General features: G+C 47.0%; 8 protein-coding genes across 11 annotated transcripts in view; all 8 read right to left on the bottom strand.

The window, feature by feature from the left end:
- Positions 1–9093, bottom strand: part of LOC127033057 (CMRF35-like molecule 3) — a 24006-nt gene extending 14913 nt beyond the window's left edge. The window contains exon 1 of the mRNA XM_050920865.1: positions 8734–9093. The gene's annotated coding sequence lies outside the window, so the exon portion shown is untranslated. The remainder of the gene's footprint in view (positions 1–8733) is intronic.
- The window catches only part of LOC127033060 (CMRF35-like molecule 5), a 31961-nt gene extending 57 nt beyond the window's left edge, over positions 1–31904 (bottom strand). Inside the window, exons 1-7 of one of the 2 annotated variants that reach the window (XR_007769018.1) lie at positions 31817–31904; positions 28302–28603; positions 22872–23216; positions 12922–13033; positions 11705–11826; positions 10853–11437; positions 1–105 (exon numbers count right to left, since the gene is read on the bottom strand). The exon at positions 1–105 is cut by the window's left edge and continues 57 nt beyond it. Coding sequence is in view for 1 of the 2 variants with exons in the window: in XM_050920871.1 (XP_050776828.1) it covers positions 11427–11437; positions 11705–11826; positions 12922–13033; positions 22872–23216; positions 28302–28341 (630 nt within the window). In the remaining variant the exon portion in view is untranslated. Of the gene's footprint in view, positions 106–10557; positions 11438–11704; positions 11827–12921; positions 13034–22871; positions 23217–28301; positions 28604–31816 lie in introns of those variants that run through there. The other variant, XM_050920871.1, reaches the window with a different exon arrangement.
- LOC127033059 (CMRF35-like molecule 5) lies at positions 99–8740 on the bottom strand. Its single transcript, XM_050920870.1, has 5 exons — positions 8374–8740; positions 7106–7450; positions 4939–5062; positions 608–729; positions 99–339 (listed from the first exon to the last, which is right to left on the bottom strand). The coding sequence occupies exons 1-5, from the start codon at positions 8411–8413 to the stop codon at positions 329–331; spliced, it is 642 nt and encodes a 213-aa protein (XP_050776827.1). The 5' UTR covers positions 8414–8740; the 3' UTR covers positions 99–328.
- A 3682-nt stretch (positions 31905–35586) lies between the features above and the next one.
- On the bottom strand, positions 35587–55070 carry LOC127033055 (CMRF35-like molecule 5). Its single transcript, XM_050920861.1, has 7 exons — positions 54971–55070; positions 49581–49907; positions 48405–48543; positions 42419–42528; positions 39871–39923; positions 39285–39425; positions 35587–38494 (listed from the first exon to the last, which is right to left on the bottom strand). The coding sequence occupies exons 1-7, from the start codon at positions 55008–55010 to the stop codon at positions 38342–38344; spliced, it is 963 nt and encodes a 320-aa protein (XP_050776818.1). The 5' UTR covers positions 55011–55070; the 3' UTR covers positions 35587–38341.
- Positions 55071–70449: 15379 nt separating this feature from the next.
- On the bottom strand, positions 70450–78517 carry LOC127033061 (CMRF35-like molecule 2). The gene is made up of 6 exons (XM_050920872.1): positions 78488–78517; positions 77283–77506; positions 75299–75634; positions 72723–72882; positions 71857–71984; positions 70450–71239 (listed from the first exon to the last, which is right to left on the bottom strand). Exons 2-6 carry the CDS (start codon positions 77320–77322, stop codon positions 71136–71138), a joined length of 768 nt encoding a protein of 255 aa, XP_050776829.1. The 5' UTR covers positions 77323–77506; positions 78488–78517; the 3' UTR covers positions 70450–71135.
- A 1523-nt stretch (positions 78518–80040) lies between these two features.
- LOC127032183 (CMRF35-like molecule 1) lies at positions 80041–91362 on the bottom strand. The gene is made up of 5 exons (XM_050919187.1): positions 91346–91362; positions 86137–86471; positions 83732–83798; positions 83153–83289; positions 80041–82521 (listed from the first exon to the last, which is right to left on the bottom strand). The coding sequence occupies exons 1-5, from the start codon at positions 91360–91362 to the stop codon at positions 82499–82501; spliced, it is 579 nt and encodes a 192-aa protein (XP_050775144.1). The 3' UTR covers positions 80041–82498.
- A 2936-nt stretch (positions 91363–94298) lies between these two features.
- Positions 94299–135366, bottom strand: LOC127033054 (CMRF35-like molecule 3). 2 transcript variants are annotated; one of them, XR_007769016.1, is made up of 9 exons: positions 135256–135366; positions 131779–132108; positions 130025–130145; positions 129256–129279; positions 127359–127468; positions 124030–124082; positions 122035–122175; positions 121277–121691; positions 94299–95745 (listed from the first exon to the last, which is right to left on the bottom strand). XR_007769016.1 is itself a non-coding variant. In XM_050920859.1 (8 exons), the coding sequence occupies exons 1-8, from the start codon at positions 135347–135349 to the stop codon at positions 121542–121544; spliced, it is 1023 nt and encodes a 340-aa protein (XP_050776816.1). In that variant the 5' UTR covers positions 135350–135366; the 3' UTR covers positions 119913–121541. The 2 variants fall into 2 exon arrangements, 1 of the variants encoding a protein (XP_050776816.1); XM_050920859.1 differs by lacking the exon at positions 94299–95745 and having other exon boundaries at positions 119913–121691.
- LOC127033056 (CMRF35-like molecule 3) lies at positions 95738–117993 on the bottom strand. Of its 2 annotated transcripts, none has more exons than XM_050920863.1 (7): positions 117964–117993; positions 107582–107926; positions 104038–104128; positions 103066–103175; positions 98359–98411; positions 96504–96644; positions 95738–96159 (listed from the first exon to the last, which is right to left on the bottom strand). In XM_050920863.1, exons 1-7 carry the CDS (start codon positions 117983–117985, stop codon positions 96010–96012), a joined length of 912 nt encoding a protein of 303 aa, XP_050776820.1. In that variant the 5' UTR covers positions 117986–117993; the 3' UTR covers positions 95738–96009. The 2 variants fall into 2 exon arrangements, with proteins under 2 accessions (XP_050776820.1, XP_050776819.1); XM_050920862.1 differs by lacking the exon at positions 117964–117993 and adding an exon at positions 111788–111968.
- Positions 135367–139940: the final 4574 nt, after the last annotated feature.

The raw sequence follows: 139940 nt of genomic DNA, 5'->3' as shown, positions 1-139940 counted from the left end.
ATGATGGAAAAGGAGCTGTAGAAAGTGCAATCCAGCTGCAAAGAGCCAAACTCAAACTGCGGGAAGGGGATGAGTCTCTCCTTCCAACTACTCAGGCTCTGACACCTTATGTTTCCTCTATGTTTGTGATGGGAACTGTGCCCTTGGGGCTCATCCCCTCCTTTGGCCTCACTCTGGAGTAAGATCTGGATCCACTGAACCCTTCAGCAGGGCTGACTGTTACAGGATTTCATTTACACAGATCCATGTGAGCTCTAGGTGGGAGTAGCTGCTGTGCACAAAACTGGGAGCTCAATCTTTCTTCTGCTGGTTCCAAGCCATTCCTAAACTAGGAAGGAGCTACAACAAAAAATCCAGAAACCACCAGTTAGTGGAGGAGACATGTTTGGTGCTAGTATCTTTTTGTTCATACCCATCATGGAGCATGTTTGTTCTCCTGCATGTGTGAGTTCCTGATCAGAGCGATAGAACAGGAGGGAAGGGATGTCCACTGTGTACACATACACTCACACACACTGTCAGAGAGGGAGGGCTGCTGATTGAAACAAGACTGAGCATAATTAGATGGAATGTGTCAGCCCAATGTGTGAAATTTGTCGGCTGTCACCATGTCTGTCCAGCATCTCCCTGGAGTTCTTCCTGTACCATATGTTCATGCAGATGATGCACAGAAAGATGGGGACTTTCCAGATGAAGAGGAGCAAGAAATGGACGTTGCTGAGCTGGGAACTATGAAGGAGAGAGTAAGTAGAAGCTGTGAAACCGTGTAGATATGACCTGACTGCTCCAAACTAAGCGTTCCCTGACTGCTCTGCCTGAGGGTGACCAGGAGTGGTGCCAGGGTTTCTGGCATCCTAGGCAGAATTCGAGGGGCAGCATTTTGTGTGCTCCCCATGGGGCACGTGGGAGCTTCCGGTTCTGCTTCCATCGCGCTGCCAAAGAACGAGCCTCCGCCGAAATGCCGCAGGCGACAGCAGCAGTCATTGAGATGCTCAATTGCCTGCTGCTGTTTCCCGCAGAACGTCAGCAGAAGGTCCTTCTTTGGTGGCACGATGGGAGTGGAACCGGAAGCTCCCATGAGGAGTGCACAAAATGCCGCCCACTGAATCCTGGCGCCCTAGGTGACCGCCGAGGGTCACCTAATGGAAGCGCCGGCCCTGAGGGTGATTGTAGGAAGAAGGAACAGATAGGGATACAGGCCGCAGCACCTTCCTTTCTAGACATCCCCCAATTCATCACACTAGCTGCCTTTGACCCACGGGACAGTCATCCGGACATCTAGATCCTGAGGTGATTGGGCCAAGACAGGCCCTGCGAGAGCTTCCCCGCAACAAGAGTTGCTGGCTTCCTGCCAAGGAATGTAACCCCACAAGGTCCCTATGTTAGTTTGTTCTCTGGGACCCTATCACCAAGGATGTGAGTATTCTTTGCTTCTCTGTGTAAAATGTGGGACCTTTTTTTTTTTCTCTAGACCAGTGGTTCTCAGCCAGGGCTTTGCTTACCCCTGGGGATACACAGAGGAGTTCCAGAGGGTACATCAACTCATCTAGATATTTGCCTAGTTTTATAATAGGCTACATAGAAAGCACTAGCAAAGTCAGTACAAACTAAAATTTCATACAGACAATGACTTGTTTATACTGCTCTATATACTATACCCTGAACTATAAGTACAATATTTATATTCCAGTTGATTTATGTTATAATTATATGGTAAAAAAGAGTAAATCAGCAATTTGTCAGGAATAATGTGGTGGGACACTTTTGTATTTTTCTGTCTGATTTTGTAAGCAAGTAGTTTTCAAATGAGGTGAAACTTGGGGTAAGCAAGACAAATCAGATTCCTAAAATGGGTAAAATGAGGATAACACTCTTAACCCAACTAAAAATTGTTTGCCTGTGAGAGGTAAGTGCTGCCCCGTGAAAAAACTGAGTAATTGTGGCACGCATCAGCCAGAAGGGGGCGCTCACAAGAACTGGGTGCTGACACTGATACAAGCCCATTCCTTATAGTAAGTGAGCGTTTCACAGATATTAATTAATTTACTCTCAGAAAACCCTTGGTAAGTAGGGAAGTAGTATTACTTCTGTTTTGTAGATGAGTAACAGACACGCACAGAGATAAGCGATTTGCCCATAGTTACACAGGAAATATGTGGTAGAGATGAGAATTGAATCTAGATCTTATACACCCTAGCTCAGCACCTCAAATACAAGCCAGATCTTCTTTTTTTATTATGCTTTCTGTTTCCAGGGTCCTTTGTTTACCACCGTTCACGGCAACACATGCAATTCATCGCTGGCTCCAGATATTTATTAAGAAGGGCAGCAATTTTCTGTTGCTTTTCGACCCTCTCACCCTCATTGGGCTTTCTATAGGAAGCCTGATTAACACTAGTCACGGAGTGTAAATGACTGTTGCCAGTGAAACAGAATTTATAATAATCCATTGTTTCTGGATGGTCACAAATTCCCTTTACAAGAAGAAAGAGGCTTAAATCTGCAAGAAAAATAAATAAAATTTCTAAGCCTTCAATCCATACTGCAGGGTGAGGGAAATATGGGGGTTAGAAGGCCCTCCTTGCATAACATGTTACATGCAAAAAACTACATTAAAAGAATATTAAGGTTGCAAAATCAAGCAGTGAAAAGATTGGAGATGCCGGAATTAAGGTGGTCTGTGCTATTCGATGACGTTTTTACTGAGCATGTACAAACACGGATTTTTCAAAGGCTTATGAATGGGCCAAATTTGGCTGGATTTTCACAGCAAAAGGCAGTCCCTGACACAGGCCACCATCGGCCAGATTTCAAGTCCCAGCTCCAAAGTGTGGAGGCACTAGAGCTTCTCAAAGAAAAGCTAGAGAATTTTTTTAACATTGCAACACAGCATATTTATCCCTGGCCTTGTTCTCAGAAATATCTGAACTGTTTGGTTGAAACTTAAAAAAAAAACAAGAACAAACAAAACAAAAATCATTCTGAGATAGACACCTGGCATGGAAAATTTAAAATTCAACTTTGGCAAAGTTCTAAGCAACTAAAACAGGGTCTTATAATGGGAAGTGTTGGGGAAGCAACCTTAATAATACCATCTCCCTCAATAATGCATAGATACAGCTCCAAGGCCCACATTCCTCCCCATCCACTGCTCCTCTCTGTAGCTGGTGATAGCCCTATGTCCAACCAGTTCAAAATTCAGTTCCATGGGTTTTAAGTTTCTGTATGAAATCAGGCTGGGATGTAGGTGCCTGACCTGATTTGATTCCACATCCTGATAGATTTCCGGTTTAACTTGCTGTCAGAGGTGGTGAGAGGGGGAACTACCCTCTCTCCTGCTCTGGAGGAAACTCCAGCAGGCAGGTCGTAAAAACATTTACAAAAACCTAAGACCAACAGTGATGTTTCCATGCATTGTTTTAAATTCCAATATAAATAAGTAAGGATGCCCCTTGCAGTGCTGGCATCTGGCAACCCAAACCTGGCAGGATTATGCTAGTCGGTGCATGGGCTGGAGTGGAATTAATTAGAAGCAAAAGTGAAACTGACCAGTTGGTTTCATTCTGGAACATGCACAGAGCTCAAAAAGTGAACAAAATATACGGGGAAAAGATCATTTGATTTTTAAAATTCTTAGTTTGAAATATTTTGGCTCTAGATCTTAGAGCTTCTCTAGTTGGAGCTTGTTCAGCACTGATTCAGCCACACCCTTTGCTGACTCCCCTTGTCAGGAACAGATCCTATAGACCAGGATGTAGATGTCCCTGGGACTAGTCATGTGACTCAAATGGCCCATGTGCCTATGTGCTGGCAGGGGCAGACTCTCTGGGGTGGTACAGGAGTGAGAGAAACAAGCTGTAAGGAGGGAAATGAATGAGGAAGGGGGCGGTTACGGAGTGTGACCACATCACTTCCCAGCAGGGATGGGCACATAGTGGTTTAATGGCGGAGGGTTGTAATCAGATGTGACCTGACAGAGCTAACCACGTGCATCATTTTAAGCACACGAGCAGCCCCAGAAACTGCTGAGAAGGAAGAGGGGTCACGGCTATAGCCCAGCCAGGGGCGGCTCTAGGTATTTTGCCGCCCCAAGCATTGCAGGCAGGCTGCCTCTGGCGTCTTGCCTGCGGGAGGTCCCCAGTCCCGCGGATTTGGCGGCAGCCTGCGGGAGGTCCGCTGAAGCTGCAGGACCAGCGGACCCTCCACAGGCATGCTGCCGAAGGCAACCTGCCTGCCGCCATCGCGACGACCAGCAGAGCGCCCCCCGTGGCTTATCCGCCCCAGGCACATGCTTGGTGTGCTGGTGCCTGGAGCCGCCCGAGCCCAGAACAGCTTCACTTGTTCCTGCAGCCCAGGCAGGATGACTGTTCTGTAGGGTTTAGCCCAGGCAGCTCCACATCCCAGGAGACAGCTCATGGTTTAGGCTGTAGGGGGAAATGAGAGAAGAGAGAGGAGCAGGGTTTAGTGTCCTGGCCTCACAGATCAGAGAGCTCATGTGCAGAGGCAAGTTGTGATTTTTCCAGTCTTGGACATGATGTCTGGTGAAATGCAATACTGGACTGTGAAGGAAGAATAATGGGGTATATACACCCTGACGTTGCACTGATTCCAGTGAGCTGGCAGCCCATGGAGTATGTTTACTCTGCAGTTGGGAGTGATCCTTCCAGCTGAGGCAGACCTCCTTGTGTAGTGGGACCTCACCCTAGTGTGCTAAAAGTAGCTGTGTAGCTGCTGCTTAGACTTTGTGGTCTGCGCTGTCATCACACCTAGGGGTCAGGTGTGAGCTTGAGAGCCCAGGCCCCAATGTCTGCACAGCTATTTTTAGCACGTTATCGCAGGCCCCACCATCACAAGTGTGTGTACCCAGGCTGGGCGCTCGCACCCAGCTGCAGTGTAGATGCACCCATAAGCGACCCTGGCTGGAGCAGTGGTACTCACACAGGAGACGTGGTGTCTTGGTTAGCGGAGAAGCTGGATTTCCCTTCCTCAGTAGTTGTCCAGGGGGAAGTAGATATTGAGGGGGAAGAAGAAGCTGGTTGCACTGTCGCTGATGATGACCTTTCTTCCTCACCCCCAGCAGAAGTAGTTGTGGATAAAAACAGACTCAGTCAATCAGATTCCCTGGGACAAAATGCTGTTTCTCAATGGCACTAAGCATTCTTGTTCCTAAAAACAAGGTTTAGGCTTCAAGAGACGCAGGGGAGGGATCCTCCTCTCTGCTGAGGCCCCTGCAGGCTGCTCCCATGGGGTAGAGGGGCCATGAAAGCCCTGCAGTCACCAGGGCAGAATTGCTCCAGCAGAAGAACTGCATCAGGCTGCAACAAGTGGCCCTATGCTGCCTCCCACCACTGAGAACACTGGCATGGGGTATGCCAGGCTGGGGTGGTGGAGAGCATGTCTCTCTCTATCACTCAGGGCCATAGAAGCTCTCTGCTTCTGGGGGATGCAGAGTAGTACATGGGCAGCCCTTGTGGGCAGGTGGTGGGAAATTAGAGCAGCTGCTCCTCTACCTAGTGCTCCTCTACCCAGCTCAGACCTGGAAAGACGCCAGGGCAACTTAAAGCCATCTTTGCCCCCCTCCCCCAGGGTGTGCCACCCAGAGGCAGAGCAGAGAATTTTAGTCACAGATTCTTAACCTCTGGCCAGCCCATGCTTTGCTGAACTAACACTCCAGCAACAGAGTTAGTACATCCACCCTCGCTGTTCTCTTTGCCCCCCTCTCTCTCTGTACCCATGGCAGTGGCTGCAAGATGAAAGAAGCCAGGGAACAGGGCTTCAGCTGGTGAAAGCTGCCAGAATCAACAGCTTTTTACAAAATGTGTAAACTGTTTCTGCATTTCGCTTGTGCCCCTTTATCTGGTTTAAGTGCAGTGAGGAGTCTCTGCGTCCAGATGCTGAATCAGGGCAGAGCCTTCCTGCCTGGCAGAGACACTGGTTACTGATTCCCTGCCACAGTAACTAAACAGTGCACCTTGCTATGCTCCCTCCTGGGGGCACTGTTTGCACTGGGGGGTGCAGCCTGGCAGGATCAAGGATCACAAGTCAATCCATGTAGATTTCAGGGCTGCAAGTGGACTCTACTAATGGGAATTCTTTATGAATGTGAGATTTGTGTATTGGGGGGGGACTAAAGGGCAGGGCCATAAAGCTGGGGCGAGGAGCTGGTCCCCACAAAACATCATCCCTCTCCTAAGAACAGCCTTAGGGGTCAGACCAATGGTCCATCTAGCCCAGAATCCTGTCTTCTGACAGTGACCAACCAATGCCTGGGGCTTCACAGGGAATGAACAGAACCGGTAATTATCAAGTGATCTATCCCATCGCACATTCCCAGCTTCTGGCAAACAGAGGTTAGGGACATCCAGAGCATGGGGTTGTATCCCTGCCCATGCTGGCTAATAGCCATTGATGGACATGTCCTCGATGAACTTATCTTGTTCTTTTTTTAACACTGTTATAGTGTTCACCTCCAGAACATCCAGTAGCGAGGAGTTCCACCCGCTCACACCGTGAGTCTTTTATTCACTTGGAACTTCCCCATTCCTGTCAGCAACAGTGACACCCAGCCCCCTCTGCTGCCAGCCCCTGTCCTATCCTGGTTCAGGAGGAGTCCACGGCGCTAACAGCCCCGCCCTCGGCAACCAAAGCCATGTCCCCAGTCAAGGCTCCCCCTTAAACCTAAACGAGCAGCTGGAAGCTCAGTGGGACGGACACACACAATCTATGATGAGAGCCGCCCAGGGTGAAAGCAGAGCCCCTTCCCCGCTGCAACCCCCCTCCACACCCGGGACACGACCCAGTGCACGAGGAAACCGCCGTGCAGCGTTATTCACAGGTGTTAGCAGCCGGCCTGGGCGAGGGGCGCTCACCATGTTCCCTGGGGCGAGCGCTGGGCGGGGCGCTAGGAAACTGGCCTGGATCTAAACCGGGCTCTCCAGGGCAGCGCCTTGATTAACACGCCGGTGCCCCCCCCCCGCACAAACGTGCCCAGCGCTGCAGCCCCGCGGAGCCCAGAGGCTTTGTGTGTCCAGAGCGCCGGACACCGGCCTGCCTGGCTGCGGGTCCAGCCCCCCGCGGTACCTTTAAGAGCCGCGCCGGGATTTACCTGGGGAGACGGTGAGTTCCACAGTGGCCCTGAGATCACGCCCAGTTCTCCGTACCCCGCAGTGGTACCAGCCGGCGTCTGCCGGTGTCAGGTTCTCCACGGTCACGGTGAACACGCGCTGGGTGTGATCGTCTCGGATGGAGACTCTGCCCCGCGTCACCTCCGCCTCCGACCCATCGGTCTGGACGATACGAAGCCCGTCGGAACAGCGCAAATTTCCTACCAAACCTTCCCGGCACCAGAACTTCGGATAAGCCTCATAGGCCGCCCGGTACCGGCACCGCACAGCCACCGACCCGCCCGCGGGGCCGCGCACTGCCCCGGGGCCCCTCACCGCCCAGCAGCCTGCGAGGGACAGAGACAGTGAGACCCGGGGCGCCGCTTCCGTCTGAACAAACACAAAACGCCCCCACGCCCCGGGGGATGTGGTGGCGCCAGCTGAGCCCCTGACCGGTGACCCGAGGGGACGGGCCTGGCACTGCTGGGAGATGGAGGGACCCGCCTCATGGCCGGACGGGCAATAACCCCCAAACAATCACTGCCCCCCACAGGTTTCCACTCACCCCCCCTCCTCTCAGAGTCCGTGATGTGACACTGGGTCAGCGGGATCCCTGGTCCCCTTCCTTCAGGCTGGGTCCGTCATCACGAACTCGCGGGGAGAGATACACCCCAGGGGAGTTTCCCCTCCCCCGATTCCTGAGCCGGGGCAGGGAGAAGTATCCGCTCTGCAGGAAGCGCAGCGGGTCGCTGGCGCTCAGAATAACCCACAGCAGAAAACGTGTTTGCAGGATCATAGGGGCTGCTGCAAGTCTGGACACCCCGTAACCCCCTGACGGAGCATCACGGGCCAATGTGGGGGCAAATGTAACCTCACACAAACCCTTTAAGGCCGCAGAGAGAGACTCCGGGCCAGTCCCGTTGTCTGCTTCTGAGCTGGGAAGTTTTTGGTAACTTACAAATGTAAAGCACCAACCTGCAGTAGCTTTACCAACAGGGGATCGCTGCGAAAAAAGCTCCTATTGAATGAGCAGCTACACGAACCGCGAGGAGCCGTTCAAAAAATACCTGCCCCAACCAAGAAGCAGGTACTTTAGCAAAGGCACAAAATCCCAGTCTCTGGGAGCGGTGCTCGGGGGCTCCTGCAGCCGTTCCTGGAATCGCTCCTCAGCAGCTGCTCCCCATAACACACATGTGGGTGTGCGAGGGGCCCGAGAAGGAACAACGCTGCCTGTTTCTTCTGGTGCATTCGCAGCCCATTGCTGCCTTACCTGGGAAAAGCATCCAACCCAGAATGGGGAAAATCCTCATTGTTCCGCCTCTCCCCACTGCCTGGGGGGACGTCGATTCCAGGGGAGTCTCCAGGAAAATCCGTCCTTTGTGTTAGTGGGAAGTCCCGGGTCTGGGTTTCTCCTGTAGGCGTTTACAATGAAACAGCCTCTCTAAGGTGCCACAAGTACTCCTGTTCTTTTTCCACTCTAACTAGTTCTTTCACTGCAGGGGTTCCTCTTATCTACCCTACCTCACTTCCCTCGGAAACACTAAGCGGGAAGTGTCTTACTCAGTGCATGGTGGTTTGGTTACTGTGGTTGGGATGTTCTGTATTTGTTTGTTGCTACTTGTACCAGGACCTATTACAGGGTCTGGTGGAAAATGGAAGCTGCAGTAGCAAGGAGTTCCTGAAATGTGTGTGGATTTCCACCGTGAAACCCTTCATATTAAACACGCAAATATTCCCAGATTTCAGAGTAGCAGCCGTTTTAATCTGTATCTGCAAAAAGAACAGGTGTGGCACCTTAGAAACTAACACATTTATTTGAGCATAAGCTTTCGTGGGCTAGATATGTGGACAGAGTTGGCAAGGGGCTTTGTTGCAAGGGTAGGTTCCTGGGTTAGTATTTTTGTTGCGTGATGTGTTGTTGCTGGTGAGTATTTGCTTCAGGTTTGGGGCTTGTCTGTAAGCAAGGACTGGCCTGTCTCCCAAGATCTGTGAGAGTGATGGATTGTCATTCAGGATAGGTTGTCATCCTTGATGGTGCGCTGGAGAGATTTTAGTTGGGGGCAGAAGGTGATGGCTAGTGGTGTTCTGTCCTGGAGTAGTTTTGTTTGAATGTGGATTGTTCCTTTAGTTTTTTTTTGGGAGGGGAAATGAAGTGAAACAATACTTAATCAATTCAAAAAGTTGATTCAAAATGAAAATTATTGTTTTTAATAACTTCAGAACTTCTGGGAAAACCTGAAATTTTTCAACTGAAATTTTGAACAAAGATTTTTTTAATTTTTATTTGATTGTTTTTTTGGTAATTTCTCATAGGGAAACGTCTGTTTTCTGGCCAGCTAGGCTTTGTCTTACCTCCAACTGTCATGTCTCTTGTTCCTATTTAGATTGGAAACACTTGGCAGCAGGGGCAGTCTCTTATTTGGTATTTGTACAGCTCCCAGCACACCTGGGCTCTGATCTCTATTGAGCCCTCTTGGTACTGCAGAACTAGAAATAATTAGCAAGAAAAATGGCAGCCAAGGTTACACCCCAACACACACCTCCATCCAAAACTGTTAATGCATGGAAATAAAGAGTGAACAGGAAAGACTTTGGCATTTCTTCCCACATCTGTATTTCCTGTAGGGCTGGGAGTTCCGCACTTCAGCCCTCGAGGCTTCCACTTCCATTTCGAAACAATCTAATGCAACACATACCCAATATCAGCAAACTTGCACCCTTAACAGTGACCTCATATGCACTTCTATCAAGAGCTCAGCACCTCTGACTGTCACATGGCTCCTGGGGGGTGAAAGTAACTTAAGGGACTTACTGGTATGCAGGGCACCTGGGGTACTGGGCAAAGTGGGGGCTGGGGCGGGGGCTCTGGGCCTTGGACGGAAGGGGAGGGGCTGGGGACAGACTCCCTGAGCCAGCCCTTCAGCGCTGCCAGGCTCACACCGCCTGGGGCTCTGGCAGCGATTTAAAGGCTCTGGAGCTGCGGTCCCTTTAAATCGCCACCGGAGGCCTGAGGTAGCCACCGTGACTGTAAGCCCTGGGGCTCTGGCAGCGATTTAAAGGGCCCAGGGCTCCGGCCGCTGCCAGGAGCCTCAGGCCCTTTTAAATCACTGGGTCTCAGGGCAGCTGCCCCTTTTTCCCCCACCATCAGCAGCCCTGTCAGTACGGACAGCTGAGTTCCTTACCGGTATGCTGGACCGGACCCTACCAGCTCACTTTCACCTCTGCATTGGAGCCATGGTGGCGTACACATGCAGTGACTTTTGCTTTTTGTTCTCCCACCCACTCTCCCATGGGCAGCTCTTTCTCACTTGTTCTTCTCAGTAGGGCTCTCCTGTCACACTCATGCAGCTTCCAGCAGGGATTTTTCTCTCTGACCCCAGTAAGTGCTAAGGGTTCAGATACCTGCCTGCCAGAGGAGCAGAGAGCCAGACAGATGTCTCCAGGAGATCCTCTCTGCAGAACACCAGGAAAATGCTTTATTGCAAAACACATTTCATTGGTGCCGTGTGTTACAGGTTAGCAGTAAATGAGATGACCAGTTTTGAGATACAATCTGAGGCTAATCTCTTCGTGTGCATGTCTGTGATTATGTTTGAGTCGTTGCCAGGAGCTTGCTGTAGAAGAGACCGGAGGGGTGAAGATGAACGATGGAAAAGGAGCTGTAGAAAGTGCAATCCAGCTGGTAAGAGCCAAACTCAAACTGCGGGAAGGGGATGAGTCTCTCCTTCCAACTACTCAGGCTCCTACACCTTATATTTCCTCTATGTTTGTGATAGGGAACTGTCAGGGCCGGCCCTTCCATTAGGTGACCCTAGACGGTTGCCTAGGGTGCCAGGATTCAGGGGGTGGCATTTTTGCACTCTCCACGGGGCACACGGGAGCTTCTGGTTCCACTCCCAACGCGCCACAGAAGAAGGACCTTCTGCCGACATGCCGCAGAAAACAGCGGCAGGCAATTGAGCAGCTCAATGACTGCCGCTGTCGCCTGCGGCATTTTGGGGGAGGGTCCTTCAGTGGCACGATGGGAGTGGAACCGAAAGGTCCCGTGCGCCCCGTGGGGAGTGCACAAAATGCCGCCCCCCCCGAATTCTGCCTAGGGCACCAGAAACTCTGGCGCCGCTCCTGGGAACTGTGCCCCTGGGGGCTCATCCTCGCCTTTGTCCTCACTCTGGAGTAAGATCTGGATCCACTGAACCCTTCAGCAGGGCTGACTGTTATAGGATTTCATTTATACAGATCCATGTGAGCTCTAGGTGGGAGTAGCTGCTGTGCACAGAGCTGGGAGCTCAATATTTCTTCTGCTGGTTCCAAGCGATTCCTAAACTAGGAAGGTCCTACAACAAAAATCCAGAAACCACCAGTTAGTGGATGAGACATGCTTGGTGCTAGTATCTTTTTGTTCATACCCATCATGGAGCATGTTTGTTCTCCTGCATGTGTGAGTTCCTGATCAGAGCGATAGAACAGGAGGGAAGGGATGTCCACCATGTACACACACACTGACACAAACAGTCACAGAGGGAGGGCTGCTGACTGAAACAGGACTGGGCATAATTAGATGGAATATGTCAGTCCAAGGTATTAAATTTGTCGGCTCTCACCATGTCTGTCTGTCATCTCCCTGGAGTTCTTCCTATACCGTATGTTCACCCAGATGATGCACAGAAAGATGGGGACTTTCCAGATGAACAGGAGCAAGAAATGGACGTTGCTGAACTGGGATCTATGGCGAGAGAGTAAGTAGAAGCTGTGAAACCCTGTAGATATGACCTGACTGCTTCCAACTGTGAGTTCTCTGGCTGCTCTGCCTGAGTGTGACAGTATGAACAAGGAGGAGAGAGGGACACAGGCCGCAGCACCTTCCCTTTCTAGACATCCCCCAATTAATCTCACTAGCTGCCTTTGACCCACGGGACAGTCATCCAGACATCTAGACCCTGAAGTGATTGGACCCAGACAGGCCCTGCCCAGTGCTTCCCCGCAAGAAGAGTTGCTAGCTGCCTGGCAAGGAATCTAACCTCTCGAGGTCCCTATTTTAGTTTGTTCTGTGGGACCCTATCACCAAGGATGTGAGAATTCTTTGCTTCTCTGCTTAAGTGTGTCCCCTTTTTTTCTCTAGACCAGTGGTTCTCAACCAGGGCTTTGCTTACCCTTGGGGGTACCCAGAGGACTTCCAGAGGGTACATCAACTCATCTAGATATTTCCCTAGTTTTACAACATAAAAAAACACTAGCAAAATCAGTACAAACTAAAATTTCATACAACTTGTTTAAACTGCTCTATATACTATACACTAAACTGTAAGTACAATATTTATATTCCAATTGATTTATTTAATAATTATATGGTAATATAAGAAAGTCAGCAGTTTGTCAGGAATAGTGTGCTGGGACACTTTTGTATTTTTTATGTCTGATTTTGTAAGCAAGTAGTTTTCAAGTGAGGCAAAACTTGGGGTACATAAGACAAATCAGACTCCTGAAAGGGTTTGAGTAGTCTGGGAAGGTTCTAGATGACCATAAATATCTTATAGCTCTCATCCAATGTGATGGATATTTGGGAGTTTCTCGATGTGGCATATCTGGTTTCGATAAGATTGTGTTAAAGAGATTTGGATACCAGCATCAGAGAGAAAATCAGCTGGCGCGTTGTTAGGGTAGAATGGAACAGGGACTGTGTGTAACATTGATGGGCAGGAAGGGCAGAGATGCAGCAGAAACCTCTGAGTGGGCTGGGGGGATAGGTAAGGGCCCTTGGGCATGGATCACATGTTGGTAATAAGAGTGAGACTCAGTCCAGTGGATCCCTGAAACTTACAGTGCATGAGTGTCGTTGCTGCTTATAGAGAGTGTAATGGGTGTGGAAGCAGCCCCGCTGGGCTGCTCTCTTGTCGCTGGGGGCCTTCCAGTGGAGGTGGAGGTATGGATGGCTGCAGATAAAAACACAGAGAGCCAGCGTTACTTGCAGAAACCCCAACCTGAATCACTGTTACCAAGAGAGTAAAGTTACGTGTTTCGGGAGTTCAGATCTCAGTGGGAAGGTACTTGCCTCACCGCCGTCTCCAGCTGAGTAGGGCAAGACTTGGTTTAACTCCTACAATGTACTTAGGGATTTTACTCCCTTTAGTATATCTGGGCCCCCTGTTCTCCGGCTTAGATCTTCATCTTAGTATTGAGAGTAGTAGTCAAAAGTGAAGGGGGGTTGGGGGACAGAGTTTTGTCTGGTAAAACTATCAGAACCTGTAAATTATCAGAACATTTTTTTAGCTTCTTGCAGGCAGTTGCTCTTATTCATTCCAGCATGGTTGGCTGGCTTGGTGGATACGGCACTGGACCAGGACTCAGGAGGTCTGGGCTCAGTTCCTAGCTCTGCCACAGACTTCCTGAGAGACCCTGGGCAAGTCATGAATCTTTCTGTGCCTCAGTTCCTCACCTTTTAAAGTAGGGGAACACTGCTTGCTTTGTCTGGTTGTAAGCTATTTGGGGCAGGGGCTGTGTGGGGTTTCTGTGACCCGACCCATCACACTGTGTAGACATGGTATGTATGTGCAGCACCCAGTGCAAATGAGCTGTGATTTTGGTTGGGATTAGTGGGCTTTCCCATAACAATGATAATGGCATTGTTTTGCAATGGAGGCATTTTATAGACAGACACTCTCAGCACAAAGTGGCCTCTGCCAGGAAGAGTTCACAATCTAATTTACAGGAAGATGCCAGAACTGAGTGTGACAGACACAAGGAAGGTACCATAGGTATACACACAACTTTCCTACGTGAGTGTGATGTGACTCTCCTCTCCCTGGGAGATGCGGATGAGCTGGGTGCCGTGCTTTCTAGGGATCACCCTCTGAAAGCACTGTCCTGGTATTTATCTAACATACTCAGCTTGATGATCACTGCAGAGAGACACTGCCTGGTACCTATAAGACTACTTGGCTTCCAGACCAGCCTCTGGAAGCTAAAGGAGAGATTGCTCTTGAATTACAGGAAGAAAAATGTTTCTGGTTTTCACTTCAAGTTGAAACTTCTTGTCTAGGCCTTCAAGGCTCTGGCCAGCTCCACCCCAGTCCACATCTCTGATCTTATCACGTCTCCCTCCACCCATATAACAGAGTGGCTTGCCCCCTTTAAGGGAAGCTGGGGCCAGCTAACCCTGTCCCAAGGCCAGGCTCCCTTTTTTATGATGTTTAGGAAGTTTTAAGAGGTTCACCAATAACTGCCATGTGAACATCAGAATTAAGCACGAACCAGTACAACTCTGATCTTCGCTTTGGGTTTCGAGTATGCAGAGATCTAATAATCAAATCTCTCTAGCTGGCAGGGAATTCCTGTAGTAGAGAGGGAGGCTCAGCCCTGTAACAAGTAGCCACCCTGGGATATGTAGCTACCTGAAGGATCTGGGAGTTGTAGTCCTGGGGGGGTCAGGTGACAGAGCATGTGACCTGCAGCCACCCATGGTATATAAAGCAAGCCTGGAGGTTGTCAGTGAATGATTCAGAGATGTGGGAGGAGCTGTGGGGAAAGAGGGAGCTGCCTTAGCTGGGTGGCCCTGGAGGAAGGGCGAGGAGGATGGTGAGTCTAATTCACACTGAAATGACAATTTAATGTGAAGTAAGAAGGCTGGAATATTTACCTTTGAGTGTTATTGTATGTGAATAAACCAGAGCACTGAAGGGGAGAGTTGATGCAGTAGCACCAGTGATGTGATGGCTTGTGTGATCTAAAGGAAGGTAAACTGAGGCAGCAGATGAGCCTAATGCTGGACCAGATGAGCCTCCCTGTTCTGCCACCGTTCCTTGTCCCCTTGTCTTATTGCTGGCTTGGTGTCTAGTTCCATGCCAGCCCCTATCCATGGAATACCCTCTAACCCAACTTCCCAATCCACCTCCGCCCCACATGCAGGTCTCTCTCCTAAAGAAGCATTTCTTCCAGGTCACTCCCAAGAAGTGAGCCAAGTTACTGGCTCTCCTAGTCAGCTCAGCTCGCCCTGTCCTCATTTTGGTGGTGTTGCCCTGTACAGCACTAAGACTGCTGTAAGTGGCTGACACACAAGGCGAGCGAAGCTCTTTAGAACCCAGACACTACTTTGTGGACCAAGATCCTTCCCTCCCCCCTCCAGTGCTCTCTAGAACTCTGGCGAGATCCACAGCAGATTGCTGTCCTTATTCGCATGTTGTTTTCCTTCAGCTGACCATGTTTGAAGTCTTCTCTCCAGCTCCCTTAAGGCAGGTGGATGTAGTTTCTGGACGTACTGGCTTACAGTAAATAGTTGTGTCTAAGGAGCACTCCCACGTTCCCTACCAGCCAATGCTCCCCAAATCCCTACACTCCTGCCATTAGCATGGGGGAGCAGAGCAGGGATTTCCCTGGGGAGACGGACACTTCCACAGAGTCCCAGAGATGGGGAAGAAGAGTCCTCGCTACTCCACACCTGTAAGTCCCCACATCTCCCAGTGTGAGGTTCTCCACGGTCACAGACGCTGCGGGGCTGGGCAGGGGCCGGGCAGCACTGATCAAAGGGTGCTGCGGGGAACTGCGGAGGAGCTCGATGGCCTGTGTGCAGCCAGGGGTAGAGCCCGCCCTCTGGCCCCTCGCAGCCCTAGGCTGGGCCCTGTGCAGAGCGGGCTGCTGCATTTGGCACCATCTGGGTTACAGCAGATCTGCCGGTCTAGACACCAGTCCTCCTTCCCCCGCCCAGCGCCCCCCAGCTCTGCCCCGAGCCTGGCAGCCCTGACGCTGCTGTGTAATAACCTTAGTCCCAGATTTGGACCTTAGCGTCCAAAATATGGGGGTTAGCATGAAAACCTCCAAGCTTAGTTACCAGCTTGGACCTGGTACCTGCTGCCACCACCCAAAAAATTAGAGTGTTTTGGGGCACTCTGGTCCCTCTGAAAAACCTTCCCTGGGGACCCTAAGACCCAAGTCCCTTGAGTCTCACAACAAAGGGAAATAATCCTTTTTCCCTTCCCCCCTCCAGGTGCTCCTGGAGAGATACACAGACACAAGCTCTGTGAATTCAAACAGAGTGAATCTCCCTCTCTGTTCCCAATCCTGGAAACAAAAGTACTTTCCTATTCCCCCAGAGGGAATGCAAAGTCAGGCTAGCAATCCAACACACAAATCTCCCCGATTCCTTCCTCCCACCAATTCCCTGGTGAGTACAGACTCAATTTCCCTGAAGTAAAGAAAAACTCCAACAGGTCTTAAAAGAAAGCTTTATATAAAAAGAAAGAAAAATAAGTACAAGTGTTCTCTCTGTATAGATGATACAACACAGGGCAATTGCTTAAAAGAATATTGAATAAACAGCCTTATTCAAAAAGAATACAAATCAAAGCACTCCAGCACTTATATTCATGCAAATACCAAAGAAAAGAAAACCATAGAACTTACTATCTGATCTCTTTGTCCTTACACTTAGAAACAGAAGACTAGAAAGTAGAGCTATTTCTCCAAAGCTCAGAGAAGGCAGGCAGACGGAAAACAAAGACCTTAGACACTCAATTCCCTCCACCCAAAGTTGAAAAAATCCGGTTTCCTGATTGGTCCTCTGGTCAGGTGCTTCAGGTGAAAGAGACATTAACCCTTAGCTATCTGTTTATGACACGCCCCCCAAATTGCAGACAGTGGGGAAGCTCACTGGCGGCGATTTCCTTCTAGAACTTGAAAATAAACAGATTAATACAACACATACACCTTTACATATACTCCTAAGTATATAACTAACAGACTTGTACATTTTAAGAACACTTTTTAACTACTGAATTCTGGGAAACTCTCACGGGAGAGTGCATCAGCAACTTTATTAGAAGCTCCTGTGATGTGTTGAATTTCAAAATCAAAATCTTGGAGAGCTAAACTCCAACGAAGAAGTTTCTTGTTGTTCCCCTTGGCAGTATGAAGCCACTTTAGTGCAGCATGGTCAGTTTGTAGTTGGAACCGCCGTCCCCAAACATATGGGCGTAGCTTTTCCAGGGCGTACACAATGGCATAGCATTCCTTTTCACTGACTGACCAGTGACTTTCCCTCTCAGACAGTTTCTTACTGAGAAACACGACAGGATGGAAGTTGTGATCTGTTGCTTCCTGCATGAGCACCGCTCCTATACCACGCTCAGATGCATCTGTGGTTACTAGGAATGGCTTGTCAAAGTCCGGGGCCCTGAGCACAGGGTCAGACATGAGCGTTGCCTTAAGTTGGGTAAAGGCCTTTTGACACTCATTAGTCCACTTAACTGCATTTGGCTGGGTCTTTTTGGTCAGGTCGGTCAGTGGGGCAGCGATTTGGCTGTAGTGGGGTACAAATCGCCTGTAGTATCCGGCCAAGCCTAAGAAGGATTGGACCTGCTTCTTGGACCGTGGGACAGGCCACTTTTGGATAGCATCCACCTTGGCCTGTAGGGGGTTTATGGTTCCTCGACCCACCTGGTGCCCCAGGTAAGTCACTCTGTTTTGGCCTATTTGACACTTTTTGGCCTTAACAGTTAGTCCTGCCTGCCTGATGCGCTCAAAGACCTTTTCCAGGTGTAGTAGGTGTTCGGGCCAGGAGTCTGAAAAAATGGCCACATCATCGAGGTAGGCAACTGCAAATTCTGCCAGTCCAGCTAGTAGACCATCTACCAGCCTCTGGAAGGTGGCGGGTGCATTTCGAAGGCCGAAAGGAAGGACATTGAATTCATACACCCCCGCATGGGTGACGAATGCTGACCTCTCCTTGGCAGGTTCATCTAGCGGTACTTGCCAGTACCCCTTGGTTAAGTCTATTGTAGAGATGAACTGGGCACGTCCCAACTTTTCCAATAGCTCATCGGTACGTGGCATTGGATAGTTGTCCGGACGAGTTACAGCATTTAGCTTACGGTAGTCCACGCAAAAGCGTATTTCCCCATCTGGTTTGGGTACCAGAACCACTGGAGATGCCCATGCACTGGTAGATGAGCGGATTATACCCATCTGTAGCATGTTCTGGATCTCCCGTTCTATAGCAGCTTGGGCATGAGGAGACACTCGGTAGGGTGGGGTTCTGATTGGGTGAGCATTACCTGTATCAATGGAGTGGTATGCCCGTTCAGTCCGTCCTGGGGTGGCTGAGAACAATGGGGCGAAGCTAGTGCACAGCTCCTTGATTTGCTGCCGCTGCAGACGTTCCAGGGTGGTTGAGAGGTTGACCTCTTCCACGCCACCGTCTTTTTTCCCGTTGTAGTAGACACCGTCAGGCCACTCAGCATCATCTCCCTGGACTGTAAACTGACAAACCTGTAAGTCTCTGGAATAGAAAGGCTTGAGAGAATTAACATGGTACACTTTAGGCTTTAGTGAGGAATTGGGAAATGCTATGAGGTAGTTTACAGCTCCCAGGCGCTCTTGGACCGTGAATGGCCCTTCCCATGATGCTTCCATCTTATGGGCCTGTTGCGCCTTCAAGACCATAACCTGGTCTCCTACCTTGAAGGACCGATCTCTGGCATGTCTGTCATACCAGGCCTTTTGCTCTTTTTGAGCATCCTTTAGGTTCTCTCTAGCAAGGGCTAAAGAGTGTCGGAGGGTGCTTTGTAGGTTGCTTACAAAGTCCAGAATGTTAGTTCCTGGAGAAGGCGTAAACCCCTCCCATTGCTGCCTAACCAACTGTAATGGCCCCTTAACCTCGTGACCATACACAAGTTCAAATGGTGAAAACCCTAAACTGGGATGTGGTACAGCCCTGTAGGCAAACAGCAACTGCTGCAACACTAGGTCCCAATTATTGGAGAATTCGTTGATGAATTTTCGTATCATGGCCCCCAAAGTTCCATTGAACCTTTCAACCAGGCCATTGGTTTGATGGTGGTACAGGGTGGCAACCAAGTGATTCACCCCATGAGTTTCCCACAGTTTTTCCATGGTCCCTGCCAGGAAATTAGACCCTGAATCTGTAAGGATGTCAGAGGGCCAACCTACCCTGGCAAAGATGTCTGTTAGGGCCAGGCACACAGTGTTAGCCCTGGTGTTGCCTAGAGCTACTGCTTCTGGCCATCGGGTAGCAAAGTCCACTAAAGTCAGTACGTACTGCTTTCCTCTGGGCGTCTTTTTTGGGAAAGGGCCCAGAATATCCACAGCTACTCGCTGAAATGGGACCTCAATTATGGGGAGTGGCTGGAGAGGGGCCTTGACCTGGTCTTGAGGCTTTCCCACTCTTTGGCATACCTCACAAGACCGGACATACTTGGCAACATCCTTGCCCATCCCCTCCCAGTGGAAGGACTTCCCCAACCGGTCCTTGGTTCTGTTCACCCCAGCATGGCCACTGGGATGATCATGGGCTAAGCTTAAGAGCTTCTCCCGGTACTTAGTTGGAACCACCAACTGTTTTTGCGGCTGCCATTCTTCCCGGTGTCCACCAGAAAGAATTTCCTTGTATAAAAGTCCTTGGTCTATAACAAACCGGGATCGATTAGAAGAGCTGAGAGGCGGTGGGGTGCTCCGTGCCGCCGCCCACGCTTTCTGAAGGCTGTCATCCGCTTCCTGTTCAGTCTGGAACTGCTCCCTTGAGGCTGGGGTCACCAGTTCTTCCTCAGACTGTGGACTTGGGCTTGGTCCCTCTGGAAGCGATGTAGGTGATGGGGTTGTTTCCGTTGCTGGTGAACCGCTCTCCGCTGGTGCACCTGAGGGTATTTCAGGCTCTGGCTGAGCCTTTTGGGTATGGCTGTCTGTCGCTTCTGCCAGTTTTGGCTCGCTGGCGCCCTCTGGCGTTGAGTTTGAAGATGTAGTTGCACTTGCTGGTGCTGGTTGTTGTTCCAGTTCCGGGCCTGGGACTGGAGATGCTGTGGCTGTTTCAGTGGTAGGCATGGAATCCGGGTCCACTACCTCTGTCTGGGTCTCTGGTAACACAGACGGGGCCTCTGTGGACGGCTCAGGAACAGGAATGGGTCTGGAAGCTTGCCTGGTTTGGCTACGTGTAACCATTCCCACTCTCTTGGCCCGCCTCACCTGGTTGGCCAAGTCTTCCCCCAGTAGCATGGGGATAGGATAATTGTCATAGACTGCAAAAGTCCACATTCCTGACCAGCCTTTGTACTGGACAGGCAGTTGAGCTGTAGGCAAGTCTACAGCTTGTGACATGAAGGGGTAAATTGTAACTTTGGCCTTTGGGTTGATGAATTTGGGGTCAACGAAGGATTGGTGGATAGCTGACACTTGTGCCCCCGTGTCTCTCCACGCAGTAACCTTCTTTCCGCCCACTCTCAAATTTTCCCTTCGCTCCAAGGGTATTTGAGAGGCATCCGGGCCTGGGGATCTTTGGTGTGATGGTGGTGTAATGAATTGCACTCGCATGGTGTTCTTGGGACACTTGGCCTTGATATGTCCCAGTTCATTACACTTAAAGCATCTTCCATCTGATGGGTCACTGGGCCGAGGTGAGTTACTGGAGACTGGTGAGGTTGAAGGGTAGGGTATCTGTGGCTTTACTTGGGTGGTATGTGGGGTCTTTGGCTGTCCTCGGTTGTAGGGTTTATGGTCTGTGTGCCCCCTGGGGTAATCGTTCCCCTTGACAGTAGCTTTCTTGCTTTCTGCCAGTTCCATCCATTTGGCTCCAATCTCCCCCGCCTCAGCGATATTCTTGGGGTTTCCATCTTGTATGTACCGTGTGATGTCTTCAGGAACACCATCCAAGAACTGCTCCATTTGTATGAGGAGGTTCAGTTCTTCCAAGGTTTGAATGTTGTTTCCTGTTAGCCAGGCCTCATAGTTTTTTGCAATGCAGTAGGCGTGTTTGGGAAATGACTCCTCTGGTTTCCACTTTTGGTTTCTGAAACGCCGACGGGCATGATCTGGGGTTATCCCCATCCTGTATCTGGCCTTGGTTAGGAAAAGTTTATAGTCATTCATTTGGTGCTTAGGCATTTCAGCTGCCACCTCTGCTAAAGGTCCACTGAGCTGTGACCTCAATTCTACCATGTACTGGTCTTCGGGAATGCTGTACCCAAGACAGGCTCTTTCAAAATTTTCCAAGAAGGCCTCGGTGTCATCACCTGCCTTGTAGGTGGGAAATTTCCTGTGCTGTGGAGCAATATTTGGCGCCGGGTTGTTAGGGTTGGCTGGCACAGGCAGCCCAGCTTTTGCCAACTCCAGTTCATGTTTTCTCTGTTTTTCCTTCTCTTCATTCTCTTTTTGTTGTTTTTCCATTTCTCGGCGGTGGGCCACCTCTTCTTCTTCTAGTTTTCTTTTGTGTGCTGCCTCCTTGGCTGCCTCTTTGGCTGCCTGTTCTCTTTGGTAGGCTGCCTGTTCTCTTTGGTAGGCTGCCTCTTTGATCTGTTCTTCTCTTTCTTTCATCTCCATCTCTTTTTGTTTTATTTCCAGTTGCTGTTTGTGTTTTTCCATCTCTCGCCTGTGTTCAGCTTCTTTGATTTGTTCCTCAGCCTCCATTTTTGTCTTGGTAGACATGGTTCCTGTTTTCTTGTGTTGGGGTGCCCTCCGGTGTTTATCTTCTGAACTGCAGGTTCTCTGTTGCCTCCTGAAGTCTGCCTAGCAACAGTGCCTTTAGCTAATCTTCAATGTCAAGCAAACCTGAAAAACCACTTTATTTGCATTCATATAGTGCTGGTATGACTCTCAATGGGAGTGCTATTGTGTGACAAAAGACTGTTAATAGTCCTTAACGACTTCTGCTTAACATGCAAGCCACAAACTGCCAGAGAGAGCAGAAAAAAAAAAAATTTCTCTCTGGTTCCCTTTTAAAACCAAACTGTTTCTCTCTGCTAAAAAGCCCTTAGCAGAGAAAAGAAAAATATAATATTCCTACTGGCTTCTGGATTCTGTCTATATCCCACCGCTGCTACTCATGTAATAACCTTAGTCCCAGATTTGGACCTTAGCGTCCAAAATATGGGGGTTAGCATGAAAACCTCCAAGCTTAGTTACCAGCTTGGACCTGGTACCTGCTGCCACCACCCAAAAAATTAGAGTGTTTTGGGGCACTCTGGTCCCTCTGAAAAACCTTCCCTGGGGACCCTAAGACCCAAGTCCCTTGAGTCTCACAACAAAGGGAAATAATCCTTTTTCCCTTCCCCCCTCCAGGTGCTCCTGGAGAGATACACAGACACAAGCTCTGTGAATTCAAACAGAGTGAATCTCCCTCTCTGTTCCCAATCCTGGAAACAAAAGTACTTTCCTATTCCCCCAGAGGGAATGCAAAGTCAGGCTAGCAATCCAACACACAAATCTCCCCGATTCCTTCCTCCCACCAATTCCCTGGTGAGTACAGACTCAATTTCCCTGAAGTAAAGAAAAACTCCAACAGGTCTTAAAAGAAAGCTTTATATAAAAAGAAAGAAAAATAAGTACAAGTGTTCTCTCTGTATAGATGATACAACACAGGGCAATTGCTTAAAAGAATATTGAATAAACAGCCTTATTCAAAAAGAATACAAATCAAAGCACTCCAGCACTTATATTCATGCAAATACCAAAGAAAAGAAAACCATAGAACTTACTATCTGATCTCTTTGTCCTTACACTTAGAAACAGAAGACTAGAAAGTAGAGCTATTTCTCCAAAGCTCAGAGAAGGCAGGCAGACGGAAAACAAAGACCTTAGACACTCAATTCCCTCCACCCAAAGTTGAAAAAATCCGGTTTCCTGATTGGTCCTCTGGTCAGGTGCTTCAGGTGAAAGAGACATTAACCCTTAGCTATCTGTTTATGACAGTCCTCCTTCCCCCGCCCAGCGCCCCCCAGCTCTGCCCCGAGCCTGGCAGCCCTGACGCTGCTGGGGGGCAGCGCAGGGATTTACCTTCGGAGACGGTGAGTTCCACAGTGGCCCTGGGATCAGGAAGCAAAGTCCTGTCTACCCCGCAGTGGTACATGCTGGCGTCTGCCAGTGTCAGGTTCTCCACGGTCACGGTGAACGCGCTCAGGGTGTGATTGTCTCGGATGGAGACTCTGCCCCACTTCACCTCTGTCTCCGACCCCGTGGTCTCAACGATTTGAGCACTGGAACACTGGAACCAGAGCAGGGTTCCTGCTCTGCACCAGAATTTCGGATAATCCTTGTAGCCTCTCTCATACTGGCACTGCACAGTCACCAACCCGCCCAGGGGCCCATGCACTGTCCCAGGGCCTGTCACTGCCCAGCAGCCTATGGGGAAACAAGGAGAATTAGAGAGAGAGAGAGAATCCTTCTTACTTCAAAAATCAATAAAATGCACCCCGTGCCCTTGGGGGGGTAGGAAGGAAGGGTGAGGAGGGGAGGGAATTGAGGCTGCCACTTGAGGCTTTACAAGGTGGGTGCATGGAGTTGGGAATCAGGAAGGGCAGAGCAGAGAAAACTGGTTGAATTTAGCATCCTCTTGGCTTTGATTATTAAAACTCAAGCTAGAAACCAGTGTGTCTCTGCAGGGAGCAGGGCATTTCATTCGTCTCTTCCTGAACGGGTGCCGTAAATGAAGCAAGCTGGATGCTCATCTCTCCCCACTTTGTGTGCACCAGGCGAGCTGGAGATTGTTCACGCTAAACTCTTCCTGCGGAAACTGCAGGGGCGAGATGAAAAGTGGTGGCTTTTGCCTGCAGTGTTAGTCATTGACTCCAGGGAAGGATTCACCTCTGCACGGACACTACGGAGTCCATGGTGTCTGGGTAGAAATAGGCCCATGTCTATAACACTGATTTGTTCAGCGTCAACTTGGGAGCAAGAGCGACTGCAGCTGGGAGAGATGAGGTGAAGGAGGCCGGGCTGCAGGGCAGGTGAGGGAGTTTGGCTTGTGCTTCTAAGCCTTGTCGTTGCACATTAGGTGGTACCGTGGTAGTGCCCCAGGGAGGATTTTGTGTTCAGGCCTCCCAGTCCAGAGGTGGGCAAACTATGGCCCACAGGCTGGATCCAGCCCACCAGCCATTTTAATCTGGCCCTTGATCTCCCACTAGGGAGAGGGGTCTGGGGCTGGCCCTGCTCCAGTGCTCCAGCTGAGGAGCAGGGTCGGGGGCCACTCCATGTGGCTCCCAAAAGCAGCAGCATGTCCCCCCCCCTCCAGCTCCTACACATAGGGGCAGCCAGGGGGTTCCGCTTTGCACACTGCCCCCTCCCCAAGTGCCGGCCCCTCTGCTCCCATTGGCTGGGAACTGCAGGCAAGCCGCCTGGCCACTCCTCCCCATAGGAGCCGGAGAAGGGACATGCTGCTGCTTTCGGGAGTCCCTTGAGGAAAGCGTCACCAGGAGCCTGCACCCCTGAGTCTCTCCCTGCTCCCCAACCCCCTGCCCCAGCCCTGATCCCCCTCCCACCCTCTGAACCCTTAATCCCTGCCCGGAGCATCCTCCTGCACCCCATGCCCTTCATCCCCAGCCCCACCACAGAGCCCTCACCCTCCCGCCACAGCTCAGAGCCCCCTGCCACACCCTGAACTCCTCATTTCTGACCCCATCCCAGAGCCCACACCCCCAACTGGAGGCTTCACCTCCTCCTGCACCCCAACCCCAATTTTGTGAGTATTCATGGCCGTCGTACAATTTCTTTCCCCCGGTGTGGCCCTTGGGCCAAAAAGTTTGCCCACCCCGTCCTAGGTGGAGGGAAAGACAGATGAACTGGGGGTGGGGAGAGGGTAGTGGTAGAACAAACTGTGCAGACAATGAATACAATGTGTCCAGGTTTAGGTGCCCAGCAGCTCTGATCAAACTGAGCAAATATACGATCAAGCTCCATTAACTTCACCACTAGGTGCTGAATGCCCCCGGTAGCCTGGCAGGCAGCATGCTGTTACCTACCCTCTGGCTTTGGTTTTCTTCTTTTTGGCCCTTATCACCAGGACAGCTGGCTGGTTCCTGCTCTGATGTGGTGCCTCAGCATGCCCCCTGCTGTGATAACAGAGCTCCCAAGAAACTCATCTTGAGCACCACGCCAGCCTAGCTTCTTACTTTCTAGGGATCTTTAGAAGTTTTTCATGTCATTTAAGTAAACTTTGGAGGAGGAGGAGGAAGTATAGACCTTGGTATAGGAGGTGCCTGGTAGCATTCTCCATAATCAAGGTTGTCCCTGGGATTTTGTTAAAATGTCGTGTTTTCAGTGTACATGTGAGTGTAAATTTCAGTGCTTGGTTTCAGCCCAGAGCTGAATATTTTGTGGAAAGTTTAAGCAAAATCAGTGAAGCTGTTTTGGAAATGTACAAAGTAAACATATCAATCACCTTTGAGCTATACAACTGGATATTCTTAGGGCATGTGTTATTCACTGAGCACTATTCCTCTTCATAATTTACAACCACCTTGACCCCTCCTTTCCTGTCCCGCCCCCCGCCAAAACCAAAATAAAAAAATCAATGTTCCCCAACAACAACAAAAGGAAGAAGTGAATTGTTAGCACTCAAAACTGATTTCATGCATGGTAAATTCCCAGTCAGCTGCCATGGAATACAAACAGTGGTTCTTATTGAGTATTGTAGCTCACATTAACTGTAAACAGGAAGGTTGCAACAGAGAAAACTTGCTCTCTGGACCGTTGTCAATGGAGACACAGATTCTGTACTCAAAATTTTTATTCTTCTGCAAATCTTGTAAGCACCAGAGGTGGAAGCCCTTCTCTCAGGCAGTTTTTAATCATCACAAGAACATATTTGGGGCTTTCAAGCTCTGATGGAGAAGCCAGCTGAGCTTGTAAACAGGACGAGGGCGGTAATTTCAGTGTATTGCTACTGTTTCAAAAAAAGCCCATGTCATTGTCACCGGGGAAAAGAATCCAAAGCAAGATGGGGGAAATCCTCATTATGCTGCCTTCTCCTCCTGGATGAAGATCACTTGCTGTGAGTGGCTCTGGGAAATGAGGTTTCTCCAGAACATCACCTGGACCATTTTTTAAAATTTAATTTTATTTGATTTTATTGATTTTACAGTTTTATATGAAACCCTGTGGTTCAGTGACCTGGTCTTTACTTTGAAGTCGCTGAATCGCTTCGCTGCTTCATTTCCTTTGTCAGAGGCTGCTATTAGCCTCCGTTCACGGGTGATGAAAATAGTTTCCTTGAAGAAGAGTGACATTTCTTGTTATGAGCTGCAGCATGCTACATCGGTCAGTGGAAAAGGAAAGTGACAAAATGCAGGGCCTCCACCCACTTAGGAGTTCTCTGAAATGCTTTGCTGATTACCACCGAATCAAAACTTCTAGTGCAAGCTTACTGAGCTCTTCTGTGGTGAGGAGCCTTCCCCAGCTAACCCACGCATTGTTTGTCAACCCTATGGTGCAGAAAACTGCTTCCAGTCAGCCAATAGCAGCAGTAGTGGCAGTACTTTGCTAGGACTGGCAGATTAGCTTTGCCCTTCTCCTGAGCAGTTGTAGATGTCCGGGATCTCACAGGCCAGGTCGGCTTCCCAATGGAGGCGAAATCAGTGGCACAGTATCCAGTATATTTCAAGTGTAACTTCATTTATACCTGCACACCAGTCCTGGAGCAAACAGAGTGCAGGCAATCCCCTCTGTTGGCATTCTCCGCCCTGCAGCAGTGCCTGGCTCTGAGGGAGCCACTCAGAAGTGGACTGTAATTAGGCACCAAGGCAGAGAACAACTCTCCTGCTGTTCACACCACTCCCTCTGCAAATGTGTGTGGACAGAACTGGGGGTGAGCTTCTGGGTCTGGTTAGAGAGGCTTGGGGCTGTAAGCAAAGGAACTACAGTACTTTCTGTTTGTTGGGTTCCTCCTGTGTGCAGGGAAACGGGACTTTGTACATTGAAACAAGATCGCATCAAAGGAAATACCTGACTCTCCCGTCAATTTCTCCTCATCACTGAACAGCCTGAATGTGGCTGACCGCTGGGATCCAAAGTGGTAGCAATACTTCCTCCACCTGTGGCTCAGCCAATCTAGACTTGGTTTAACCGCTACAATGTACTGAGTGATTTTACTCAACTTACTGTACATGGACATCCTGTTCTTTGGCTTATTCCTTGTAGATTAGTGCCTGCAGTGGCAGGCAGAGGTGGAGAGGGGGGAGCAGAGCTTTGTCTCATAAAAGCTGCCTCACAAATTAGGGGGACAATTTTTCAACTCCTTCTATTCAGTTCCTTTGATTTACCTCTGTTTGCCAGAAGCTAGGAATGAGCGACAGGGGATGGATCACTTGATGATTCCCGTTCTGTTCATTCCCTCTGGGGCACCTGGCACTGGCCACTGTTGGAAGACAGGCTACTGGGCTAGATGGACCCTTGGTCTCACCCAGTAGGGCCATTCTTATCTTCTTATGCATTGACTTTGTTTTTCTCCTGCTAGGCTCTTATCCCCAGTGCAGCTGGCTTGTTCCTGCTCAGATGTGATGCCTCAGCGTGCACCGGGCTGTCGTATCAGAGCTATGAAGAAATTCACATTGAGCACCATTCCAGCCCATTGAGAGTCGGGGAAATGCAACTTCTTACTTTCTAGGATTGTTGCAAACTTTTTTGTATTTAAAAAGCAGTATTGATGCTGTTATAGCAGCGCCTGGTTACAACTGCCATAGTCAAGCTCACATCAGGGCTTTCATTAAAACATCCTGTTCACATACCCCTAGCGTTCTGAAACAATTCCCTTCTGCCTGAAAACTTCAGTGCCTGGTCTGAGCCCCCAGTTGAATTTCTTTTTGGAAAGTGTTAGCAAACTTGGTTAAGCCAGGCTTGAGATCCACAAGGGAGACTCTGTGGATAACTATATTTATCAAATCTATACTTGCCTATTTTAAATGAACATAACAATGTTCATTTAAATGTAAAAATTGGGCAGTGAATTGTTCAGCTGGACACTCTTCAGCCAAGGTGTGACACTTAAAGCACTGGCCTTCCATTGGTTGCACACACTCCTCCCCGCTCCACCCAGCAAAAAAAAAAAAAAATACCTCCAAAGAAAATAAATTTGTTAACATTTAAAACCTTGATTTTGTTTAGGCCACAGAAATACAGTCAGCGACACAGCTAACAGTAGCACTTAATATTGTAGCTAATATTTACTGTGTGTAGAAAGTTTGTACCATGGAAACCGTGCTCTCTAGACAGCTGTCAATGGAGAAGCAGATTCTGCGCTGCAACTTTTATTCTCCTATACAGCTCGTAAGCTCCAGAGGTGGAAACCTTCCTCCAGTGCAGTTTTTAATCATTACAGTACCTAGCTGGGGCTTTCAAACTCTGCTGTCTTCCCCATCAGAACGTGTACATTGTGCAAGCCAAATAACTTCAGTGTATTTCCACTGATGCACAAAGAGCCCATGTCATTCTTACCTGGGAAAAGAATCCAAACCAAGACCGGGGAAATCCTCATTGCTGCAACTCCTTCTGGGTGAAAGTCACTTGCTGCGAGAGTCTCCTGGAAAATCACCTTTCTTCAAGCTAGGACCACCGCTTCGTGTATTTTTTGATGTTGACGTGGAACTTGGAGATCCACGTACCCAGGTTCTAGTTTGAGTTTTCCAAATCTGCTGGATGCCGCACTTCCTCTGAAGGAGGCTCCTCCTCCCTTTTCTAAAACAATTTTGGTTTTTTTTTGGTTTTTTAAAAGTCATATTTCCTGTTCAGTCATTCCCCTAAGCAAGCAAGCAGAGGGACAGTGAGACATGGCATATATATCATCCTGCTATTTCAGGGTTTCTCTGAAATATCTTCCCAGCTACCAAAGAATCTAAGCTTCCTTTAGAATAATTCCCTGGCTCTCTTCAGTTGTGAGCAGCCTTCCCAATGGGAACCGATGCACTGGCGGCCTGTGACTCCTGCCTTGCAGAAAACTGCCCAACTGGACAGCAGTAACACTGGTGCCTCGTTAGTGCTGGCGGAAGAGCACTGCTCCTCTTCTGAGCAGTAACAGGTGTCCAGGGCCTTGTAGCTCAGCTTCCCAGAGAAGGAAAAATTACTGATGCAGGCCCAGATCCACAAAGGTATGTAGGCTCCTACCATCTATTGACTGCAATGGAAGTCAGGACTCTGAACACCTTTATGGATCTGGGCCAGGCTGCTCATGTAACAGCTACAGATCCTGGTCATCGGCGGGCGGGATCGAACTGGGGATTTCTGGAGTTTAGTGCATGAGCCTCTACCACATGAGTTAAAAGCCAATTGATTGTTAGCTAAGGCAGTGGAGCAGACTCATTTTCTCTCTCTTTCTAAGTGGTCTCAGTGTCACTAGGTGGGACAGAATGCCGCACCCAAAAGGTGTGTGGATTACACTCACACAGCCCACTCTATGCAGAACCTTGCACAACCAAAACTAACTCAACCCTGGCACGCATGAAGCAGGGAACAAAATCACTTGGCAAACTGTAACTGCACCAACTGCCACAGCAGTAGAAAATGAGCCAATTCACATTAGTTTGCAAATAAGGGCAGTCAGTAGGAAAGTACAAGATGATCTTTGTCTTTTATGACTTCTCCTTTTGAGAGAGAGCCTTAGACCCTGGGTCTTACAGGCCTGGGCTTGGCTTTGCTCCCAAGAATCTGGCCATGAGCTGGGGACATACTTGTGTCATTGCCCTGGCATCTTGCTGCATTGTTGGTCTGGCCACAGCTTCTGTTGGTGACAAATTACAGGGCCCAGCCATGACCAACAGCCCTGAACTCTTTCCTATGGCCTCTTCCTTGTGGCCATCACCTGGCTTAATGTCAGATCCTTGCTGTACTAGGGACCTGTTTTCAAGCTGATGTAGTCCCTAAACTAAAGGTCCTATCATCTCAAAGACTGAGCAGCTTTCCCCAGTTTCTTCCTCTCTAGGGACCATCCTGTTTTCCAAATCCTAGAAGCATGAAATGTGACTGCACCAGTGTATGGCAAATCCTGGGCTGATTTTTATTTAACCCAAACTTCCCTAGTTTGGGAACACTGATGTGCTGCTAACGGTTTAACAAAGGGCACCCACAAAAGATGTCTCCTTATCCTATGTAGAAAACAGTAGGTGAGATGTAACTAAAGGCTGTCATAATGCGTACACTCGAGCACTGGGTTAAGGGCAACTTTAATTCTGGCATTGCCTGATTTTTGGGTACTTGCTGTACAACCATAACATTCTTCTAACATAATACAGATTGAGATACCCTTCCCCATAGAGAGCAAAGAGCCAGCCTGACTGACATCTCCAGGAGATTCCAACTCCTGGGAAAGAAGGGAAAAATCTTAAAGCATGAATTTTTCTTTTGCTACTAACAAGTGCTAAAGATTCAGACACTCCCAGCACATTAAGAGCAGAGAAATGCCCGGCTCAGCATATTCCATCCCACGAGAACATGGGGAAAATAACTTTGGTGCAGAAGACTCTTGTATTGCCATGTTTTCTTTGACAAGTTAAACTGTTGGCTAGGAAAGAAAAGTCCTTTAAGAAGCTACACTTAGCAGGGAAGCTTGACTACCCCAAGGAATTAGAACTAGGGTGTGCTCCTGCAGCCTCCCATTAACTACTAATCCTCAGGAAAACCTGCAGGGAGTGGACAAAATCTGAGGTTTTATATAATACAGGCCCAGCTCACTCCCACTGTGGAAGAAGTGCAGTATCATTAACAGAGGGTGTGCTGCTGAAGCCTTAACGATGGCACCAGATTGGTATCAGAGGAGAAATTTCTGTAACCAGACCCGGCCTATGTGTATGGAAGGAAGAGAAGAGAGTTCCTTTTGTGGAGTATGGGTGGGCTGATTAGAACTGAAATGCTTCGTTAGAACCCAGAAAAACCTGTGATGCTAATGCAGAATCAGGGGGAATGCCTAAACTGACAGACAACAGGGTTGTAGGTACCATCTCTGTTAAAGCTGACATGGTTTCAGAGGTATGCATGCCCTAGTGGAATGGGAGCTGATACGGCTTTTATCAAATCTGGATTTTACAGATGAAAAAATGCACTTTCTCATGGCAAAGTTTGAATCAAACATGAAAACTGCTTTGTCCACTTGAATGCAGTGGCTGATTGGACTGCAGCCAGGAAAAGAGATGCAACAGGTAATTCCTGCTATTTCTACATTTCTGTGACCATCAGGGTCCAGACACCCCAAGGGAAGGGCAGAGGGATCTGAAACCCAAAGAATATGCAATTGAATCAACTGGTTGTATACAATATTATTGTGTATAAATATGTCAGGTAAGGTCTCTCATGAAAGCTTGTAATGTTTTGAGCCTGCCGGCCATTATGAGAGAGGTTTACAAACAGTGGGTATGAATTTATATCTATAAAACTGCTCATAATTTGTGCTGCAGCATTCAGCTACACCTTACTACAGAGAGGAGCTGTAGCGATCAGTCAGGGAGGAGCAGCATCTCCAACCAGCTGAACCGAGCACCAAGTCCCTAGCATTATGCACCCCAGGGAAAGGTGATGGTGGACCATTAAAGTTAATGGGAAAACACTGAAACAAGTTGCAATGGAAAAGGAAAATCTAGTGATGGAAAACTAAGAAAGGAGGGATCTTCCCCACCCTCATTAACCATAAGTCAGCAAGCTAAGGGAGGCAGGGGGGATATGCATCAGCTTAAAAGCAGGCTCTTTGGCATAGAAAGCTCCAAAATGTGATGGGGTGGATCCAGCATCCAAAAACATTTACTGGCTTTGTTAGTTCAGTTTATTCACTGCCTTGGATTATATTTTATCATGGCTTCAACTTTAGTTTCAAGAAATCTTTACATTACCTAGCACTTCCATGTTAAGATCTTTGCTTTTATTTCTGAGTCGCTGACTGCTTTGAATAGTCAGTCTGAGAGATACTCAAAGAATCGCATAACTATGTATCTTATTTCTTAATTAATAAAAATAAAGTTGGTACTTACAGACTTTTTTTTCTGAAGGACATGAACTTCTAAAGGCAAGCGTAACTGCCCCTCTTCTCGTGTATTCTGCTCTGCATGTCAGTGTCCTAGCTTGCAGTTAATGCTTTGCAATGGGTTGCATAACTTCTTTATTCTGAGGAAGAAGAATATATTTACAGCATAAAACCTCAGATTGGCAGGCAGGGGTTCACTGGAAAACAGACTGAAGTAGCAGGGTGCCCGTAGCACTTCTCATTTCTGCAGTCTGAGCCTTAACGCTACTCAACAACAACCTGTCTTGCCTTTCCTTGGGGAAGATCTGGACTCTGCAGCACAAACCCATGCCCTGTGGAACATCCTAGTCTTGCAGAAAACAGTCTTCCCAAATGATGCCAGCAGCAAAACAACAACCCTTCCCACTAGAACCTCATTCATCACCAGACAGTTCTAATTTTTTTTTTTTAACACTCAACTGTGATTGTCTTGTCACTGTCTGTGAGCCCCATGGAACAGGGGCTGTTTATTTTGTTTCTACAGCATCCAGCACAATGGAAGCCAATCCTGATTGGAGTCCCTGTAATACAAATAATAAATGGGGAGGGAACCTAGGGGGTACCATTGAAATGCTCCGATTCTCAAATGCTCAGACACTTGGGACACTTCAGAAAACAGGGGGACAAATTTCTCCCCTGCGTTTCTCTGATACGCGAGAGATATGCTGATATACAATGCAGTGCTGGTTCCCTTTCACTCTGTTGTAAAGAGGTGCAGTTCCATTGACTTCAGTGGGGTTACTTAGGGCAGGTCTAAACTTAATGCTATGTGTGTGTTACTGAAATATGTTGTGAAGTTGGAAACACTCACAACCAGCCTTTGAGGTACAATAACGGAAAAGCCGGACAATGTTGATGGCTCATTAAGGGCAATCTACACTACCAAGGACTATCACAGGATCTGTGTACAATGAAGACTTGTCAGAGGGAGCATGTTATCAATGGACACTGCTTGATGCACATCATAGTGAAAGATCTTTCCAGCAAGCTGGAAGAGCTTATAAAGGAGGGGAAGGGACATCATCATTTTTCCTCACTTCCCACACAACTCAACGCCTGGAAACAAATCTGGAGAACAAAGACTTTGAATGGGGGAGGTCGTCCCAGGCTGGAAAGGCGACTCCCAGTTTGTGTGTGAAGGAACTATACCATCAGAGTGAGACACTGCTTGATTCAAAGCCTGTCTAGTTGATAGAACTCAGATTATGATTTTACTTTTATTTTTTAGGTGACCAACTTTGATCTGTACGCTTACTACTTATAATAATTTTAAATCTGTCTTTCTGTAGTTAAGAAATCTGTTTTATGTTTTACCTGAAACAGTGTGTTTTGCTTGAAGTGCTTGGAAAATCTGCTCAGGAACAAGAGCTGGTACGTGTCCTCTCCACATTGAGGGAGGGGCACACTGGCTAATAAACTTACACTGGTCAGACTTTTCACCAGGGCAGGATGGTACAGCTATGGGATTCTAGGCTGGGGAGCTGGGGGAATTGGGTGGAGCCTCTCTATTGTTAGTTCATGAGTGGCTAGGAGAAGCATTCATGTAACTCATCTGGGTGTGTTCCTGGCTGTGCATGGCTGTGTAAGTGTAGGACCTGGGGACATTTGCAGCTTGTCCCAGCATCACAGTGTGAGAGAGAGCCCAGGTTGGTAAAACAGAGGGCTGAGCAGTACCCCAGTTCCAGGTTGCATCCTGGGAATCTTGTCACAGTCAGTATAACTACAGTGCTCAGAGGTGTGAATTATTTACACCTCCTCATCAATTATTGGGGGTGGACCACATCCACCCTGACTGAATTGGCCTTCAGCACTGGTTCTCCACTTGTAACTCCCTTCTCTTCATGTGCCAATATATACTTATGCCTGTATCTGCAATTTTCACTCCATGCATCTGAAGAAGTGAGTTTTTACCCACAAAAGCTTATGGTCATATGAATAAGTTAGTCTTTAAGGTGCCACCAGACTCCTTGTTGTTTTTCTGGATATGGACTAACACGGATACCCCTCTGATACATAGTTATATACCGAAGTACGTCTGTAGTGTAGACCTGGCCTAATTTAGTGAATTTGGCTCTTTTTGTTCTCGTACCTCCTCTTCCGCAAACAAACTCTTTGTGCATGTGTCCTTCACAGTAGACCTTTCCCATCATACCTTCACAAGCACTTTTCCATAGTGAATTTTCTCTTTGGTGGTAATACAAGCTAAGGAGTCAGGTATCCTTGAGCACAAAGTGCAAATAGACAAAACAAACAAACAAACAAAAACACCTGCCGGAGATTTCATCCCTTCAGACAATGGGAAACAAGCTTCAGTGCAAAAGCCTCTTGTATTGGTATGTCTGCAGTTGAGAAGTGAGTGCGACACTCCTTTATTACAAATACAAGTTAACATTACCTCCCGTATGCCCATTACTTAGGCCATGTTATGTTCGAGTCATTCCTAGGAGCTCTGCCCAGAGGAAGGATGAGCGCTAAAGAGAAGAAGCTGCAACCAGTGCAATCTGTGTGGGAAGAGACAAAATTCCAACTGTAGGAAGATTCTTCCTCCAGTGTTGATGAGGGTGCGACACTCCCCCTGCCCCACACTGGTGCTGCAGAAGAGGAGTCCCTAAGATTCAGGCCCTCCTTTCTTAGACAGAGGTCAAACTGCTCATGCTGGATGCACCAAAACCTTCAGCAAGTTCTCAGTGTTACGTGATATTCATTTCTGCAGAACCATGGGGATGCTAGGTGGGGATAGATGCTGTGCACAGAGCTAGGAGCTGCACCCTTCTTCAGAGCTGTTTCTAATCTAGGGATGAGGCTGTTAATGAGCTGCAACAAAACTCACAAGCCACTCATGACTGAATGTGAAACACTTGATATGCATTTTTATATAGACCCCTCATGGGGTGAGTCTGTGTGATGAGGTCTATCAGGCCTTCTCTGCCCCCTGCTGGAGGCATCAGCACCCTGATGTTCCCTGCCCACAGGAAATCCACTTGGATCAGGTGACCAGCAAGACAATCTTCCAGAGGTCTAGAAGGGCCAGAAGGAAGGACTGACCAATTACGACTCAGCAGGGCAGTTAAAAAGGCTGGCTTGCATTTGCTTAGGGGCAGAATTGAGTGAGACTGGGACAGAGGAGGAGCTTCTCAGGACTAGCCCAGAATCTTAGTGCTATAACTACATGCTTTTGTCCTCTTCAAGAGGCGAAGACAGCTGAATCCTGACAGCTTGGGACACCAGAACCCTGTGTTGTTGAGCCAGACACTCTAGTCTGCTGCAACACACACCCAGGTCTGGTTCATGCCCCCAAAGCTGCAGACTTTAACCAAATACTGCTCAGCAAGTCACCTATCTCCAGCACCCAGACACCCTGTTCCCAATGGGATCCAAACCCCAAATAAATCTGTTTTACTTTTTAAAAAGTTTATACAGGGTACATTCATAAATTGTCCACTCTCTATAACATTAATAGAGAGATATACACAGCTGTTTGCTCCCCCAGGTAGTAATCACCTCTGGGTTTACTAATAAACAAAAGTGATTTTATTAAGTATAAAAAGTAGGATTTAAGTGGTTTCAAGTAATAACAGATAGAACAAAGTAAGTTACCAAACAAAATAAAACAAAACATGCAAGTCTAAGCCTAATATATTAAGAAACTGAATACAGGTAAATCTCACCCTCAGAGATGTTCCAATAAGCTTCTTTCACAGACTAGACTCCTTCCTAGTCTGGGCCCAGTTCTTTCCCCGATGCAGTTCTTGTTAGTTCCAGCTCAGATGGTAACTAGGGGATTTCTCATGACTGGCCGCCCTCCTTTGTTCTGTTCCAACCCCTTTTATGGCTTTGGAACAAAGCAGGAATATTTTGTCTATCTGGGTCCCCACCCCTTCTTCTAAATGGAAAAGCACCAGGTTTAAGATGGATTCCAGTACCAGGTGACATGGTCACCTGTCCTGTGAGACCCCAAGCCTCCATTCTTTCCAGCTTGACTCACAGGAACACAGGAAGGCTTACAGGTAAACAGAGCCATTTAAAACCAATTGTCCTGGTCAATGGGAGCCATCAAGATTCTAAACCACCATTAATGGCCCACACTTTACATAATTACAATAGGACCTCAGTGTTATACCTCATATTTCTAGCTTCAGATACAAGAATGATACATTCATACAAATAGGATGAACACACTCAGTAGATTATAAGCTTTGTGATGATACCTTACAAGAGACTTTTTGCATAAAGCATATTCTAGTTACATTATATTTACACTCATGAGCATATTTCCATTAACATATGGAGTGTAACATCACACCTGAGTTGCTATTTTATTAGTTGATTAGCGGTGGTTCTCAACCAGGGGTATGTGTATCCCTGGGAATACGTAGAGGTCTTCCAGGGAGTACATCAACTCATCTAGATATTTGCCTAGTTTTACAACACTGTACATAAAAAGCACTAGCGAAGTCAGTACAAACTAAAATTTAATACAGTCAATGACTTTTTTATACTGCTCTGTATACTATACACTGAAATGTAAGAACAATATTTATATTCCAATTGTTGTATTTTATGATTATATGGTCAAAAATGAGAACAAGCAATTTTTCAGTGCGTGTGCTGTGACACTTTTGTATTTTTATATCTGATTTTGTAAGCCCGTAGTTTTTAAGTGAGGTGAAACGTGGATTAGAGACTGAAACCAAGCATATGGAGTAGGCTGCTCTTCCCCAACCAGGCAGCCAGATCTTACAGACTAAGGCAGGGAGTGGATGCAGTACCAAGTGTGGCCTTGAAGGGGACACTGCAGAGCTGCCCCACTTCCCACAGCCTGCTTCTATGTATGTTTATATGAATGCCAGATCAGGGTTTTAGAGCCAACATGGGATGTCTTCCTGTTTGCATGCACTCACCTCACTCATTGAGTTTAACGGTCTCTTAGGAATGATCACCTAATGTCACAGGGTGAGCTGAGCCTGAAAGGGGTTCAAAGGCCAGCTCTGACTTGTCCTTGGATCAGGCAACTGAAGGCCCTGTGGCTGCAGGCGGTACCTGCCATACAACGCAGTCTGGGGCAGCAGAGTAGGGGTCAAGTGGTGGCTGTCTACAGTGCTTGTGCAAGAGCTCTGGGAATGGAGCCAGAAAAGGCTTAGCTTGCAGGGAAGCCTAGGAAGGAGATGGTGGGAGAGACTTGAGGAAGGGCTGAGTTAGAAGCCCAAGAGGGTCAACTGAGGGAGGTCTGAGATAGCCCTGTGGGAATAAAGATATGGGGTGGAGGTGTGGGCTGGAACAGGCAGCTGTCTCATTAGTTAGCTCAGTTCAAGGGGAGGGACCAGGCTCCCTGACAGAAGGGTGAAGGGTTACTTGTTAGTCTGGAAGTGGAAGGCTCTGGAAGATCCTGCGCTAGGGGCTGAAGGCGTATTTGAGCCTAAGAACAGGGCTGCAGCTTTCTGAGCCCAGTGAGGGCTGTGCACCATTCTTTGGTTTGGATTTTTCCATTGGACTGGGACAGATCCCTAGAAGGGGAGGAATTGAGCTTTGGACCAGAAGGTCAATATCATCGCAGGCTTGTAGGCCTCTGTGAAGGACCATTGACCCGGAGGGGAAATTGAAGCATGAAGCACTTCATGCCAGCCCAGTCCAAGCTGACCCTCTTGCATCTAGTCTGACCTCCTGCCTAGCTCAGGCCATCTCTCTTCACGCAGTAATTCCTGCACCAGTGATTGAACTAGAGCCTGTCTAACAGAGCAGCCATTTTATACATCACATATGGAGGGCTAGGGAGTAACGCTGGACTGAGATTTGTCAGCTGGAAGGGGTCAAGCCCGTGGTGTAAAAGTTGACAGCAGTTCTCCCCACATCTGTTGGCTGCATCTCCCCGGATCTCTGCTTGTAATGTATGTTCATCCAGATCCCAGTGCAGACAATGCAAAGCAAGACTGGAGTTTTCAAGAGGACCAGGGAACAGAAATAGATGGTATAGAGTTGGCAACTGTGTAGACAGAGAGAAATATATAGAGCTCGGTGTATGAGATAGAACGCATCCCACCAAAACACACCTGGATCTGACACCCTCTTATTGAGTCATTCCAAGGACCGCAGTCCAGAAGAGAGAAAAGAGCTTTTTATTAGCAGTTGTCTAACTTTAAAGCAGGAAATTCTGGCAGACAGAGAGAGAGTGTGACAAACCTGCAAACCCATACGAAGTCCTTCTAGAAATGCTCCCAGTCATCCAGGAGGTGAAACCACCAGGAATATGTTCTGTTTCCAGATGATCTGAGGAACGAGAAGCACTGAGTGGTAAGTAAATCTGTGAAACAGTCTCGCTGGCAATGGGACACAATCAGCAGCAACACTAGCATCACAGTACAGGGGGACCTGGCACAAGAAGAATAATGGAGGAACAGGAACCTGAAAGCTTCTATGTATGTAACTGCAGGGAAATGAGAACAAGCTGCTAAAAATTCCAACAGTAGGAGGGGGAATGTTCCAAGAGCATTGAGCTTCATCCAGTATTTTTTTTCCCAGGTTTTCCTTGATGACGAGAGGGGGATGTCCTACTGCGTGTGTTTGGATTCATATTGGCATAGATGGTCTGCTGATGTGAGGTTGTACATTTCACTGTACCAGGAACAACCTCTTCTGTCGATCTTGAAGCCTGAAACAAAAGCACCATGAATCAGAGGACGCAGATTATTCTGGAGCGACTCCAGGCACCAGCGAAAAATGACCTCAACTGATTCTGTTGCACTTTCCTGTAGAGTTCATTAGCTGTTGCAACTAGATGAGACTCGTGATTTTTAAGACAGAGGAAAAGGTTTTGTGCAGGACACTGTTCCCTCTAAGCTCTGCACATGTGCATGTGCACACAGATCCTAAACACCGCGCACACGGCGAAACACCGCGCACACAAGTTTGCACAGAAGAATTTTTTTGCGCACACCACCTGTCATAAATTAGAGGGAACATTGGTGCAAGAAGGGCCAGAGGGAAGAATTTGCCCACAGATTCTCTTAATTACTTAATTACTCTATCAGCTAGTGGGAAAATGTCTCTTTTCCATGGAAAATTAGGACAAACTCAAATATTTTTGGCATTTCCATGGAAAACTTGGACTTGTCATCAAAAAAGTCAAATAACCCCAAACCAATTTTCTTTTGTTTTCAGCTACAAAAACCAAAACCAATTCCAGTTGAAAACTGCCCCAAACTGCAAAATGTTTCCGTTTTTGGATATTTGGTTTTCTGATGAAAAATCAAAACTTCATGAGGAGGCCAGATGCTATGAATTCTTTTGTTGAAAATCCAATTTTCCATTGGAAAAATGGTGATGGAAAATATCTGACCAGCCTTATCCCCTGCTCTGGTCTCATGAAGAATTCTCATGCTGGTGACACACTCTCCAGCAGCACTCAGCTAACAGTGGTAACCATCGGGCTTTCTTCCTACCTGGGTCTCCTGGATGGCATTTTCATAGAGATCCTCATTGGCTGCTGAGTCTGGTGTCTCCTCCATGGGCATGCAGATGGCTGCCTTACAAGAGGCCACAGGATCACTGGTAACGAAGGACGACGGGGTGTTTCCAGGTACCTGAAACGGGCATGTGAGGTGTTCAGAACAAAGAGAAACTCTGAGTCCCTTCTTCCCAAAGTGTCACACTATAGGGCTAGAGAAGCCAGGGATCAGTTTCTCCTCTGCACCTTTGCTGAATGTGTTTGAATAACGATCCCTAAACAGAATCATCAGAGGGGCTTGAATTTGACACTTTCAGCATTAAACACCACCACTTAACTCTGCTAAGTGGTAGTTGTAGTAAACTCTTTTATGTGGACCAGCCACTAGAGGGGGAGAAAGTCACACGTTGTGCTAGTGTGGGTCACATCTGCAGTTACTTCAGCACAGGGGAGAGAGATGCCCCCTTTCGAGAGCTGATATTCAGCACTAGGTGACCAATCCTTGGAATACTGCCTTTCTCAGCTTTTGAGCAATGTGTGAAATATTCTAAACTCAGGCATCTGCCTGGGGTCTGTCTTACCAGCCGATAGGGATGGAAGTTCTTTTGCCTTTGTCCACATGCTCCCTCAAGAGCTGAAAGAACCAGAAAGAGAAGTGCATCAGATGAAGCCAAGCTATTTTTAGGTACGTCTAGGTGTTTCTAAAGCCCTTGGCACACCAACAGCTGAGCACCTCGATGCAGTGCCAGGTAAATGAAGCTCTCCTCGGAAAAGGCATAACACTTAGCAATTTTCATCATCTAAGGGCTTTTTGAGAATGAGTTTGGTAAACACTGGACTGTCTGGGTACCTATGTAACCCACTGAACTTGGGTGACCCGGTGGTGCTAACATGGACTCAGGCCAGTGGTTCTCAACCTATTTACCATTGTGGGCTGCATCCGATACTACCTGGATGACCCTGAGGGTGTGACATGGGCTGCAGCGCTGTACTGATTGGGCTGCAAGCGGCCTGCAGGCTGCACATTGAGAACCACTCGCCTAAATAAACCAGGTGAACCTCCCAGTACAGAAGTGGTTCTAAGTCTGTGGATCCCCAGAGCCACTCTGCTTTTCACTGCACGTGGAAAGGAGTAACATTGACACTACAGCATGTTTGCCCTTCCTCCACAGCTCAGCCCCTTTCCTGCTACCAAGAGGTTAGGAGTCTGCGGGTATGTTTGGCAAGGAGAGGACAGAGCCAGGCAACACTACCCAGGGAGGACTTCCCATAGTTAAGCACTGCAGAAACTTGCCAGAGAGTTTAACACTGGTCCAACTGGCCTCAATTTCGCATGGTGGGATCATTATGCCCAGCATTGGGAGCATGTCTTGGGAACCAGTCGTGCTGCCAAAGGAGAGTCGGCTGCCACCAGCAATGCAGAGAGACATTGGGACAAGGTGGCCTCAGGCTCTGTGTACTTGTAACTAGTGTGAGATGCCAGTGCCGCCCAGAGGATTCCAGGGGCCTGGGGTCTTCAGCGGCAGGGGACCCCGCTTCCACAGTAATTTGGAGGTGGGGGTCCTTCTGCTCCGGGACTCACCATCAAGTGCCCCAAAGACATGCGGCGGGAGCCCCCCGCCGCTGAATTACCGCCGAAGCAGGACCCGCCACCGAAGCGCAGCAGGGTCTTCGGGGCACTTCGACAGCGGGTCCCAGAATGGAAGGACCCCCCACCGCCGAATTACTGCCAAAGACCCAGCTGCACTTCAGCGACGGGTCCTGCTTTGGCGGTAATTCGGTGGCAGGGGGTCCTTCCGCCTGGGAGAGGAAGAAGCTCCGGAGCCCAGGCTCCGCGAGAGTTTTCCAGGGCCCCCAGAGCGAGTGAAGGACCCCGCTCCAGGGGACCTGAAAAACTCTCGTGGGGGACCCTGCAGGGCCTGGGGCAAATTGCCCCATTTGCCCGCCCCTCTGGGCGGCCCTGGAGATGCAAATAGAAGATCTTGGGCTTGCGCCAGCAGCATTTAAACCCAGCAGGCTCGTGTGGTTAGTGTGGCTCCAGGGTCATGGAGTGCAAACAGGTAACCAGATAAGTCACTCTGGATGTGAATGACACCCATAGGATAGCAGTCGGAGGGCGACGCCAAGGCTGTGGGTCCAGTGGAATGGGGATGCCCTGATCTAACCCCCACCAAAATAGTTAAGTTGCTTCCATAGAAGTTTAATTTTTTTGAAAGAAGGTGCAGGATAAACTGATATAAGACCATTTGTGTGTGGACACAAGACATTGCCTGCCGGGAGAAAGTGAAAAACTGGTGCAGCTTTCTCATGTAGACAACCCCTGGCTCTTCTGCTTTGTGTGTGATACAGGCAGGGTGGGGAAAATCATTAACTTTCCTTTTGCTTTCTAAACAGCTGCAGGGTTCTTTCTTACTGTGTGCCAGAGCTAGTAAAAGAGAACTCCAGGGTTTTACCCCCATGTATGAGGCTCATTAAAGCCCAGCTGCAGGCCATTGAAGCTAAGAGGAAAGATCAGTGTTACTCAGTACAAGGAGGTCTTACAGAGGTTGTTCCAGGAAGGAAGGAATTGGTCTCTTTGCTTCTGGCTATTACAGTCTGGTTAGCCCAGCTGTGGCTAATAAAGTCAGAGGTTCAGCAATTCCCAGAGTGCAAAACCCAAACCAGCTTGGGGCTTTGGAGGTGCAGAAAGCCTTTGTAGCAGCCACTGGCAAAGAACTGGAGATTCCCCATCTGGTTAGTGAAAGACCCCCTACTGCTGTGTTTCTCAATTGTTTTCTTTTGATTTGTATTGGAACGTATGCACTTAAAAAAAATTGCAGGCTTCTTATAAATAAATATGCCCACCCATCCAATTAGCCTGTGGTAGGTGCCTATGCTAAGACTGGGATTGGAGGTTCTTGGGGTTTGATCCTGTCAAGATCTGCTGCCTTCCAATTTTCACATGTGTGAGGAGTTGCTGGGGTGGGAGTGACTGTAGCTAGATGCTTGTGATATATTTGGAGACAGTTTCTCTGCAGTTACATTTCGTGCAAGGAGCACTGTGGGTCAGAGAAATGAAACTGAACATGCAGGTTGCACTGAGCGAAGATTAAAATGGCTCATTACTTGGGAAAGTGATTTCTTTTTTACCTTTGTTTCTCCTCTGCGACATCCTTCTAAACAGTACAACCATGAACAGAATCAGAAGTAGAACCAGCAGGATGCATGGTGTCAGGATATGGAGGACTGGGTCCGTTGTACTAAAAGCAAGAGGAAAAGAGAGTCTGTTTCTACCTTGCTTGATACTTGCACTTTGTTTAGGCAGAATTTTAATCAGAGTTTGTTGCCTTTGACTGAGACGTGTGAGTATTACCCCTATTTTGCAGAGAGAGAAACTGAGGCATGGAAGTTTAGTGACCATCTCCAATGTGGTACAGTGAGACAGTGGAAGGGCTGGGAACAGCATGTGGATCTCCTAACTCCCTGCCATATAGTCTAAGTGCTAGTCCCTTGACTTCCACGGCCAGTTAATTTCCTAATGCTCAGCGAGGCAAAGCTGGGTTCAGATGGGAACTGGCAGCCAATGATATGCGTGCTTTGTCTCGTGTCTAGAAAACCTCTGGGTGCGATTACCTGTGGCCTCAGCCCCTGGAGTCCCGTGATGAGGGCAGAGTCTCAGCTTTCATTTTTTAAAAAGTCTCCGGCCCTTGTGGTTGCCAGGAAAGGCTTGCTGATGTGACCTGGGTGTGGCAGTGAAAATAGATCTGAACTGCCCCAGGCGTCTCAATGAAAAGCTCACTTCAAGAGCCACTGTTGTGCAGGGCCCTGCCTACTGCATGCCCCCTAGCAGAGAGCTCTGTGTGCTGCAGGAGAAGAGTGCAGTGAGTCCCTCCTGAACAGTTACAGCCTGGTTGCTGGGATGCTGTCCCTCTTGCCTACCCGGGCGGAAAGGTGACTTCTCATGCAACCTTGATCCTCCCGAGGGGAGGGGATAAGTGGGGTCCTATGCCACTTCCCCTGCTGCTCCAGCCTTCAGGTGGAGGTGGTTCAGGGATGGGTTGGGAGGGGGCAGGCAGCTATGGGATCCTGTGTTGTGATGTCACTGAGGCCCCTATTCCTTTAATCTAGTCCTGACTTCAATGCCGCTGCTTCAGCCCAAAGATGTGAGTTCATGTGCCTCCAGTCGTGTTTGGTGCTGCCTTCTGGCAGACCCTAGATGGTATTTGTCCTAGATTCAGAGTCACTGGTAGAGTTACATCGCCGGCAGTTACAGCGCTGCTCAGAGAGCGCTGAAGGGAAACTGCTGTTGTGTGTTCACACTGTCAGCTACCAGCGCAATAGTGTGCTCACACTTGCGGCACTTGCATCAGTATTCGAATCGGTGCACTCTGGGCAGCTATCCCACAGAGCATCTCTTCCTCTTCTACCGCTAAGAGTTGTGGGAAGGCGGAGCGTGTCGCGGGGCATCCTGGGTCCTGTCCCAATGCCCCATGATGCATTGCTTCACATCCCAGCATTCCCTGTGCTTCCGTCCACATTTGGTGCCATCTTTCAACGGTTTGTGCACTGCGCGGTCTGTCTCTTCAGGCTGCAGGAATGGATCCCACACTGTTGACCAATATGCTTCTCGCTCTCACTAACACATCATGAGTGGCAATGGAGTTATTCCTTAAACTACAAAGGCAGGAGGAGTTCAACATTGATGTCACCATGCGTGGTAGCTATGACATGAGATTGCTTGTGGAATTCACGGAGGTGCTGACCACAGTCGAACGCTGCTTTTGTGCTTGGAAACAAGAACTGAGTGGTGGGATCACATCGTGATGTATGTCTGGGATCATGAGCAGTGGCTGAAGAACTTTCAGATGAGGAAACCGTGTGATGAACTTGCCCCATCCCTGCGGCACAAGGACAAGAGAACGAGAGCTGCCCTACTGTTGGAGAAGCACATGGCGATTGCACTGTGGAAGCTGGCTACTCCAGACTGCAACCCATCGATCACTAACCAGTTTGGAGTGGGAAAGTTGACTGGTGGACTCGTGTTGACGGAAGTGTGCAGGGCAATTAATCATGTCCTGGTCTGAAAAACCATGACTCTGGGCAACGTATGTGACCTTGTGGATGGCTTTTCACAAATGGGCTTCCCTAACTGCAAAGGGGTGATAGATGGCACCCATATTCCAATTCTGGCACCAGACCATCTAGCCACCAAGTACATTAATCAGAAAGAGTATTTCTCTATGGTTCGCCAGGCCCTTGTGAATCACAGGGGGCATTTCACAGACTGGTCCGGAAAGGTGCATGACACATGCATCTTTTGGAACACTGGCCTGTTCAAGAAGCTGCAAGCAGGGATTTTCTTCCTGGCCCAGATGATCACTGTAGGGGAAGTCAAAATGCCCATTGTGATCCTGGGAGACCCTGCCTACCCCTTAATGCTGTGGCTTATGAAGCCGTACACAGGGATCCTTGACAGCAGCAAGGAGCAGTTCAACAACAGGCTGAGCAAGTGCAGAATGACTTTTGACTGTGATTTTGGCCATTTAAAGGCCTGCTGGCGCTGCCTATATGGACCTGGCTGATGACTATTTCTGTGCTTATAGCCGCATGCTGTGCACTCCGTAATATTTGTGATGGGAAGGGTAAAAGCTTCACTCTGGGCTGGACCACTGAGGCTCAGCACCTGGAGGCTGAATTTGAACAGGCAGAGACCAGGGCTATTAGAGGGGTGCAGCATGGGGCAGTAGGAATCAGGGATGCCTTGAGGCAGCAATTTGAAGCTGAAAGCCACTAATATTTGTTGCTATGCTTGGGAGTACAGTGTTTGTAATGCTAGGAGGTGATTGTGATTGGTGCAGACGATGCACTGTGAAAGTTTAAGAAAATTGCCTGTTGCTTTGCAGGGTTGTTTGCTTTCAATGAATGGAATAAAGATTGCTTTCAAACCAACACAATTCTTTTATTACAAAAACAACCACGGGGGGAGAGAGAGAAAAAAACCACCTCAGCACTGAGGGGGATGAGGGAAGGGAGGGCCCCAGGAGGAGGTGGGGTCCGGGGACAGTTAAAGATTTGTGTATGTCCAGGTATCATATGCAACCTTGTCCTTTGGATTATAGTGCAGTGGGTACTGTTCTTCAGCAGGGCTAAACTGCAGAGGGATGGGTGTTGAGTGCAGTGGGTACTGGGGGTCCGCAGGGCTGGACTGTGACAGGGCAGGAGTGGGATGCAGCGGGTACAGACTGGAGCCAGGAGGTTGATAACAGTGTGTTGGCGGTGTCTGCAGGGGCGCATGAGAAAGAGTTTTGCGACAGCGGATGCAGGGGAGGGCGGGCGCGGAGCTGCTTGGTTTGCAGGTGTAGCAGCGCCTGGAATGTGTCTGCTTGGCACTCCATTACACTCCATGGCTTTGTTCTGACACACCATGTTCTCCTTTCGGTCCCTCTTCTTGCTGTCCTGACACTCCTTCAGTTCTTGGGTTTCGGCCACAGAGTGCATCATGACATCACGCAGAAAGTCCTCTTTAGTTCTTCATGGCCGCTTTCTAATTCTGCGCAGCTGTTCAGCCGGCGATAAGAAAGAGGGAGGCTGGGCTCACAAGGTCATCTCTGTGAAGCCAAAATGCAACATTTTACAGAAGCAGTATTGGTTACAACACACAGACCACTGATTCAGTGATTTCAAACACAGCCACTGCTCACATACCTGTCACTAACTGGTTGATCCCAGGCAAGCACATATGAGCCACAAGACCCCCACAATGGTGAGTAACCGCAGGGGCAGGGGAAATCAGTCTTCCAGGACTGTACTGTACACCGGGCATATGGCTCTTGGGGAGAGCCAGCACTGTAGGGGGGGCGTTATAACCATTTCTGTCCCCACATTTTCCATAGGCTGCGTTCATCTGGAAGGTATCTCGCTGCTGAGGGTGAGCAAGGAGTCAAGGGAGGGTCTTCTCCAAGACTGCGGCTTCCGCCCTGGCCCTTATGCGGCTTACCTGTGTGCAGAAATGGTCCCTCCCACAGTGACGGCAGAGTGGTATAGGAAAGTTACCCTTAATTGGGCAAGAGACAAAGCAGCTCTGCCAAAGTAACTGCAGCAGTGGATTGCCCAGTATCTCCATGAGAGTTTCCTGGAGATCTCTGAGGCAGATTCCCGTGAAGTGAGGGAGTCAATCAACAGCCTGTTCTGCCGCTCAGACTAGGCATGTGGTGGTACGTGCATCATACAGACACAAGCCTGCTTTCTGCAACCCTCCTGCCCCCAACAACTTGCTTCAGCAATTCCCAAAATCAAAGCTACTTACCAGGGGCCTCCTCTCCTGTTTGCACTTCACTAAGCTCCGACTGCTGTGACTGGCTAGTCTATTCTGGGGTAGAGAAGAGAGCATGGCTGCATGCATCTTTGACCTCTGAGTCATTCTCTGCCTCTGGGTCCTTCTCCGCATCCTCATCCAAGATTTCCTCCTCCTGTCTCAGTCCACTCTCGACTGGCACACGAGCCACCGAAGTATCCACAGCGGCCTTCACAGTGGAGGTGAGGTCACCACTGAGTATCACGTCCAGCTCTTTGTAGAACTGGCAGTTCGTGGGTGTAGCACCAGAGTGGTGGTTTGCCAGAGCAGAGGTTTGCCTCCTGCACCTTGTGGTAGGCATTCTGCAGCTCCTTCACTTTGACCCTGCACTGTAGTGTGTTCTGGCCATGGCTCCTTTCTGTCATGCATTGTGAAATCTGTCCACAGCGATCATAATTCCTACAGCTGGAGCGCAGCTGGGAGTGGACAGCCTCTTCTTCACAAATGCTGATGAGGTCCAGCAGCTTGGCATTGCTCCAGGTGGGGGATCTCCTGGTGCATGGAGCAGGCATGGTCACCTGGAAAGATGCGCTGAGACCACTGCATGCATCACCGAGCAAACAAGAAGAGGACTTCCAAAATTCCCAAGGAATTTAAGGGGTGGGACTCATGGTTGGTTACCTGAGAGCAGGGCAGTAGAGTTCAGTTTCTGTTCTCTAAGTGGCTTGGCAGTGTATACATCTCAGGAGTTACATCACAGAAAGCTGCTTTACTGCGCAGAAGCTTGCCAGTGTAGACAGATGCTATTGGAGTTGAGCTTGTCTCTAAACCTCCAGGTGTCCTCTGAAGGGAGTGTCTGCCCTCGGAGGGCAGTGTAGAAACCCCGGTTGTGCCAGAAGGCTCCATGAAACAGGCTCCCCCACAGTGCCTTTTTGTCAAGGGCTGTGGGTCTTAACAGCCGATATGTTCCAATGTGCCACCAGAACACAAACCTGAACTTTGACCGAGGACTCCAGTCCGGGGATCTGAGTGAGAAAACCCAAAGGGTCCTGACTGGTTCCCTACTTCTATTTAAACTGAGCAGAGGTACAGGAAATGGTCTGTGCAACTGGGTTTTTCCATGCTTAGGTCCGCCTCCCCAGGGCTACCAGCTCCTGGTACCTGACATAGGCGCCGACTCCGTGGGTGCTCCAGGGCTGGAGCACCCATGGGGAAAAATTAGTGGGTGCTCTGCACCCACCAGCAGCCAAGCTCCCCTCCCCTCCCCTCACCCCACCTCCTTCTCCGCCTCCTCCCCTGAGCGTGCCGCATCCCTGCTCCTCTGCCTACCTCCCAGTGCTTCTCAGCCACTTTCGAACAGCTGTTAGGCCACTTCGGGGGCGGAGGGGCGGGAGGAGGAGGAATGGGAATGTGGCATGCTCAGGAGAGGAGGCAGGGAGGAGGGGGCCAGGGTGGAGATTTGGGGAAGGAGTCAGAATAGGGGCAGAGAGGGGTGGAGTTGCGGTGAGGACTTTGGGGAAGGGGTTGGAATTGGGGTCGGAGGGGGTGGGGCCTCATAGAAGGGGTGGAGTTGGGGCAGGGCCGGGGGCAAATGGGGGAGCAGAAGTCAACGTCCATGATACCTGACTCTGACATCCTGATCTGGGGCACCCTGTGAGCCTGGGCCTCTGGTCTGTTTTGGACTCTGATCTCCTGGTAACGCCTTACTCTTGGTCTGCCCTCTGGCCTCTCTCAGATACAGGTCTCCTGGTATCCAGACCTGGTCTGGCTCCTACTCTGACCACGAGGTCAGACTTCCCACATCCTGGTCGTGACCCCTCTAGAATGTCCCTGGACACTCACCCTGCACGAGAGTCGCTGCTGTGAACGGTGGAGGTGGATTCAGCCACTTCAGGGGCAGTCCATCTGAAAGGAACCTCATTGAAAGCAGCATGAACTGTTGTCTCTCTCGTTGGTGCTGGCGGTGGCGAGGCAGGAACAGCTGTGAACAGGCAGACTTAGCTGCGTTAACAGTCGTCTGACTTTTGCAGAATATTTTGGCTTCATATTAACTGAGTATGTACCTGCCTTTCTGCATTTGCTGGATGACTCCTATTAATAATGCCTAGCTCTTACATAGCAGCAACGTCTGGCGCTTTGGTTTTAACCCTGTGGCTCTACTTATGTCTCCTGGTTTATTTCTTGTGGACTGAAACCTCAAATAGCTATTAAAGGTTTAGAAAGATGAAGCTTGGTTTCCTGTGCAGTGATCGCTGCCCTGTCCCACATCCTTACAAATACAGTATTAACGGCCTGACTACGACGCATGCAAAGCTCCAGTTAACTTGTAACGAGAGTTTGACTTTCAGCAAAAATATCTCAGGTCAGGGCGGACACAGTCAAGTTGCTGCTGCACGTGTGTGCCTTAAATGTTCTGTTTTGTTACTAGGCTCTCTATCTGCCGGCTGTTTCTAGCCTCCTCTCTTCTTCCCCAGGCCATCCTAGCTCAAGTCAGTATTTGTTCTCCTACAGTGGTCTCTGGCACTTATTTATACTGGAACATGGGAATTGTCGTACTGGATCAAACCAGTGGTCCATGTCGATGTGCCTCTGACAGTGGCCGCTACTTTCGAGGAAGGGGCAAGATTCCCATAATTAGGGAATAATCTGCTCATAGGGGAGCTGGAAGAAGTGTCCCCTCATTTGGTAGTTGGTTTTTGCCCTGAAGCAGGAGGGTTTGTATCTCTTATACATTTCTCTTCAGTTTAGGCCTGGTCTAAAAACACAGTTGCACTGATTTAACTACACGTGACTTTAAACCAATTTAGTTAAACTGGTACAACTTTGTGCATGGACACTCCTAGACCCCAGGTTTAAAATTGTTTTTAATCAGTTTAGCTTACATCTTCAGACTGGTCTACATACAAAAGTGCACTGCAATAATTACTACTAGTTACAGTTCACACCCCTTGTTCCAGCATAAGTCTGTGTGCAGACTTAAGCCAGTAAAAATCAAAGAAGACTCATGCAGGGACTTACCTGGAAGAACATTCGCTTTCACAGGGAACATGAGATCCCATCCCAGTCTGTCTATCCCACACCAGTAAGTCCCAGAGTCTCCCTCTGTGAGGTTTTTCATGGTCACTATGAACGTGCAGAAAGTGTGAATGTCTTTGATGGAGACTCTGTCGTGCTTCACCATTGCCTCTGACCCTGTCGTAACAACTACAAGGCAGGATGTTGAAGTTGTTCCTCTGCACCAGTATTTAATATAATTCTCATAGCCTCTGCCATACCAACACTGTACAGTGAGCACTCCACCCAGGGGACCTCTTACCTCCTGAGGGCCAATCAAGGCCCAGCATCCTACAAAAAAAAATCCAGAAAGAAATGGAGATAAGAACAGCCATACTGGGTCAGACCAAGGTTCATCTAGCTCATTATCCTGTCTTCCTACAGTGACCAGTGCCAAATGCTTCAGAGGGAATGAACAGAACAGATGGATATAAACTGGCCATCAACAAGTTTAGGCTTGAAATTAGATGAAGGTTTCCAACCATCAGAGGAATGAAGTTCTGAACAGCCTTCCTAGAGTAGAGAGGGCAAAAACCCTGACCGCCTACGAGATTGAGCTTGATAAATTTATGGAGGGGATGACAAGACTGCCTATAACAGCATCTAGCCAATCTGTGCCAGCTATTAGCAAATATCTTCCACAGCTGGAGATGGGACACTAGGTGGGGAGGGCTCTGAGTTACTGCAGCCAGTTCTTTCCCAGGTGTCTGACTGGTGGGTCTTGCCCACATGCTCAGGGTTTAACTGATCACCATATTTGGGATTGGGAAGGAATTTTCCCCTGGGTCAGATTGGTAGACACCCTGGAGTTTTTTTGCCTTCCTCTGCAGCATGACGCATGGATCACTTGCAGGTTTAAACTAGTGTGACTGGTGGATTCTGTGTCCCTGGACGACTTTAAACAGTTATTTTGAAAACTTAATAACTCAGCCAGAGGTTATGGGTCTATTACAGGAGTGGGTGGCTGAGGTTCTGTGGCCTGCAACGTGCAGGTCAGACTATACGATCGTTATGGTCTCTTCTGGCCTTAAAGCCTGAGTCTATGAGAACAGGACAATTTTTTAACTGATCCATCCTGTCCTCCCAGCCCAGCTTCTGACAGTCAGAGATTTAGGGACACCAAAAGCATTGGGTTGCATCTCTGACCATCTTGGTTAATAGCCATTGATGGACCTATTCTCCATGAACTTCTCTAATTCTTATTTTGATCCCAGTTATATTTTTGGCCTTCACACATCCCCTGGCAATGAGCTCCACAGGTTGACCTGTGCACTATGTGAAGAAGTACTTCCTTATGTTTGTTTTAAAACTGCTATCTGTTGAGTTCATTAAGTGACCCCATGTTCTTGTGTTTATATAAAGGAGTAAGACATCCCTATTCATACCCACCCCACCTCAGTCACCTCCTTTCTAAAATGAACAGTCACGATCATTTTAATCTCTCCTTATCTGGAAGCTGTTCCCTAATCATTTTTGTTGCCCTTCTCTGTCCTTTTTCCAAATCCAATATACGTTTTGAGATGGGGTCAACAGACTGGCAAACGGTATTGAAGGAGTGAGAGCACCATGGATTCATATAGCGGCATTATGTTATTGTCTGTCTTGTTATCTATCCCTTTCCTAATGGTTCCTAACATTGCTTGCTCTTTTTGGCTGCTGCTGCACATTGAGCAGATGTTTTCAATGAACTATCACAATGACTCCAAGATCTTTCTTGAGGGGTAAAAGCTATTTTAGACCCCATTGTTCTGTGTATATAGTTGGGATTATGTTTTCCAATGTGAATTACTTTGCATTTTTCCACATTGAATTTCATTTGATATTTTGTTGCCCAGCCACCCAGATTTGTGAGATCTCTTTGTAGCTTTTCACAGTGTGCTTTGGACTTAACTATCCTGAATAATTTTGTATCCCCTGCAAACTTTGCCATCTCACCGTGTACCCCTTTTTCCAGATCACTTCTGAAGATGTTGAACAGCACTGGTCCCAGTACAGATCCTGTCTTCACTGTGAAAGATGTTTGTTCCTATCTTTTAACAATTACTGATCCATGAGAGGACCTTCCCTCTTAACCCTGACTGCCTACTTTGCTTAAGAGGCTTTGGAGAGGGGCCTTGTCAAAGGCTTTCTGAAAGTCCAAGTATACTATATCTGTTAGATCACCCTTGTCCAAGTGCTTGTTGACTCAAAGAGAATGAGGAATGATTTTCCTTTACAAAAACTATGCTGACTCTTCCCCAACATAGTGTTCATATGTGTCTAATTCTGTTCTTTACTGTAGTTTCAACCAATTTGCCTGGTACTTAAATTAGGCTTATTGGCCTGTAATTACCAGGATTGCTCTGGAGCCTGTTTTTTAAAAATCTGTGTCATATTGGCTATCTACCAGTCATCTGTTACCGAGGCTGATTTAAGCTATAGGTTACATATCACAGTTGCTAGCTGCAATTTCACATTTGAGGTTCCTTCAGAACTCTTGGGTGAATACCATCTGGTCCAAGGTGCGTATTACTGTTTAATTTATCAATATTTTCCAAAACCTCCTCTACTGATACCTCAATCTGGGACAGTTCCTCAGATTTGTCACCTAAAAAGAATGGCTCTGATGTGGGAATCTCCCTCACATCCTCTGCAGTGAAGATTGATGCAAAGAATTCATTCAGCTTCTCTGCGAATGGCCTGGTCTTCCCTGAGTGCTTCTTTAGCACCTCAATCATCCAGCAGCCCAATAATTAATAATTTTTGGTTTTGGAAGCAGAGAAGATTTATAAATAGCATCAGGACGAGGAAACAATCTGACTGGCTGGTAGTACTGTCTGCATGTTTACAGTTGGACAGTTCAGAACTAGTTAGCTGTATCTTCCTATCTTGTGTAGATTCCCATGTATCAAAAGAAAACAGTGGCTTGGCTGTCCAAAAATAGACTAAATGTTTTCCTTTTTCGGGTTTTTTTTTTCTTCTCACTTGTGTGGGGAAGATGGGATTGTCAGTTATAGCTTCCTCCTCCAGCCCTACCTAAATATCTTCTCTGAAATTAACTAAGAACCTTAGTTCCAAAGTGCTGTGTTAAATCTCCCAACACACACACACACACACCCTCATCTAGGATAGTTACACAAACATTCTGCCTCTTTGGCTCCGCTTTTCCAAACCTTTTATTATTTAAAAAAAAAAAATCAATGGCCAGGAGTGCAAAACACCAGTGTGTCCTTTAACCTAATATATGTAAGATGCACTGACATTATCTAGCATTTTATTTATTTAGATTTAGATGATATAAAGATGCCTCTTCATGGCTGTAGGCACCCTAACACATCATTACTAATAAATTGCAACTAGCATTAAAGTAATCACCAGGAACTACCTACCAAACTCCTTTCAATTCCTTCGCTGTGAAGTAAGTATTAGAAACCTGGAGAGGGGAGGGGGACACTTCTTCCCTTAAGGATCATATTGCTATTAGTCAGAAGTGTTTCTACCGCTGTGACAGGTCTGAGCATGGAGAGGAAATTCCATTACTACACAGCCACCAGGACAGGTGATAGAAGGAGGGGGAACAGGCTGTTCAGCAGGGCTTTGTTACATCCATGTTGCACAGAAGATGATAAAATGAATAAGAAACAAATATAGACAATTTTTAAACATCCACTTGTATGCTCCTAATCTTTGAAGAACACCCAACAATGAGCATCAAGAAACCTGTCTCTTCTCACTAAAGTTAGGCCAAGAGTTCACAAAAGAGTCGTGATTTTTGAGTACTCCATTTGCAACCCCTTTGAAGAGTTCTGAATTTTCAAGAAGTGCTGAGCATCCATACCTCACAATTGCTGCAGGCGGGGGGGAGGCCTTCAAGATACTCAAAATCACTAGTGACTTTATATAACCTTGGGCTGGATTCTCAAACATCCGCACAGACCAGTTTGGAAGACAACTCGCTAACTACCCCAGCTGACCGTGTTACCCAAGCTAAGCTCCAAATCAGGAATTCCTAGCCAATGCTGTACCCAAAAGCAATACTCCTCAACCAAAATACTTTCACAGAAATGAACATGTTCATTTATAATCAAGGGAAATGCCTTTCTGTCCTAACAATTTTCCAGTCCTTTTTATCATTGTGCTAGACTACAGGCATGTTGCAGCAAACGTTTCTTTTATGATCAGATACATCAGCATGTGAGTAAACCTAATACCCCCAAAGTAATTTTTCTAACAGTATATCCCAATGTGCATATGCACACTGGTTGTACGCGTTAGGGACAGAACTGCCATCAGTCATATTGCTAACAATAAATTATCAACCCAGCAAAGTGCATGAAGCTTAGAGTAGGGGAGAGATGTTAATGCTGCAGTTCAAACCTCCTGACCTTTCAGCAGCAGGCAAGCATGGAAATATTCGAAGATCATTGACAGGCAAGTATTCACATTCTATGGTACCTGAATGTTTCCAAACCGCTTAGATCACATTCAGAAATGCTACCTTATCTACAGCAGATCAAAGGGCAGATTTTACAAAGGTATTTCAGCAAGTAAAGCTGTAGCTAGATTCCTAGTGGGGTTTACAAAAGTGCCTAATGTGACTCTAGGTCAGGGGTAGGCAACCTATGGCACGGGTGCTGAAGGCAGCACGTAAGCTGATTTTCAGTGGCACTCACACTGCCTAGGTCCTGGCCACCGGTCCGGGAGGCTCTGCATTTTAATTTAATTTTAAATGAAGCTTCTTAAGCATTTTAAAAACCCTTATTTACTTCACATACAACAATTGTTTAGTTATATATTATAGACTTATAGAAAGAAACCTTCTAAAAACGTTAAAATGTATTACTGGCACACGAAACCTTAAATCAGAGTGAATAAATGAAGACTCGGTACAGCACTTCTGAAAGGTTGCTGACCCCTGGGCTAGATGCTTAGGCTGCTTATATGTTTTTTGTAAAGCCCACTAGGTGCCTAAGTCCTGTTGACTTTTTCAATGAGACTTCAGCACTTGGATTAAGTCACTTACAGCCAGAGTCCCATTTGCAAAGTCTCTGGAGCAGTATTGAAAACTTTCCCTTAATGCTTCTGCTCTTAGATTAAAAACCATTTCCAGGTGGAGTTCTGCAGTTTGGGTTCCTATCTGGAGACAGCTTCTGGGAATTTATTCTTTAGCCAAAATGTTCAAACTTGTGTGTCTAAAATTAGGCATCTAAATGCAGGTTTAAATTTGGGTACGCAGGTTTGAAACCATTGCCTTGGTTCCAACAATCCCTTCCTAGTAATATCCTCCTCCCACCGATATTGATGACAAAAATCCCGTAGCAGGATTCTTAGGCCTTTGCCCTCATTCCACTGACCTCTAAATAACTCCTTCTCACCTGGGAAAACAATCCAGCCCCAGCCAGGGAAAATTCTCATTGTCCTGGTTCCTTCTCCGAGCAGCAGAAAGCCAAATGGAAAGTAACGCGCTCTGCAATAAGTTGAGTTTTCTATGTGGGCCTAGGCCAGCCAGGACCACCTTTTTCCTCTTATAGGCTGCAGTAAAAGCATGACCCCTTATGGACAATTATTTAATTTTAGTTTATGAGTTCCTGTTTTTGACCGCTTCACTTCCTTCTGAGAGGAGTAGATGCTGCTCACTCTGTTCTTTGTGGTTGAGTTATTTTGGGAGGGAGTGTCACGTCACCTGTTTTTAAACTTCTGTTTATATTTTCTTCACAATCGGGCCTGTTTTTTGAACTCCTGCATCCTGTTCTCTTAATGAAATGTCTAATCATGCCCCAAAAGCATGAACAGTAACTGTGTATGGTACTTACATCATGAGGCCTAAAACAAGATCATAGTGGATCACAAGCTAAATATGAGTCAGCAGTGTAACACTGTTGCAAAAAAAAGCAAATATCCTTCTGGGATGTATTAGCAGGAGTATTGTAAGCAAGACACAAGAAGTAATTTTTCTGCTCTACTCCATGCTGATCAGGCCTCAGTTAGAGTACTGTGTCCAGTTCTGGGTGCCACATTTCAAGAAAGATGTGGCTGAATTGGATTACATCCAGAGAAGAGCAACAAAAATGATTAAAGGTCTAGAAAACATGACCTATGAGGGAAGATTGAAAAAACTGGGTTTGTTTCTTCTAGAAAACAGAAGACTGCAAGGGGACATGGTAACAGTTTTCAAGTATGTAAAAAGTTCTTAAAAGGAGGAGGTAGGTAAATTATTCTCCTTAATCTCTGAGGATAGGTCGAGAAGCAATGGGCTTAAATTGCAGCAAGGGCAGTTTACGTTGGACATTAGGAAAAATTTCCTGTCAGGGTGGTTATGCACTGAAAGAAATTGCCTAGGGAGGTTGTGGAATCTCTGTCATTGGAGATTTTTAAGAGCAGAGGACTGGAGTGATCTAGCAGATCATTTGTCTAGATAATACAAGGGGAATGTCACCGCCACCTCTAAAATAAACTGATCACTTCCCTCACTATAGATTTAACAGGCTGAATTTTTCTCTCAAACACTTACAACCCATTGACTAAGTGTATGTCTAATGGTTGGCAGGCAGGCAGATCAGCCACTGACCCAAAACCAGCTGCCAATTTCTTGATGTCCATCTGAGTCTTGGATTGTAAGAATTTTGGCTGGCTGTAATTAGCCGGATTAGGTCTCCTGTTACAGTATAAGAAACAAAGCGCTGGATAAAACTGGTTTTTTGTTTTTTGTTTTAAATCCACCTCAGACAAGACACACTGAGCCAGGACTGCAGAACAGAAATCAGTGAAGCTCCGCCAGAGTCAATTTAACCAGCCCAGGCCCATAATCTCTTATGGGATTATCTTCATGTGCATGTGAAATTCAATTGCTTATTACTTTGTTTACCTTCACGGGATATCTTCTAGATAAACACTCTATCAATGATGCATTCAAATACCGGGGAGATGTTTTTTATAGCACACCACAAATGTGCATGGTGCTGTATAAATGCCAACAAAGATTGAAAACTATTCTAGGCAGGAAATCAATCTACATCAAGATGAAAACAATAGGAGGAGGTGGCACTACTGAGGAGGGGGAAGTTAAAATTGAGTAGGATTGTGATTTTTTTTTTGTGGTACATCATGATTGCTATTTATTAGGTGTGTTACGGTAGCACTAGTTGCTGTACAATCCCATACGGACATTCTTAGCAGAGCTGTGGAAGGATCCCCCACACACACACACACGTTGCCCCTTTCGAGGACTATCAGGGGCCCCCTGCAGAATGGGCCCCCCTGTATTTCAGAGCTGCCCCCCAAAAGCCAGGGAACATGGCTGGACCCAAGCCCCACAAGCCAGCTCAGATCCACCCGCGGACTGAGAAAGGCCTCGTCCGTGGGCCTGCATCACGCCAAGATCCCTGCATGAGCCGGAGCTGCCATGGGGCAGGGGTGGGACAGGGTCTGTGTTAGCAACCTCTGGGATTTCAGGGGCTTTGGGGGGAGAACTGCAAGGAAAATAGCCCCCCAATCCTGCCCCCTGCAGCACAGCACCCCCTAGCGCTGCGGCATCGGGGCCAGTTGGGGATCTGCCCCCATTGACTGCAGTGGAGCTATGGCCGATTGCCCCAGCAGGGGGGTTGCTGTAAGGGTGGCTGTGCTGAGACGGTAGCCATGGGAATACGGGGTGGGGGGGGGCAGAGATTTCGGGAAAGGACAGGGATGCAGGCCCCTTTCAGGAGACCCTACAATAACCAAGCAATGCACGCGGCCCCCACCCGCCCGAGAGACCCTACAATAACACAGCCATTCTGCCTTAGCTGCGGGAGGGGATCCTCTTGCTTGGCTGGAAGCCCCCTCAGACCTCGCTAGGGAGACTACCCAGACACATACACTAATGTGCAAACTGTTTATCTAGTATTATTTTAGTAGAGCTGTACTTTGGGTTCAACCTTAAATGGGTTTTGAAAAAGGACTTAAAAGGAACAGGAAAGATGTTCACACGTGAGTCTTTGGCCAGCAGTTTAACCTGGGAAACGATTGCAGCATAAACCCCTTGTAACTCTAGTAGGTGGTTGGTTGGGCATCTCTTCTTCGTTCCTGTTTAGGTGTTCAGACTAACTCTACAATTTTAATACACAACTACTCAAGAGGTTTCTCTTTGGCTGCCCCAAAGTTCAGAACACTCATCTCCTAGGGCAGGGGTAGGCAATCTGTGGCACACGTGCCAAAGGCGGCACACGAGCTGATTTTTAGTGGCACTTACATTGCCCAGGTCCTGGCCACTGGTCCGGGGGGCTCTGCATTTTAATTTAATTTTAAATGAAGCTTCTTAAACATTTTAAAAACCTTATTTACTTTACATACAACAATAGTTTAGTTATATATTATAGACTTATAGAAAGAGATCTTCTAAAAATGTTAAAATGTATTACTAGCACGCGAAACCTTCAATCAGAGTGAATAAATGGAGACTTGGCACAGCACTTCTGAAAGGTTGTCGACCTCTGTCCTAGGGACTGATTCTGTTTAAACCATTGTGGAAGCTGTTGAGGCACTTTCTTCTAAAGAAAGTGAATGCTCAGCACATTCTGAAAACTGGCTCCACAGAACCCAAGGCGCACACAATCCCTATGGGTATATTTTTTTATTTTGGTCCGAAAGCCTTCCAAACCCTCATTTCTAGGTCAGTGGTCCATCATTCCTCCATGGCCCACTTCAAGTGGTGGGGATAGAATCCTGGGCATCATCTGTCAAGATGACAATTCTTGCTGCACATTCATCCTTCTCTCCCGCCTGAGGCCTAGCCTGGGAGTGAAGTAACAACAGGAATTGAATATGAGCCCTTGTCTAGTCTGCAATAATGGAAAAGAGGAACTCAAATACCGCAAGCCTTCTACAAATAGAGAACGACGTCTGTTATAAAGGAAGTGTTATGGAACAATGAAATCAAGGTCAGGATGGGCCAAACTATATGTATGCTTTTTTTTTTTTTTTTTAGAACACCAAGCAAATAAACCAAAAAACCGCCAAGAACTTTTCTTTCACTCCTAACTAGTTGAAAGTGTAGCGGTGAACACATCATTGGGGATCTATCCTGAGATTTTTGTCTGGTTAAAAGTACGACGGTCAGTTTGCATTTGTGTGTATATCTAACTATAACATACATTTTTCTCATGGTCTGGTTTCATTGTAACTCAGTTTAAATAAATTGGGGACAGTTTAGTGAATCTTCACACCAGCCTCCCATCTTAGTGCTGTATTTCTTCTCTCCATGTGCACCACTTACTGTTGAAAGCAGCAAGTGTAATCAGTTAGAACCTGAACTCATTGATTTCTCCTTTTCTCCCCCACCCCCAGGCCTTACAGATACCTCTGCATTTCAGCTGTCACTAATTGACCCACAGACCAATCCAGCCCACCCAGACATCCATATTCTCACTTAAAAGGTTTTATTGGTTTGGGTTTTAGCACATGACATAATGTGACTGCTCACATCTTGCGGCAACAATGGCAGCTCAGTGCTTCTGCTTCTTTTCTTATCTGATACCTTTCTGGTGCTAACCTCATGTGCCCCTTACACACTTCAGAACAAGAGGGTGAAGTGAATGGAGAGAGCGAATGGGCCGTTTGGTATGGAAGCTCTAGGAGGGATGGCAGATTTGGTTACTAGGATGTTAGTGATTTGAATATTTTATCTATTTAGATGTACAGAGAATAGCAAAAAATGCTCTCCAGAGTTCTAGGTGCCTTTGCCATATATTCAAAATACCTCATCTAGTACAAACAAGAGTCAGGACACTAGACTCCTCAAAATTAGGGCAGAAATGCCACTCCCCCCTTCCACATGCAGAGTCTGGTTCTCATTCTTGTATCACTGGCACTGGATTTACACCAGTGTAGCTTGATAGACTTCACTGGAGCTGTTCCATGTTCTCACTTATGTGAGAGGAAAATCGAGCTTAAGGTCCCTCTGCTGGTTCTGATCCGTTCCTAACCGCAGAACGAGGCAGGTCGTGAGCTGAAACGAAAAACAGAAGCCACCAGTTACTGAGTGCAAAGCACTCGATGGTGGTTGCTTTTTCCAACCCATCATGGTATGAGTCTGCTCCCATGTGTCTTTCTGAACTGCTGAGCAGGGCTACGCAGTAGTGTATGAAGGGATCGCCTCATTCATATGCTGGGCAATAAAACTAGACTAAAAGTAGTCCAATGCAGTGTATAACCCCCACGGGAGAGGCTCTCACCATGTCCATCTGGCACCAGCTTCCTGGAGTTTCTCTTGTTCTGTACGTTCACCCAGATTGCGGCACAGACGAGGCACAGGAAAATGCAGGTCTTCAAGAAGCCCAGGAGTAGCAAAAGGATGAAATGGTTGCTGAGTTGGTATCTAGGTAGGAGAAAGAAAATGGTACCTGGTCTGTAAGGCTCTGTGTGAGAGAGTAAACCCGTCTGAATAAAACAGGCCTGGCTACTCTGTCTGAATGTTTGAGCAAGATTTCCCAGTGAAGTGGAGGCCTCAGCAAACTCCATCCATTGGGATCATCCATTTGCTCACAATATTTACTTGAAAGCAGCAGTCAAAATCATCTGGAAGGTTAGTGTTGGCCCAGAGGAGACATGACAGATGCTTCAACATTTCAGCTGTTCCCCATTGACCTACAAATCAATCCTACCCTCTCCGAATCCATGCTGTCCTGAGAATAGACTTTCTTATGGCATACAATATATGTGAGAATTCTTTGCTCTTGTTAGGGACTTGGTAGAAAGCAGAGGAATAGAAGATGATGATGGGGAGTCTCCTCTGTCTAGAAGGACCACAACAAACTTCAGCCTCATCACAAGAAATGCTGATTCTGGGTTTCTATAGTGCAACATGATAAACTGGTTTAATTGAAAAAAGAACGAGGCGTACTTGTGGCATCTTAGAGAGTAACAAATTTGTTAGTCTCTAAGGTGCCACAAGTACTCCTCATTCTTTTTGCCGATACAGAGTAATACGGCTACCACTTTGAAACCTGGTTTCATTGAGATAACTTTGGGGGGGTGATAAATCTTAGCAAAAGAGACATTTATGTGGAGTGTTGTCTCCAGCATAGGCGCACACTGGAGAGACCTCTCGTTTTCACTGAATAATATTGGTAAGGATGCCCTAGAAGCTACCTGTGCCATGGATAGCACTGAGATTGAAGCAAACAGACCTTCTAGAGTCCAGCTCTGGGCCTGAGGAGAAGTTAATACTTGGCTGTGCAGGATGTGACGTCTCTGTTTTTGGTGCAGCGGGTGATGATGGAAATGGAGTAGAATAGAAAAACTCTGTTTGACAGAAAACACAATATCATGATGTGATTTATGCTATATTAACGCTTCCGCTACCCTTCTACCATGGCTTCATGTGCTGAACTGGAAGCACTTCACAAATGTTAATGAACTCATTCCTAAGCCATGTGCAGTAGATTAAAAAGGAATGAGCGAGAACATCCCGAGAATCCCACTACAAACCGGCAGCCATGGCGGGGTACTAGCCCTTATCAAGTAGAGGATTATATGTGGAGGAAAGCATCCATTCTGATTAGAAAAACATTCACTAGGAGCTACCAAACTTAACCACTCCCGTTGAGTCAACTGATGTCCTGGCATGGGGATGTACAAGATCCCGAAGCTTCCTGGCAGGTGCCCCTCCAAGCCACTGTAATGAGAACACCGGATTGTAGCAGGCAAGTCTGGAGTAGAGTGGAGGAACTATCCTTTGAATGCAGTCTCTCTCTCACCTGTCTTTTGTGGAAGCTGATTGACAGATGTAGGGCAGCAGCTACCCCACTGGGAGAGAAGCTACTGAGGCTGCTACCCCCACACCAGGGCTAGGGGTCAGGCTAGAGACAACCTTGGAGCCTCTGTCTCTGAGCAGTGCTGGCTCATTGCTGATCTACCACATAGTTATGCCTGGTGGCTGGCAGCAATAACGGCAGCTGAGCAAAGCAGGACTCAGCATCTCCTAGCTGCAGTCAGCCTGGGAGCTGGTGCAGATCGGGCCAGATTTGGAGAGGGGAATGACCTCTATCTTTCTTCCAGGGTGGTGCCTATGTGATGAATCATTACCTGTGGATCCCAGGCTTCACTCTGATTTTCTCAAATCCATCCTCCCCTACCCCATTAGCTTGTTGACCAAGGAGAGGGGTCAGACAAAGCAAAGATTGGCCTCTAACCCTGCCCTCCCTCACCTTGAGCTACATGTGGGCTCTGCTGTGCCACAAAGAGATGGGAGCAAGGACTCACCTTGGAGAACAGTCACGCTAACAGGGAAATTAAAATCACTTTTGCTTCTTAGATTTATCCCACACCAGTAAATCCCAGTGTCTCCCAGTGTCAGGTTCTCCAAGGTCACAGTGAACATGTGCAGGGTGTGATTGTCTCTGATGGAGACTGTGTCCCGCTTCACCTCGGCCTCTGACCCTGTGGTCTCAACCACTTTTGAGCAACTCTGCCAGATTATTCCGCTGCACCAATATTTTGGAGTTTCCTGATATCCTTCATGGTACTGACATGGCACAGACACTGACCTGCCCCATAGCCCACTCACTGGCCCTGGGCCAGTCAGCTCAAGGGCAGCCAGCCCATGGAAATAACCTGAAAAACAAAATAAAGCAAAACTTGTCATCTCTGTCCCACACAGAAAGGTCGAGAATACAAGGCAGCAGCAACTCAAGTGACTCCTGTCCCTTAGCCCGGAGTGGTCACTGCGTTCTCCATCTTACTATCCCTTGCACTGGATGGCATGACACCATGCAAAGAACCAGGGGAAACCTTATAAGAAATATATTTGGTGGGGGAAGTCTCTGACACCCAGGGGAGTATAAACACAATAACCACAGTGTTAGTACTAAGGATGCACGCAGGACCGGCGCTAGTGTTTTTAGTGCCCTAGGCGCACAGCCATTTTGCCACCCCGCACGCTGGTCCTGCGGCTCCAGTGGACCTGCCACAGTTGTGCCTGCAGAGGGTCCGGTGGTCCGCGGCTCCGGTGGAGCAAAATGCCGCCCCTCAATAATCCTGGTGCCCTAGGCGATTGCCTAGGCCGCCTAAATGGAAGCACCAGCCTGGGATGCACGGCATGAACCACCATACAGAGATCAGAATATCCACCAGCCCTGCACTTGTGAGCGTCTCTTGTCTAAAGCAGACAGAGAGAAAAGGGAAGAGAATGAATTAAATTAAATTAAATTAAATTAATCTCTCAGGCATCAATGGATGAACGTGAACCTTGCACCTGGAAGTAAGAGAATCACCCCAGCAAAAGGCAGCTGCATCTTCCTGACAGCTGCTCCTTTCTCGCTCACTGTCTTCCAAATGCCCTAAAACATGAGTAGTGTTTCTGAGGTGGTGTCGTTTCCCTGTGGAGTTTACAAAGTCTCCAGTGTTCGTAACACCCAAAAACTTCTGCTTCTTTTACTCTTAGCCGATAACCTGTTTCCTTTTGCTGTGTTTTAATTTCACATCCCTCTTGTACACTTTATAAATAAGAAGATAAAATAAAGAGAGAGACAATGGGCCTTTGGGGACAGGAGATTTTGGAAGATACGAGTTTTGAGTACTAGAACAGCAGTGCTCAAACTGTGGGTCTGGACCCCAAAGTGAGTTGTGACTCTGTTTTAATGGGGTCTCCAAGGCTGGCTTATGCTTGCTGGGCCCCTTGAGCTTCGGCTTTGCCTCCACCCTCCTGGGGTGGTGGGGCTCAGGCTTTGGCCTCCCACCTGGAGCAGCGGGGCTTGGGCAGGCTCAGGTTTTGGTCCCCTCTCCTGGGGTCATGTTGTAATTTTTGTTGTCAGAAGGAGGTCACTGCGCAATGACGTTTGAAAACCCCTGTACTGGAATGTATCAATGATGTAATAAATGAGAACATAAACATCCCCTGTGCAGGGTACTAGGTGCCTTTGCCATATATTGAAAATACAAACAAAAATAAATGTACTGGCCTCCTCAAAATAAGGAAGGGGAGCCCCCTGCTCTTGAATTCTGTGTCCTTGTAGTTATGCTAGTCAGCCAGCAAGTGCTGTGTGCTCTATAGGTCCTTAAACAGGGTATGATTGATAGTAAACAAAAGTGAGAAAGCCGGAACTCAAGCAGTGTGGAAACCTGTTTGTCCCTGTAGTTGTTTGTTTTCTTTAATAAACATTTTCTCTTTAAGAGAGGTGATAACACACTCCAGCCACTGATCCCAGCCTTTGATACACAAATATCTACTCTCAGTGCTCCCCTTCCTCTCCAGAAACCTGGACCAGAGGCAGAAGTTGTACTGGCCCAACAGTTCCCTATTTTAGACTAAGCGTGAGAGTGAATTCCGTGAAGCAGGTTTTCCCATGGGTCCCTGTCCTGGCACTCCCACTATACATTGCAATCACTGTGAGTATGTGGACAGGGTGACTGTCCTCGATGCAGACTCTTTTCTGACACCAACTCTGTTTGACCCCATGATTTCAGTAGAATTGTGCTTCCTTACACCATATGTTAATTTAGCTCTTGCTCTGTCACTCCTAAATCTCAAGACAAGTTTCCTCTCTGCTCGCCCTGCCCCCTTCTCTGTATGTTCTTCACATTCAGACTCTCCTGTCTCACTGGCACAAACTGTTCATTAGGGAATTTTGCAAAGGATTCAGACCCTTATCTCTGCACAGGATGCAGAGAGAGAGACTCCTGCAGGAGACTACGAATGGGAGAAAAAACCACTTTAAGGCTACAAATGCACTTTTTAAAAGATGAAAACAGAGAGTCTCACAAATCACATGACTCCAGGACCTAGGGATTTAAGAAAACTACCAAACATCACAAGACTCCCAATAAAATGAAAAGAATTGGCAACCTTCTTATCTTCTCCATAGGCAACTTTCTCAGGAGACCGATTTTGATGTAGGAACAGATTCTGCGCAGCTTGTCAGCACCATCTGTTGTAGGGTATAATCACTGCAAGGGTATATTTGGGGCTTTCAAGCTCCCATAGTGAAGCCAGAAGAGCTTGTGAACTGTGTAAACCTAGTAACTTCAGTGTATTTCCAGTGATCCACAAAGAGCCTGTGAAGGCGCACACCCTCACCCTGTTATGGAGGAGGTTATCCATTATTATATTATTATAGCTCCTCCGCGCGTGCTCCATGCTAATGAGATGCACCTGCAAGGTTTGTTCAGCCTGGAGGGGGAGGACCTTAAAAGGCAGGAACTCCTCCTTAAAAGGAAGGGGGGGTGAACAGGAGGAAGGCAGCTCTGCCCAGGGACTGCTGGAAATGGAGAGAGTGTCCAGCTGAGGAGGAGACAGCTGAGAGGCGCACTGCTCACAAAGCTACACTGACTGCTGGTAAAGCAATATGCCCTGGGATGAGGGGTAGGAGGCAAACCCTGCAAAGGGGCAATAGACTCTGAGAGAGGCAGCCCTTAGAGATGACTCTCTACCCCAGGGGTCGGCAACCTTTCAGAAATGCTGTGCCTAGTCTTCATTTATTCACTCTAATTTAAGGTTTTGCGTGCCAGTAATGCATTTTAACGTTTTTAGAAGGTCTCTTTCTATAAGTCTGTAATATATAATGAAACTATTGTTGTATGTAAAGTAAATAAGGTTTTAAAAATGTTTAAGAAGCTTCATTTAAAATTAAATTAAAATGCAGAGCCCCCCAGACTGGTGGCCAGGACCCGGGCAGTGTGAGAGCCACTGAAAATCAGCTTGTGTGCTGCCTTTGGCACACGTGCCATAGGTTGCCTACTCCTGCTCTAGGGCTGCCTGAGAGACTGGTCCTTGGTCCAGCCAGACCTTCCCCACCTTGCAAAGGGAAGGAAAGAACAGGAGCGAACCCCAGCTTGTTGGCTTAGCCTGCAGAGAGCTTCCCCAAAGGCTGCCCACTGGGGGAGAAGAGCAGGTAAATAAGGGACAATGAGACCTATGGGGGTCCAGGGAACCTGTCTCCCCCTCCCCCATAGAGCCCATGTCATTCTCACCTTTGAGAAGGATCCAAAACAAAATAGGGAGAATCCTCATTGTCCACCTGGTTCTCTCGGCAGGTGAATCTCTTGCCACAACAATCTAGTTTCTTCAAGATAGTGCGGGGACTTTCTTTCTGTTGCCATTGTTAAAAATGAAACCCTCAGGCTCCCTGGCCAGTTCTTCAATTTGGAGTTTCCAGATTTCTCAGCTGCCTCACTTCTCTAAGATGGCTGTGTGATTGTACAGGTCTCTCTGAAAAGTTGGGTCTACGCTGAGGTTTATGGCAACTGGGGTAACAACAGCGATGTAGCTGCATAGGTGCAAACCCTGTATTGCCAACCTCAAGTGTTCAAAAATTAATGAGTCAGGCCCCCAAAAGTCATGAGTCTGGCTTAAAAGTCCTGAGTACGTGTGACCTGGATGCCCCATGTTGGCAACTGGTGGAGGTTCATAGTTACAAGTCTATTCTCAGGAACTTGTCTAAACAGGCGTGTTCTCCCTGTGATCACCATCTTCAAACTTTCACCCAAGGGGGCCACATTTGGCCTGTGCCAAAATCTAAAAACTCTCCGATCGTTGTGGTTCTTGCAGCTAACTCAGTTGAGTGAGAACAAGTGACATCTTTTGGCCCAACCAGGTGTTCACACTCTAGCCCCGGTGCAGACTTGGGCCTTTGCCAAGCACAAAAGAACTCAAGAAAATGATCTTGAATAGGGGGACCATTGTGGGCACAATGAAGTTGTAAAAACCACCCAGGTTATGAAAAGAGACTCTCTGGAACTGTATAAAAGGAAAAAGAAGGACACAAGATGGTGGCCATTACAGAGGAGACACTCGGCCAGCAGAAGCATCTTGTGAAAGGTGGATCCCAGCTTTATCAACTGTACAAGCACTGTATGGAATGACCATTGGGTGACAAATACCTTCTTAGATGGGAAAGGAACTGATGAATAAGCAGAAGCTCTGGAGTGCATTTTATATTTTATATTTTTCTTTTGTCTTTTGCTTCTATTTGAATCTTTACATTGTATTGCCAGTTAAACTGTTTGGTTTTACTCTAGACATGATTAGGTGCTATGGAGAGTGCAGGATGGAGGGGAAGCTAGTGAACTGGGGGGCACTGCTTCCATGGAGGTAACGAATCTGTGTGCATTGTGAGTGCCTGGAGGTCGAGGGACTGCATACTCGAGTGTAATGAAGTGGGGTGAGCAGACAGGCTGCAGGGACTTGTGCTCCAGGGGCAGAGCAGAACTCTAGAGGTTACTATCTGCACAGGTTCTGTCTGCTCTACCCCAAGGGCTCACTTTGGGAGCCTCGGGGCTGGGGTGTGCAAATCGCTAGCTTGCAGAGGGAAAGAGCAGGGCTCACAGAGCCCAGAGTGAGGCACTTGTTTTGGCAGCAGCTGGTCCTTCTGAGCGAGTTCCCCTCAGCGGGCACAGACAACAAAGCTCCCTCCTGCTGTAAGCAAGCAGTAGTGAGTCACCCTGTACCCCATGGCTAACCCCAAATGTGTCACTGAGCAAAAATTAAACCACCTGGGTTCTTTTTGTTTGCCTTCCGGTGTTTAAACATTTAAAGTGCGCTTCGGTCACACTTTCAATATTTTTCTCCATAACCGTGAGGGGTAGAAACCTGTTTTTGTTTTGGTGAATGAAAGCTGAGAGCCTCCCATAATCACTGGAATCCAGGACCTGGGGCTCAAAGAAAAACATCAAATATCATGAAAATGATGATGAAATCATGACAGTTGGCAGCCCGGCTACCCCCTCCCCCCAGTGTAGACCAGCTGTCCCAGTGGAAATCCCCATCCCCTTAAGCTTGTCCCTTGTGGTGCTCACCCTGGAACAAGCCTGATCTTCGCTGCCTGCTGTGGTGCAATCTGTTCCCAAAGCAGAGGCCTTGTCTCTTCAAGAGCGTATCATTTTCCCCAGCTGCTATGTCTTTAGGGAAGCTCCTGCCTAAGGGCCTTCTCAAGGGCCTGGGAGACGGTTCCTGGCCTAGCACCCTCGCTTTTGCCCTTTGCTCAAGGAAGCCACTTTGATCCAGCTTCTTTGAGCTTCTGCTTAGGTCATTCTTCTTCCCCAGCTTCTGCTGCCCGATCCCCTCTGGCTTCGGGGCTGTCTGTCTCTCCTGTGCCATCCACTCCCTTTCAGTCACTGAGCTGATGTCCCCCATCACTAACTCTGCTGCTTACAGCAGTGGTCTTCAGCAATTGCCAGGGGCCTTCCCCAGTACAATCAGAGAGCTGATCAGAATTTGTCCATTTGTGTTTTCCATACAGCCCTGTCATCACTCTGGGCTCTCTAAATGCATGCTAATAAGGGTGTGCGATTATCTCTGATTAGGAAATAAGCTTATGAGCCCTTAAAACATTCTAGCAACAGGTACTGTACCTCAGAGCCCGGAGAGAGCAAGAGAACAGCCAGGCTCCTCTGAGCTTTCCTTCTCCAGGCAGTGAGAACCCAGTTCACGGCAAGGTGACTCTTACTGAAACATCTGCTGTTTAAAAACAATTGAGTTTTCCCACAGGACCTGACAGCTTTTTCAATAACGTCTCTCAGGAAAATGTAAACTTTTGCAGTAATAAGCCATCAGTCTCAAGTCCTTCATGTTCTTGTGTCACTACTGCCTCCATACACTAAGCATTAGCATCTGTGGCTAGTGTGAAAGGGGTTTTTGACATAGGCCAAGACAGGAAGGATCAGAGTCTTTTTCAACTCTGAAAATGCTCAATCACACTCTTCTGCCCACTTATCATGAGCAGATGTGGTCAGAACAGGAGGCAGGAGGCAGCTCAGATCACGGCTACCAGGAGATCAGAGGGCAGCCTGAGAGCCAGACGTCTTGCAGTGGGAGCAGGTAGCCCTGGGGAAACCCAATTGCATGGGTGACTTCCTTTTCCTCTGCTCGGTTTAAACAGCAAAGAGTCCTTTGGCACCTTGTATCAGAGGGGTAGCCGTGTTAGTCTGGATCTGTAAAAGCAGCAAAGAATCCTGTGGCACCTTATAGACTAACAGACGTTTTGGAGCATGAGCTTTCGTGGGTGAATATAGTTTGTTGCATGGATTGGTTCCTGAGCTAGAGTTACTATGGTGCAGTGTGCAGTTACTGGTTACTCTAGCTCAGGAACCAATCCATGCAACAAACCTCGATGCCAGCTCTGCCCACATATCTACACCAGCGACACCATCACAGGACCTAACCAGATCAGCCACACCATCACCGGTTCATTCACCTGCACGTCCACCAATGTAATATACGCCATCATATGCCAGCAATGCCCCTCTGCTATGTACATCTGCCAAACTGGACAGTCGCTACAGAAAAGGATAAACGGACACAAATCAGATATTAGGAATGGCAATATACAAAAACCAGTAGGAGAACACTTCAACCTCCCTGGCCACACTATAGCAGACCTTAAGGTGGCCATCCTGCAGCAAAAAAACTTCAGGACCAGACTTCAAAGAGAAACTGCTGAGCTTCAGTTCATCTGCAAATTTGACACCATCAGCTCAGGATTAAACAAAGACTGTGAATGGCTTGCCAATTACAGAACCAGTTTCTCCTCCCTTGGTTTTCACACCTCAACTGCTAGAAGAGGGCCTCATCCTCCCTGACTGAACTACCTCATTATCTCTAGCTTGCCTGCATATATATACCTGCCCCTGGAAATTTCCACTACATGCATCTGACGAAATGGGTATTCACCCACGAAAGCTCATGCTCCAAAACGTCTGTTAGTCTATAAGGTGCCACAGGACTCTTTGCTGCTTTTACAGATCCAGATTAACACAGCTACCCCTCTGATACTCGGTTTAAACAGAAGCAGAGACCCAATCAGGTCATGCACTAAGCTCCAGAGGCCCCAGGTTTGATCGCGCCCACCCACAACCAGGTCTGTCAGTGTTACACTTGTACCTCCAACCTTTGTCTGTTCAGCTCTGGCGTTCCCCTGGTTTCCAACCTGAGAGAGGGGCTTTCATTAGACACTTACGACACTCTGTCTTGGCCTGGTTTGTATTTATAGTAGTCTCTCTTTTAACGGCTAATTTCCCCACAGTGGCAGTGTGGTGGGGCAGTGGCCCCTTCCCCCACGTGAAAGGGGGCTAGAGTAGGCCAGAGAGGCGGTGCAGGCTGGCAGATAATCAGGAAAGGGCGTACTGAGAGCCAATAAGGGCCAAGATTAGACCCAACCAATGAGGGCTAGGTTAGGCCCTATATAAAGGTCTGCCTAAGAGAGGAGCAGGTATTCTCCAAGACCTTCAGAGGGGAAGGTCCCTGTCTTGAGTGAGGAGACCAGTGCCTGGGACAGCACAGTGCTAGGTAGGCTTGGAGGAGCAGAAGGGAACTCCAGCCTGCTACCTTCCAGGCTGCAGACCCTGAGGGAAGGGGCTAGCTGGTGCAAAGGGGCCAAAGGGGAAATGGTCCAGGGAGAGAAGCACACAAGGGGAGAGAATGAGGGCAGGAAGGCTGCCACCAAAGGGTCCCTGGGTTGGGACCGAGGGTACAGGGTGGGCCTGGGTCCCCCCCCCCCGCCTTGTCCAAACACTCAGGCAGTGGATATGGTGATAGTGGACTGCACCAGACCCCTGACATTAGGGGTTAGATTTTAGGGTGTGGTTGGCCATGGTGGCTGGGGTGCAGAGACCCCTGGAATGGAGTGAAACCAGAGCAGTGGGCACTGTTGGAGGGCCGTGTCTTGAAGAGGATACTGCTGACCAGGAAGCAACACGAGTCCAGATACCAACGAGGAACAGATGATTGATGGGACACCCCCAGCAGAGGGTGCTCCACCAAGGACTGAGCTAATTCCCAGAGCGACCAGTGGGAGGTGCCATGATGGTGAGTCCCAACCCAATCACAGGCAGCATTTATCTTAATGGCTTCCCATAATATTTGCATTATTGACAAATTTCCTTTTGTTTTAACTTAAATTTATTATTTTTTTCCCAATTGTTCAAAAATGTCATCAAGCAGGTTAGAATCTCCTTCTCCATCGTACTTGTTAAACACAAAGCTGCACCTATAGGGTGCATGGCAGTCACCTTCCTCTTTAGCAGCTGCTTCCTCTTCTGGTGCAGTGCTCCAAGAAAAGAGTCACACTCTGTGGCTAAGCCCAGAGCCTGTTGGAGTGTCTCTGGCCTCCTTTTGTTCATCTTGATCATCAAGTCCAAGTCCTGCTGAGCATCTATAAATGGTCCATTGCCAATTGATCCTGGAAGGCCACAGTGCTAGCTGAGTATGTCAGGAATGCCAGTCTCCGCAGGTCCTCCACCACTTCTGGTGAGGTTACTTCTTTCCCTCTCCTAGCTCTTAGCTGTGTCCAAGCCAGCTCAGATTGATGGCTAGCTCCAAACTACGTGTCAAGGGCTTGTGCCAGGTTTGGAAAACTCCATCTTTTTTTCTGGGGGTAAATTCTGAAGCACCATCAGCGCTGGGCCACCCAAGTTGGCTGCAAGAACACCTACCTCCCTCTTTTTTCTTGCCAGCCATTCATTGTGTTTATGATGCTGAACTGAGCCTAGACATGGGAACCACAGAGACAGATACCTGCAGGAGACTGTCCCCTAAGAATGTGGAGAAAATAGTTTGTTTATATGAAAGGAAAGTCAGACTCCCTCCATGGATTTATGCTGTGGGCAGAGCTGAGGGATGCATTCTTCTCTTGTGGATTCTGACCCATTCCTTAGTTGGGAGAGGGGTAATTCCTCAGCTATAACAAAACACACAGACATCACCAGTTACAGGATGAGAAACATCTGATGCTGGATTCTTTCTGTTCATACCTGTCAGGATGCTAAGCTGTTCTGCTGTGTATGTTCCTGATCAGGGATAAAGAGCAGTGAGGATGTCTCCATATTCACAACCATACTCACCATTGTCATATACGGAGGTTTTGGGTCAAAGGGCCCTGCTGATGGAGCAGGAACGTGTTAGGGGTTGTGTTCTGGGTAGCCATGAAGGAGAGGAAGCGGACTCAGCAGAGTTGCTACCTTACCCTAGTCACAGATGGATGCCACGGTTGAGGAACAGGTGGACCGTTGGCTCCCCCTCCCACAATGCACTTGGCAGCAAAGCTGTGGTGATGCACCAAGGAAAGTATGCTGAACCAAGGAAAGTTTGCCCCATCTCCAGAAGAATGGGGAGACTAGAAGGGACTATGTAACTTGAGCAGTTGCAATCTCCCTCCCAGTCTGTGTGGGGCAAGTCAACAATTCACTGCACCTTACTCTGTGCTCATGATAAAGCTGTGACCGCCCCTGGTTATCAAGACAGGACTGGGAGCCACCCAATGGAGTGTGTCATGGTGTGAAGGTCAGAGGCTCTCACCGTGTCTATTTGGCACCATCTCCCTGGAATTCCTCCTGTACTGTATGCTCACCCGGATCACAGCACAGACTATGCACAGGAAGATGGGGACAATCAGGAAGAAGGGATAGAGGATGTTGGGTTGGGTTCTGTGCAGGAGAAATACAATAGAGACTGTAAAGCTCTGTAGATTTGATGCGACTCCTCCCACTAATACATTCCCTGGGGGCTGTCTGGGCAAAGGTGCAAACAAAGCTTCATTGGTGAGAAGGGGTAGCACCCATCGCCTCAGCACCTTGTCCTTATACTGCACCCTATCACCCACCTCTAGTTATTCATTTATCCAGTCAACAACAACCTGATGTGACTGGACTCAGCCAGTCCCTGTCTAGGGCTTCTCTACAGCTGGAATTGCCATTGTTCTTCATGTGAACCCAGCCCTACTGGACCTCCAGGTTCTTGCTGATGGAAGCAATGTTAGTTTTTCTATGGGATGTTATCACCAGTCATGCCATTATTCTTTGTTCCTCTGTGCACGGGGAGATGATGTAATGGTCACATTTTGTGATCTCTTAGCTGGCCATAGAAGTCTTAAAACTCATTGATAGGTCTGGGAGTTGATTATTTGGGGGGTTGGGGAGGGGACAATAAACAAAGGGGGTTTCAGTAAGATCATGTAAGGGAAGTTGGATCCCAGCACCCCCAGAATACTCTGGAAAGTTACTAGGATCCAATGGAAAACCTCACTAGCATTCACTAGCTGGAACTCCTGAGATGCTGCAGAAATCTTGGGTGGTGGGAAGAGAGCTGAAGGACCCTACACACAACCGTTGACTGGACCGGGGGGAAGCCTACAGACCCACTGAAGTATGAGCTCTGGAACGTACTGTGCTTGGATGTCACTTCTGTCCAAGCAGCTGTTACTTGAGGCTGTAAATGGGCTAGATACATGGCTTCCAGTGGAAATCCATGTGAAGGCAGGAGCAGCCGGCTGGTCTGTTGCCTGTGGTGCCTTTTCAGTTGAGATTGAAGAAGGAAGAGCTGCAGCTAAAACCAAAAATTCAACACAATTAAAAACACACACAACCACAGACAATGTCTCCTCCTTCCTACACAGAGCCTTCAATGCATATCATCATGGAGTATGTTTGGCATGGAAACAACACAGTGTCCTGACCCACGTCAGAATCCAAAGTGTTGCATTTTGTCAGGGCTCCTGAGATCTAAGGCCTTTGTACCAACACTTGGAGCGAAGGGAGGCTGAGCTGTGTATGCCTGTGTGGCTCACTTAGCTAGCCTGGGAATGTGTCTCTGACTTTTCCAGGATAGAAGTGTTTTCAGTGAGGCTGGCATCCGCAGGAGCCACGGCACTCCTTACATTTAATAATCTCTGCAGTGATGGTGTAGCCATGTCGCTCCCAGGATACTAGAGAGAAAAGGGGAGTGGGGGGAATGTCTTGTATTGGACCAACTTCTGTTGGTGAGAGAGACAAGCTTCTGAACTACAGAGAGCTTGTTCTCGGGCCTGGGACAGGCATTCCCGGTCCTTGTATGTAGCTGTGCCACTCGGAGCACCTTTCCCAGCCCCAAGGAAGAGCTCTGTGTAGCTCGGATGCTTCTCGCCCCAACTGAAGTTTGATCCAATAATTTTTTTTTTATAATCTAGATATTTTCCCTCCCCCCCCCCACATCTCATTTACGTGCTCTATGTCTCTTTTCCCCCATTTGGGGAATTGTCCCCACCCCCAACACACCCATCCCCTTGGAGAATGACTCCCCCTTCCTTTGAAGAATTTCCTCCCTGTCCCCCTGTGACGTTATTGATATAATCTGGGACCATATAGAACATGGTTGCAACCAAGGTCCTGTAGTGGCACCAAATCTTATGTAAAAGGGGTCATAAAGTGTTTAAGACCAGGTTATGGGTTGCTGGTTATGATTATACTGTCTGTATGTATCATTTTGTAGTTGAAGTTATGAGTATTGGCTCTATACCAGGGGTAGGCAACCTATGGCACGGGTGCCGAAGGCGGCACGCAAGCTGATTTTCAGTGGCACTCACACTGCCCAGGTCCTGGCCTCCGGTCCGGGGGCCTCTGTATTTTAATTTAATTTTAAATGAAGCATCTTAAACATTTCAAAAGCCTTATTTACTTTACATACAACAATAGCTTAGTTCTATATTATAGATTTATAGAAAGAGATCTTCTAAAAATGTTAAAATGTATTACTGGCACGCGAAACCTTAAATTAGAGTGAATAAATGAAGACTTGGCACACCACTTCTGAAAGGTTGCCGACCCCTGCCCTATACTGTCTGTATTTCAACTTTGCGCTGTGCTTCTGGGAGACATCTCAGACAAGTTGGTGTTAGCTCTGCCTAGCCTGCTTGATGGCCCATTAAGGACCATCAGCTACACAACTGACCCGTTGAGAGGAGGCAGATACGCCTTGTAACTCAGCAGGGTGTGCAGGGACTTGCCTATGTGACTGCAGACTCCATTTTGCTGTAATTTTCCACAGTAAGAACAGAGAGGTGTTCTTACACCTGGAAAAGCCTATATAGGGCTGAGGCCTCATCTCCATGTTGTCTTCAATCCTGCTTCTTACTTCTGGAGGGACTTTGCTACAAACTGAAGCTCTGAACAAAGGATTGATGACCCATCCCAGTGGGGGATGTACTCCAGAGACTTGATTTGAACCTGCAGTTTACTCCATCACTGCTACAAGCCTGAACTACATGTAATTGATTCCATTTAACCAATTCTAGCTCTCATCTCTATCTCTTTCCCTTTATGAATAAACCTTTAGATTTTAGATTCTAAAGGATTGGCAACAGTGTGATTTGTGGGTAAGATCTGATGTGTATATTGACCTGGGTCTGGGGCTTGGTCCTTTTGGATCGAGAGAACTATTTTCTTTTATTGAGGAGTTGGTTTTCATAACCATTCATCCCCAGGACGAGTGGCACTGGCAGTAATACTGGGAAACTGGGGTGAAACCAAAGTCCTCTTTGTCTGACTGGTTTGGTTTGCCTTAAGGTGAAAAAACCCCAGCCTAGGGCTGTAACTGCCCTGTTTAAGCAATTGGTCCTGAACTGGCACTCTCAGTTGGGTCCCGCCAGAACCACATCATCACACCCCCCTTTTCTCCTGCCCCCTCTCTCTCGGGCTAAGGCAGAATTGCGGGTGGGGGCTTGGCAGGAAAGAGGAGCTTGGTTCTGAGTGGCTTTAGGGCCTTGGTCAGGCGGAGCACTGCATGAAAGGTGTTGCAGGGCTGGAGTTCCTTCACCACTGTCCTCAACTGCAGCTGGAGCCCTTTGAAGGAGGCAGCAGCAGTGTCCGTCTCCCCTGGGTTAGAGGAATGTCGTCAGAGCTACAGACAACTCTTCCCCACCCCGTCCATCCCACCTCCAGCTCCCCCTCTCCTGTCTCTGCCATGGGGGTGCAGAGGAAGGCTTTACCTGGGGAGATGATGACTTTGACGGAGTCCCTGGGATTAGGGAGGCCAATCCTGGCTACCCCACAGAGGTAAGTCCCCGCATCTGCCAGCGTCAGGTTCTCCAAGGTTACTGTGATAACGCGCTGGGTGTGATTGTCACGGATGGAGACTCTGCCCCACGTCTCCTCAGCCTCCAACCCTGTTGTCTCAAAGATGAGGTGATTGAAACACAGCACAACTTTGCGTCTGCACCAGAATTTCGGATAAGCCTCATAGCCTGCCCCGTACTGGCACTGCACAGACACCGAGCCACCCAGCTGGCCATGCGCTGTGCCAGGTCCTGTCACTGCCCAGCAGCCTGCGAGAGACAAAGCCAAAGAGAGAAACTGAGAATCCTTCTAGCTGTGAACAGTAATGCAATGCAGCCAGTGCTGGGAGGCAGTGGATTGTGAGTGATGCTTGAGCATTTGGAGAGAGAGAGAGAGAGTGCAGCAGGAGGGGCAGAGCTGGGAAAATTGGCAGGGGCAGGGTCCTTCCTAGCCCCTGTTGGCTGGGGGTTATTTTAACTCAAGGAAGGACGTGCTGGAACCCTGCAGGAGCAGGCATTGCCATTCAGAGTTGCTTTGTCTTTGAAGTAAATTAGAAAAAAAACAGATCTCTCATTATTTATGGCTGGAGACTGGCTGGAAGTCACTCCTTCCATACAGGTTGCTCATATCTAGCTTTACCTTCTCTATTCTCCGGGGAGAGAGACAAACCATTGGCTTGTCCCACCACCAGTGACAGTTACTGAATCAAGGGGAAGAAGCGTCTCTGCACAGGGACTGCAGATTCCGCAGGGTCTGGCTTCTGAAGTTCCAGGGCCGCCCGGGGACGGGGGGGGGGGAGACAAGTGGGGCAATTTGCCCCGGACCCCACAGGGGCCCCCATAAGAGTTTTTCGGGGCCCCTGGAGCAGGGTCCTTCACTTGCTCCAGGGGCCCAGGAAAACTCTCGCGAGGCCCAGGCCCCCAGAGCTTCTTCTGCTCTGGGTCTTCGGTGGCAATTTGACAGCTGGGGGTCCTTCTACTCCGGGACCCGCTGCTGAAGTGCCCCGAAGACCCGCAGCAGGGGGTCCTTCCACCTTGGGACCTGCCACCGAAGTGCTGGGTCTTTGGTGGCAATTCGGCGGTGGGGGCCCCCTGCCACCAAAGACCCCAGGCCCCCTGAATCCTCTGGGTGGCCCTGTGAAGTTCATCTCTAACCTTTTCAAAAGCTGACTTGGGAGCAAGAGCAACTTGCGTGCTCCACGGCACGGGAATTTACACCAGCGCAAAGTACCGCAAACTACTGTCATGCTAATGTTGTAGCCTTTTATACCGCCTTTCATGGACGTAAATGCCTATGCAAGGGGCAGGGCTATGGTAAAGTGGGCCTGTCATTCCGTGCAGGGCTGGTGCCCACATTAGCTAATGTTGGGAGCTAGGATGCTTAACTGCAGCCATCGGTTAATATCTCAGTGTTGCCAAATCCAAGCGTTCCAAAATCAGGTCAGTCTCCACCCCACCCCCCAAGCATAATAAGGGTTTAGGAATCAGCAGATTTTAAACAGAATACATTGGTGGGTCTTTTTTCTTGATGTTCTGGATTTGAGTCTTTAGGCTGCATTCGGGGCACTTTTTCAAGGTTTTTCTCTGCAACCACAAGGGCTAGAAACAGTCTCAATTTTTTCTTCAAAGAGCTCTGAGATTCTCACACTTTCACATGACTGTCTGGGCTGAGTCTTAAAGAAAGCAAACCGATACCACAAGACTAGACCCCATTGTATCTTCTCCACAGAAAGCTTTCTTAGGATACAGATTTCAAATCTTTACTTCCCTGCATGGTTTGCAAGCTCCATCTCCAGTAGGCTGTAACCACTGCAGAAACCTATCTGGGGCTTTCCAGCTCTGACAGAGCCTGTAAACTGCAAACCCAATCACTTCAGTGTATTTCTAGCACACCCCACAGCGCCCCCATCATTCTCACCTGGGAAAAGAATCCAAACCAAAACGGGGACAATCCTCATGGTCCTGGTTTTCTCTGCACAGGACTCGCTCCCTGGGAAAATAAAGTTTCTCCAAGACCTCTGGGACCCTTCTTCTTTTAGGCCAGTTGACGATGAAACCTGGAGCCTCACTGACCAGTTCTGTAATCTGAAGTTTCTAGATCTCTCAGCTGCCACACTTCCCTTTGAAGAGGCTGGTGTTTCACTAGGGAAGGAAATTGCCCCACCGATGGTGATGTTTGCTATTTGCATTTGAGGGGAAGGGGGGGACACCCAGCATGAAATGTGACTTATACCAGAGGCTGATAGGAAAACTTTAGCCACAAAATACACAGATTATATGCTGGTAGATCTCTGAAAAAAAATGTTGCTAATTGCTACACAACCTAAGGTTTGGGTCACAAGCTGCAGTTAGACACCCCTGGTGCCACTGCAGGGATCCTCAGCGAGAGCGACCCTGCTGCAGCTGGCCTGTGCTAGCTGACTCGGGCTAAGGAGCGTGGCTATGGGGCTGTGTAATTGCGGTATAGACATGCGGGGGTCATGCTACAGCCTGAGCTCTGGGACCCTCCCACCTTGCAGGGTCCTGGAACCCTGGCTCCAGCTCCAGCCCAAGCCTGAACGCCTACACTGCATTTAGACAAACCCTTAGCCTGAGCCCTGCGAGCACACGTCAGCTGGCACAGGCCAGCCACAGGTTTTTAATTGCAGTGGAGACAAGTGGTTCTCAACCTGTGGCCCAATCAGCACACAGCTGTGGCCCATGTGACATCCTAGAGCCATACAGATAATATATGTATTGTGTGGATGCAGCCCACATAACACAGAGAGAGCTGTATATGCAACCCACAATGGTAAATAGGTTGAGAACCACTGTTGTAGACATACCAGCTGAGGCATCAGCTGGTATCTGTGTGTCTACATCACTTATTATTTCTCTATGGCAGCACTGATATTATCCCTCCCCGCCCCAAGCATTCAAAAATCATGTATAGTCCTCAGCAACCATGAGATTGACTTTAAAATCTCGAGAGTTTTTCTTTATTTAAAGATGCCTTTTGGGTTCTTATTTTTAATCTTCCATTTTTTGAAACCTTTGTTGAAGCTGGCGAAGCTTGTAACCTGTGCAAACCCAGTACTTGCATTGTATTTCTAGTGATCTACAAAAAGACCAGGTCATTCTCACCTGGAAAAAGAATCCAAAGCAAAACAGAGAAAATCCTCATGATCCTGGTTCCCTTGGGGGTGAATCTCTCCTCTGATAGATCTGGATTCTCCAGGAGATTGCAGGGACCATCTTTCTTTTGTGAGAGTTGAAAATGAAACCCCAAGACTTACTGACCTACGATGTCAAGTTTTTAGATCTATCAGCTACCCTACCCCACTTCCCTTTGAAAAGGCTGCTATTTGACCACAGAAAGAAGTTGCTCAGCCTGCCTTCTAGGGTGATTGGTGTTTGCTTCCTTTTTTTTTTTTAAAAGGAGAAGCATGATTAAAGGAAATGTCACGATCACTGAGAGAAAAGCTGGTCACAGTTTTACTGAGTGCCATGCTAAGACTTTGTCTACACCACAGTTCAGCGGCTGACATAGCTACAGCAATTAGCGCTGAACCGGTGCAAACCCAGGCCTGCCAACTTCAAGCATTCAAAAATCACATGATCAAAGTGTTCAGGCGTGTGGCTCTCATATCCAGGTACCAACATGACAACAACAAAACAGCAAAAACCACTGAGTGTCAAGATATACAAAACAAATATCCTAAAACTAGAAAGGATTTGTTGATTTAACTACTCATTCACTAGTCCATTTGTAACAAGCCCAATTCAGAAGTTTGTGTTACTGAATTTTGACTCTAACAAGTTCTCAAGCAGCATTTTTCTTGCTTTCCCTAGTTGTAAATAATTTAATTATTACTGATGGAAATATTTGTGGATTTGTGTGTGTACAGTGAAATCAACAGCTAATTTCTAAATTATCTGCAAAAATACCCTAGAGTTTTCAGGTGCCTAAGTATCTCCTGGAACCACAGCGAAAGTTGCTTCCCCTATCCTCACCAAAATCTGAACTGGCCCCCCTGAGTCAGGAGTGACCAGAGGGCTGCAGAAGGGCCATGGGCTTGGGCAAGATGCAGCCTTCACCAGCACAGAGCCTGCCTTGAGCTGCAGGCCAAGCACCAGGCATAAGGGGCAAGTGCAGCTGGGCCAGAAGCTAAGGGAGCTGCCAGTGGTTCTGCAGAGCAGCTCAGATTGGGGAGGAAGAACCCCACCAATGGGTGAGTGACCCACCCAATTGTTTTACCTGCTGTGTTTCATTTCACAATCTGATGCCATTCAGAAATCACGTCTTCCTTCTGCACATCATCTCTTAGGGTAAATGTTTAATCTAAAATAACCTATTCCCCATGTAGGTCTTAAAGGAAGTGCTTTGCCAAGGACTGATATTGATATGTCCCTTTGCAAGGGGCAGAGACGAGAGCCAGCCCTGCACTCAGGGGAGCAAAGGACTGAGCAGCTTCCTTCATTTGCCCCAAGAATGCGCGTTGTCCCCTAATCTCTCAAGACTCCAATTCCATGGCTATGGAGAGTGGAAATCCCTGTAGTAGATGATTCAGAGTCCGTCCTCTTTTACTGGAATGCTGGAGGGAGAGAACTTCTGCTTTAGATCACTTACCTCCTTTAAAAAAAAATTACAAATCCAAAAACACGAGTAAAATAAATCTTTATGCAGTTTAATTCTGCAGTAACAGATGGGCAAGAAGGAAAGCCTAGCCATAAATGATCCTTTCTCATGGCATTTTATTAAACCAGCTGGCTAGAGCAGATCAAAGACAAGTTCTGTCCAGACAGATCTGTTGTTCTGTGTAGCATATTGAAGCTGAAATTGTTTTTGCCCAATCATGTGATGTTACGTAGTGTGAGAAATGCCAGGTTTTTTATATTTCAGGAAATTTGGAAGGAAACAGTGTTGCTGGTACCTAAAAAGAAGATGTCAGGTGCACAGAACAGGAAAAGAAAAGCTGAGAGAACAACGGCAATGAAGGAAGATGCAGACACAATGAAAAAATACTTGAAATCTGTTAACAGTAACCTGTGCAGTAGTAGCGAGATGGTCACAGCAAACAAACTAGTACAAACAAGCAATCTAGTACAAACAAAAATAAACACAGCAGTTTCCCCAAATCTAGGAAGGGGTTAAAAAGAATATTCAACAGTAATATGTGTGCTTACAGTTACATCATTCATCCAGTAGGTGACTGTGTGAACAGTACATTGTCCCAGAGAGGGTGTGGGGCTGGGTAAACAAGCAGACAAGCTGGGACTCAAGCTGTGTGGAAGTCTGTCTCCCTGCACAGTTGTGTCTGTTTTCTTTCATAAATGTCTTTGATTTAGGAAAAAATGTGATAACATTAGCGTGATCCCGAGCCTCAAGCACAAATTCCAGTTCTTAGATTACTTTAGTATCTGATTGGTTTCAAAATTTGCTTTTGCTGATACCAGAGATTCAGAGAATCTCTGAATTACAAGGGCAAATTCATATGCTTCAAAATATATATCAAATTGAAAAATGCCTTTCATACAGTTTATAGAGTGTTTACTTTATGTAGTGCTTTGTGACTAAAATTGTACAACAACCCTATCATATTATTACCATGGGAATGTTAATGTTTTTATTGCTGTTTAGCTTAGGATTGTTACTGATGTTGTATAAGATGTAATAATACTAACACCTTCTATGTTCATATTAGCCATGCATTGTTGTTGCATCCCATGAAACCCATAAGGTTGAACTATTTGATCTAGAATCAGAAATACAAGGTTTGATGAACATGAAGGTTTAAGATTGATAGTTGTGCTAGAAGCACAAAAGGGGGGAGGGTGGAAGTGGGGGTGGGGGAAAGCATAGACATCTTAGTCTTTGAGGAAGAGCAAGAGTCAGGCTAACTCTAACAGCTAATAACGCGAGACTTCCAGGGAGGGCCTGGGCGAATGGAAAAGAACCATAAGAGAGGTTGTTTTGACCTTGTGTTAGATACGAATGGAACGCAGACTATAGAAGGAACTGCTGAGAAAAGTGATATCAGGAAGGAATATGTATAAACAAAATGCAGTTGTTGATCATTACTGTAACACAAGGTGTAAATGCTTGCCTTAACTGTCTATCTTTTGGGAGACTTGCCATTGTGAACTCTCCCCCTTGCAATATTGCTTGAGAATGAACTGCCTCTGACATGTTGCAACCAAAACAAGCGTGCAAGACTGTTATTCTTCCACAACTAAAATTCAATGTGTGACAATTTTCGTCACACTAATGTTCCAGTAATTTAAGTAAATAAATACATGGACTATTTCACATTATCTCAAACATAAAAAATTCTCTCCAGGGCTCCAGGTGCATTTGCCGAAACTAAACATACAAACGAACTAGTACAGACAAAAATAAACAGAGCAACCTCCCTAAATCTAGGAAGGGGTTGAAAAGAATATTTGACAATGTGTGCTTGCAGTTACATCATTCATCCAGTAGGTGTCTGTGTGAACGGTACATTGTCCCAGAGGGTGTGGGGCTGGGTTCGCAGCAGACAAGCTGGGACTCAGGCTGTGTGGAAGTCTGTCTCCCTGCGCAATTGTCTGTTTTCTTTCATAAATGTCTTTGATTTAGGAAAAAATGTGATACCATTAGCGTGATCCCGAGCCTCAATGCACAAATCCTAGTTCTTAGTACCCCATCTCCTCAGGAGCCTGGTAAATGAGATGGCCTTTGCAGTGTCAATAGGTTGGGGACACTCTGGATCAAGGGAGAAATGGAATTCCACCTACAGGATCCCTTCTGGAGAACACCTGCTGGCAGCTCCCACATTTCACCTGAGGTCACTGTGACTATTTAGAGCCCAGCTGACGCAGGGGCCGGCTCTGTCACTGCTGACTCTGACCCTGTGTTTGGCTCTGGGACTTCAGTGGATTTACATTTGCTTACACCAGGTATGAATTTGGCCCTGGGCTCTCCAACACTCTGATAAGAGCCTAGATACTCTGGCCTGGGAAACATAGAGACAGTCACCTCCAGCAGACTTCATCCTCTGAGAACGTGAGGGAAATAGCTTCACTTGACATGAGAAGAAAATCATGGTGTGGGATACTTTGTGGAAAGCTGGAAAATGAATCCTCCTGCTGCTGCTGCCGATCCGCTTCTAAGAACTAGCAAAGAGGCAGTTCATGAGCTGCAAGGAAAACAATGACACCACCAGTGACTGGAGGAGAAACGCGTCATGCTGGGAGTTTTTTGTTCATAGCCATCGCGGGGTGAGTCTGATCCTAGGAATTCCTGACCAGGGCTATAGAGCAGTGAGGATATCTCCCTATTCACACACAGACTCATCACACTTCTATGTAAAGGTTTTGGTCAAATCATGGCTCTGCTAGTACACCAGAGAGCCATTAAGGGGTGCAACTCAGGTATCCATGTAGGAGAGGAAGCAGATGCAGCAGAGCACAGGACAGGTAGAAGGTAAAGGTTGGGGACTGGGTGGATCATTGGCTCCACCTCCTCAATGAACCTGGCAGTGTAGCTGCTCTGATTCACCACTGCAAGTTCTCCGCATCGGTTATAGACCTGGCAGTTTGCTCCATCCCTGAAGCTGGGGGGTGGGGAATGGACGGGGGGAGAACAGAAGGGACAATGTAACTTGGGCAGCAATGATCTCCCAGGGTGTTCCACGGGGAATGCAACAACTCCCTGCCCCTTACTCTGCTCCCAGTAAAGCTACGATTGAGCCCTTGGTGTTCAAGAGAAGACTGAGAACATTCCCATGGAGCGTGTCACCCTGTAGTGGGAATGTTAGATGCTCTCACCTTGTCTGTCTGGCACCATCTCCCTGTGGCTCCTCCTGTAGCGTATGCTCATCCAGATCCCAGAAGAGACTATGCACAGCAAGAGGAGACCCTTCGATAAGCCCAGGAGCAGGAAACAGAGGATGATGGGTTGGAATCTGTGCAGTTGAAATACAATAGAAACTCTAAAGCTCTGTAAATTTGACCAGACTCCTCCCACTAAAACATTCCAGGGTTGCTCTCAGGCTGAAGATGTGCACAGAGTTTCATTGTAAAAGATGCAACACACAGAGCCTCAGCACCCTACCCTAATAGGGAACCACAGCACCTACTTGGGGATTCATTCATCCTGTTGTACAGTCTGATGTGACTGGATCCAGACAGTCCCTGTCCAATGCTACTCTGCATCTAGAATTGCCATTTTCCTTCATGTGAATCCAGCCTCACTGGATAAGTTCTTGCTGATAAAAGCAACATTCGTTATTCTGTGGGACGTTATCACCAATGAGGTCACTATTCTTTGTGCCTGTGGAGATGGATCTTGCTAGGGCACCGGGAGAAGTGATGAGAGCGACATGCCACAAAGGTAATGGCACTCACCGTGCAGGCGAATCTGGCTGCTTTTTTGCTTGCGGTGTCCTTGCAGTCGGGTTTGGGGAAGAATTAGCTGTAGAGAAAACCAGAGATCCAGTCTACTCTACAAATCAACCCAACCTGAAATGTTTGGCATAAATCTGATCATTATTGAATCTATTGCTGTCCCAGAACCTTCACACTTAATCCTGGCCCACATTCCAGTCCAAGCTTTTGTTTGCTGCCGGCTGTAACGTTGTGTAGGATGGATTGCTCCTGAGTACTAAGCACGTTATCTTCCCTCTAATTCTGGCTAACTTCTGTGGCTAGCTTTGCCAGATTGCGAATGTACACACTCGTTGGGTGTGCTTTAAATGAGGTAGGTCCATCTGGAGACTCCAGTGTTAGCTGGGCCAGCATCACTCTCTCCATTAATTTAATAGTCTAGAACAGAGGTGGGCAAACTATGGCCCAAGGGCCACATCTGGCCTGTGGGACTCTCCTGCCCAGCCCTTCACCTCCTGGCTGGGGATGTTAGCTGTTGGCCCCTCCCCTGCTGTCCCCCCTTCCCCACAGCCTCAGCTCACCACCCACCAGCGCTCTGGTGGGAGCAGTCAGGGGACAAGGAGCAGAGGGGGTTGGATGGGTGGGAGTTCTAAGGGGGGCAGGAAGTGGGAAGGGGTGGATAGGGGGTGGGGGCCAGGCTGTTTGGGGAGGCACAGCCTTCCCTACCCAGCCCTCCATACAGTTTTGGAACCCCAATGTGGTCTTCAGGGCAAAAAGTTTGCCTCCCCTGCCCTAGTGATGGATCCCACCTCAGTTATTTAAACGAAAGAACACACCACTCTGTCTTCATCCAGTCACATGAGAAAAAAATAAATGTGTAAAACCTTCCTTTCAGAAACCAGTTAGAATCACCAAGGGACGGAGAATGACTTACCTGTCACCGCCCTTACAAACCACAGGCAGTTAAAACTCAAAGAAAGGGATATTTCAGGACATCATCGACCTCACACTATCCACACCTCCCCTCCCCACCCCCCAATATGTGGGACACTGATATCTATAGTCAGGGCCGGCTTTAGGTTTTTTGCTGCCCCAAGCAAAAGAATTTTTGGCTGCTCCACCCCCGGCCTTTTTTTTTTTTTTTTTTTTTGCTTTTACATGTTTGCACTTTGCAGTTTTGTTTTGACTGTTTAAAATTTAAAAAAAATGAAAACAAAGAATTTGTAGTTAGTGAAACAAAACAATTTCCTACTAGTGTAATTTTAACATTTAATTTTAACAAACCCTTCCCCCCCGCCCAACTCTTATCTTACCTTGCTGTGGATCTGGCCTGAGGCAGATTCAGCTCCAGTCAGCACCGCTCCCAGGGTCAGGGGTTGGGGCTGCTGCTGGATCCCAGCCCAGCTCATCCTTGGTCTTCGCCTTGGCCCTGGCACCAGCTGGGCTCAGCCCGGGCTGCCGCTCTGCTCCCCTCTCCCCTCCCCTGGCAGGAGGCGGGGCAGACGAGAGGAGCCGGCAGAGGCCGGGACAAGCCGAGGAGGAGCGGCCCATCCTCTGCAGCCAGGGAAGGGCCGCGCTACTGGCTCCCGCTGCTCTCCCGCGATCAGCGGCCAACCTCCAGGCAGGAGCTGGTAGCGGGCCCTGCCCCTGCTGCAGAGGACGGGCTGCTCCTGGGCTTGCAGCGGCGGGGACAAGCCGAGGAGGAGCGGCCTGTCCTTTGCAGCCGGGGCAGGGCCACGCTCCCGGCTCCCGCCTGAGGGGTCGGGGGTGGCCGCTGCCCGTGGGAGAGCTGCGGGGACACGTTCCCCACTTAGCCGGCTCCCTGCCCCGCTGCACTCGGCGGCAGAACAGGCTGGTTACCGCCCCCCGGGGCGCTCAGGATGAGCTGGGGCCCCAGCATTATGCCGCCCCATACATTTTGCCACCCTAGACACCTGCTTGTTTAGCTGGTGCCTAGAGCCGCCCCCGTCTGCAGTGCAGGGGGGAGGTGTCTGGAGTCTGGGAGCTCCCCCTCCTCTGGTCCTTCTACACCCCTGGGCCCCGCGTCTCTCCTCCTCCGCCCCCCCCCCCGTCGGGGCGGCGCCTCGCCCCTGCCTGGGGTTGCCTCCGCCCTCGCTCGGGCTCATGCAGCCAGTCGGGCGCGTGGAGCCCGGCCTGGGGTCTCAGTAGCGGGGTGATTAGCGCCGCGGCTCTGGGCAGGGGCCAGGCGGTGCTGAGCAAAGGGCGCTGCGGGGAGCCGCGGAGGGGCTCGAAGGCAGGTCTGGGAGCAGCCCTCACCGTCCGACCCGTCACAGCCCCAGGCCAGGCACTGCGCAGAGCGGGCTGCGGCGTTTGGCCCCGCCCGCGTTACAGCAGATCTGCCGGGCTAGACACCTGCCCCGAGCCCGGCAGCCCTGACACTGCCAGGGGGCAGCGCTGGGATTTACCTGGGGAGACGGTGAGTTCCACGGCGTCCCTGAGCTCAAACCCAGATCTCTGTACCCCGCAGAGGTACGTCCCGGCGTCTGCCGGTGTCAGGTTCTCCACGGTCACGGTGAACACGCGCTGGGTGCGATCGTCTCGGATGGAGTCTCTGCCCCGCGTCACCTCCGCCTCCGACCCATCGGTCTGAACGACGTGAAACCAGCTGGAACAGAACAAGCCTCCTTCCCGGCACCAGAACTTCGGATAATCCTCATAGCCCGCCCGGTACCGGCACCGCACAGCCACCGACCCGCCCGCGGGGCCGCGCACTGCCCCGGGCCCCTCACCGCCCAGCAGCCTGCGAGGGACAGAGACAGTGAGATCCGGGGCGCCTTTCTATCTGCCACCAGCAATGACATGATCCTACGTGCCCGGGGGTGGAGGGAGCTGTGGGCGATGCTGCAGCATTTTGCGGGGCGAACAGGGGGGTCAGAGTCTGCAGCTTCTAGGTTCACCTGTCCCAAAACCTGACTTTTTAAAACTGTGCAAAGGGACCAAGAGCAATAGTGTCTCTCCCCTGGGGCTGCGCGGGAGCAGGTCAATGGGGCGGGGGGGGGGGGTGAATGGGCAGTGTGGGGGCTGGGCTGATCTCAGCAGGTTAATTAACTATAAAAGAGGCTCAAAATTAGGCTTGATTCTTATTTACATGCAGGCCCTTTGCACCACTCAGGCAGTGCACAGATGCTTAGAGTGAATGTAGGTGTCAATTATATTTTCAACTAATATATTTGCCAGTAGAAACTTTTACTGTTTCAAAACAATACTGGATTTTCTGTGTGAGAAAACTTGAACATTGAAAAACAAGTTCAATTTCAAGCTGACTTTTCAAAATGAAACTTTTTTTTTTCATTTTCACCTAAAATGTCATTTTGTTTTGGTTTTCTATTTCAGGTTCATATTTGGGGGGTTCTCCCCACCCCCTTTCTGCTCCACTGTGATGCTCCAACGTGCACCATGCTGGGCTATCCCAACAATATAAACCTGACTAGTTTAGCACTTTTTAAAATACAGTTTGGAAGGTGTTAGTTAAATAGAGCTAGCTAGCTTGATCTAACATAATATCTAAAAATGCTAGTCTAGACAAGGGGTGAGAAAAGTGCCACCCCTCTATCCTGCAAATATTGACCCATATGCTTCCTTTTAAGTACAGGAGAACTCCTTTTGGTTTCATTGGCACTCATGCTTAGAGTAAATCAGTGGGATCAATCATGTTTTTAAAATTAAGTATGTGGAAGTGTTTCTAGGATTAGGCCCTACATTGGTATTGTTTGGTTCACTTTTGTTACAGTTATTATTTATTTATTTGTTTTTAAAAAGCAGCCTTTGAAAGTTGCTTGAAAGATACTTTGACGATAAGGGCCATATTAGCAACTAGCTATACAAAACACAGCCTAGAAAATGAATTGCATCAGATACTTGATGGTGTCCCTTCTATCAAAGTTTCAGTAGGGCTTCCACTATCCCATCTTATTTTCACATGCTCATCACCAGAGCTGGTCAAACAGTGTGTTGTGAATAATATTTGTTAAAAATTCTGGCAATTTTTTTAATCAAGTAGTTATTAGTGAATAAGGTTTTCCATTATTTAACTGTCTCTGCTGATAATGTTCTGAATCATTTTCCTCTTCAGCCAAAATTATCCTGGCTTTGTGTGAGACCAGAGATGATCTTTTTGTGCAAAATCTCATCAGTAATTTTTAGTTAAGTCATTTTAAAAATACATTTTCCCCCATTTAAAAAAGTATTTGGGGGCTATTTAGGGGGCCTCTAATTCAGAAAGAGTACATTGAACATTTGAAACTTTCAGGAGGCATAAACACTGATTTGGCAAGTTCCTGCTGGGGTAAAAGTAACTTAAAGGACTTACGCTATGCCAGCATCCTGAGCGGGGATGTGGCCTCAACTGGAAGAGGCAGGGCCTTTCAATATTTAAAGGCCCTCGGGCTCCAGCTCTGCCTGGGAGCCCCAGGGCCATTAAATTGCTGCAGAGGTGGCTGGGAGCCCCAGGGCTCAGGGGCAAATTAAAGGGTCCAGGGCACTGCGAGAGTCCTGCCACCACTACCCTGGGGTGACAGGGCTTGGGCAGCACTTTAAAGGGCCTGTGACTCCCCACAGCGGCTAGAACTCTGGCCCCTTTAAATCCCTGCCCGAGCCCAGCGACCGGAGCCCCGGTGGTGATTTAAAGGGCCCGGGGCTCCCCGCAACAAACATTCTTTGAAAGATGCTCAGACTCTACAGTGATGAAAGCCATTTTCTATAGCTAGAAATAATCACACCCTATAGAATTAGTTATAACTAACACATGAGTAGTGCCCCATATGGTCAAGCTTACACCATGACTTTTATGATAACTTCCTGTTTTCATATGTTCATGGCTAGAATTCATCTTATAGGAACATTGGAATAACCAGACTGGATGAGACCCAGCGTCCAGTATTCTGTCTCCAACAGTGGCCAGAGCTGAGAGAGAAGTGTGAGAACCCTGCAGTGGTTGCAAATGCTGGCAATGTTTTCATCAAATAATTGTAATGAATATTGTTTTCTGTTCTTTGTCCAGCTGTGCTGAGAACGTTCTGGAAAATTCTCCTTCTCAGCTGAAATTTCCCTTGTTTTGTCTTCATAGAAAACTTTCTCCACTGACACAGATTCTGTGCTGAAATCTTTACTGACTTGCCCACTTTGTAAGTTCCATCTCCTGGGTGAGTTAGAACCACAGCAAGAGCATAGCTGAGACTTTCAAGCTCTGTTGGTGAAGCTGGCAAACCCTATGCAAACCCAATACTTGCATTGTATTTCTAGTGAGCCACAAAAAAACCATGTCACTCTCACCTGGGAAAAGAATCCAAAGCAAAACCGAGAAAATCCTCATCGTCTTGGTTCCCTCAGCAGCTGAATCTCTCCTTTGGAAAATCTGGGTTCTCCAGGAGATTGCAGGGACCCTCTTCCTTTTGTGAGAGTTGAAAATGAAACCCCAAGCCTCACTGACCAGTTGTATGGCGTGAAGTGTCGAGCTGGGGCAGCTGCCCCACTTCCCTTTGAAAAGGCTGCTGTTTGACATAGAAAGAAGTTGCTCAACCTACGTTCTCCGGTGATTGGTGTTTGCTTCTTTTTTTAAAAAGGAGAAGCATGATTAAAGAAAATGTCACGATCACTGAGAGAAAAGCTGGGCCATAGTTCCCATAATTTGAAGGTTTCTGAAAGATTTTTCTGAGTCCCATGCTAAGACTTTGTCTATACTGCGGTTTAGCGGCTGACATAGATTAGAACTGAACTGGTGCAAACCCAGGACTGCGAACTTCAAAAGTCAAAAACCACATGATCAAAGAGTTCAAGCTTGTGGTTCTCACATCCAGGTACCAACATGATCACAACAAAACAGCAAAACCCACTAAGTGTCAATATCACATGTCAAGATGTACAAAATAAATATCCGAAAACCAGAAAGATCTGTTGTTCTGATAGCATATTGAAGTTGAATTTTTTTTGCCCAAATCATGTGATGTGACAAATGTGTGTGTGTGGGGGGGTTTGTATTTCAGGAAACTTGGAAGGAAACAAAATGTCACCAGTACCTAAAAAGAAGATGTAAGGTGCACAGAACAGGAACCAAAAGCTGAAAGAATGACTGCAATGAAGAAAGATGCAGACGCAATGAAAAAATACTTGAAATCTGTTAACAGCAACCCGTGCAGTAGTAGCGAGATGGTCACAGTGGAGACCTCAGAGGAGAAATGCATAGGTCATCCACAATTCAACATTCAAGAATCATTGCAAGAGAAACAAAGAGACCCAAACAAAACTGAAATTCTTTATCTAGACAAGAATAATACTGATTCAACTAGTGATAGAGATGAAACAATTCCCACTATAGGCACTCGTGATGCCATTTCTGGTCCTGCTTTATGGTCCAATCTAACACCTAGAATTTGAGATCTGTTAGTGACCAATGGTCCACCAAAAGTAAAGGACATGGACTTTCCTCTGAATAAGTAGAATTGCCATTTTTCTGTGAAGTTTTTATGCTTGAAAATGGTGAAGTTCTGAAGCGGCGCTGGCAGATTTACCCAGAATCCACTGACATGGCTTTCTGTTTCTGCTGCAAGATCTTTGACTTGAATCCAAAATCATTCCTAGTATTTGAGAGGGTCAAATGACTGGAAGCACACATCTAGATTCTCATGTGTTATGAAAAGTCCATAGTCATTTCAATTCCTTCCAAACGTGGGTGAACGCAGAACAAAGGTTAAAACAGGATAATTGCATTGACAGGGAGCTTCAACGTGTGATTAAACAAGAGACAAAACAGTGGGAGAACGTTATAAAGAGACTCATGACTATAATACTTTATCTTTCTAAAAATAATGTGGCTTTCTGAGGTTATCTGACAGGCTCTCCACGGGAACAACAGGAACTTCCTGGGTTTGGTGGAGTTACTAGGAAAGTACAACCAAGTAATGAAGGGACATTTCCGCCGCATACTTTCCAGGGAGGTGACGGATCACTGCTGCAGAAAAAGAATCCAGAGTGAGATAATTGAATTGTTGGTGAAGAAAGGGCTGCAAGACATTATTAAAAGGTTAAGGAGTGCCAAGTACTACTTCGAGATATTGGACTGCTCTTCAGATGTGAGCCATTCTGAAAAGATGTCTTGCACTGTTAGGTTCCTTAACACTTTGGATGGCAAAATGACAAGTCAGGAGCACTTTATTGGTTTTAAAACAGTGGACGAGTCCTCTCAGAAAGGACTAACTGATACTGTACTCACTATTCTGAAGGACTCTGACATTAATATCCTAGACTGCCGAGACCAGGGTTATGACAATGGTGCAAACATGAAGGGGAAAACCAAGAGTGTACAGGCAAGAATCCTTAATTAAAACCCAAGAGCATTTTTCATTCCATGTGGATGCTACTCACTCAGTCTTGTGATGCGGGATGCTGCAGCATCTTCAGTGGAGTCCATGTCCCTCTTCGGCATTCTGCAAAGGATCTCTGTTCTGTTCTCTGCCTCGGTTCAGCTTTGGAGGATTCTCACAGATCACGTCAATACCACTGTGAAGCCAGTATGTGAAACACGCTGAGAGTGCAGAATTGATGGCATTAAAGCGGTTCGATATCAAACAGCTGAAGTTTACGATGCCCTCATCGCATTGGCTGAGTTAGAGCAAGTACCTGCTGGTGTCCGTCATGAGGCATTCAGCCTGGCATGTCATCTTACTGAATTCAAGTTTCTTGTCTCTATTGTGGTGTGGTATGATATCCTTTTTCAAGTCACTGTGGTGAGCAAAAGCATGCAAAGCAAGAAAAACATTGGCACTGTTGCAGCCACAAACTTGCTAAATGCCTGTCATAACTATATTATAAAATACAGGGAAGTCAGGTACGAAGGAGCTCTGACAACAGCTAAGGAAATAGCTGAAAAACTTGATGTTGATGTAATGTTCAAATAAGCCCGACATGTCCATCGTAAAAAGCTTCAGTTCAGCTATGAATGTGAAGATGGAACAGTTAACAATCCAGAAGTCAAATTCAAAATTGAATTTTTCAAACAGCTTTTAGACACTGTGCAAGTGTCTCTGGAAGAACGGTTTGAGCAAATGAATCAATATGTGAACCTTTGGGGCTTTCTATAAACCTGACCAGGCTCCCTGATAAAGAAACTTTGATGAAGCACTGTAGAGACCTTCATGGTGTGTTGACATACGGAAGGAGTTCTGGCATTAATGGCGTCAACCTCTACAAAGAACTTTGCTATCTCAAAAGTCTGCTTCCAATGGACTGTAGCGCTCCTCAGGAAGTTCTGCAATTTATTTACAACAATCAACTTCATGGCAATTTCCCCAACAGATTGATACCGCTCAGGATCATAGAAATCATAGATTCACAGAACTGGAAAGGACCTCGAGAGGTCATCTAGTCCAGTCCCCTGCACTCAAGGCAGGACTAAGTATTATCTAGATCATTCCTGACAGGTGTTTGTCCAACCTGCTCTTAAAAATCCCCAATGATGGAGATTCTACTACCTTCCTAGGCAATTTATTCCAGTACTTAACCACTCTGAGAGTTAGGAAGTTTTTCCTAATGTCCACCTAAACTGCCTTAGCTTCAATTTAAGCCCATTGATTCTTGTCCTATCCTCAGAGGTTAAGAAGAACAATTTTTTCCCCTCCTCCCTGTAACAACTGTTTATGTGTTTGAAAACTCTCATCATGTCCCACCCCAGTCTTCTCTTCTCCAGACTAAACAAACCCAATTTTTTCAATCTTCCCTCATAGGTCATGTTTTCTACACCTTTAATCATTTTTGTTGCTCTTCTCTGGAATTTCTCCAATTTGTCCACATCTTTCCTGAAATGTGACACCCAGAACTGGACACAATGCTCCAGTTGAGGCCTAATCAGCGCAGAGTAGAGAGGAAGAATTACTTCTCGTGTCTTAATTACAACACTTCTGCTAATACATCTCAGAATGATGTTTGGTAATTTTTCAACAGCGTTACACTGTTGAGTCATATTTAGCTTGTGATCCACCTACTATGATCCTGTTAGCCATGCCTGTATCAGTGGTGAGCAATGAACGGAGCTCCTTGAAGTTGAAGCTCATAAAAACATATTTGCAATTGACCATGGGAGACGACAGGCTATCTTCATTGGCCACCCTGTCTGCTGAGAGTGCTTTGGCTAAAAATATAGACCTATCCCCAGCAATATCAGCAGCAAAGGCACGCGGGTTTTGCCTTCTGAAACTTAGACTCTTGATGAACAAAATATTTTATTTGTTGTTCATTTCTTTAGTGTTTAATTTAATATTTAGTTTATGTGTCACTTAGCTATAGTTTTTATGACTTACTGTAGCAGGGTGGTCTCCTGCTCCTGCCCTGAAGGGCTTAAAACAGCCCAGAAGAGGGCTGTGGCTGGGGCAAGAAGCCTGGGCTGATTGGGGGAAGTAGGCTCGGCTGTGGCCATGCTCCAATCAGGCCCAGCTGGCCCCTATGAGAGGCTGGGAGCCAGAAGCCCAGCAGGCTCCCTCTGCCTGTAGAAGGAGATGGGTCTGGCTGCATTGAGCTAGACACAAAGTACGTGAGTGAAGCAGGGCTGGGGAAAGGCAGAGTTGCTGGGAAGCTCTAGCCTGGAAAGGCCCAGGTTGCGGCGTAGCATAAGGCCAACAGTTACTGGGGGTTGCAGAGGGCAGCCCAGGAGTAGGCTAAGACAGCAGGTCCAAACCCTCCTTGCCAGTGATGAGTAGGCTGATACTGCAGTCTGCCCCAGGGTGCAGCAGCTAGACAATGACTGGCAATAGCCTGATACTGTGGTGAGGTGGGAACAGTGGGTGGGGGTTCCCTGAGGAGGGGAGACCCTAAGACTGAGGGGTGACTGCTAGGGGCAGGTAAAAGGGCACCGGGTCTAGGGAGGGACATGGGGGCCAGAGGACAGGTGGTTCACTGGCCTGAAGAGGGTGCTCTGGAGCTGGAACTGAGCTAATTCCTGAGGACAACCAGCAGGAGGCACTGCAGGGGTGAGTCCACACGTCTACACTTACATAGTTCATTATTTGAATACAATTGAATGCAATTGAATCATTTTTTGTGTCATTTCCTCTTTTGTATTTTTTTTGGTAAATTATAAAAACTTTTGAGATTGCAGCTTTATTTTTGAAATGTTCACTAACACTACTACATACTTCAACTCAAAGGGTGCAAAATACAAGTTTGCCCAGGGTGCCATTTTCCTGATGGTTAGTGCTGCTGCGGCTGGCCTGTGCTAGGTGACTCGGGCTAAGGAGCACAGCTACGGGGCTGTGTAATTGTGGTATAGACATGCGGGCTCATGCTGTAGCCTGAGCTCTGGGACCCTCCCACCTTGCAGGGTCCTGGAACCCTGGCTCTGGCTCTAGCCCAAGCCTGAACACCTACAGTGCAGCTAAACAGACCCTTAGCCTGAGCCATGCGAGCCCAAGTCAGCTGACACGGTTTTTAATTGCAGTGGAGACCGGTGGTTCTCAATCCGTGGCCCACAGGCTGCTTCTGGCCCAATCAGCTGCGGCCCATCTGACATCCTCAGCAGGGCTGTCCCTACCCATAAACAAAGTATGCAGCTGCTCCAGCCCAAGCCCCACCTCTTCCTGTGCCACACCAGCCCCGCCCCCACTCCACCCCTTCGCGAAAGCCCCTGCCCCTGGTCCGCACCTCCCCTTCTGCTCCCCTGAGAACTGCAGCAGAGCCGTGCCTGCACGCACTGGCAACGGGAAGTGCAGTAGCCGAGCCCCAGCCATGCTACCGGTGCGTGCTGGGGGTGGTTCCCCTCTGCCTCCCAAGCCAGCCCCACCCCTGATCCTTAGGGCCATACAAGTAGTATATATATTGTGTGGATGTGGCCCACATAGCACACAGAGAGCTGAATATGAGGCCTACAGTGGTAAATAGGTTGAGAACCACTGGTGTAGACATATCCACTGAGGCTTCAGCTCTCTGTGTGTCTACATCACTAATTATTTCTATATGGCAGCACTGATATTGTCCCTCCCCCTCAAGCATTCAAAAATCATGTGTAGGGCCTCAGCAACCATGAGATTGGTTTTAAAATCTCAAGAGTTTTTGTTCATTTAAAGATGCCTTTGGGGTTCTTTTTTAATCTTCCACTTTTTGAAACCTAAGGGTGCACTTGGGTCACCTTTCAATTTTTTCTCTGCTGTGGGGTGGGCTAGAAACATATTGTTTCTTTTCTAAGGAAAGCTGAGATTCTCCCATCATCCCAAGAATCCAGGAGTTGAGGCTTTAAACAAAGCAGCGAACATTGTGAGACTTGCACTAGAACCATGAGAGCTGGTAATATTGGGGCAGCCGAGCAGATCTGGTGGGAGCTGTGCAGGGAGGAGGGTTATCATGGAGGTGTTGGGCGACAGAGTTTAAAGAAGAGTGGAGCTCCTGTGGGCAAAATAGAGAGAAGGAGCCAATTCCTGACTCCCCACCACTCCAGCATCATGACTCAATGTGGGGTTACTGGAGGTGCTAGGGGGTGGATGGTACGAGGAACCCTAGTGGTGCACATGGTGGAGATGAGGCTAGAAAGTCTAGGGTGAGACCATTATCTCTCGTGTCTTTCATACAACACTTCTGTTCCTACACTCTAGAATGATATTGGTCTTGTGTTCAAATTCTTTACATGTGTCCCACGGGGTAGTTAGGATCAAAGATGAAGATGTCCAAAAAGAACATCTGGGAATGGGCTCTCAATCTTTTCATTATAACCTGTATAAAATGGGGGAATCCATGTGCCCTTCTTCTTCTCAGCCACTGTGGTAACGTGGGATTGGGGGTAAAAAGATTCCATCACAATTAACTCCACGCTGGCTGGGGAAATGAAGGACAAAGCTGTTTCCTTCTGCCTTGTCTTCCCATTGTTATTTCCGCACCCTCCCTGAGGCTCTGTTCCCCATATCACCTCCAGCCAAAGAGTTGCCTCATCAGCCTGAGGTTCTGACCCCAGAACCAAGCTCCTTTGCACCAAGTGAGTTTTATGAGCAATTATGTGGCGCTGCAGCAGAGAGATGCCACAACGAGCACCAGAGGAATACCTCCGGCCCTTCAGGAACTGGAGCCACCAAGACTTTGTGCAGTTTCAAGCTAATGTTCAGGAAAGGAGAAGTACTTTGTAGTAGCTGTTGGCCCCCAGTACATTTCTGAAGACAATCATGCTGGAAGTGGGACCTCCCCACCACATCTTGCTGCTGTCAGATTGCTCAGCAGAAGGAGGGCAGAGGGAATGCCAGTCTGGAAGTTTCATGGAACAATAGGAAAATAAGGATGAGCTGCTAAATATCCCGTGAATAGGAAGGGCTTCAGCCTGCAGCTTTTCTCCCACACTTTGCATGATGACAAATCATGGGGGGACGGGATGTGACTGAGTACATATTGACGTAGGTGTCCTGCTGATCTGTGGCTGAGCAGTCCTGTGGACCAGAAAAAACTGCTTTTCTCTGTCCTGAAACCTGAAATAAGGACACCATGAATCAGAGAGAAGAAACGACAAGAAGAGAAGCTGGAGTAACTTGGAGCAGGCCCAGGCAGAAGACAAGAACCTTGCAAACCACAGCTGATTTCTCCAAGTGACTCCTGGCTTTAATTAGGTTGTGCCTGGCTGAAGGGTTCACGAGATGCTGCTACTGAATACGGCTGGTTATTGGTAAGAAAGAGGAAGAGGGAAGGTTTTGCCCCTGGACTGGAGCAGATTCCCTTTTGGAACAGTGTCCTCCAGGCCTGGACGTGAGGGAGTCTCAGGACGGGGGAGTGCACCCTCCAGCAGCAGTGTGCTGTCACTGGGTTTCCTTCCTACCTGACTCCTCTGCGGGATCATGCTTTCATACTCGGACTCCGGATCGGCTGAGCTGGGCAGGTGTTGCTCGTTCATAGAGATTGCCATCTGGCCCGCGGCAGCAGGATCTGATGCACTGAAGGGAGGGTTGTGCCCAGGATTCTGAAACAGACATGGGAGTTGCTTGGAGCAAACAGGAAACTCCAAGGGACCCCTCTTACCAAAATGCCACACTAAGGAGCTAGAGCGGTGGAGTTGGCAGGAAGTGACTCCTTCCCTGTACTGCCCTAAGCTGCAGCCATGTAAAAATGGTGCCCTTTCTGTCTGAGTCTAAGTAATGACCCCTCCCCCTTCACACCGGTTATCAGCAGGGCTGGGAATTTCCTGCTAAAAGCACAAGTCTCTGAGGTGAGTGTGACCCAAGGAACTCTGGTGCCAAGTTCCAGAGGGCACTGGGGTTTACAGAGGGTTTACAAGGATCCCCTGGGTCAGATATATGCAAGATACTTCACTGACGGATGACATGTGACATCTCTGCCGAACTCCAGTTGCCCATTGGTCCTCAATCATTGCAAAATGTGCGTGTGGATAATATTTAAGGAGTTATGTATCTATACAGAAATTGTTCTTAAGGTCTTGGAATTAAGGCAGGTCACCAGCAGGTGACACACCTCAGAGATGTTTCTTGCAGGCAGGAGGTAATAGATACCTATCTTCCTGTCTGTCAATTTGGATACTATGTATCATATGCTGCACACTGTGTGCCCATTTATACCCAGAGCTGGAGAGGACTGAGAAACTGTGAAGTCTACAAGCAAGGAAATCTACAGGAATAAACAAACAGCCTGGGGAGAGGAGTGTCCTGTTTATGAATAAAGACAAAAGATTGTCCCTTGGAGTACAAAGTGATACATTGGATCCTTCACCTGGGAGGCAAACTGACAGCGAGCTTGTCTCATGAAAGGGGAAAACAGCCAACCTGGGTGTAAGGTGCTGTACAGATTTAGAGTGAGCAACACTCTGCGAGATATGAGAGCAGCTTGTTCATTAAGTCTAGGCTCCAGACTGCATTAGGATTTTGTTTTATATGTAACCGTTTGTTTCCAATATCTGCTGTAGTGAGGGGGTTTGGCTCCCCACCACCCCAGAGCAGGTCGAGCCCCGGCTAACCCTAGTACACCTCCGTTTGCTGTTCTTTGAATTTCTCTGCTTTGTTAACTAAACGTCTCTAAGCCCTGTTTGTTCAGTGGAGCAGTGACCTGAGGGGGAACTGGCCAGCTGGGGTGGGATGTTCTTTGGAAGTGGTGAATCTGAGAGCACAAGTCTCCAGCGAATCTGGGGCTGGACACTCCAGGGTGATGCTTGGAGGGTTCAAGGTTTGGAGTGTACCTACCGCTAACCTGTAGCGGAATAGCAAGGCCTGTGGGGCCTAGAGGGGAGGGATTGTGTTGCCTGTGGCTGGTGGATTGGGGAGCTGCCCCATGACAGGCACAGACAGGCCTACCTCATGCTAAGGGCAGGGGGTAACGAGATGCCCCACAATTCTGGGTACTGCTGGGAAATGTCACACTGAGCTACAATAATAATTCCCGTGGCTGGTAGTGGTAGCATGTGCTTAACTTCTTATGTGAACCAGCCACTAGAGGGAGAGAGACACCTTCTGTGCTAGTGTAGATTGACTCTAGCCTATGACATTATACTTTTCCTAGGACGGATTTTAGTAGCACTAAGTGAATGGTGATGGTGTGTCACCTTTTCAGGTGCTCAGTAATGCGTGAAATACTCTAATCTCAGAGAGCCACTGACAATCCACTATTCTATCATGTATAAGTTATTGTACTATGCTCATCACCAGCTACCCGACAGCCTATCTTACCGGGTTATAGAGATAGGCGTTCTTATCCTTTTGTCCTGTTGTGTCCTCAAGGGCTGAAAGAATCAGAAACAGGAAATAGATCAAGCTGCTGTAAAGTTATTTTTATTTTTGGCTAGGCCTTTCTAAGGCTCTTGTTGTGGTAGTATCCTGCACCTAGGGTGACCAGATGTCTCGATATTATAGGAACAGTCCTGATTTTTGGATCTTTTTTTTAATATAGTCTCCTATTACCCCATACCTCCGTCCTGATTTTTTACATTTGCTGTCAGGTCACCTTACCTGCACCCTAGATGCAATGTCAGGGAAGCAAAGCCTTCCTAGGACCGAGTATTACTACAGTCTCCATCTGGAAGCTTTTGAAAAGGAATTTGTCAATCATTGGACTGTATGTGTATGTAACTCACTGGGGGACTGTCCTGTGTCACATGGACCCAGCTTTGTAGATCTAAATGAACCAGGTCAGCTTTTGAGAACAAACACAAACCCAGCCCTCTGGATCAGCTCTGCAAGTAGTGCACAGATCCCTAGTGCTTTGCAGCACCCAGGGAAGGTGGTAGTGTCAGCTCCTTGGTGGGCTACACTCCTGCTCCCATGGCTCAGGAAGCCTTTCATCACCAACACCATGAGGTTAGGGCTCTGTGGATGTGTCTGGCAAGGAGAGACATCCCCAGTGTCTTTTTAGAGCTCTCCAAGTCTCTGGGGACTGTTTCCCTTTCAGGATTAGAAGTTTGGCGCAGAGTCTTGAAGTTATTTAGGCTCCTAATTTGTTAGAAACCTAAGTCCCTTTGAGGATCTGGACCTTTCTGCTTTGAGAATTCCTCTTTCATGCAGCATGCAAATGAGAGAGACAGAGAGCTACAGATGGGGAGTGGAGGTGAAAGGTCAGTAACATTTTTCTGTCTCTAACTGGCAGCTGCAGCGTTCCTGCTGATCTCAGCCCAGAATTAAAAAAAAGAAGAACCCTGTGCTGTACCCCCACATAGGGGGCTAACAGTGCAGTGTGGCTGCAGCTCAGATGAAGCTGAGAGGGAAGATTAGCATTGTCCAATAAAATGTGGTCTTCTAGACTTCATTTACATGCAAAAATTGCTCTGGTTTAAATTAAATCAGTTCAAAACCTGATTTAGATAAACCAGGGCAGATCTCTGGTTAGACTTGTATTTCAGTATGAGAATGACTTGCTTCAGTTTAGTTTAAATGAATATGAAACTGGCTTAAATTAAATCCATCTAAGACGCACTTAAACTGAAATGAATAAATCATTGTGGAAAATGTGGAAATGACAGAGGTGCTTAATGACTTTTTTGTTTCGGTTTTCACTAAGAAGGTTAGTGCTGATTGGACGTCTACCAGTGAATGCCAGTGAAAATGAGGTACGATCAGAAGAGACTAAAATGGGGAAAGAACAAGTTAAAAATTACTAGACAAATTAGATGACTTCAAGTCACCAGGGCCTGATGAAATGCATCTGAGAATACTCAAGGAGTTGACTGAGGAGATATCTGAGTCATTAGAAATTTTCTTCGAAAAGTCATGGAAGACAGGAGAGATTCCAGAAGACTGGAAAAGGGCAAATATTGTGCCAATCTATAAAAAGGGAAATAAGGACAATCCAGGGAATTACAGGCAGTCATCTTAACTTCTGAACCCGGAAAGATAATGGAGCAAATAATTAAGCAATCAATTTGCAAACATCTAGAAGATAATAAGGTGATAAGTAACAGTCTACATGGATTTGTCAAAAACAAATCCTGTCAAACCAACCTGATAGCTTTCTTTGACAGGGAAACAAGCCTTGTGTATGGGGGAAAGTGGTAGATGTGGTATATCTTGACTTTAGTAAAGGTTTTGATACTGTCTCACATGACCTTCTCATAAACAAACTAGGGAAATGCAACCTAGATGGAGCTACTATAAAGTGATGTGACAAAGTTCCTCCTCTACCTTGGTGGGTCCTGTGCTTATTGGCAGATTTTCTCACCTCAGTGATCTTCCCCACAGTCTGGATCAACTCTTCCTGTGTCTGATCAGCAGTTGGGAGGTTTGGGGGGAACCCAGGCCCACCCTCTACTCCAGGTTCCAGCCCAGGGCCCTGTGGATTGCAGCTGTCTATAGAGCCTTCTGTAACAGCTGCATGGCAGCTACAACTCCCTAGGCTACTTCCCCATGGCCTCCTCCAAACACTTTCTTTATACTCACCACAGGACCTTCCTCCTGGTGTCAGATAACACTTGTACTCCGTAGTCCTCCAGCAGCACAGCCTCTCACTCTCAGCTCCTTGTGCCTCTTTCTCCCAGCTCCTCACATGCACTTCCTCTCCTCTAGCTCTCCCCTCCTTGACTGGAGTGAGCTCCCTTTTAAACCCAGGTGCCCTGATTAGCCTGACTTGATTGGCTGCAGGTGTTCTAATCAGCCTGTCTGTCTTAATTGGTTCTATCAGGTTCCTGATTACTCCAGTGCAGCCCCTGCTCTAGTCACTCAGAGAACAGAAAACTACTAAGCCAGTGACGAGTATATTTTCCCTCTACCAGACTCCTGTACCACACTGGCCTGGGTCTGTCACAGTGGGTGCAAAACTAGTTGGAAAACAGTTCCCAGAGAGTAGTTATCAGTGGTTCACAGTCATGCTGGAAGGGCATAACCAGTGGGGTCCCACAGGGATCAGTTCTGGGTCTGGTTCTGTTCAATATCTTCATCAATGATTTAGATAATGGCATAGAAAGTACACATAAAGTTTGCGGATGATACCAAGTTGGGAGTGGCTGCAAGTGCTTTGGAGAATAGGATTAAAATTCAAAAAGATCTGGACAAACTGGAGAAATGGTCTGAAGTAAATAGGATGAAATTCAATAAGGACAAATGCAAACTACTCCACTTAGGAAGGAAGAATCAGTTAAACACATACAAAATGAGAAATGACTATCTAGGAAGGCATCCTGCGGAAAGGGATCTGAGGGTCATAGAGGACCACAGCCTAAATATGAGTCAACAGCATAATGCTGTTGCAAAAAAAGCAAACATCATTCTGGGATCAACTATACTCATACAAAATGAGAAATGACTGTCTAGGAAGGCATACAGCGGAAAGGGAGCTGAGGGTCATAGTGCACCACAACCTAATTATGAGTCAACACTGTAACGCTGTTGCAAAAAAAGCAAACATCATTCTGGGATGTATTAGCAGGAGTATTGTAAGCAAGACACAAGAAGTAATTCTTTTGCTCTACTCTGTGCTGATTAGGCCTTGATTGGAATGTAGTGTCTGGTTCTTGATGCCAGATTAGTGGAAGGATGATCATGTGAACAAATTGGAGAGAGTCCAGAGAAAAGTGACAAAAATGATTAAAGGTCTAGAGAACATGATCTATGAGGGAAGATTGAAAAAAAATGGGTTTGTTTAGTCTGGAAAAGAGAAGACTGAGAGGGGACATGATAACAGTTTTCAAGTATATAAAAGGTTGTTAAAAGGAGGAGGAAGAAAAATTGTTGTTCTTAACCTCTGAGGACAGGGCAAGATGCAATGGGCTTAAATTGCAGCAATGTTGGTTTAGGTTGGGCATTAGGAAAAAATTCCTAACTGTGAGTGTGGTTAAGCACTGGAATAAATTGCCTAGGGAGGTGGTGGAGTCTTCATCATTGGAGGTTTCTAAGAGCAGGTTAGACGAACATCTGTCAGGGATGGTTTAGATAATCTTTAGTCTTGCCACGAGTGCAGGGGAATGGACTAGATGACCTCTCGAAGCCCCTTCCAATTCTCTGGTTCTATGATTGTGTTATTTGTATTATTGTAGGGTCTAGAAGCGCCAGTCATGGCTGAGGACCCCTGCTGTGCTAGGTGCTCTACAAACACAGAACAAGGAGACCCAAAGTACAATCTAAATAGAAGACGAGGGACAACAGATGGGTTCTGATAGACAGGGGAGCACCAGGAAACTCTGTGACAATAGTTGCCGACATGATAGGCCACGGTCTCCACACACCAGCAGCCTTATAAATAAAGAATAAAATAAATGTCTACAGAGACTTTGCTCCAGTTTAGCTCAATCATTTCTTGACCCAATTTTAAGATAAACTGGTGCAGCTTTGTTTGGTTTGACTCTTTTTGCTGAGGCAGTGATTGCACCCCTTCTGGCAGAGGGGAAGGAGGAAAAGACTTTGTCAACTGTTTCCCTGTTATTAGTACCCATCAGACCCTGGCAAGCCCAGCTGCAGCGGATTGAAAGTCACAGGATTACCAGGACCTGAGACAGCATGGGGCTTGTGGGTAGATAGCTTTGCAGGAAAAACTGAGAATCACTACAGGCCAGAGGAGCAGTTCTTAGGAGCAGCTGATGAAATCAAGAGGAGTTTATTTCTGTGTTTCTTTTGCTGAGTGTTAATGACTCTTATTTAACTGATTTCTACTTGGTCAAATACCACTGGCTTGTTTGCTTTTTAACTAGCCTGCTGCTGTATCGAGCTAGGTACCTGCTCCATCACTGTGGCTGGGGCTGGGCGTGCCGTGGGGATCTGCCAGTTTGAATGGCCACGTGACCTGCTGCATGGAGTAACTGACTAAGTACATAGGAATTTAGAGAGTGTCTGTCTTGTGCTGTTATTTTGGTGACAGGGACAGTATGGTCCTTAGGAAGGAAGCAAAATGATCGCGCTGCACCATCTGGAGAATGAAGTGATACTTACTAGCAAAATTGATCATAGAATTTTTACCTTTTCTCCTCCTCTGTGATGCTCTTTTAAACTTTACAGCAATGAACACAATCAAAAGTAGAACCAGCAGGATGGATGGGATCAGGATGTAGAGGACAAGGTTTGGAATACTAGGCAAAAGAGAAGAGAATGTTTGTTTCTACTCTTAACGGTCACACTTTGTTATATAAAGATTAGACATAGATCTTGCTCCCCTCTCAAGTTGTTGGAAGGGGTGGGTAAGTATTAGCCAACCCCTATTTGTTTTTTACAACTGGGAAACTGAGGCACAAGTACAGTGACTTGCGTCAAAGAAGCACATTGAGTCAGTTGCAGATCTGAGGCTGACACCTTGTGATGTTGGATTTCAGCATCAAACTGAATAAACAGAAACCATTCAGCAAAGGAAAATTTGGCAATCTAAAGCAGTTCCAGCTGTCCTCTCTGCACAGCTGGGTTTAAACGTGTACTGGGGCCTAGGTCTTTAAAGACATTTAGATGTCTAACTCCCCCTGACCTCAATGAGCATTAAGCACCTAAATATATCAGAGGATCTGGGCCCAGGTGACCGGAGACATGAGTTTGCTGGCTTCAGTATAGTGCCTAACAAAGGTCTGAGCTCAGGAAAAACCTACAGAGTGTGACAGCAGTGAGTGCGATACAGTAAAATGCAATGGAATTCATCTTCCAGGGCAGAAAATAGTTTGCAGGACAGAAAGGACTGTAGAACAGCAGGACTGTCTGGCTCTGACTTAGATCATAAATGCCCCGTCTCAACTCATGAACTCAGCTAAAAATCCTTTTCTTCAATGCCTCTTTTGTGCAGAGACCTGAGAGTTCTAGAATCATCCGTCTGCGTGAGTTTGACTTAAAGCCTTGGCCTCTGTAGGGATTGTAGCCTGGACTTTGAGCACAATGTAGAAACCCCAAACCTTCCCTAGAGTTGGTGAAAGGAGACCTCACAGTACCTCTAGCATGAGTTTGAGCACTCACCCGGCAAGAACATCTACTTCAGGAAGAGTCCATGAGGAGGTGGCAACAGTCAGGTCCTTTTCTGATGTCGTCGGTGGTGAGGTAGGAACAGCTTCAAATGAAAGCAAACAGAGCTGTATTACCAAGCCCTTGTTCATTGATTTCGTGTTCGAGCCGGCACCTGTCTTCATCGTGGCTGGGCTATTAAAGCTCCTTGAGGTGTGTACTAGCTAGGCCATTCCAAGCGGAGAAAGGCGGTGTGGTGTTGTGTTAACACAGTAGCTGTAATTCTGTATCCTAGGCCTGGTCTACACTAGGGGGTGAGGGTTGATGTAAGATATGCAACTTCAGCTACGGGAATGGCGTAGCTGAAGTCGAAGTATCTTATTTCGACTTACCTGCTGTCCTCACGGCACGGGATGGACAGCCACAGCTCCCCCTATTGACTCCGCTACTGCTGCTCGCCCTGGTGAAGATCCGGAGTCGACGGGAGCACGTTCGGGGATCGATATATCGAGTCTAGATGAGACGCGATATATCGATCCCCAATAAAACGATTGCTACCCGCTGATCCAGCGGGTAGTGTAGACATATTCCTACTTCAACTGCTGATGGCCCCCAGTGACATAATGGATAGATAGAGATATAGATAGATAGATATAGGTACACACACACACACACACACACACAAACACACACAGAGCATGAAAATATGGGAGTTGTCCTACCAACTCTAAGAGGCTAATTAAGAGAAAAAACTTTTGTAGTGACAATCAAGATAGTCCAGTACAGACAGTTGGACAAGAGGTGTGAAAATACTTAACATGAGGAAATAGATTCAATGTTTGATCCATTCCACACATTGAATCTATTTCCCCATTTTAAGTATTCTCACACTTCTTGTCCAACTGTCTGTACTGGGCTATCTTGATTGTCACTACAAAAGCTTTTTTTCTCTTACTTCATTAGCCTCTTAGAGTTGGTAGGACAACTCCCACTTTTTCATGCTCTCTGTATGTGTATATATATCTCCTCGCTATATGTTCCATTCTATACATCCTATGATATAGGCGGTAGACCACGAAAGCTTATGCTCAAATAAATTTGTTAGCCTTTAAGGTGCCACAAGTACTCCTGTTCTTTTTGCAGATATAGACTAACACGGCTGCTACTGGATGACTGGATGACTTAATTATCCATAAGAAGGTTGAATCCTGCTAGACTCTCAACCTCAATACCTTGTCATAGTGAGTTCCATGGGTTAATTATGCATTATGGAGACTACATTCCCCTCTTATCAGACATAGATTTGTTGCCTTTAAAATGCATTGGCTATCCCCTTGTTCTCCTGATGATTTTGCTGTCTCTTCTCTCCTCTTTGCTGTATCTTAGAGAGCTGGAGTATTTTATTATGGTCCATTTCTTAGTCACTGCTCAAGGAATAGGGTTAGCAATGAAAAACCAGAGAAGCTTTCACTGAGGGAAAAGATACTATGGTGAAAGGAAATTCCTGCAGACAGGCCCTGGCTTCTCCTCTCTTTCCCTCTGCACCTACATCTCAGTTCATGTTGTTCTTCACTCCATTCTGACACCCACTGGCAGAAATTGCACTGATCACTATAGGGCTGAATGGCCACCTCTATTTATTTTATAACTTACCTAACACAGAGCTCAGGAATATCTCGGCCCTACCTTCTCAGTGGATGACTTTAACAATTGTCAATGTGAGACTAGCTAATAACAAATAGTGAAGAATTCCTGTAAAATGTGACTTCTGGGACTAACAAGCATCTCTGTTAAAAGTCATGACACTTCTTTAAGATTGATGACTTTTGTTGTAAGTGTCCAGGAGACAGCCAAATATTCATGAATAATGACCCTGTCATTCATAGCAAAGTCTCTTTTTACCCCCTTTACTTTGCACAAAGCTTTTCAAATCAGTGGCATTTAAAACTACTCGCTTATCTCACCTCCGTCCCACCTCTCTGGGCCAGTCTTGATCCTGGGTCTAACTGTTCATCTGATTCCACAGTCCTCACTCAGGCAGACTCTGCATGAATTTCAATGGGAGTTTTGCCCGAGTAAGAACTGGAAGATGTAATGTGAGGCTGCATGCTCCAGCATTAATTCTTTCTCCTGCATGGGGGACGGGGTGGGGGGGAAATCAGACAGTTGTGTGGGAAAACCTAGGAAACAAGTGGGAGTTTCTCAAGGTTGTGAAGGGGGTGACGGAAGATTAGCAGATTTGGATAGTTCATGTCTGGATAAGACCCCCTCTATTCACCAAATACGTGCCCTTGGTCAAGACAAGACAAGAGCCACTTGTGACCCAGGGAGCCTCTCAATGCCATCTGGCACAGGGCACCACAGGCCATAATTCATGTCAGGCAAGACACACTCATTGCCCCAACACACTGTTGCTAGAATCTGTCTCTGAACGGTTTCATATATAGTATCCTATGCAAACTGGTAACAAGCTGCTCATTAATATTATTGCATGCTGGAGGTATGGGCAGTGTATAAAGAACTATAGATGTGCTGGAAAATATGTTCTTCAAAGGTGGTTTGCAACTCGTGCATAAACCCAGCCTGTCCCAGACAAAGAAATGTTGGTTGTGTCTCCAATCTGAACTAAGCTAGGTGATACCTCAGAGGACAATGGAAAGTACATCTACATATAAGGTAAACAATGCACCATCAAGCTTAACAAGGGACTGCTGGGGGCAGAGGGTGGAGACAGCTTAACAATCATGAGTGTGGATGGAGCCTGCACCCCCAGGGATGCCTTCCGACCACTTGAAACAGAGACTATAGACTTTGGGAAATATAAGCAGAAAGCCATTTTGGCATCCGTCACTCATGGGACACAAGAGGCCAGAGCTCTGGTAATGGGACAAAGGTGGCTCCTTCACCCAAGGGGGCTGATGTCTCTGGGAACTGACTATAGGTGAGAAACCTGCTTAGACCAAGATTGCAACTTGCCGAATTAAGTTTCAGTCGCTAGAAAGCGTGTTTTTGTTTTGTGTGACTTGTGTCTTCTGTTCTTCCTTATATCGCCTACATATCTGCTTTTTGTTAATAAAGCTGCTCTGGTTTTATTACAAATAAGGGTTGTGTATCAAACTGAGAGGTGAAATCCTCAGCTAAACTAACAGGCTGGCACATGTTCTGTCTCTTTGGAGCCAGCAAAGGCAATAACTTTTCTGTGAGTGTCCAGTGAGAGGGCCTGGCAGCCACTGGGGAGCATGGAGCCCAGCCTGTGAGGTCTCAATAGTGGGGTGATTAGCGTCGTGGCACTGGGAAGAGGCCAGGCAGTGCTGGGCAAAAGGCGCTGCGGGGAGCCGCAGAGGGGCTCGATGGCCGGTCTGGGAGCAGCCCCCGCCCTCCGGCCCCTCGCAGCCCCAGGCTGGGCCCTGCGCAGAGCGGGCTGCGGTGTTTGGCCCCACCCGGGTTACAGCAGATCTGCCGGTCTAGACACCTGCCCCCCTTTCCCGGCCCAGTGCCCCCCGGCCCTGCCCCGAGCCCGGCAGCACCAACACTGCTAGGGGGCAGCGCTGGGATTTACCTGGGGAGACGGTGAGTTCCACAGTGTCCCTGAGATCAGGCCCGGTTCTCTCTACCCCGCAGTGGTACGTGCCGGCGTCTGCCGGTGTCAGGTTCTCCACGGTCACGGTGAATGTGCGCTGGGTGTGATCGTCTCGGATGGAGACTCTGCCCCGCGTCACCTCCAACTCCGACCCATCAGTCTCGACGACGTGAAGCCAGTCGGAACAGAACAAACCTATCAAGCCTCCTTCCTGGCACCAGAACTTCGGATAATCCTCATAGCCCGCCCGGTACTGGCACCGCACAGCCACCGACCCACCCGTGGGGCCGTGTACTGCCCCGGGGCCCGTCACCGCCCAGCAGCCTGCAAGGGACAGAGACAGTGAGGCCCGGGTGACCTGCCCTCATGTGCCCGGGGATGGGGGGGAGGAAGAGTGATACTTCAGCATTTTGCAGGGCGGACAGGGGGATCAGAGTCTGCAGCTTCCAGCTTCACCTGTCCCAAAACCTGACTTTTTAAATCTGTGCAAAGGGACCAAGAGCAATTGCCCCTCCCCACTGGGGCTGCGTGGGAGCAGGTGAATGGGGCAGGAAAAATTCTATTTCAAAACAATATTTGGATTTTCCGTGTGGGAAAATTGAACATTGAAAGACAAGTCCAATTTCAAACTGACTTTTAAAAATGAAACTCTCTTTTTTTCATTTTCATCTAAAATGTCATTTTGTTTTGGTTTTCCATTTCAGGTTCATAGTTTGGGGGTTCTTCCCCTCTTCCTCCGCCTCCCCCAATGCTCCACTGTGATGCTCCAACATGCACCATGCTGGGATATCTCAGCAATGTATATCTGACTAGCTTAGCACTTTCTAAAATACAGTTTGGAAAGTGTTAGTTAAAAAGAGCTAGCTAGCTTGATCTAACATAATACCTATCAAAGCTAGTCTAGACAAGGGGTGAGAAAAGTGCTACCCCTCTATCCTGCAACTATTGACCCATGTGCTTCCTTTTAAGTGCAGGAGAACTCCTTTTGGTTTCATTGGCACTCATGCTTAGAGTAAATCAGTAGGATCAATCATGTTTTTAAAATTAAGTATGTGGAAGTGTTTCTAGGATTAGGCCCTACTTTGGTATTGTTTGGTTCACTTTTGTTACAGTTATTTATTTATTTAATTTGAAAAAGCAGCCTTTGAAAGTTGCTTGAAAGATACTTTGACGGTAAGGGCCATATCAGCAACTAGGTAGACAAAACACAGCCTAGAAAACTAATTATATCAAATACTTGATGGTGTCCCTTATATCAAGGTTTCAGTATGGCTTACCTTATCCCATCCTATTTTCGCATGCTCGTCACCAGAGCCAGTCAAATAGTTTGTTGTGAATATTTGTCACAAATTCTGGCTATCTTTTCGTCGAGTAGTTATCAGTGAATAAGGTTTTCCATTATTTAACTGTCTCTGCTGATAATGTTCTGAATAATTTTCCTCTTCAGCCAAAATTATCCTGGCTTTGTGTGAGACCAGAGACGATGTTTTTTGTGCAAAATCTCATCAGTGATTTTTAGTTCAGTCATTTTGAAAATACATTTTCCCCCATTTAAAAAAGTATTTGAGGGCTATTTAGGGGGCCTGTATCTAGTTCAGAAAGAGTACATTGAACATTTGAAACTTTCAGGAGGCTTAACCTGACTGTCTGACGCCCTCTAGTCTGAAATCCCTTTTGTTGTAGGGAGACACACAAAAGAACCTCCTAACCTATGAAGAATGGGGACTCAATTCACCATTGCCCTGCACCTCCTCTAGTCATTTACGCCAATGCAACGCGAGTGTAAAATGCTGCCATTCTGAGATTGTCACATTTGACAGCCACTTTGCATTGATGTAAATGACTACACAAGGTGTGAGATATGGTGAGTCAGGTCTTCCATTCCATGCACGTGTGGTGGGAACTTTTGGAGTAAAAGCTGCAATATTTAACTGTTGCAGATGGTTAATATCTTCAGTATTTCCAACCCTCAGGACTAGTCTACACTGGGAACATACATTGGCATAGCTACACCGCTCAGGAGTATGAAAAATCTACACCCTGAGAGAAGTAGCTATGCGAACCTAGTCCCCTGTGTAGACAGAGCTAGGTCAATGGAAGAATTCTTCTGTCAACCTAGACACCACCTCTTAGGGAGGTGGATTACCTGCACCAATGTGAGGGTTCCTCCCGTTGGCATAGGTAGTGCCTATAGTGAAGTACTACAGCGGCGTAGCTGTGACACAATAACAATTTAAGTATAGATATACCCAAGTGTAATCAAAAGTCATGAGTCAACATCCTCCCTGCCTCAATAATGAGATTGGCTTAAAAGTCATGAAGGTTTTTTTTTTTTAAAGTAATTAATGTGTGTTTGTTTTTCTTTGCCTTTTGGATTTTGAGTCTTTAGGTTGCACTTGGATCATGTTTTCAAGCTTTTTCTCTACAACTATGACAGATAGAAACATTTTTTAAATGAAAGCTGAAACTCTCCCCAAATCACAGGTATCTAGGAACTGGAGTGTTAAGAAAAAACACCAACTATTGAGAGAATTGCAATAAAACTGCAATAAATAGCAACACCGCAATCACCTAATGTAGACAGGGTGCACCAGTGCAAACGGTGTCTACATTAGGGGTTTGCTCCCGTGAGCTCACTCCTGGTGGCCCTCACCCTGGAGCTTCAGTTTGTTCTTAGCTCCATATTGTGGTGAAGTCCTGTTCCCCAAACCAGAGGCCTTGTCTCATCAGTGACTGATCAATCTTTCCCAGCTCTTATCTCTTTAGGGACCTTTTCTGGCTATAGGCCCTTTCAATAACTATTCCATTGTGTGTGTGTGTGTGTGTGTGTGTGTGTGTGTGTGTGTGTGGGCGCGCATGTGCGCGTGCTACATAGATAAATGATCACACACCAGGAACTTTAGCCACTGGTGCTGAATGTCCCCAATAACCAGGCAGGGGGAAGCAGTGCACTATTACCTACACAGTGATTCAGCTAGTTCCTACTATAATGTGATGCCGCAAAATGTACCAGGTTGGGATGCCACACCTACTGCAGAACTCATCTACAGTGTGATGTTGTCTCATAGAAAGTCTGAAAAGTTCCAAACTGTACTATTTGGTGCACTTTTGCAAACATTCTTTGAAAGATGTTCAGACTCTACAGTGATTAAATCAATTTTCTGTAGCTAGAAATAATCACACCCTATAGAATTAGTTAGAACTATCACATGGGTAGTGCCCCATATGGTCAAGGTTACAACATGACTTTAATTATAACTTCCTGTTTTCATATGTTCATAGCTAGAATTCATCTTATAGGAACATTGGAATAACCAAACTGGATGAGAGCCAACATCCAGTATTCTGTCTCCAACAGTGGCCAGGGACATGTGCTTAAGAGAAAAGTGTGAGAACCTGCAGTGTGCAGATGTGGGACAATCTGCCCCCCAGACCAGTCTCTTCCTGATCTGGAATAGCTAGACATCGCCTTAAGCCCAGAAGTGTGTGCTTTCTTTTCTTGTTCAAAATTTTGGTTGATGCTAATTTTGATAACTGCATATTCTCAATATCCATCTAAATCTCCAATCCCTTTTAGTATCTGGCTACATTTTTAGCCTCAATATTTGTTGCAAATAATATTGGTTGCAATGCTGGCAATGTTTTCATCAAATAATTGTAATGAATATTGTTTGCTGTTCTTTGTCCAGCTGTGCTGAGAAGGTTCTGAAAAATTCTCCTTTTCAGCTGAAATGTCCTTGTTTTGTCTTCATAGAAAACTTTCTCCACACAGACACAGATTGTGTGCTGAAATCTTTACTGTCCTGCCCACTTTGTAAGTTCTATCTCCTGGGTGAGTTAGAACCACAGCAAGAGCACAGCTGAGACTTTCAAGCTCTGTTGGTAAAGCTGGCAAACCCCGTGCAAACCCAATATTTACATTGTATTTCTAAAAGCAGCAAAGAGTCCTGTGGCACCTTATAGACTAACAGACATTTTGGAGCGTGAGCTTTCATGGGTGAATACCCACTTCATCGGATGCACCGACAAAGTGGGTATTCACCCACGAAAGCTCATGCTCCAAAATGTCTGTTAGTCTATAAGGTGCCACAGGACTCTTTGTTGCTTTTACAGATCCAGACTAACATGGCTACCCCTCTGATAATTGTATTTCTAGTGAGCCACAAAAAAACATGTCATTCTCACCTGGGAAAAGAATCCAAAGTAAAACAGAAAAAATCCTCATGGTCCTGGTTCCCTTGGTGGGTGAATCTCTCCTCTGGTAGATCTGGGTTCTCCAGGAGATCGCAGGGACCCTCTTCCTTTTGTGAGAGTTGAAAATGAAATGATAAGACTCACTGACCAGTTCTATGATGTCAAGCTTCTAGATGTGTCAGTCATCCCACGTCCCTCGGAAAAGGCTGCTTTTTCACTGTAGAAAGAAGTTGCCCAACCTGCATTCTCCGATGATTGGTGTTTGCTTCTTTTTTTAAAAAAAGGAGAAGCATGATTAAAGGAAGTGTCATATCTATGAGAGAAAAAGCTGGGCCACAGTTCCCATAATTTGAAGGTTTCTGAAAGGTTTTTCTGAGTGCCATGCTAAGACTTTGTCTACACTGCAGTTTAGCGGCGGACATAGCTACAGCGATTACAGATGAACTGGTGCAAACCCAGGTCTGCCAACTTCAAGCATTCAAAAATCACATGTTTTTTTTAAGAAACAACACCTTTTGGGATCTTCGTTTTTGTCTTCTGGCTTAGGACCTTTATGAGGCACGTCTGTGATTGTTTCAAACTTTTCTCCACAACCATAAGGACTAAAAACATACTTTTCTTTTAAAGCAAAGCTGAGATTCTCTAGTAATCACATGGCTCCAGGAGCTAGGTGCTTAAAGACAAGCACTAAATATCATGACACTTGTGATAAAATCACAGGAGTTGGCATCATACAAACTCCTAGTGTAGATCTGCTGCACCAGTGAAAATCATGTCCACAGTAGGGGTTCTGCTCCCTTAAGTTTCTTCCTTGTGGTCTTTTCTCTGGACCTTTAGGATGATTTTAAGCACATTCTAAGGCAAAGACCTGTTCCCTAGACCAGAGTCCTTGTCTCTTCAAAGCTGAGCATTCTTTCCTGTCTCCAATTTCCCTTGTGACCCTCCTGGCTATTGGTGTATTCTAGTGCCTGGAAGCAGGGGTGAAAGGTCACCTTAGAATCTGGGGATGCAATGGTTGCTTAAAGTCACCTTTGCCACCCCACCCCTGGGCTGCACCTCCTGGAGACAGAGCACAGAATTTCACCTGTCCTGGTCAGAGGTGGTGGTGTGAGGCTCGGGGATAAGTTCTCCCCGGCAAGCGAGAGAGGAGCTGACACCAACAGAGGCAGAGAATTCACCTCAACCCCCGCCTCCCATCAGCTCCCCAGCAGGATTGTAGCAAGGAGCCACCTTCACTTCCTGACTGTTCAGAAGGGAGGATTTTCTGCAGTGTGGTTGCAGGATTATCCTTCCTTACATAAGTCAGTGCAAGGCTGGTTCTGGCTGCCTGCCTACACAGGCAAAAGGCAATTTGAACATGGAAAGACCTTCTATATAGAGGCTGAGGAGGCAGTGAAGAGATGAAACTGCAGCTTCGGGGGAGCTGTAGAGCTGGCAAAGGAAACTGTGAGCAAATGCAATGCTAGAATTGCTGCTGCTAGTTGATCTATGAGCCTGAGGTGTCACTGTGGATTAGACTTTTCTCCCCAGGTCAGAGGCTTTATTTCCTCACTTGGAAAAATGCCTTCCGCCCTGTACTAGCAATATGCGCCCAGGTTATCTGTCTAATCTAGCTGTCTACAGACAATAGAGAAAGACTTCCTGTGGAGGCAGGAAATGACTAGTTAGTCAGACTTTTAAATATTCAGCTGTGCAGAGCTAAATTATAAAATGTATCCTGTATATAATCTCTCCTGTCCCCCCAAAACAAATCCTCAAAAAACAGTTTCCAAGAACTGGTGGGAGGTTGTGGTTTCCCAAATCCTTAATAATAATAAGTAAATACATTTCTGAGCTTTTAGGTGTTGCAACTAATGGTTTCAAGTATCAGAGGAGTAGCTGTGTTAGTCTGGATCTGTAAAAGCAGCAAAGAGTCCTGTGGCACCTTATAGACAAACAGCCGTATTGGAGCATGAGCTTTCGTGGGTGAATACCTGCTTCGTCGGATGCATGTAGTGGAAATTTCCAGGGGCAGGTATTGTGACAGACCCAGGCCAGTGGGGTGCAGGAATCTGGTAGAGGGCAAATATACTTGTCACTGGATGAGTAGTTTTCTGTTCCCTGAGTGACCAGAGCAGGGCCTGCACTAGAGTAGTCAGGAACTTGCTAGAACCAATTAAGACAGACAGGCTGATTAGATCACCTGCAGCCAATCAAGGCAGGCTAATCAGGGCACCTGGGTTTAAAAAGGAGCTCACTCCAGTCAGGCGAGGAGGAGCCAGAGGAGAGGAAGTGCGTGTGAGGAGCTGGGAGCAAGAGGCACCAGGAGCTGAGAGTGAGAGGCTGTGCTGCTGGAGGACTACGGAGTACAAGCATTATCAGACACCAGGAGGAAGGTCCTGTGGTGAGGATAAAGAAGGTGTTTGGAGGAGGCCATGGGGAAGTAGCCCAGGGAGGTGTAGCTGTCACACAGCTGTTACAAGAGGCACTATAGACAGCTGCAATCCGCAGGGCCCTTGGCTGGAACCCGGAGTAGAGGGCGGGCCCGGGTTCCCCCCAAACCTCTCAACTCCTGATCAGACACAGGAGGGAAGATCCAGACTGTGGGGAAGATCACTGAGGTGAGCAAATCTGCCAATAAGCGCAGGACTCACCAAGGTAGAGGAGGAACTTAGTCACAGTATATATATGCAAGCAAGAAGAAGGCTAGAGATAGCGAGGTTAGTTCAGTCAGGGAGGATGAGGCCCTCTTCTAGCAGTTGAGGTGTGAAAACCAAGGGAGGAGAAACTGCTTTTGTAGTTGGCAAGCCATTCACAGTCTTTGTTTAATCCTGAGCTGATGATGTCAAATTTGCAGATGAACTGGAGCTCGGCAGTTTCTCTTTGAAGTCTGGTCCTGAAGTTTTTTTTGCTGCAAGATGGCTACCTTTAGATCTGTTATTGTGTTTCCAGGGGGATTGAAGTGCTCTCCTACAGGTTTTTGTATATTGCCATTCCTAATATCTGATTTGTGTCCGTTTATCCTTTTCCGTAGAGACTGTCCAGTTTGGCCAATGTACATAGCAGAGGGGCATTGCTGGCATATGATGGCCTATATTACATCAGTGGATGTGCAGGTGAATGAACCGGTGACGGTGTGGCTGATCTGGTTAGGTCCTGTGATGGTGTCGCTAGTGTAGATATGTGGGCAGAGTTGGCATCAACGTTTGTTGCATGGATTGGTTCCTGAGTTAGAGTTACTATGGTGCAGTGGGCAGTTACTGGTGAGAATATGCTTCAGGTTGGCAGGTTGTCTGTGGGCGAGGACTGGCCTGCTACCCAAGGCCTGTGAAAGTGAGGGATCATTGTCCAAAATGGGTTGTAGGTCCCTGATGATGTGTTGGAGGGGTTTTAGCTGGGGACTGTATGTGATGGCCAATGGAGTTCTCTTGGTTTCTTTTTTGGATTTGTCTTGCAGTAGGAGGCTTCTGGGTACACGTCTGGCTCTGTTGATCTGTTTCCTTACTTCCTTGTGCAAGTATTGTAGTTTTTGAGAATGCTTGGTGAAGATTTTGTAGGTGTTGGTCTCTGTCTCAGCGGTTGGAGCAGAGTCCAGATTTTAAAAGTGGAGTCCAGATTTACACATAACCCTTCTGCCCCTCTGAGTTGGCCGCAACAAGGGCCGGGTTCAGTATCCAGGGGTTCCGTTTTAATAACACCATGCATAACCGGCTCAAGCCCCCACCCAGTGACCTGGGACACTCACATACCACACCCCCCTGGGCGCCTCTAGGAGGCAATACTTCCCCTCTCGCAAGCACGGAGTCTGAGTGTAGCAAAATCCTTTTAATAAAGGAAGGAAACAATGCGGCATCCCATTGGAGAAACACCACAAACAGGATTATAACACAAACCATAAACAAAACCCACCTCCAAGTACATCTGGCAATGTCCTTTTCCCCTTAAGGTCTTAAGTCCAATTACCCCAAAGTCCAACAACCCAAAAGTCTCTGGTCAGTGCCACCCCAGAATTCAAGAGTTTATCTGCAGAGTTTTACTCCCCCAGCCTGGGTGGAAATAGCTGGGGAGTCCACACAGGATGTTAACGGGCACCTTACATGGGCCAGGGCCAACTGCTCCGCCTTTCCGTGGAGTTCTGCTGCAGCCTTCACCACAACCCACTCCCCCACAGCAGCTGTGCCGATCCTCCAGCTGTCCCTGCAAACCACTTCACTCCATTCACTGTTCCATGGGCTGCTCCAACACGCTGCAAACTGCTCCGCTCTGCCAGCTGCTTAACGATAGGTCTTCAGGCTCCCCCCCTGCTTAACACAGCACTCAGTGATCTCAGCTCAGCCCCTTCAGTGATTTCAGCTCTTAGTAGGGGAGCCCTGGTGCTGGTGCACCATTGGCCCAACATGAATTCAGCTCAGCAGTCTCTAGATGGACTCCTAATGGAATCAAAATTAGCTCTACTCTTTAACATTGGAGAGAGGAGGATGAGCAATTGGTGTTCCAGGACCTCAAAAGGGGCCCATACCATCAGGCGCGCGCGCGCACGAGCACACACACACACACCAGTCCCCAACCTCTCTCTCCATTCATGGGGTTTTGGAACCCATGTCCCATGTTTAGCAAGTACCACCCAACTGAGGTTGAGTCATCTCTGTCACAAAGCAGTCCCACAGCTCCCCATTCACACAATCAGGGTAACAAACTTTTTTTTCCTCCTGCCCCAATAACAAAGAAATTGGGGATCCCAGAGCTGTGAAAATAATCATCCCAGTCTGCTGTGGACTTATGCGAAGTGGGGGGTGGATGCCAATGCAAATACTCGAAATCTCTTTCCGCACTCTTTGAAATTTTTGAAATTCTTTCCACACTCTCTACAATTCACCACCAGATGTCAGGGTAGCACTCATCCTGACTCTGCTTACATACACCTAGCTAAGTAAGATGAGAATCTTACCGATGCATACATTTTGAGTTCAGAAAGGACCCTGGGGATCATCTACTCTGAGCTCTTGCACAGCACAGGTCAGAGGATTTCACCCAGTGATTCCTGCATCCAGCCAAGTAACTTCTGGTTGAATGAGGGCATACTTTTTAGAGCAGTGGTTCTCATCCAGGGGTACATGTACCCAAGGAGATATGCAAAAGCTTTCCAGGGGGTACAGCCATTCATCTAGATATTTGCCTAGTTTTACAACAGGCTACATAAAAAGCACTAGCAAAGTCGGTACAAATTAAAATTTCATAGAGACAATGGCCTCTTTATACTGCTCTATATACTATAGACTGAAATGTATGTACAATATTTATATTCCAATTGATTTATTTTATAATTATATGATAAAAATGAGAAAGTCAGTAATTTGTCAGGAATAGTGTGCTGGGACACTTTTATATTTTTTTATGTCTGATTTTGTAAGCAAGTAGTTTTTAAATGAGGTGTAACTTGGGATACGCAAGACAAATCAGACTCCTGAAAGGGGTACAGTAGTCAGGAAAGGTTGAGAGCCACTGTTTTAGAGGGAGATCCGTTCTGGTTTAAAGCCCTCACTCCAGTGACTAGGTTGTTTCAATAGTTGATTATCGTCACTGTTAAAAATCTGTACCTTATTTCCAAGTTCAATTTCTCTAGGTTCAACTTCCAGCTATTGGATCTCATCAAGCCTTTGACCGTTAGATTAAACACCTCTGCAGCATCAGACATCTTCTCCTTTTGTAGGAGTTCCCTGTGCAGTGCAAGATGGTATAATTTTGGGTTTACCTTTCAAAGGGGATGTAACTGGGCAGTTCCTTAGCTGAGCCTTCCCATATACAGCTGATCTCAGCATCTGTGTGAAGCTGCAGCTGGATGTGGCCCTACCTGTGTGCTGGTAAAAGTGTCAGACCAGGAGCATGTCTGCAGCTTGTCACGGCATTACAGGGGGAGTGGGAGCCCAGGCTGGTGGGTTGGGGGGCTCAGTGGTACCCCAAATCCAGGGGGGAACCCATCACAATGAGCCTTTGCCAATAATTTTGCTTTGAGATCTATCATTTAGCCAGTTTTTAAATCTTTTAATGGGTCTTACATGCCCTATTTCCTGAAGTCCTCAAAGTCTTCTTCCTAATAATACCCACCAATCCTAGAAGCAAGAAGAACCTGAAGGGGGAACTTAATTCCTTCCAGTTCCACTCACACCCAGTGTCCATTTCAGGCTCACCTGGAAACAGCAGCTCATTCATTATCAGGATCCTCGTTATTGCTCTGGTTCTCAGTAGGAGACTCACTGCAAGTGACTCTCTCTCCAAACAATCCTGCTTCTGGGCGTTAGAAGGCGCAAGCACATCCCTGCATTCTACACTGATAACCTGAGTCATGTTGTCCAGTACTGAAATGAAGAAATAGCTGAGAGATCAGGACCCTGTTTCCTTCCAAGAAGGCTTGTACAGTATGTGCAGAAGGGTGCGAGGTGGCTGCTATTTTAGTTGTTGTGGTTGTATTGTCAGTTTCAGTGAACTTCAGCTGCTTTTTATAAAGTAATAACCAACTATACTGGCATGACAGCATCAGGGCTATGGGAAGTCATGGGACTGGAAACAAAATAATCCCATGATGCACTTAGTGAACTTTTGAATGTTGCTATTTTTGCTGGTTTCTCTTCAACTCAAACGTGCACGTTCAGGAAATGGTGATGGTTGGCTGCTGTTTGAACACTGTATCCCAGGGCTGTGTGTGCTGGGGACAGGCTGTGGGGTAGAGCAGCTGTCATAGCTATTTCCTGACAAGAGTCATTAGCATCTCCATCCTGCACTCGCCCGGCCTGGCCTGTTCTCTCAGGGTGTTTGCTGTATGATGCTAGAAGTGTGGGAGGGCTGGTAGTAAAATTGAAGAAATGAAGGCCCTGATCCTGCAGAGACTTATGCAGATGCTTAACTTTACTCATATTACATGTTAATGTCATGTTTTGTCATGAACTGCAGCCCAAGTTTTCTGGTTTGCAACATGCCTTGAATCTGCTTCCTTTCAATAAACTCAATGCCTGTTTTCCTGGGGAAGCAAAGGACTAGAGTCCCCAGTTCCTCACCCTCTCCTGTCTCTAGCACCCACATCCCAGGTTCATGTGGGGTTTTGCAGACTAAAGGAGAAAATGTGTTAAAACAGCAGCAGCAGCATAGCCCCTCTGCAGGCTGTGAAATGCTTCCAGCAGGAGAATCTCACTAGTTCTGTGTTATGGTGCTGGGTCCCTCATTCTGCTCTAAGGGTCCAAAGTGAAATCCAGAGAACTCGGTGCCCAGTTCCTTATCTCTCAGCTGCAGCCCTTCGCTGCTTTCAGTCTGTTCTTCGTGGGCAGGTGGGTGGTTTTAGTTCATTGCACCTGCCTTTGCACTAGGCAGGGGGCTGAATTTACTTAGCTTTTGTCTACAAGTTGTGTTGCTGTAGGAACCCAGTGGCAGTGCAAGCTCTGCATCGGCCTGGAGCCTGCTCTCATCATAGGCATCGACAAAACTGCTATTTGACAGCAGTGGGTGCAGGATAGGGGCCTGACTTCTCACTGAATGGAGCCTGAAGGTGAGAGAAGGCTATAGGCCTCCACCTCTAACCACCCAGAAGAAGCACAGTTCATTCCTTTGAGCAAATGGGCAGGAGCTCCCACCTCCTCTTAAGTGTGGGAGCCTGGAGTTTTCACCATTTCATCTTTCAAAACCTTCACCTTGCAGCTTAGCAAGAGCAGTGCTGTGCTGTCTTCTCCTCTAAGCAGCTTCTGAGGATCTCACTGCTCTTCACAAACCTGATGGAATTTAGCCTACCAGCACCCCTGTGAGGTAGGGAAGTGCTCTCTCTATTTTTCATGGTGGGAAATGAAGCCCAGAAAGGTCACTTTTGGCTGTCTCAGTCACCTGGGGCAGAGCACCCAGATCTCTTGACTCCCAGTGCTGGGCTTTACCCCCATGAGCATCCTTCGCTGCACTCCCATGGCCTGAAGCAATGTCTAGATTGCCAGTGCAACATCAGGATGACACTGATGCCTAGTGATTGCAAATTAGCTGAAGATGAAATCCTCTCCAGGCATTGAACTCCTCTCCCAAAGTCTGGCCATTGACATGAACACGCAGAAATGCTTAGCCATGCCACTCAAGTGTGTTGACAACTGGCTGTGTGGTTCTTGTTTATTTAGAGTTTAATAAAAAAAGACACCTCTGCAAAGGCTCTAGACACTTAACAAATGTTACCGCATAACATCTCCAGCTGCATTTAAAAGCAAACATTCAAACAGGAACAAAAAAATCAGCTCAGCAAACCCAACCTGGCTGTCCAGCTAGCCAACTGCAAACATTCCTTTCTACCTCTTTATTGTTCTGGAAACATGCCCTCAATCTGTTCCACAAACCTTATCCAACAGGTGACTCTTGCTGCATGCCCAGCAAATCAAATTATAGTCCTTGTAACATAGAGTCATAGAAATGTAGGGCTGGAAGACACCTTGAGAAGTCATCAAACCCTGCCCTGAGACAGGACCAAGTAAACCTAGACCATCCCTAACAGGTTTTTGTCCAACCTGTTCTTAAAAACTTCCAATGCTGAGGATTCCACAGCCTCCCTTGATAACCTAGTCCACTTCTTAACTATCCGTATAGTTTCCTACTATCTAAGGGTATGTCTTCACTCCCCCCCCCGCCCCCCAGTGTAGACAGGCCAAACTTAATCTCTCTTGCTCCAGATTAAGCCCATTTATTTCTTGTCCTGACTTCAGTGGACATGGAGAACAATTGATTTCTATACTTTTTATAACAGCCCTTAACGTATTTGAAGTTTGATTCCCCACCTGCTTTTTTTTTCTCACAACTAACGACACCCAGTGGTTTTAATCTTTCCTCCGAGGTGAGATTTTTCTAAATCTTTTATCATTTTTGTTGCTCTTTGGACTCTCTCCAGCTTGTCCACCTCTTTCCTAAAGCGTAGCCCCCAGAACTGGACACAATGTCCAGCTCGGGGCTAACCAGTGCCAGGTAGAGTGGGACCATTATCTCTCATGTCTTTCATACAACACTCCTGTTCCTACACTCCCGAATGATAATGGTCTGGTGTCCAGATTCTTTAGATGTGTCCCACGAGGTATTAAGGATCAAAGAGGAAGACGTCCAAAAAGAACATCTGGGAATGGGCTCTCAATCTTTTCACTATAACCTATATAAAATGCGGGAATCCATGTGCCCTTCTTGTTCTAAGACACTGTGCTAACACGGGATTGGGGGTAAAAATATTCCAGCACAATTAACTCCATGCTGGCTGGAGAAATGAAGGGCAAAGCTGTTTCCTTCTGCCTCGTCTTCCCATTGTTATTTCCACACCCTCATCTCACCAAGCTTCTGTTCCTCAGCCTCCCTGAGGCCCTGTTCCCCACATCACCTCCAGCTAAACAGTTGTCTCATCATCCTAAGGTTCTGACCCCAGAACCAAGCTCCTTTGCACCAAGTGAGTTTTATGAGCAATTATGTGGTGCTGCAGCAAAGAGATGCCACAACGAGGAATACCTCCAGCCCTTGAGGAACCGGAGCCACCAAGACTTCGTGCTGTTTCAAGCTGATGTCCAGGAAAGGAGAAGTACTTTGTAGTAGCTGTTGGCCCCCAGTACATTTCTGAAGACAATCGTGCTGGAAATGGGACCTCCCCACCACATCCTGCTGCTGTCAGATTGCTCAGCTGAAGGAGGGCAGAGGGAATGCCAGTCTGGAAGCTTTCATGGGACAGCAGGAAAATAAGGATGAGCTGCTAAATATCCTGTGAGTAGGAAGGGCTTCAGCCTGCAGCTTTTCTCCCACACTTTGCTTGATGACAAATCATGGGGGGATGGGATGTGACTGAGTACATATTGACGTAGGTGTCCTGCTGGTCTGTGGCTGAGCAGTTCTGTGGGCCAGAAAAAACTGCTTTTCTCTGTCCTGAAACCTGAAATAAGGACACCATGAATCAGAGAGAAGAAACGACAAGAAGAGGAGATGGAATAACTTGGAGCAGGCCCAGGCAGAAGACAAGAACCTTGCAAACCACAGCTGATTTCTCCAAGTGACTCCTGGCTTTAATTAGGTTGTGCCTTGCTGAAGGGTTCACGAGTTGCTGCTATTGAACGGGGCGGTTATTGGTAAGAAAGAGGAAAAGGGAAGGTTTTGCCCCAGGATTGGAGCAGATTCCCTTTTGGAACAGTGTCCTCCAGGCCTGGACGTGAGGGAGTCTCAGGACGGGGGAGTGCACCCTCCAGCAGCAGTGTGCTGTCACTGGGTTTCCTTCCTACCTGACTCCTCTGCGGGATCATGTTTTCATAGTCAGACACCAGATCGGCTGAGCTGGGCAGGTGTTGCTCGTTCATATAGATTGCCATCTGGCCCGTGGCAGCAGGATCTGATGCACTGAAGGGAGGCTTGTGCCCAGGATTCTGAAACAGACACGGGAGGTGCTCAGAGCAAACAGGAAACTCCAAGGGACCCCTCTTACTAAAATGCCACACTAAGGAGCTAGAGCGGTGGAGTTGGCAGGAAGTGACTCCTTCCCTGTACTGCCCTAAGCTGCAGCCATGTTAAAAATGGTGCCCTTTCTGTCTGAGTCTAAATAATGACCCCTCCCCCTTCACACCGGTTATCAGCAGGGCTGGGAATTTCCTGCTAAAAGCACAAGTTTCTCTGAGGTGAATGTGACCCAAGGAACTCTGGTGCCAAGTTCCAGAGGGCACCAGTGGTGCAGAGGGTTTACAAGGATCCCCTGGGTCAGATATATGCAAGATACTTCACTGACGGATGGCATGTGCCGTCTCTGCTGGGCACCTGTTGTCCATTGGTCCTCAATCATTGCAAAATGTGCGTGTGGATAATATTTAAGGAGCTATGTGTCTTTAGGGGGGAGGGATAGCTCAGTGGTTGGAGCATTGGCCTTCTAAACCCAGGGTTGTAAGCTCAATCCTTGAGGGGGCTAAGTAGAGATCTGGAGCAAAAATCAGTACTTGGTCCTGCTAGTGAAGGCAGGAGGCCAGACTCAATGACCTTTCAGGGTCCCTTCCTGCTCAATGAGATTGGTATATCTCATAATTTATACAGAAATTATGTTCTTAAACTCTTGGAATTAAGGCAGGTCACCAGCAGGTGACACACCTCAGAGATGCTTCTTGCAGGCAGGCGGTAATAGATACCTATCTCCTTGTCTGTCCATTTGGATACTGTGTATCGTATGCTGCACAATGTGTGCCCATTTACACCCAGAGCTGGGGAGGACTGAGAAACTGTGAAGTCTACAAGCAAGGAAATCTACAGGAATAAACAAACAGCCAGGGGAGAGGAGTGTCCTGTTTATGAATAAAGACAAAAGATTGTCTCTTGGAATACAAAGTGACACGCTGGATCCTTCACCTGGGAGGCAAACTGACAGCGCGCTTGTCTCATGAAAGGGGAACACAGCCAACCTGAGTGTAAGGTGCTGTACAGATTTAGGGTGAACAACACTCTACAAGACATGAGAGTAGCTTGTTCATTAAGTCTAGGCTCCAGAATGTGTTAGGATTTTGTTTTATATGTAACCATTTGTTTCCAATACCTCCATTTGCTGTTCCTTGAATTTCTCTGCTTTGTTAACTAAAGATCTCTAAGCCCTGTTTGTTCAGTGGAGCGGTGACCTGAGGGGGAACTGGCCAGCTGGGGTGGGATGTGCTTTGGAAGTGGTGAATCTGAGAGCACAAGTCTCCAGCGAATCAGGGGTTGGACACTCCAGGGAGATGTTTGGAGGGTTCAAGGTTTGGGGTGTACCTACCACTAACCTGTAGCAAAATAGTAAGGCCTGTGGGGCCTAGAGGGGAGGGATTATGTTGCCTCTGGCTGGTGGATTGGGGAGCTGCCCCACGACAGGCACAGACAGGGCTTCCTCATGCTAAGGGCAGGGGGTAGCGAGGTGCCCCCACAATTCTGGGTACTGCTGGGAAATGTCATACTGAGCTACAATAGTAACTCCTGTGGCTGGTAATAGTAGCAGGTGCTTAACTTCTTATGTGAACCAGCTGCCAGAGGGAGGGAGACACCTTCTGTGCTAGTGTTGATTGACTCTAGCCTGTGAAGTTATACCTTTCCTAGGACGGATTTTAGTAGCACTAAGTGAATGGTGATGGTGTGTCACCTTTTCAGGTGCTCAGTAATGTGTGAAATACTCTAATCTCAGAGAGCCACTGACCATTCTGACAAAACACTATTCTATCCTATATAAGTTATTGTACTGTGCTCATCACCACCTACCCGACAGCCTATCTTACCGGGTTATAGAGATAGGTGTTCTTATCCTTTTGTCCTGGTGTGTCCTCAAGGGCTGAAAGAATCAGAAACAGGAAATGTATCAAGCTGCTGTAAAGCTATTTTTATTAATGGCTAGGCCTTTCTAAGGCACTCGCTGTGGTAGTATCCTGCACCCTAGATGCAATATCAGGGAAGCAAAGCCTTCCTAGGACCGAGTATTACTACAGTTTCCATCTGGGAGCTTTTGAAAAGGAATTTGTCATTCATTGGACTGTGTGTGTCTGTAACACACTGGGGAACCGTCCTGTGTCACGTGGACCCAGCTTTGTAGATCTAAATGAACCAGGTCAGCTTTTGAGGACAAACACAGACCCAGCCCTCTGGATCAGCTCTGCAAGTGGTGCACAGATCCCTAGTGCTTTGCAGCACCCAGGGAAGGTGGTAGCGTCAGCTCCTTGGTGGGCTACACTCCTGCTCCCATGGCTCAGGAAGCCTTTCATCACCAACACCATGAGGTTAGGGCTCTGTGGATGTGTCTGGCAAGGAGAGACATCCCCAGTGTCTTTTTAGAGCTCTCCAAGTCTCTGGGGACTGTTTCCCTTTCAGGATTAGCAGTTTGGCGCAGAGTCTTGAAGTTATTTAGGCTCCTAATTTGTTAGAAACCTAAGTCCCTTTGAGGATCTGGACCTTTCTGCTTTGAGAATTCATCTTTCATGCAGCATGCAAATGAGAGAGAGACAGAGAGCTACAGATGGAGGGGTGTGAAAGGTCAGTAACGTTTCTCTGTCTCTAACTGGCTGCTGCAGCGTTCCTGCTGATCTTGTCCCAGAATTAGAAAAAAAAGAGAACCCTGTGCTGTACCCCTACATAGGGGGCTAACAGTGCAGTGTGGCTGCAGCTCAGATGAAGCTGAGAGGGAAGATTAGCATTGTCCAATAAAATGTGGTCTTCTAGACTTCATTTACATGCAAAAATTGCTCTGGTTTAAATTAAATCAGTTCAAAACCTGATTTAGATAAACCAGGGCAGAACTCCGGATAGACTTGTATTTCAGTATGAGAATGACTTGCTTCAGTTTAGCTTAAGTGAATACAAAACTGGTTTAAATCAAATCCATATAAGCCACTCTTAAACTGAAATGAATAAATAATTGTGGAAATGACAGAGGTGCTTAATGACTTCTTTGTTTCGGTTTTCACCAAGAAGGTTAGTGCTGATTGGACCTCCACCAGTGAATGCCAGTGAAAATGAGGTATGATCAGAAGAGACTAAAATGGGGAAAGAACAAGTTAAAAATTACTAGACAAATTAGATGACTTCAAGTCACCAGGGCCGATTGAAATGCATCTGAGAATACTCAAGGAGCTGACTGAGGAGATATCTGAGTCATTAGAAATTTTCTTCGAAAAGTCATGGAAGACAGGAGAGATTCCAGAAGTCTAGAAAAGGGCAAATATCGTGCCAATCTATAAAAGGGAAATAAGGACAATCCAGAGAATTACAGGCAGTCATCTTAGGAAGGAAGAATCAGTTGCATATATATAAAATGAGAAATGACTGTCTAGGAAGGCGTAGTGTGGAAAGGGATCTGAGGGTCATAGTGGACCACAAACTAAATATGAATCAACAGTGTAACACTGTGGCAAAAAAAGCAAACATTATTCTGGGATGTATTAGCGGGAGTGTTGTAAGCAAGATACGAGAAGTAATTCTTAAGCTCTACTCCATGCTGATTAGGCCTCAACTGGAATATTGTGTCCAGTTCTTGATGCCACATTTGAGGAAGGATGATCATGTGGACAAATTGGAGAGAGTCCAGAGAAGAGCAACAAAAATGATTAAAAGTCTAGAAAACATGACCTATGATGGAAGATCGAAAAATTGGGGTTGTTTAGTCTGGAAAAGAGAAGACTGAGAGGGGACATGATAACAGTTTTCAAGTATGTAAAAGGAGGAGGAAGAAAAATTGTTGTTCTTAACCTCTGAGGATGGGGCAAGAAGCAATGGGCTTAAATTGCAGCAAGGGAGGTTTAGGCTGGACATTAGGAAAAACTTCCTAACTGTCAGGGTGGTTAAGCACTGGAATAAATTGACCAGGGAGGCTGTGGAGTCTCCATCATTGGAGGATTTTAAGAGCAGGTTCGACAAGCCCCTGTTGTGGGGGAGAGAGAGCTCAGTGGTTTGAGCATTAGCCTGCTAACCCAGGGTTGTGAGCTTAGTTCTTGAGGGGGCCACTGAGGGATCTGGGGCAAAATCAGCACTTAGTCCTGCTAGTGAAGGCAGGGGGTGGGACTCAATGTCCTTTTGAGGTTCCTTCCAGCTCTGAGATAGGTATATCTCTGTATAAAAAGGGATGATCTAGATAATACTTAGTCCTGCCATGAGTGCAGGGGACTGGACTAGGTGACCTGTCAAGGTCCCTTCCAGTTCTTTGATTGTGTTATTTGTATTATTGTAGGGTCTAGAGGACCCCCGCTGTGCTAGGTGCTCTACAAACACAGAACAAGGAGACCCTAAGTAGAAAACAAGGGACAAGAGATGGGTTCTGATAGACAGGGGAGGACCAGGAAACTCTGTGACAATAGTTGCCAGCATGATAGGCCACGGTCTCCACACACCAGCAGCCTTATAAATAAAGAATAAAATAAATGTCTACAGAAACTTTGCTCCAGTTTAGCTCAAACATTTCTTGACCCAATTTTAAGTTAAACTGGTGCAGCTTTGGTTCGGTTCTTTTTGCTGAGGCAGCAATTGCACTCCCCTCTGGCTGAGAGGAAAAGACTATGTCAGCTGTTTCCCTGTTATTAGCATCCATTAGAACCTGGCAAGCCCAGCTGCAGCAGATTGAAAGTCACAGGACTACCAGAACCTGAGGCAGCATGGGGCTTGTGAGTGGATAGCTTTGCAGGAAAAGCTGGGAATCACTACAGGCCAGAGGAGCAGTTCTTAGGAGCAGCTGATGAAATCAGGTAATCAAGGGGAATTTATTTCTGTGTTTCTTATGCTGAGTGTTAATGAATCTTATTTAACTGATTTCTACTTGGTCAAATACAATTGGCTTGTTTGCTTTTTAACTAGCCGGCTGCTGTATCTAGCATGAGCTAGGTACCTGCTCCATCACTGTGGTTGGGGCTGGGTCTGCTGTGGGGATCTGCCAGTTTAAACGGCCACGTGACCTGCTGCATGGAGTAACTGACTAAGTACATGGGAATTTACAGAGTATCTCTCTTGTGCTGTTATTTTGGTGACAGGGACAGTATGGTCCTTAGGAAGGAAGCAAAATAATTGGGCTGCACCATCTGGAGAATGAAGTGATACTTACTAGCAAAATTGATCAGAGAATTTTTACCTTTTCTCTTCCTCTGCAATGCTCTTCTAAACTTTACAGCAATGAACAAAATCAAAAGCAGAACCAGCAGCATGGATGGGATCAGGATGTAGAGGATGAGGTTTGGTATACTAGGCGAAGGAGAAGAGAATGTTTATTTCTACTCTTAATGGTCAGACTTTGTTATATAAAGAGTAGATGTAGCTCTTGAACATAAGAACGGCCGTACTGTGTCAGACCAAAGGTCCATCTAGCTCAGTATCTGTCTACCGACAGTGGCCAATGCCAGGTGCCCCAGAGGGAGTGAAGCTAACAAGTAATGATCAAGTGATCTCTCTCCTGCCATCCATCTCCATCCTCTGATGAACAGAGGCTAGGGACACCATTCTTTACCCTTCCTGGCTAATAGTCATTTATGGACTTAGCCACCATGAATTTATCTAGTTCCCTTTTAAACATCATTATAGTCCCAGCCTTCACAGCCTCCTCAGGCAAGGAGTTCCACAAGTTGACTGTGCGCTGTGTGAAGAACTTCCATTTATTAACAAATACCTATTAATTTCATTTGGTGACCCCTAGTTCTTGTATTATGGGAATAAGTAAATAACTTTTCCTTATCCACTTTCTCTACATCACTCGTGATTTTATATACCTCTATCATATCCTTCCTTAGTTGCCTCTTTTCCAAGCTGAAGAGGCCTAGCCTCTTTAATCTTTCCTCTCATGGGACCCTCTCCAAAGCCCTAATCATTTTAGTTGCCCTTTTCTGAACCTTTTCTAGTGCTAGAATATCTTTTTTGAGGTGAGGAGACCACATCTGTACACTGTATTCGAGATGTGGGTGTACCATGGATTTATAGAAGGGCAATAAGATATTCTCTATCTTATTCTCTATCCCCTTTTTAATGATTCCGAACATCCTGTTCGCTTTTTTGACCGCCTCTGCACACTGCATGGACATCTTCAGAGAACTATCCACGATGACGCCAAGATCTTTTTCCTGACTCATTGTGGCTAAATTAACCCTCATCATATTGTATGTATAGTTGGGGTTATTTCTTCCAATGTGCATTACTTTACATTTATCCACATTAAATTTCATTTGCCATTTTGTTGCCCAATCACTTAGTTTTGTGAGATCTTTTTGAAGTTCTTCACAATCTGCTTTGGTCTTGCTCCCCTCTCCAGTTGTTGGAAGGGGTGGGTAAGTATTAGCCAACTCCTATCTGTTTTTTACAACTGGGAAACTGAGGCACAAGTACAGTGACTTGCGTCAAAGAAGCACATTGAGTCAGTTGCAGAGCTGAGTCTGACACCTTGTGATGTTGGATTTCAGCATCAAACTGAATAAACAGAAACCATTCTGCAAAGGAAAATTTGGCAATCTAAAGCAGTTCCAGCTGTCCTCTCTGCACAGCTGGGTTTAAACATGTGCTAGGGCCTAGGTCTTTAAAGACATTTAGATGACTAACTCCCCCTGACCTGAATGAGTGTTAAGCACCTAAATTTATCTGAGGATCAAGGCCCAGGTAACCAGAGACATGAGTTTGCTTGCCTCAGCATAGTGCCTAACAAAGGTCTGAGCTCAGCAAAAACCTACAGAGTGTGACAGCAGTGAGTGTGATTGTAGTGACCTAACAGGGCCACTGTGGTTGGCATTTTAAAAACAAACTCTCTTTATTGATTAAATTGATTTAATTAAATGATCAAGTTAAAACTCTCAGATTATTTTCAGCTGAGCAAGGGTAAACCCCTGTTCTGTTTAGGGATGGCAGTGTTACCTAGTGGTTAGAGCACTAGCCCCATCCTCAGGATACCTGGGTTCTATTCCTGGCTCTGCCACTGGTCTGCTGGGTGACCCATGTCACCTCTCATGCCTCAGTTTCCCCATCTATAAAATGGTGTTAATGATACTGACCTCCTTTGTAAAGTGCTTGGAAATCTGTGAAAGAAAAGTGAGACGTTATTCAGTTAGAGACTTGCACTGCATCTTTTGCCATGAATTTTTGCTTTGTCTGATTAAAAAAATTAGAGACAATCACACAGAATTTAATGTCACAAACCCCTTCCAGAGCTGGGGTTTGTAAACTGCTTCTGCTGCAGTGTGAAGGAAACAATGGATAACAACTTCAAGATGAAAATATCAGCTATTCTGTCATGTGATTGACATGTACAGTATATCTTCCTGCCTGCCTGACTGGAAAGCCCAATAGAATAGCAAGGGTCCTGCAGGTCAGATGTGAGGGGAGATGCAGTGCTAGCACTTTAAAATTGGACCATGTCAGACTGGAAGAGTGGTGAGTGTGTGGGGGTGGTTTTTGCTTTCTTTTTGTTTGCAAGTGCGGGTTTAATACAGTATAATGCAATGGAATTCACCTTCCAGGGCAGAAAATAGTTTGCATGACAGAAAGGACTGTAGAACAGCAGGACTGTCTGACTCTGACTTAGATGATAAATGCCCCTGTCTCAACTTGTGAACTCAGCTAAAAATCCTTTTATTCAATGCCTCTGGTGTGCAGAGACCTGAGAGTTCTAGAATCCTCCGTGCTGCGTGAGTTTGACTTAAATCCTTGGCCTCTGTAGGGATTGTGGCCTGGACTTCGAGCACAGTGTAGAAATCCCAAACCTGCCCTAGAGTTGGTGAAAGGAGACCTCACAGTGCCTCTAGCATGAGTTTGGGCACTCACCCGGCAGGAGCATGGTTACTGTTAAAGGAGGAGGTGGATTTTTCCACTTCAGGAACAGTCCATGGGGAGGTGGCAACGGTCACGTCCTTTTTTGGTGTTGTCAGTGGTGAGGTAGGAACAGCTGCAGATGAAAGCAGACAGAGTTGTATTACCAAGCCCTTGTTCATTGATTTCCTGTTTGAGCCAGCACCTGCCTTCATGGTGGCTGGGCTATTAAAGCTCCTTGAAGTGTGTACTAGCTAGGCCGTTCCAAGTGGAGAAAGGTGGTGTGGTGGTGTGTTAACACAGTAGCTGTAATTCTGTATCCTACTTCAACTGCTGATGGCCCGCAGTGAGATAACGTAGCTTTGCTATATATCAAAAAAAGGAACCTGAGGGATGAGACAGGAGTCTGACTGAGTTCTTAGGGAGCTAAGTGGAAGAGGTTTGGGGGGAACTCCAACAATATTGAGGGACTGGGGAGAGTGAGCAAGGCTTGGTTTCCTCTGCAGGGATCAATGATGGCAGAGAGGTAGGAAATGAGACAGAACTATTCTGATATGAGCACATGGTGTTTAAATGCCTCATCCTGCATTGTTGGCCAAGAAGTGAGCAGATAGGCCCTGGCTTCTTCTCCCCTTCTCTCTGTTGCTTCAGAAAAAGGTGCAAGAAACCACATTATGGACCATTTTGAAATAACATAACCATACAGGCAGCTTCCTCCTAACTCTCATCACTCATTACCCCAACACGCTGTTTTCAGAATCTCTCTCTGAACGGTGTCATATATAGTATCCTATGCAAACTGGTAACAAGCTGCTCGTTGATATTATTGCGTGCTGGAGGTATGGGCAGTGTATAAAGAACTATAGACGCGTGCTGGAAAATGTGTTTTTAAAAGGTGGTTTGCAACCCGTGCATAAGCCTAGCCTGTCCCAGACAAAGGATTGTTGTTTGTGTCTCCAATCTGAACTAAGCTAGGTGATACCGCAGATGACAATGGAAAGTACATCTACATATAAGGTAAACAATGTACCATCAAGCTTAACGAGTGCCTGAGTAGTGGCAGAGACAGCTTAACAATCATGAGTGTGGATGGAGCCTGCACCCCTGGGTCGCCTTCCTATCACTTGAAACAGAGACTATAGACTTTGGGAAATATAAGCAGAAAGCCATTTTGGCATCCATCACTCATGGGACACAAAGCCAGAGCTCTGATAATGGGACAAAGGTGGATCCTTAACCCAAGGGGGTTGATGTCTCTGGGAACTGACTATAGATGAGAAACCTGCTTAGACCAAGATTGCAACTTGCTGAATTAAGTTTCAGTCACTGGAAAGCTTGTTTTTGTTTTGTGTGACTTGTGTCTTCTGTTCTTCCTTATATCGCCTACAGATCTGCTCTTTGTTAACAAAGCTACTCTGGTTTTATTACAAAACCAGCTCAGAGCTGTGTATTAAACTGAGAGGTGAAATCCTCAGTTAAACTAACAGGCTAGTGCGTGTTCTGTCTCTTTGGAGCCAGCAAAGGCAATAACTTTACTGTGAGTGTCCAGTGAGAGGGTCTGGTGGCTGCAAAGAACCCTGGGAACTCGGTAATTGCGGTTCACTTCTTGTTACCTGTCAGGCAAGGTTTGGACTGGCAGAGTCCTCAGGAGTGTGCTGCTTGGGCAGACAAGCTGGTGTGCCAGGGCACTGACTCCTAGCTTAGCAGCAGCCATGCTGCTCACAGTGCTGGGTGACTGGCACAACACGTCACACACTTAAAGGACTTACCTGGGAAAACAGACACGTTGACAGCAAACATCTTGTCAAGGCCGACCATCTCTATTCCACACCAGTAAACATCCTGGTCGCCCAGTTCCAGGCTCTCCATAGTCACAATGAACGTGCACTGTATGCGATTGTCTTGGATAGAGACTCTGCCCTGCTTCACCTCGGCCTCTGCACTGATGATCTGAACAGCTATGGAGCAGAATAACCACTCTTCTCCTCTGCACCAGTATTTCGTATTATTCTGGTACCTCTCATTGTACTGACACTGCACAGACACCGACCCTCCCAAGGGGCCGCTCACCTCCCTAGGGCTGGTCAGAGCCCAACAGCCTGCAAAAGACAGAATTGCTTTCATTGCTTTCCTCCTGAGCAAAAACCAGTGACAAAGAGAGACAGTTCAGAACTAGTTAGCCATATCAACCTTTTGTGCATGGATAGTCCTGTGTGGAAGAAGACAGCTGCTTTTGGGTGGATCTAAGGTGGTGAAAGCTGATAGCCTGGCCCTTAGGAGATCTGGATCCAAATCCCCAGTCTGCCATAGACTGTGTATTGACCCTGAGCAAGTTTCTTCATCTCTCTCTGCTTCAGTTCCTTTGGGAATAATGGTGCTTTCCTGCCTCATAGGGAGGACAGGTCTCACAAGAAATATTTTGGTGGCCTCTGAGTGCAGCCACCAATTCAGTGGTGGCCGTTCTGATGCTTTTTCCTCAAGTACTTTAATTAACTTTAGGAAAAATAAATAAATATTCACATATCCATGTTCAAATCATTGTCATTCATTTAGGCAGGTTTTTATTGTAGACTCAATAATAAAAATAATGTACAGTTGTCTCTATTCTTTACTGGACCTAAATAGAATAGAAACAAAACAGGTGCTTTGCATGTTCTTGTCTTTTGTTGTTTGGGTGGTTGCTTTTTTTAGGGCTTGCTAGCTAGTAAGTCTGTTTCCGTGAAAAGTGATATCTGTATGTTTGTTAACACTGCTTTCGTCCCCCTCCCTCTAATCCAGTCACCGCCCAGTGTAGTAAGTGAAGGCCCTGATAAAGACCCGTATGAGGCCTGAGGCCTGGACTAAAATAATGGCCAAGACTTTGCTAACATAAAGCAAAGTGAAGCTGTGAGCCAGAGGCAGGCCCTGCTCACAGAAACTGGCAAGGAAAGGGCTGAGGCTGCAAGAAGGTACGTACCTAAAAGGTACTGAACACTAGAGATCAGAACATTCACATACTTGCACATTCCACACAGATAACAAGGAACAGACTGACCCATCCCAATGACAGGGGCAAAAGGGTAATATGATGGATAGAGTTGTTTTGTTCAAACCAACATGTACAAAGTGAGAGGCAGCACCTTACTACGTAGAGGGGTTGTACCTTGCTACGTAGAAGGGCTGCACCTCAATACGTCAGGAGTGATGTGTAACTTGTTTGTACCTGTGTATAAGAATGTATCCCTGGGACGATGTCTTTGTCTGGCCGAGGGGGCAGTGGAAAATCCCGCCACTGACTGAGCTGAGTCCATTGACCGTGGGTACATATTCGTAGTATGCTCGGTAGACTAAGTAATCTGCGGAGAACTACTACTGTATCCAATACGGCAATAAACCTGGCCGACGTGCCTTCGTATCTTACTAGACTCTGTGGTCATTGGGGGTTCTCTTCGGGTCTGCTGTGTCAGTTATCTGCGTAGAGCTGGGACAGCACACAGAGGGAACACACGCACGCAGCCGAGTGATACCAACAAGGGGAGAGCAGAGCACCACACCAGTAGCATCTGACAACACCTCTGACAACACCCAGGAGGCTGTGACTGCACAAAAAGCTCCTGGCTGCCACATGCAGCCATGTTGGCCGCATCTGAGAAACACATGCTATGGTAATACAGGAGGTGGGCCTTAAGATTATGATGAATAGCCAATAGGTATAAGACAATTTGTTCCAAGTGTGGGGTAGTGGGGAGATGGAATCATCTGGGATCTCACCTCGTCTTCCCAGCCCCACATAAATCCAAAGCCAAAGAGAAGCATAAAAATATCCTCATTCTGCATTTTTTGTTAGTATCCTTCTAAAACACAACGCCTGCTCGTCTAGGACAGTGAACCTGAGAATGCCACAGAGGATTCCCTGACTTAGCTTTCCCACAACTTTATTATATGGGGGGTGGGGGGGAGAATGACTAACCAGTTTAGGAGAGTATGAAAATCTTCTATATGCTTTATCTCCTATCATATGCTCAGACACTCCTGTGCTGGGCAGGGTATTGGAGAGCCTCCTTCAAGTTGACATTGTTGAGATCCGCTAAACTATGGCATTAGCATCACTTCTGATCAGGGAGGGGAACCCACTGCTGCTCTAGTTAACCTTTGGAATGGATGGAGGGAGCAGGCAAGGTCACAAGGACCTATGTTACATAGGAAGTAGGAAACTAAACTGAGTATGAAACAAACTCTGTTGGGCACCTGATGCTTGGCAATGGGCATCATACTTGTCAGTTATCTCTGTGATCAAATGACTGCTTTACACATTAGTATGCAATGGTGTTCAGCTACCACCATCAACCTGCAGGTCACCGCTTCCCAGTGCGGTACCCAAGCCAACCTCTAAGAGATTTCCATTGAGACTAAGGTGTTTGCTTGTGAGAGTCCCCTGGTGCATCTGAATGATGGCTGCAGTAGTTTTACACACAGTGAGTGTGTCTTGGCTCTTTTCTTATCTCCTCCCTGCCCTACCCGTCCCCAACAAATCATGGCATTGTTCTCCTTTTGTGCCTTTTCAGATAGAAATACTCGCTGCATTGGTTAGATTTGTCAGATGTGTCTAATTGACTTAGGAGCCCAGGTCCTAGTGCCTTTCAGTGCCACTTGTTCTCCTGTGTCACATATGCGACATTGAAAACTCGACCTTACAATGCTATTTAAAAAGCAAGTAAACAAAAAATAGGTGCATAACCAGTCTGCATCCCACTTGGAAGTGACTGCACTGGGGATGTTACTACCATCTGCAGAGCACTTGACTGCAGTGAAATTCCTTCTCCAACCAACTTGCCGCATGGGGTTGAGGGAGGAGAGGAAAATGTGTTAAGGGAAGTTAGAGGACAATCCTCCGGACCCATTGGTGGCAGGGAAGGGTACAATTATTAAACTTGTGGGAGGTAATTCCTTCCCCTGTCTTAATGGCGAAACTGTGGTACTAAAGGCCCTGGTTTGTGAGATCTTCTAAACCACTTCAGCCCACTGCAGCATTGAATTGTTTTGCCTTTTAGGTAGGACATTTTCTCCAAGTCCATGGGGATCCCTGCAGGTTGGCTTTAAACTAGGACATTCTCTCCTGTCATCTGTTCAAACCTATGCCTAATGTCAGGCACTTGGGTAGGGGATCTGACTGCAGAAACGCATAGCAGCCACAGCTCCTATTGCCCCGGTGAGAGCAGGTCTGCCTCCTGGGTCTATTTCTATTGACATAAAGAATCCCGTCTCACCTGGGAGAAGAATCCAAGTCCAGACAAGAAAACTCCTCATGGTCCCGGTTCTCTCTTCAGACAGAGAATGTGGACTGAAGGTAGCTGTCAGCATCTCCGGTGCAGTCTCAATGAAGGCAGGGCTCTGTGTTTTCTCGAATCTAAAACATACTGACAAATGGATTTCGTTTCAGACTTCCTTTCTTTTGACTGTTTCACTTCCTTCAGAACCTGTGGCAGCTGAATGGTCTCATTCTGTGGGGGTGGGTTTTTTAGAATGTGTCATTTCAACCGCCTTTATTCAGAGGAAACCAGATCTGTATGATGTTTCTATTTCACCGTCCAGTCAGTCTAATTCTGAACTCCTGCACCCCTCCCAGAATGGAACATCTCAAAGTGCCCCCAAAGCACAAGTTACCGGGGTTACCCAATGCCTAAAACGAGAGACAAAGTGGGTGGATGGTTTTAGATTTAATAACCCCCAAGAAACCTAGCATTATGAGCCTGATCCTGTTGGGTGCTCAGCATCAGCACCTTCAATTCCTGTTAGTCTGTGGGAGTTGAAGGCACCCAGTGCAGAGGCTGCTTAGACCTAGTAGGCTCAGACTCAATATAGGGAGAAGGCAAATGTACTAAAAGTCAACAGAGCCACTAAAAATAAGCTGTCTTCGCTATATTCTTAATGAGCTGGACTCTGCTTTCACTTATACTCTAGCAGACCAGTCATCAAATTTGCCTAGAGATTACAATGTGAGAAGTGAATGGAGGTGAATGCCTGGCTCCACACATGGTGTCACCAGGAGGGCTTCAGCTTTCTCAACTGTGGGATGCTGCTCTGAGAAGCAGGAGAGCTGAGCAGAGGAGGGGCCCACCTAGCAAGGAAGGGAGGAGTATCTGCAGAGACAGAATGGTCATAAATCTTCTATCAAAAAGCTTCGTTGATGGAAAATGGCTTTTTGAGCGGATAGAATTTTTTCCATAAATTTCTGTTTTCATCACAATTGTTGGGGTTTTCATAAAAATATTGAAATTTTCCATGTTCAGGAGCTGAATGTTTGGGGGGCTTTATTTTGGTGAAAACATAAATAAAAAATCAACAAAAAAATGAGAATTTCTGTTTTTGCATCATTGTTTGTGCAGGAGGGATAATTTCCTGGCCCGCTCTAGTTGTGTGTCTCTCCCTGTATCTTAAGTGTTCAGAACTTCATTGTAACAATATTGCACAGGAACATCTCTGTCTCCTGCTCTGTAACCAAAGGTAGAGGACACAGTCTAGGGACTGACTCTACTTAAACCACATTAACCGCAATAGTATTAGTGCCTCGCTGTTGTCTTTGCTCTCAACACAACATTAAAAATAAGAGGAAACCACATGAACACAGTTGGGTTCCAAACAACCATGTGTTTACTAACTATATACTACACCTAGCTACAAATATACACTTCTGTTAGAGAAGACAGGGAGACCCACGAGAGGTCTCCCCACTATTTAGAGGGATATTAATGCCTGTACACCTACATGCACTAGAACTCCAGCTGTTGCCCGATGCTGGGTTAATAATCTGGTTGCAGCCCTGCACAACAACTGTCCTTATGAAAATTCTTCCTTATTGTGACATTCCCCAGGTACTGCCTGAACTGCTCTTTTCCCTCACTTCTTCAAGCTGGGACACCTTTTAAACTGCTTCACTGTGAGAGCAACCGCTCCTGGCTTGCTCACACCCAGCCTCCAGCATGCAAATCACTCCCAGTTATATTATATGAGTGCTATGCCAGCCACTCATGAATTACACTACAAGGCAACACCAGCAAACTCCCAGTCCCAGACTTTCCTCCAGGAATGTGTCTTGCACTTTCCAGCGCCCTCCTGGACAATACAAGCTCATACGAAGTCCATCATTCATCAGTAGAAAATGCTATGCACAAATCCTGTCCTCCCAAATGGAGTTTCCCAAACACTTCAATCCGAACACACTGGTTTAGATAGAACACATTTATGGACTACAGAAGGAAAGATCTTAAGTGATCACAAGTAAGGAGACATAAAAGTCAGAACTGGTTACAAAGAAATAAAAGGTAAAATGCAACTAATACCTAACTGACCAGGCTAAATGAATTAAAAGCAAAGCTTTCTCTCATCACATGCTTTTTAAGTCTTACTGGCTGGATGCCTTTCAACCAGGACCTCTTCTCCTGTCCCTAATGCTCCTTTCCTTGTCCTTCAGGTATTATTGATGCCATTAGCAGAGAGGACGGGAGGAAGAAAACCTTTGGGGCATTTGCCTTCTCCTCTTATAGCCATTTCTCTTTTGCAAGAATTCATCTTCAGCTCAGATTCAGGAAACAGAAGGTCCGAGGAGACAGGAAACCCCAGCTGTTTGTCAAAATGTAGATTTCTCACTCACACCTTTCTTCCTGCCAAGGAAGGAGAGGCCATGTGATTTTGTTGACAACGGGCTGAGGCATCAATTTGCCTTTTGCCTGTGAGGAACTGGCTTGTGCCTGCTTTCTAAACTTGGAACATGTCTCAGGAATGTTATGCAGTAGAATCTTGTAACTTTACATACAGTGTTGCCACTCGTATTTTATTTGATGATCAGCAGATTCTGAGCTTGCAAACGATACCTCACAAAGCATACTTTGTACAGAAATGATCATCATCTTACAGAAATGGTGAACATAAGGGTACAGACTGTCACACTTACCCACTCCACTGGAGACTTGGGTTGTTAGTATAGTGCAGAAATTACATGTTGAGTTCATTCTGGTGCACCAAAGAAGGAACTCAAATTCCACAAGAAAAGTATCGAATTCTAGAAATCTAGGGCTGTATCTGTTAGTGGGAAGTATGAAATGCAATGTCAGTACTTTCTGAATTAGATGCATTAGCCAGAAAATCCTCTTTCAAAACCAGAACAACAACCCCAAAACAAAACAGAACACAAAGGAGTTTTCTCTCCTAATTGGAGAAGTGCTGAACACACCACCTGGCAGTCTATCCTACCTATATCACATTTCATTCCTTTAAGCAGGGCCCACTATTATTCTGCACCTGCTGTTCCTTCCCACCAACCCATATTCTAGAATCTAAACTTTCATTTAAAATAGAAAACGCTTCCTATTTCCATCCTTTATGGTTGTAGAGAACTTTTGAAAACATGAGCCAAAGTATAAACTGATGCAGCAGTGTGAGAAGGCAGCCAGAAAGAATAGCTCACATGTGAGCTGCCACATTGATTGCAATCTGGTGTTAATTCTGAAACCTAATGATGGCATAATGTCAGTGTTTCTGCTCTTCTTTACTGCACCGAAAGTTGGCACTCTCAGAGGTCTAGGGCCTGTGACTGAGCTTTTTTATTGCACACCTTGAGGTAGAAGAATGAAAAGCAGATAAACAAATCCTCCATTCCAGATGCTGCTGATGTTAAAATTCCCTTATTTTCCAGATGTACCTCAGATCTCCCCCTTTCAGCCAGACACATTTGTTGAAAAGACCTACTCAAGGTAAATGAGTTTTCCAAATCTCTTCCATTTTATTAACTTAAACTTTTTCCTCCCAAAAAGAGACCTGTGGCTTGTGGGAGTGTCTGCTACAGCCACTTTGACCAGTGTGGCATCCTCTCTCCCTTGTGAAGCAACAATCTAGAGTGCTACATAAAGGTGGAGTTATTAGAAACCAGGTCTTATAATGGGGAAGTGTCAGGCATCCTTATGTATAGGTGTTGCTACCCCCACTGCCTACAGTAAGATATGTGACAAAATTCCCAATATGCTCCTACAATGAAATGAAAGTGCTGACTGCTCCTTTCATCGCTGATGCACCTCTGCTTGGGCAATGGTCCAGAGCAGGGATAGTGCTGGGATTCACTAGGTGGTGAATAAGTTAGGCAGGGCCTCAGGGAGATGGAAAGTGAGAAGGCCCAATGATTTCATCGGCTAGAAGGAAAGGAGGGGGACTTAGTAGTGAGGAAGGGTTAAAGGGTTTTGTCACTGGATGGAGAACTGAGCCTTATATGATAGGAGTGTTTGGGAGGGTGTCTTATGGCTTGGAAACTGGAACAGGTGGAAGTTGGGTCTTCTGTTACCTAGAGGAATGAGAGATGTGCAGCAGGGAGGACTGAGTAGTTTTGGACGGAGGAGGGAAGTGCATGATCTCCTGTCCATATATGACCTTGCTCGGGCTCCTGGACAGGCTTGTAGAGCACAGGGCTTCCCTTCTTTCTAACCTATGTGCTCATGGATGGGTGAACATAGGAAACTTAGTTCACAGATTGTACATTAAACAGGCTGTCTGTCTTCTCTCCATGCTTTGGGCCTGAAGTCTCCAAAGGCATAGGTCATGCACAGCTTCACTCCTGGCATTTGTTTAATATTAAACACTAAAATGCCAGATCACCAGGTTGAAATAAGTGCATGAAGCTATCTGGCTTGGTGCCACAAAGGTGTTTAAATTAGGCTCCATGCAGAAAGGGGTTTCAAACCACAAAAAAGCACTTTCTGTCTGTGCTGCAAATGAGCTCTCAAAAGGGGTTAGACGTGAACTAAGAGATGATAGAGCTAGACAGAGAAGCCCTTGAGTGCTGAAACAAGGAGTCATATTCCACTAAGAGCTGTGATTTTTGTACCATTTAATGCAAATATATGTCGTGTCAGTTCAGAAACGTATGAAAAATAGATCAGAGCAAAATAATTCAAATGGAAGCAAA

The sequence above is a fragment of the Gopherus flavomarginatus genome, chromosome 12 (genome assembly GCF_025201925.1).
Source record: "Gopherus flavomarginatus isolate rGopFla2 chromosome 12, rGopFla2.mat.asm, whole genome shotgun sequence".
NCBI classification, from domain to species: domain Eukaryota; kingdom Metazoa; phylum Chordata; order Testudines; family Testudinidae; genus Gopherus; species Gopherus flavomarginatus.
Note: the sequence above shows the minus strand (reverse complement) of the source record. Positions and strands in the feature narration are given on the sequence as shown.

Excerpts from the sequence above, each read along its gene's own strand:
- LOC127033054 (XM_050920859.1), bottom strand. The coding sequence starts at position 135,349 with ATGCTGACAGCTACCTTCAGTCCACATTCTCTGTCTGAAGAGAGAACC. Across the intron at positions 127,469-129,255 it reads CCAAGCACTTTACAAAGGAG|TATACCAAACCTCATCCTCT; the intron begins GTCAGTATCATT and ends TCCTTCGCCTAG. Across the intron at positions 124,083-127,358 it reads ATTGCAGAGGAAGAGAAAAG|CCCTTGAGGACACACCAGGA; the intron begins GTAAAAATTCTC and ends TGATTCTTTCAG.
- LOC127033056 (XM_050920862.1), bottom strand. The coding sequence starts at position 111,827 with ATGAGGATTTTTTCTGTTTTACTTTGGATTCTTTTCCCAG. Across the intron at positions 107,927-111,787 it reads ACTTTGGATTCTTTTCCCAG|GCTGCTGGGCGGTGACGGGC; the intron begins GTGAGAATGACA and ends TGTCCCTTGCAG. Across the intron at positions 98,412-103,065 it reads ATCACAGAGGAGGAGAAAAG|CCCTTGAGGACACAACAGGA; the intron begins GTAAAAATTCTA and ends TGATTCTTTCAG.
- LOC127033061 (XM_050920872.1), bottom strand. The coding sequence starts at position 77,322 with ATGAGGATTGTCCCCGTTTTGGTTTGGATTCTTTTCCCAG. Across the intron at positions 75,635-77,282 it reads GGTTTGGATTCTTTTCCCAG|GCTGCTGGGCAGTGACAGGA; the intron begins GTGAGAATGATG and ends TGTCTCTCGCAG. Across the intron at positions 71,985-72,722 it reads AGAAGTGACATCCAAGCACA|AACCCAACCCAACATCCTCT; the intron begins GTACGTTCCAGA and ends TCTCCTGCACAG.
- LOC127033055 (XM_050920861.1), bottom strand. The coding sequence starts at position 55,010 with ATGAGAATTTTCCCTGGCTGGGGCTGGATTGTTTTCCCAG. Across the intron at positions 39,924-42,418 it reads GTCGCAGAGGAGAAACAAAG|CTCTTGAGGGAGCATGTGGA; the intron begins GTAAAAAAGAAA and ends TGGTTCTTTCAG. Across the intron at positions 38,495-39,284 it reads ATGCCATCCAGGAGACCCAG|GCTTCAAGATCGACAGAAGA; the intron begins GTAGGAAGAAAG and ends CTTTTGTTTCAG.
- LOC127033059 (XM_050920870.1), bottom strand. The coding sequence starts at position 8,413 with ATGAGGATTTTCCCCATTCTGGGTTGGATGCTTTTCCCAG. Across the intron at positions 7,451-8,373 it reads GGGTTGGATGCTTTTCCCAG|GCTGCTGGGCGGTGAGGGGC; the intron begins GTAAGGCAGCAA and ends TGTCCCTCGCAG. Across the intron at positions 5,063-7,105 it reads GGAACTCACCGTCTCCCCAG|AAAGGTCATCATCAGCGACA; the intron begins GTAAATCCCGGC and ends GGGGTGAGGAAG.
- LOC127032183 (XM_050919187.1), bottom strand. Across the intron at positions 83,290-83,731 it reads CAGCCAGATTCGCCTGCACG|ATTCCAACCCATCATCCTCT; the intron begins GTGAGTGCCATT and ends TCAACTGCACAG. Across the intron at positions 82,522-83,152 it reads GATGGTGCCAGACAGACAAG|CTCATGAACTGCCTCTTTGC; the intron begins GTGAGAGCATCT and ends TTTTCCTTGCAG.